We start from the raw sequence: 144,179 nt of genomic DNA, 5'->3' as shown, positions 1-144,179 counted from the left end.
CTTTCACTCATTCACTCAAAAAGCAGCAAGTATAATATTATCTTCAAAACAAAATAGATCAAATACTTCAAGGAATTAGTGTGAGATTTAGAAAGAGACTAATTTTCCAGATGATTTAACTGAAGACCTGTTGAAACAGAGTTTTATTTTCTATGAGATAATTAATGAAGGCTTGTGAAGTGAAAGTCGCTCAGTTGTGTCCGACTCTTTGCAGCCCCATAGACTATACAGTCCATGGAATTTTCCAGGCTGAATACTAGAGTGGGTAGCCTTTCCCTTCTCCAGGGTATCTTCCCAACCCAGGGATCGAACCCAGGTCTCCCGAATTGCAGGCAGATTCTTTATCAACTGAGCCACCAGAGAATCCCAAGAATACTGGAGTGGGTAGCCTATCCCTTCTCCAGCGGATCTTCCCAACCCAGAGATCAATCCCAAGTCTCCGCACTGCAGGCGGATTCTTTACCAACTGAGCTATGAGGTAAGCCTTTATAGCTTAAGGCTTAAAGCTCTGTAAAAAAGTGAGTGGCATTATAAATGGCTGGAAGGGTATTAGCAAGGAGATTTGTATCTATAGATGCTGGAGAGGAAAAGGTAAGCAGCAAGGCTGCATACTTTTCTCTGTCAGAAGGAGAGAAAAATCCTCAAATCTCTTTGTTGAACATGCTATGTTGGGGGTCCCACCATCTTTACTCTGGATGAATTGTTAGGTTTCCTAGGACACAGAAGCTACTACACTGGTGCTTACATTTTGTTACAATGAAAGGATACAGGCTAAATTCAACATGCAGAAAAGGCACATGGGGCGAAATTCAGGAGAAACCAAGCACAAGTTACCAGGTGTCTTCTCTCTGTGGAGTAGCAGAGACCTGTCTAATTCTCCTGGCAAAGATGCACATAAAAAAAAAAAAAAAAAATACTGCCACCTGGGACGCACACCCAAGTGTTGGTGTCCAGGGCTTTTACTGATCTCACCCACTCCAGCGTCCCCTACCTCAAGCAAAAACAAGATAGTCAAACATGGAGCCCTTCATTAGCATAAACTATCTGGTCAAATCAGCAAGGTCTCAGACATACAACACCTTTATCCAGCAGAATAGTGCCAAGATTCAGCACTCATCTCCCAGGAGCCAGTCAAGGTAATCGTGAAGACTGGCCTTTAGGGGGATGTGCAGGGATAGAGCCTCCCAGGCCTGCTGGGGCATACACATTAATGACAAGACTTCCCAGTAAGCATACAAATGGTATTTACTAGGAATGGAAAGATAATGGCGAGAAATCTATACCTATAAAATGTTGTTAGGAAGACAAATACTATGTATATGCTTATTCGCTCAGTTGTGTCCAACTTTTTGCTATCCCATGGATTGTAGCCCATCAGGCTCCTTTGTCCATGGGATTTCTCAGGCAAGAATACTGGAGGGGGCTCCATGCCCTCCTCCAAGGGATCTTCCCAACCCTGGAAACAAACCCACATCTCTTGCATCTCCTGCATTGCAGGTGGATTCTTAACCATCTGAGCCACCAGGGAAACTTTGTGCATGCTATTTATTATAAATAAACTTAAAATTTACAGATTTATGGGTGAGATGGTTTGCTACAAAATGAGAAATGATCATACAACAGGTAATTAACAGGGTGTGTAGAAGAAAAGTTTCATAACCAAAACTATACCCTTTGTTTGAACAGTGTCTGCAGTCAAAGTGAAAGTGAAAGTCACTCAGTCACGTCCAACTCTTTGTGACCCCGTGGACTATAGAGTCCATGGAGTTCTTCAGGCCAGCAAACCAGAGTGGGTAGCCTTTCCCTTCTCCAGAGGATCTTCCCAACCCGAGGATTAAACCCAGGTCTCCCCCATTGCACACAGATTCTTTACCAGCTGAGCCACAAGGGAAGCCCAAGAATACTGGATAGGGTAGCCTATCACTTCTCCAGAGGATCTTCCTGAATTGAACCGAGGCTGCCTGCATTGTAGGCGGATTCTTTACTAAATGAGATATCAGGGAATGACTGCAGACATTGCTTATAAGGAAACTCATCTGTTTAATCTAAAACCAAAATTTATCCTACTGCAGGAGAACAGGGACATTTTTGGAAGCTCTGCTGAGTTACCACTCAGACATTTCCAAGACTATTTATTTGTGCCTGATGTTTCCCTGAGTTTTTGAATCATTAGTCAAGTTTGGTGCTGGTTAAGAGCTAGAATTCAAGAGTCTAAATTGAGGATTCAAGCCTCTGCTGTGTTCACAAGGACATGAGATAACTCCTCTCTAATTTAAGACACATTGTTCTAGGTTTGCATCGAATGGTGCAAGATCAAGATAGCAAATAAATGGGTAATATAACAACCTTGGAAAAGAGAGAAGTCCTTTAAACATTGTTAGTGGAATGTTCTAATCACATTCCGAAACCACATCCATGTACCCAATAAGTAGACTCCCTAAATAAAGATGTAATGTCCCTAAAGCAGTCCTAAAGAAGGACTTCCCAGGTGGCTCAGTGGTAAAGAATTAACCTGCCCCAGGTTCGATGCAGGATACAGGATGCTTGGGGCTGGTGCACTGGGATGACCCAGAGGGATGGTACCGGGAGGGCGGTGGGAGGGGGTTCAGGATGGGGAACACGTGTACACCAGTGGCGGATTCATGTTGATGTATGGCAAAACCAATACAATATTGTAAAGTAAAAAAAAAAAAAAAAAAGAAGAAGAAGAAGAAGAATTAACCTGCCAATGCAGGAGATGTGGGAGAAAATTTTGATCCTAGGGTCAGGAAGTTCCCCTAGAGTAGGAAACGGCAACCCATTCCAGTATTCTTGCCTGGAAAATTCCATGGACAGGGGAGCCTGGCGAACTACGGTCTATAGGGTTGCAAAGAGTCAGACGTGACTGAACAAACACACACACACACACACACACACACACACACACACACACACACAAAGAAGCTTTTCCTTTTGGACCCAAGAGTGTGACTGTCTTCTTCTTTCTGTATTTAAGACTCTGTGTGTAAGGACACACATTTAACTCATCCACTAAGTCACCATGGTAACTAGAAATGGGTGAAGCACTGACAGAGGCTGCTACAAAAAATAAACACTTTCAACCAATCATTGCTGTAAGCCCACAGTGAGTTTGTAGTTTGGTTTCTTGCATAAAACATGTGTTTGACTTTCATGACTATTCTGCAACAGATTCTTTTTTTTTTAATTTAAATTTATTAGATTTTTAAAGAGAATTCCAAGGAGTACTGACATATACCCTGTATATTGAAAAGTAAGAAACATCATTGTTTCATACAAAGTAGTAATAGCAGTGTTTATAAAATATATAACAAGAAAAAATAAAATAAATTATATATATTAGGTGGGAAGGGGTGGGAGGTGAGAGGGAGGTTCAAGAGAGACGGGACATATGTATACCCATGGCTGATTCATGTCGATGTATGGCAGAAACCAATACAACAATGTAAAGCAATTATCCTTCAATTAAAAATAAATACAGAAAAAATTGTATAAGACAAAGCCTAATTTTGTAAATTATACTAAGTAAATATAAAATTCTAAATAAATCTAAAAAATATGTCAAATCTGGTTTGGAGATGGTATGTATACTAAAAATATTTTGGGATTTAACTCCCTGACATAACACCAGTACCAGCTAAAGCTGTTTTCTAAAAACTTATGTCTGAAACTATGGAATTTTAAGCTAAAAACACTACTGGGTTATTTTTATAATTTCTATGTTTTGTTTATGCATGACAAGAGGGGACAGATTTCAGGCTGCTATTTGCAAGCACTCTGCAAATAGCACACTGTGGGTGCAGATAGGCCCCTTATTATCAATAAATGAAAAGCCAAATTGGAAAAAAAAAAGAAACATCACCATTTCATTACTGATGATGAAGACGTATCTGTTATGGTACTTAAAGTAATTCATTCTGGGAGAAAAAGAAGTTAATATTTCTAAACAAAATGCCTAGGGTAGTAAATTTTTTTTTCCCATGATAGCTGTGGCTTAAAGAATATTTTTAAAAAAATTAATTTTCTATTGTTTGATTTTATTTTTAGGTTGAATGATAAATTTCTTTCTATTAATAAGTCACTTGTATTATTACTATTATTATTCACTGGATGATAAATACTTCCAATGAATATATTCTGATATGTGGCATTTGGAGACCAAGAAAAATATGAGTACCCTCTCAAAACCAGGACTAAAAGCAACTTGCATATCTTTGTTTACTAGGTTTAAAGGCAGTGGCTCAGATGGTAAAGCATCTGTCTACAATGCAGGAGACCTGGGTTCGATCCCTGGGTCGGGAAGATCCGCAGGAGACGGAAATGGCAATCCCCAAATAATATTTATTGAATACCTACTATGTGCCATATGCTCTTTTAGGTTGTGGCAATACTGCAACTTTTAAAAACCTAGGAAAAACACTTTATCCAAGGATCTTAAAATTTTACTCATTGATAGTTTTCAATAAAGCATCAATGTTTGACCCCACTGTGGTGGAGGGAACAGCAGAGTCAATTTAACCATGATTCACAGCTTCTTCTTGGGGTTCACATACAGTATAGACCTTGCAGGAAGGTGCTATTCCAGAGCTACGTACAGACGGCAACCTGCAAGCTAACACAAGCTAAATCCTATTTATAAGCTAGAAATTAAAAGATGTATTTAATTATCGGTTCTCTGGTGCTTCTGTTATCTTTTGGTATTTATGAGAGTTAATAAACTGCCATGGTTTCCACAAATATAACTGGCAGTAATTCACAATTGATTGAGTTAATTAAGCAGAACAATTGTCAAGAGCTAAAAATAAAGTGAAGGAAGAATTTTAATGAATGTGTATGGATGGAGCAGCACCAAAGAGTGTAGACAGTCAATTTGCAGATTTTCCCTAGTAAATGGTGTGTTTCCCTAGTAAACGCTTGTTCTTAATATATTATTCTATAAAGTAAGCATATTCCTAACATTCAGAGTAATAGAAAATAAATTTTTAGAAATTCAGTCTTTCCCAATAGCTTGACTATGTAATCCTTTTTAAAAATACTTATTTATGTACTTATTTATGTTGGCTGTGCTGGGTCTTCATTACAGCGTACAGTCTTTGCTACTTGCGGCACACATGGCGTGGTTGCAGCATGTGGGATCTTAGTTTCCTAGTCAGGGATCGAACCCTGGCCTCCTGCAATGGGAGCATGGAGTCTTAACCACTGGACCCCTAGGGAAATCCCTGTGATACTTTCTGATGCTTAAATTATCATATACTTAAAGTATCTTCACATTATGAATGCCCTTTTATTATTAATCATCTTTTGATTCTAAGATGAAGGTGGCAAAGATGTTGATGCTAGGGTTGCTTTATTCAATTCAACATATTCATTAAAAGTTCAAATATTCTTTTGTTGCTTTATTATGTATGCTATGCTCCAAGGAATCTGAGCTACAGGATATTCCCTGCTTACATCCATGAGTACTTACTAGGTATCAGACCCCAGATAAGGAGAACAATAACCAAAGACTAGAAGCAGAGCCTCAGGGATTTGGGCATTGAATTGGTATGTCTCATATTCTAATAGGAGAAGGAAATGCTAATAGGGCTTCCCTGATAGCTCAGCTGGTAAAAAAATAGGTCTGTAATGCAGGAGACCCAGCTTCAATTCCTGGGTCAGGAACATCTGCTGGAGAAGTGATAGGCTACCCAATACAGTATTCTTGGGCCTCCCACTAGTAAAAAATCTGCCTGCAATGCGGGAGACCTGGGTTTGATCCCTGGGTTGGGAAGATCCCCTGGAGAAGGGAAAGGCTACCCACTCTAATATTCTGGCCTGGAGAATCCCATGGACTATACTGTCCATGGGGTCGCAAAGAGTTGGACACAACAGAGCAACCTTCACTTTCACTTTCATATCCTAATATGTTTGGTCATCATTGTTGATGGTTTTCTTTCTAAAGTTTACTTCATCTATCATGTTTATTTCACTAATTCTACTTAGTCTATTCCAGAGCAGTTACTCTTACATTGTATTTCAAACCACACAATCCATAAACATATATTTCATGCAAATACAGAGAATTTCAGGAGTTTAAAAATCTAGATGCCAACACAGAGTATGTACATAGGGAGATAAATGTGACCTAACAGTTTGCCCCGAGTCTTGATGGAATGGAATTCATGAGTGGATACAGCAGAAGAGATTTCATGGCAGTGTTGAGCGACGGCATGAAACATCACCTGAGGTGAGGTCTTCCTGAAAGTATGTGTGAAATTCCAGCTCTAGTAGTGTTGGAACCAGTGCTATTGGTCTTAAGCTTTTGTGAGTTCATGACGTCTTCTACTACTATGTAGTCTATTTCCTCAAGGAGTCAATGAATGGGATTTGAGAGAGCCTTGCACCTAAATCCAGGTTCTATTACTCCCAGAATCATCTGTGATCCTAGAATAAGTTACTTAACCCTTAAGCACCAGTTTCCTGCTTTTTGTAAAGCAAAGCAGAGGTGAAAGATACCTATATCAGAGATTTGTTGCAATGATGGAGTGAGTGACTGAAACAGATGTGGTCTCTCCTTTTCAGAGAATAGTCAAGTAAAAAGATTACTATACCCATGGACTGTAGCCTGCCAGGCTCCTCCGTCCATGCAATTCTCCAGGCCAGAATACTGGAGTGGGTAGCAGTTCCCTTCTCCAGGGGATCTTCCCAACCCAGGGATCAAACCCAGGTCTCCCACATTGCAGGCGGATTCTTTACCAACTGAGCCACAAGGGAAGCCCAAGAATACTGGAGAGGGTAGCCTATCACTTCACCAGTGGATCAAATCCAGGTCTCCTACACTGAAGGTAGATTCTTTAGCAGATCTCCCAAACTGAAGGTGGATTCTGAGCCACCAGGAAAGCCCAAGAACACTGGAGTGGGTACCCTATCCTTTCTCTAGCAGATCTTCCTTACTCAGGAATCGAACTTGGATCTCCTGCATTGCAGGCAGATTCTTTACCAGGTGAACTACCAGGGAAGCAAAATCTCCTGAATGTCATTTTGACTCAGTCATGTTCATTATGAGAAATGATCTAACTGCAAAGAACAGAGCCACACTTTTAATGAGAGATAAAATTCTAACATGAATAAGTGACTTGTCATTTCTGAAGCCTCAGGAATTTTTCCTGCAGGTATCAAAGCAGCAGAATCAGGAGCTCCACTGATTGAGAAGGTAGGGACAGAAAATGTACTGCTGCTGCTGCTGCTGCTAAGTCGCTTCAGTCGTGTCCGACTCTGTGCGACCCCATAGACGGCAGCACACCAGGCTCCACCTACCGGGGGGAGATTTTTAGGAGGGTGTGAAAAATGAAAGTGAAGTCGCTCAGTCGTGTCCGACTCTTCGAGATCGCATGGACTGCAGCCTACCAGGTTCCTGGTCCATGGGATTTTCCAGTACTCTTGCCTGGAAAATCCCATGGACCAGGAGCCTGGTAGGCTGCAGTCCATGGGGTCTTGAAGAGTCAGACACGACTAAGAGACTCACTTTCATTTTTCACTTTCATGCATGGGAGAAGGAAATGGCAACCCACTCCAGTGTTCTTGCCTGAAGAATCCTAGGGACGGGGCAGCCTGGTGGGCTGCCGTCTATGGGGTAGCAAAGAGTCGGACACAACTGAAGTGATTTAGCAGTAGCAGTGGCATAGTGTTATAATTCAGGAACTGCCTGTTGGATTAACATTTTAACTTAAAAGTTTTATCAATTATTAATTACCTCTTAAATAGAATATCAATTCTTTTCCCTTACCTGTCATGGGCTGAATTTTGTGTATCCTCCAAAATTCAAGTGCTGAAACCTTAATCCCCAGTGTGATGGTATTTGGAGATGGCATTTTGGGGATATCATTAGGTGAGGAGAGTAGAGCCCTCTTGATGGGGTTAGTGTTCAGAAGAAGAGTCCCAAGAGAGCTGAGCTCTCTTTGTGCCATGTTAGGCTACTGCTAGATGGTGGCTGTCTGCCAACCAGAAAGAGGGCCTTCACTAGCAACAAAATTTGCCAGCACCCTAGATGTGCAGATGACACCACCCTTATGACAGAAAGCAAAGAGGAACTAAAGAGCCTCTTGATGAAGGTGAAAGAGGAGAGTGAAAAGCTGGCTTAAAATTCAACATTAAAAAAACTAAAAAAAAAAAACTAAGATCATGATGGCATCCAGTCCCATCACTTCATGGCAAATAGAAGGGGGAAAAGTAGAAGCAGTAACAGATTTTCTTTTGGGGGGCTCCAAAATCACTGTGGATGGTGACTGCAGCCATGAAATTAGAAGATGCTTGTTTCTTGGAAGGAAAGCTATGACAAACCTAAACAGCATAATAAAAAGCAAAGATATCACTTTGCCAACAAAGATCTGAATAGTCAGAATTATGGTTTTTCCAGTAGTCATATCTAGATGCGAGAGCTGAACTATAAAAAAGGCTAAGTGCCAAAGAATTGATGGGTTTGAACTGTGGTGTTAGAGAGTCCCTTGGACAGCAAGATCAAACCAGTCAATCCTAAAGGAAATCAACACTGAATACTCACTGGAAGGACTGATGCTGAAGTTGAAGCTTCAAAACTTTGGCCACCTGATGCAAAGAGCCGACTCAGTGCAAAGACCCTGATGCTGGGAAAGACTGAAGGCCAAAGGAGAAGAGGGCGACAGAGGACAAGATGGATCACAGATTCAATGGACATGACCTTGAGTGAACTCTGGGAGATATTGGAGGATAGGGAGGCCTGGCGTGCTGCAGTCCATGGAGTTGTGAAGAGTCAGACACGACTGAACAACCGAACAGCAACCATCTTCAACTTCCCAGCCACCAGAACTTCAAGAAATAAATGTCCCAGCCTATGGTATTTTGTTAAAGCAGCCTGAACTAAAATATTGCACAAATGTATTATTATACTTATTAGCAGTTTCTGTTTTTTGTGTGACTCTCTCTCTGCTTGTCCTCTTTGACTCTTGCACTAATTAGAATTGACTGATGGCAGTGTGCCAAGTGCAAAGCATTTCACAAGCATCAATTTATTTAAGCTTCACAACTCAATATAAGTATTTATTTATATACCAGTCCAGATGTATATGAAATATAGATGTAATTATACATCTGTCTGTATCTATGTAAATACTGCATCTACAACCATCTGTGTCATCTGGGTATGAAAGCAAAGATAAAAGAAAGCAAAGTGAAATTGTGAGTTGCTTAGTCGTGTATGACTCTGTGATCCCATGGCTGTAGCCTGCCAGGAGACTTGGCTTTGATCCCTGGGTTGGGAAGATCCCCTGGAGAAGGGAAAGGCTACCCACTTCAGTATTCTGTCCCGGAGGGTTCCATGGACTGTACATCATGGGGTCGCTCAGAGTCAGACACAACTGAGCGACTTTCACCTTCATGTTATCTGTCATGTTTGTTTCTTTATCTCCTGGGTCTAGGTCTTCATCAATATTTTACTATGAAGTTGGGAGAAATCACATCAAGGCAGAAAGCCAGATTCCCTTTCAAATCCAGAATCCTACAAACAAATCTGACCTAGGAGATTGATTGGCAATATGTGGTTGACAGAAAATGAACCACTGCCAAAAAGACTACAGCCCAGGAGAGAATTGCAGTGTTTCCCAGTCTTTAGACTCTGTGATGCCCATAGACTTCATCAGGGTTTCTTCCAGTGATCACAGAGCTTTAATGTAGCAAAGTCTCCAAGTGGAAATGCTGTCACAGAACATAAGAATATTTAAAAATAGTTTTATAGTTTCTATTATATGCATCAATTGCCCTCCAGAAATGTGATTTACAACCCTATCCATAAAATTTAAGCAATAATTTTAAAAGTACCCATTTGAGCAGCAAGATTATATTCCATTAACTTGCATTTCTTTGAATATTAACGAGGGAACATTTTTAACATGTTTATTAACCACTTTTACTGCTTGTTTTTTAAATGACCTGCTCATGTCCTTTACTTAACAGCCCATTCAAAAAATAATGTGTACAATTAAAGGACGCAGTTTCATGGAACAGATCATTTCTCTGTGTTTTTTTAAAGAAAGGCACTAAACAAAGTATTATTGTCAGGTAACAGGTGTAACTTGGAGAAAGACAAGTAAAAATACAATTTATCTAATATTTTAAAGCAAAGGTTTTTATTTATGTTCTGGGAGTATTGTCAGGGATAATCCCCTAAGTCTCAGGAAATTGATAGTAAACCCTTTTCCTTGTGGGTTATTACCACCATCCCTCATATCCAAACTTTATGTTCAGCTCTTAGCAACCGATGTTCCTCATTCATTACCTCAATCGAATGCTACATTTCTAGATTCTTTTCCTGGGATTGTTAATAGGCCAGAAGAAATTTAGATAAAGAGGCTAAAAACAACCACATTTTTTTATGCTGCACAATATAACTAGAAAAAAATCCAGCTTTAGAGCATCTTTAGGGTTGTCATTGAATGTTGTATGAGTTTCACAAGAATCTTATTTCAACATTTATACAATTCTACCAGGAAATTTCAGGAATTCCTTTCATCTTCTAAAGTGCTTTAGGGTCCATGACAATGTTATTATTTCTCCTTGGTGTATATACCGCTCCCCTTGTAAATCTCTTCTTTGTAGCTACATGCAGGCCATTAAGCAGAGGTACTGGACTGTTGGAAGAAGTCATCAAGAGGACATGACTACCACTTACATAAGCTGTGTCTGGACAATCAGAAGCTCCCCACCTCCTCCCCAGCCTTGGAATGCACATTCTGCTCACTGTTTCCATAGCTAGAGCCATTTTCAAGGACACAAATTTGAGAGATCAATGGACTGTTGAGACCATCTGGACACTAAACCCAACTAAGGCCTCTATATTTTTTTAAATTTAAAAATTTTTTTGGTCATGCCCTACAGCACATGGGATCTTAGTTCTTTGACCAGGGATGGAACCCATGCTCCCTGCACTGGAAGCACAGAGTCTTAACCACTGGACCACCAGGGAAGTTCCTCTATATCAACTTTTAAGATACTAGGTCACACAGAGTCGGACACGACTGAAGCAACTTAGCAGCAGCAGCAGCAGCAGGCAAATGCAGAGATTACCTCCTATGGCCACCCAAGTCAAGCTTCATTTGGAAGGTCCCATGCTAATTAAACTGGTCTCCTACCAATTTGGAGTGGTCTGCCTCTCTTTGGTCTCTCACCCTCCATGTCCGGGAGCCAGTTTCAGATTTCACCTAGGGAACTCCTAAGGTTTTGAACCAACACAGATACACCCTTATTTCATATCCATGATCTTTAAAAAATTTCTGCCCAAAGTTTAAGAATCAATTGGTATATGCAGTACAAATAATAAAAGGAAAATCGCCCTTGCTTTATATTTGAGTTACACTTAAAAAGAAAGAAAAATATTTAACACCTTACAACCTCTAACTACTTCCCTTGGGGTAGTTTCTCACTGATGAATTTCTAGAGAACATAACAGTTTGACTGTAGAAAGTCTTGGCACAGAAACTGAGGATTGGGGTCAGTCCCAGTTCTGCCCATTAGGGTGAAACAGGAAGAGTGAACGTTAGTGCTCAGGTACAGTTTTTAGGCAGACTAGACTAATAATAATGATAAGAGGAACCTCAGATCTCCCAAGGGGATATTAATGGGAAGGCAGAGCAAGGAACTTGGAATGGAATCAATGCTGAAGGCTCAGCTTTATGACTCAGGGGCCACTAACAGCACAAAATGAACCTCAGAGAATAATGGCATCCACTGGTCAAATGAAGAAAACTCAATAAACAGTTCCTCTGACCGTGAAGAAAAGGACAGAAAAATAAGGGAAGAAAAAGATATTGAAGAAAGTCGGAAGTGAAGGAAAGACCAGGGCTGCACGCAAAAAAGGAAATGGAAGAAAGAACAGTAACTATAGAAATCCCTGAAGTTCTGAAGAAGAAGCTTGAGGATGATTGTTACTATATCAACAGGAGGAAACGGTTAGTGAAAGTTCCGTGCCAGACCAACATCATAACTATTTTGGAATCTTATGTGAAGCATTTTGCTATCAACGCAGCCTTTTCAGCCAATGAGAGGCCTTGTCACTATCATGCTATGCCACACGCCAACATGAATGTGCAGCATTCATTCCCAGCAGAAAAGAACGTTGACCTTTGTAAGGAGATGGTGGATGGATTAAGAATAACCTTTGATTACACTCTCCCATTGGTTTTGCTCTATCCATACGAACAAGTTCAGTATAAAAAGGTGACTTCGTCCAAACTGTTTCTTCGGATTATGGAAAGTACCACAAACAATAATAGGAACCAGGAGGAGCTCTCTCCAAGTCCACCTTTGTTGAATCCATCTACACCACAGTCTACAGAGAGTCAGCCAACCTCAGGCAAACCAACCACTCCCAAAAGGCGCAAAGCCAAGCCGGAAGCATTACAGTCTCTGAGGCGGGCCGCACGCCACTCTGCCAATTGTGACGGACTGTCCGAGAGCAGCGCCTCGCCTCAGCCCAAGTGCCGGCAGCAGGACATGTCCGCTAGCATGCCCAAGCTGTTCCTGTACATGGAAGAGAAGACATCTGTTCATAGCAGATCATCCTCGCCTGTTCCTCTGACCCCTAGCAAGGAAGGGAGTGCAGTGTTTGCTGGCTTTGAAGGCAGAAGAACCAAAGAAATAAATGAGGTCCTCTCCTGGAAACTTGTACCTGATAGTTATCCTCCAGGTGACCAACCACCTCCACCCTCTTACATTTATGGGGCGCAACACTTGCTGCGTTTGTTTGTGAAACTTCCTGAAATCCTTGGAAAGAGGTCCTTTTCTGCGAAGAACCTGAAGGCTTTACTGAAGCACTTTGATCTCTTTCTGAGGTTTTTAGCAGAGTACCCTGATGACTTCTTCCCAGAGTCTGCCTATGTTGCTGCCTGTGAAGTGCACTACAGCACGAAGAACCCCAGGGCAATTTATTAAGGTTTTGATGGTCCTAGAAGAACAGCTTCTTTATCTATCTCTTGGTTCCCAGTAAAGAACTACGGAGTCGGTGGACCTTCTTTACACAGAAAGCAAATGTGACACCCTGGGGGGCTCTGGCAGAAGCGGGTCTATTTGTTTGAGTTGCTTATCTACTGTAGTTATTTCTGTTAAGGATTACCTCCTGGGTGCCTCGATGGTTTCCAACATCTAACCCTTGCCACCATACATGTGATCTGTGATGGCAAGAAAACAGCAGCTATGTTCACAATGAATCTTTCAGAAACATGTGCTTAGGTTGGTCAGTAGACAAAGGTACTTGTTAGCAGCGACCATGTCTTTTAGTTATTTGTTAGCATTAAACAAAATTGTTTTGCAAACTTTTCATTCTTGTGATGAGGCTGAGCAACTCTGTCCCACAAATTTTTAGTTTTGCTTGGATACTTCAAAGTAGTCCCCGAATATTTTAAAGGGAATTGATATTGCTGGCAAAAGAAAATTTGCAGCTATACATTTGCTTGTTATAGTTCTTTTTCTATAAAGCCTTGTTTTTGGTGATCTAAATAAAGCTTTGCCTGAATGTCTAAGATTTTGTAGCTACACTTGATTGTGTAATAGTATGGTTCCTTTTCTGTAAAATGTTATTTTTGGCCATTTCAAATAAATCATTGCCTGTCTTATTGGAAAGGAAAAAAAGAAAATGTCTCTCTGATTAGAGAATTAAAAAATTACTAAAGCTGAGCTCTACAAATCTATAATATTATGCTTGCAAATAAATTAGAAATGAATATAAAATTGTTTTCAAGGGGGAAAAACAAAGCAATTATACACTTTGTTTAATATAAATAGGCCAGAATTTTACCTCTAATTTAAAATCGAACCACACAGTGTTTGAGAGGGCTGACAGTAAATCCGAATAAAAATCATGACTGCACCAAAGAAACTTTTTACCTCCTCTGTGGTAACAACTGATTAGAATCCAAAGAGCACAGCTGAGAACAGGTATCTCTGTTATGTACGGCTGGCATTACTCTGGTTTAAGAGGAAGTAGCTATTACTGAATTTTATTGAAACAAATAACTTCACTGGAATAAAGTGTCTTACTTATATATGAATCATTATTTTTAGTAAGTGAAGATCTGCCAACAAAAAGAGTCAAAAAAAGAAGACAAATGAAGAAAAACTACCAACATTTATGGAATCATAGATCAGGCTCTGTGTAGAACTTCCGCAATCTTTATTTAGCAATAAATGCTTGCCTGTGAATTCAGGCTTAAACTCATAGAAGCCTAATACAAATCCAGTGACAGTCCTTAAATAAGTAGACTACTTTCTTCCTGTATTTTTCCATGTTCTCATGAAATTCTTGTGCTTTTATGAAGAGGTCATTATATTTTCAGCATGTATACTTACAATTTTTTACTCATTATATTTGTATGAAAGTTCTGGGTTTGAAGGGTTAATAGGATAGCAGAGATGTGCCTGCAAACGGGTCTCTCTGCTCGGGCTGAGCGTCCTTGCAAACGAGGCGTTCTGCCAAAGAGTCTGGACACAGCCTTGAGTTTAATGGCCCCTTGCAAACGAGGGAGCATTCCCTTCTTGAGATAAGAAGGAGATGAGGGCTTTGGGCAGACTCTGCAGTAGACAGGGATTTCACTCCCCTTTGCTATATGATAACATGTATGCACCTGCGCTGTGCTGAAAAGGCTTATTCATGCAGTCTGGAATTCTGCCTAGGGGGCTTTTATAATAAACGGCAATTAGTTTTTTGCCCAGTTCTGTTCCTCCGGCCAGAGTGTGCGTCTGTCTTTTGTGTGTGTCTTGTTTTATGTCATTTCACTCGTAATCTCCAACATCTGGCGCCCAACGTGGGGCTTGAGTGAAACCGAAAAGGTGAGTAATCCCGGGGGGATTTTAAATCCATAGTAGGGGAACTTTCGGGAAAATCATGGGGAATTCCTCACCCTAGCAGAGGGGAGCTTTTAAAAAATCATGGGGATTTCCTCATCATCATTACGGGCACAATACATGGAGTTAGTCCAAGGACTCCACTCCATAGGTGTTAAAGCGTCGGTTGAGTGAGCTCTTTCACTTGGTGGAGCAGCATTGTCATTGGTTTCAATATCAAACTAAGTTACAGTTAAACTTGAAGGAATGGAAAATAATTCAAAAGGAATTGAAAAAGCAACATCAGAAGGGTAATGTGATCCCTTTGAAGTTATGGACTTTGTGTAGTGCTATAACACAGGCTTTGACCTTGCTCTCTACTGATAATGAAGCTAAATCTAATGCTTCAAGGAGGGGAGAAATAATTTATGAGGATGTGTCAGACGTTGGTGGGGCTTCTGCATCGCCTGAAGGCAAGGATACAAATGAGCCTCCTCCTGTAAATGGTGAAACATCTGACAATTCAAAATCAGATTCAGAGGCTTCTTCAGTTTCGTCAGAGGAGGGCAAAGAGATTAAAAAAATGACCCGTCTATTCCGGGAATGGTGGAAATCCCGTAAGGAGGAGAAAAAGTCTACACCCTCTGCTCCTGCTTGTGCTTCTCTTTTCCCCACTGCAGTTAATCGGCCCGATGTGGGCAGGGAACATTGTCGGTTCTCCTTTCCTTTGTCTATGCTTCATGATGATGACTTGCCTGCTCCCCCTGGTGGGTTTATTGATCCTCCACAATTGTTTCCCATCCAGAGACAGCAGGATGGCAATGTGATAAATGTTCAATATGCTCCTTTGGAATATAAATTTTTTAAAGATCTTAAAGCTGCAGTAGCGCAGTATGGTCCTCAATCTCCCTTTGTTTGGCTATGTTGGAATCATTAGGAAAAGGCAAATTAATCATTCCATTAGATTGGGAATCTATTGCCCAAGCTGTCTTGGAGGGCTCTCAATGGTTGCAACCTTCGTAGCTGGTGGGAAGAAGAAGCTAAAAAGCAGGCTCAGATTAATGAGGGACAGAATCCCCCTGGTCCTCTCAAAGACAAGCTAATGGGAGAGGGCCAATATCAGGCTTTAAAAAAACAGGCTCAATACTCTGATCAGGACTTACAACAAATCCACCAGGTCTTTTTACGAGCATGGCGCCATGTGGTGCCTACTGGCCACGCCCAGCCCTCCTTTGTTAAAACAATGCACAGCCCCAGTGAGCCTTATACTGATTTTCTAGCAAGATTGAGGGTAGCTGTAGAACGGGCTGTAGGGAGGGATGAGATTTCAGAGATATTATTACAAACTTTAGCATTTGAAAATGCAAATCCTGAATGCAAGTGTATACTGGGACCTTTAAAGAGATGGGGTGCATCTATAGCTAAATATATCAGAGCCTGCTCGGGAATAGGAGGGACTAAACATCAGGCTAATGTCTTTGCTACAGCCTTGGCCAAGGTTATGAGACCACCAAAGGGAGGTAACTGCTTTCATTGTGGAAAACCTGGTCATATGAAAAGAGAGTGTCGAAAATTAAAAGCTGATCAAGGTGCAATTCCTAAAGACAGATCTCTTGCTGGGAAAAAATAAGACTCCTCCTAGACTTTGCCGTCGGTGCGGGAAGGGGTTTCATTAGACTAATGAATGCAGGTCTAAAACAGACAAAATGGGCAACCTGATACCGGGAAACTATCCTGCAGGCCTAAGTCCTTGGGGCCCAAAAACAATACCAGAGACCTCTTCCTTGCCCTCCTCCCATCCCATCTGCCCCAACCTATTCCCTCCCAACAACCGTTACGAGTCGATGCCCCGTTAAAAAGACCTCAGATGATGATTTCAGACTTATGGTCTGCTACTTCAGGGAGTGCTGCTGCTGATTTGCCACTAGCTGATAATGTTCTTTTGTCACCAGGGGGAGGCATTTATAAATTAAAAACAAATGTATTTAGACCACTACCTAAAGGCACTTTTGGCTTGATATTAGGCCGTAGCAGCACGGCTTTGAGAGGTTTAACCATAATTCCTGCGGTAATAGACTCTGACTATGTTGGGAAAATTTTAATTATGGTCTCTACTTCTACCACGCTTTCATTGTTAGCTGGGGAACTTATTGCTCAAATACTTCTCCTACCTTATCACCCCTTTTTGGCTCTTCCTAATGAACAAACAAGAAGATTTGGAAGTACTGGGCAGCATACATTTTGGAAAATGCTTATCAAAGATTCCCGCCCTGTTCTCTCCTTGATTATACAGAAAAACAACTTTGAGGGACTAGCAGACACAGGGGCAGATGTTTCAGTCATTTCTTCTCAACAATGGCCCCAAGACTGGAAAAAAAAAAAAAAAAGCCCTTTAATACTGACGGGATTGGGCTCCATTACAGATGTCTAAAAGAGTACCCATCCCTTACAATGTCAATTTCATAATAAAAGATCAGTGTTTGTTACCTTTTATATTGTAAATATACCTATTAATATATGGGGAAGAAATCTTCTCTCTCCTTTGGGGGCTTCTGTAACCATTCCATCAAAAAACTAGTAGCCGCTGCTCAAATTCCTCAAACACTCCCATTAAAATGGTTAACTAATACTCCGAAATGGGTTGAGCAGTGGCCATTACCACAAATAAAGCTCAAGGCATTAAAACAATTAGTACAAGAACAACTCCAACTTGGTTATATAAAGCCCTCTACCTCACCCTGAAATTCTCCTGTTTTTGTTATTTAAAAAAAAAACCTAAAAAATAAAGAATGTTAACTGATTTACAAAAAGTTAATAAATGTATTAAACCTATGGGAACCTTGCAACTGGGACTCCCCTCTCCAGCTCTTATTCTTCAAAATTGGTCCTTAATGGTGTTAGATCTTAAAGACTGTTTTTTTACCATTCCTCTACAATTGCAAGATAGAGATAAATTTGCTTTTACAGTTCCTGTTCTTAATCATGCTCAGCCTGTTAAGCGTTATCAATAGATAGTCCTACCACAAAAAATGATAAATAGTCCTACCTTACGCCAAAAATTCGTAGCTCACTCTTTACAATCCCTCCGTCAAAAATACCCCAATTATATTCTATATCATTATATGGATTATCTCCTATTGGCAGCTCCTAATATTGCTAAACGTGATAAATTCTTTTTAAAAATACAAGAGGCTTTAAGACTATACAATTTGCATATAGCCCCGGAAAAAATTCAAAAAGACTTTCCTATTTCATATTTAGAGACAATATTAGAACAACATAAAATAAGGCCCCAAAAGTTACAAATTAAAAGAGACCATCTTAAAATCTTAAATGATTTTCAAAAGTTATTGAGAGATATTAATTGGCTATGCCCGGTACTTGAGATTCCTACTTATCAATTACGACATTTGTTTTCTACTTTAAAAAGAGATACAGCTCTGGATAGCCCCCAGACCTTAACCCCATTGGCTTTACAGGAACTTCAATTTGTTGAGCAATGACTAAATGATGGCTTTTTTACTTACTTACATGCATCTCAACATATTTCTTTTATCATATTTCATACCCCTTTTTCCCCATCTGGTGTAATTGCTCAAAAAAAAAGATTAATAAAATGGGTTTTCTTACCTAACAGTTTTTCCAAAAAATTGACTATATATATAGATAAATTAGCCTTCCTTATACAAAAGGGTCGCCATCATATTTTACAGTTATCAAGATGTAAACCACACCAGATTGTTACTCAGTTAACAACTGCTCAAATATCTCGATGTTTACAATTTAATAAAAACTGGCAAATTTCTCTTGCCTCATATCCTGGTTCGTTTTCTAATCATTATCCATCATCTAAATTGATTGATTTTCTCTGGACTAATGCTATTATATCTCGTTACCCAATTTCAGATGTTCCAGTTAAGAGACCCACTATTTTTACAGATGCAAATAAAAATACTGCTAGATATTAGACTCCGAAAAGTTCCAAGGTTCTCCCCACTCATTTTCTTCTGTACAGCCCGTTAAATTGTGGGCCATCTATATAGTTTTGCAAGATTTTCCCCAACTTCCTATTAACATTGTTTCAGATTCTCGATATGCTGTTCTCTCTTGCCTACAGCTTCCCCATGTCACCCTTCCACTGACCCTTAAAACAGCTATTGATAAATTGTTTTACCAAATACAACAATTGCTCTTGCAACGTTCAGAGTTAATTTTCTTTACTCACATCCATACACATTCTGCCCTTCCTGGACCCTTATCATTCAAAAATGCTACAATTGATGCCTTACTTTATCCTATAAAAGCAACAAAACAAAAACATCTCTTACAACATACCAACTCCAAAGGGTTACAAAAATCTCATGCTATTACTCAAAAACAAGTTCAAAATATTGTTCGGTCTTGTTCCATATGTGCACCGTTTGCTTTGCCATTTACCCCACCAGGTGTCAACATAAAAAGACTACAAACAAATCAGATATGGCAAATGGATATAATTTACATTTCTTCCTTCAGACAACAAAAATGTGTGCATCATACTATAGATACTTGCACATATTTTCAATAAGCCACTGCATTACATTCTAAAAAAGCTGATGCTGTTATTACTCATTTGTTATCTTATTTTGCAGTTATGGGATTACCAATTAAATTAAAAACTGATAATACACCTGCTTACCAATCCGCAAAATTAGCTCACTTTTTATCTCAATACCATATAACTCATTCTTTTGGTATTCCTTATAATAGTCAAGGGCAAGCTATCATTAAAAGAGCTAATCATACCTTGCATGATTATCTTAAAAAAATAAAAAAGGGAAAACAAGAGAGATTTATGAAACCTAAAGACATTCTGAATAAAACCTTACTTACCTTAAATTTTTTGAATGTTTGGAGCAAGGGAAATCTATCAGCAGCAGAGTTGCATTTTCAAGGGAAAGAAGAGGATAAGAAGATCTTGACTACGCCTATTTGGTATAAAGAGAAAGAGAAAGGTTGGATCCCAGCATCATTAATATATTTGGAACGAGGGTATGCTTTCATTTCTGTTGATAATTACAGGTTTTGGACCCCAGCAAGATTGATCAAAATCAACAATGGCTGATCCCCTTGTTCAAAAATTCGAAGAGCTTACTATGCAGAGAAGCCTTACTTCCCGTACAAGGGAAGCAACACCTCCTACATGGGGTCAAATGAAGAGGTTGACCCAGGAAGCAGAGAAGACCTTAATGAAGGCGGGGCAACATTTGAATCCTACCAATCTTTTGCTTGCCATGATGGCGGTGGTGACATGTCAGGTAATCGGTGTATCGGCAAGTAATCATACATATTGGGCATATATACCTAATCCCCCATTAGTAAGAGCAGTTTCCTGGGGGAAACCAGAAGTGCAGGTATGTACTAATGAGACTGCCTTCTTTCCCCTGCCAGCTTGCAGGGAAATAGAACAACTATCTCATCATAAACAACAATATAATATTAGTAATTTGACCATTGCCGTGGAAGGTATTCCTTTATGTATAGGGGGACACCCCTTTTGTCTGTCCACCAAGGAACATTCTCATTATTCTTATAATACATGGGGGGTAAAATACAATAATTACCATTTTGCTACTTTTACTGTGCTTGTTTCCACCAGGGGATTTAACACTTCAACAGAACTGATAGATATTCATAATGGAAAACACATGTCGCTATGTTCTGTTAACTTTTTTGTTCCTTCTCTAGAATCTTTGAAATGGGAACGTTGCCGTCATGAATTATTCTGGGGCCATCATTGTAGATTGGAGTCCAGATCGTGGGCAATTCTTAGAAAAATGGTCAAATAAATCTCTTAGGTGGCATCGTGCAAACAGCACTTTGATGGGCAATGGTAATGAAACAATTAAATGGCAGCAATTTGCACTTGTCCCTCCTCAATTACAATTGCAAGGATATCCACACATTCAAGGAGATATTTGGAAACTATGGGCGGTTTCTGGTAATCTCACTATCAGGTCCGGAAACTATACTTTGGACAGTGGTGACTCTTTGGGTCCATTCCATGTTAATTTACATGTTAATAAATCTTATTCTGCAATGGCATGTGTAAAATATCCTTTTGCATTGTTATATGGGAATTGGACCCGGAATGATACTGTGGGGTCTGTGTCATGTGATTATTGTAATCTAACTCAATGTGTAAATCAGTCTTGGTGGGAAAAATTTGAAAGACGAGCCTTTAATTCCAATTTCTCGCTAGTAATTGTTAAGGCTCGGACAAAAGTATGGTTACCTATAAATCTGACTCGGCCGTGGTCAGATTCTTTTGCTGTTTCTCATCTAGTAACCGCTGTACAGACTTTGCTACACTGATCTCGACGTATGCTTGGTGTGGTCATTGCTTCGATTCTAGCAGTCGCGTCAGTAACTGCAACAGCAGCGGTGGCAGGTCTTGTGTTACACCAAGGAATTCAAACAGCTGATTTTATTCGGGACTGGCATAAAGACTCTCATTTGTTATGGCAACAACAGCGAGATTTGGATGCCCAACTTGCCACCGACATGCTCAATCTTCAACACACCGTTTCCTGGCTTGGAGATCAATTGGCTGTTTTATCTACACAAAGTGTGTTGAAATGTGATTGAAATTCTTCTCAGTTTTGTATAACACCTGTACCATTTAACATGAGTGAAGGATGGGATAAAGTAAAACGATCCTTGACTGGGCATCAAAATCTCACTACGGAGATTATGGACCTGGAACGACAAATTCTGTCTACTTTTAGCAGGACTTTACCTGACATTACGGGGTCTGATTTGCTGAAAAGTCTTCAAGAGGGAATGAATAACTTAAATCCATTAGGGCATGTATCCTCACTAATTGGGACTACTTTGGGGAACACTGTATTTATATTACTTTTATGTTGTGTTGCTTTTCTAGTCTTCCGGCGATGGCAGAAAGGGAAACAACTAAAGCACGAAGCAGAGAAGATCCAGGCCATGCTACAATTTATAAAAGCAAATTAAAAAGAGGGAGATGAAGGGTTAATAGGGTAGCAGAGATGTGCCTGCAAACGGGTCTCTCTGCTCGGGCTGAGCATCCTTGCAAACGAGGCGTTCTGCCAAAGAGTCTGGACACAGCCTTGAGTTTAATGGCCCCTTGCAAATGAGGGAGCATTCCATTCTTGAGATAAGAAGGAGATGAGGGCTTTGGGCAGACTCTGCAGTAGACAGGGATTTCACTCCCCTTTGCTATATGATAACATGTATGCACCTGCGCTGTGCTGAAAAGGCTTATTCATGTAGTCTGGAATTCTGCCTAGGGGGCTTTTTATAATTAACGGCAATTAGTTTTTTGCCCAGTTCTGTTCCTCCGGCCAGAGTGTGCGTCTGTCTTTTGTGTGTGTCTTGTTTTATGTCATTTCACTCGTAATCTCCAACATGGGTTAATCAATTAAAAATATTTGCTAAATGCTTTTAAATCCACAGAGCAGTGCGAACTAGGGAAACACCCACATTGTCAGACGCCCTGTGAATTCAGTGCCTCCTGGGAACTCTTGAATGGCATGGCCACTGAGTTGGCTTGATAACTTAATAAACAAAAATAGATTTGAATTCTGTTAAGAGCCCAAGTCAGCCTCAGGCACTGAGGAAGGATACCAGCTCTGCCTCTGAGATAAAACATGCCTGAATAACTGAGCTTCTCCCTCATTTTAATCTTAATTCCTGGTTTCATGTGTACACAGAGCCTATTTTTTAAAAAAAAAAAACAAAAAGACAGGAGTTGAGGGAAGCGGGAGGCATGAGGTGCGGGAGGCATGAGGTGCTGAAGGCAATCATCTATCAAATGTCCCTTAGATACTTACAAGAGGCATTTTCCATTAAACGGGTGGAAATGGGAGCACCTAATAGGGAAAGACGGAAGTGGGACAGTTACCACAGAGAAGAGAACTCATATATGAATATGACCAAGGCATCTGCTAAATACGAATCAAGAAGTAAAATCTATGTTACTGAGTGGAACCTAGATTTTAATAGATGATTCAGATGAGTATGTTCTTTTTTCTTATTCTTACTTAATTGCCTGTGTGGGCTGGGGAGCAAGTCCAAAAATAATAGCTAAAACCCCGTGGGTCATTGTAAATGAGTTTCTGCTGGTCAGTTCTTGTGGTGACATGAAATTTCAACTTCAAACAAGGACGAGTTTTACAAAAATATTTAGTCTCCAATCGAACAAAGCCTATCTGATGAAAATCACATATTTGCCAGTTCTAATTTTATTTGTATGTACAAACTATGTTAAAGTGCAACGGCAGGTGTTTGGATTTAAGTAAAAACTTGTCTAAAATAATAAAGATAATAAAATTTCTTCCCAAGCTTGCCTGGTTGGTTTTCTTTGTAATACTTTTTTAGAGTGCTCATTTACATTAAATAGCATAGTATTTCAAGAAATACCAGGTAATGGTGTATTATTTTGGCAAAAATGCAACCATTACTGACTGAAAAACATTAAACAACATGGTGAATTTGGCATGCTGCTACAATGTGTGATATGGCAATGGGACATTAATAATTCCTTTTTTAGAATTATTAACACCTAAATATCCTGTTAAGACTCTCCCAGGCTCTGTATGGAGTGGGCTACCTCCAGGTCACTTTTGTTATATATGTGGAGCGAAAAAGCCCTAAACACTATCAGGCTTCACGGAGAGCTGGAAAACACACACACACACACACACACACACACACACACACACAGAGTCCTGGCTTCATGGAGAGCTGGAAAACACACACATACACACACACACAGTCCTAGCTTCTAAACCATGCACACACACACACACACACACAGAGTCCTGGCTTCTAAACCATGCACACACACACACACACACAGTCCTAGCTTCTAAACCATGCTCAGGACTCAGCTTCCCTCTCAGTTTCTCCCTCTGTTGTCTCAGTGCGTGCACATGCACACACACATTTGGCACCATCCAAATCCCATGGATGGAGGAGCCTGGTGGGCTGTAGTCCATGGGGTCGCTAAGAGTCGGACACGACTGAGCAACTTCACTTTCACTTTTCACTTTCATGCACTGGAGAAGGAAATGGCAACCCACTCCAGTATTCTTGCCTGGAGAATCCCAGGGACAGGGGAGCCTGGTGGGCTGCCATCTATGGTGTCACACAGAGTCAGACACGACTAAAGCGACTTAACAGCAGCAGCAACATGGAGCTGAGTCCTATTGGACTGAGTATTCGAACCAGATCACCTCATTGGCTGGTGGGCTCTGCTTCCCACCTATTCGGAGAGTTGCTTTGGGCATAGAAAAAGATTGGATCAATCAGTAAGGGTCATGAAAATCAAGTCACATGACAAGAAACTTCTTCAGTTTCTTCAACTATGGCTAAAAGTAGTAGCAGTTTGTCTCTAGAGTGCCATGGCCTTGTCTCATAGTTAAGTTATGCAAAGAATTGTTATGGAGGACACAAAAGTAACAAGTCTCTACCTTCCTAGGGAAAGAAAGTCAAAGTTGCTCTGGTAATGTCCAACTCTGTGCAACCCATGGACTATACAGTCCATGGAATTCTCCAGGCCAGAGTACTGGAGTGGGTAACCTTTCCCTTTTCCAGGGGAATCTTCCCAACCCAGGGATCGAACCCAGGTCTCCAAATTGCAGGCAGATTCTTTACGCTGAGCCACAAGGGAAGCCTAGCAAGAAACTTCCTAGGGAAGTTTCAAACTATTAATAATTTGTTTTTAGGTGGGATTTCATCTAACTGTCTCACAGGAGTTTTGAGTTCTCCTTCTGTCTTAACTTAGAGAAACTCCCTCCCTCAGCTATTCAGCACGTTAAATGAGAAATGCTTTAAAATTAGGTGCTTTATTTAAACTCTCTTGATTATCACAGCAGGGATATATCACTTTACAAAGAAGACTGCCTCAAGATTACATCTTAAAAATGAATAAAACAATTTTGTAACTAATTCTCAATTTAAAAAGTGAAAAACAAATCTTTCTAAATTCACTTAAACCACATTCTTCCAATCACCAAATTGGTCATGCTGCTAACTGAATAAACATATTCAATCAGAGAATGTTTACCTCCATCAACAAAATGGATGTTTAACAGTCTTTTTTCCTATCTTGGGCTTCCCAGGTGGCACTGGTGGTAAAGAACCCGCCTGCCAGTGCAGGAGACCTAAGAGAGGTGGGTTGGATCCCTGGATTGGGAAGATCCCCTGGAGGAGGGCATGGCAACCCACTCCAGTATTCTTGCCTGGAGAATCCTATGGACAGAGAAGCCTGTTGGCTACAGTCCATAGCATCGCAAAGAGTCAGACACAACTGAGTGACTAACACAAGTGACAAGACATTCACATATTATGGTTGTTTTCTAATCCATTGCCACCACTGAGCTGTAAGCTCCCTGAGGCTGGGAGTAATGTCTTTCACTTCTGCAGCAGCAGGACCTAGTCAAGACCTAGTTCCAGATATGTTTGTTGATTGAATGAGTGAAGGTATTGCCTGGATTTCATTAAAAAATAAATGTCTTTTCAATTCTAAATAGTAATCAACATGTAGTTACGCCATTTAATTTCAAAAGCATGCTAAATCGAAAAGTAACCTTCAAAGGAGCGATCAGTGGGCACAGAAAGTAGACTGTAGAGCGTGAGGTGAGGTGAGGATGAGGGAACAATGAATGCAGCATGCGCCTTCTCAAATTCTGTAACAGAAGGAAGAAAAAGGAGAGGATCACGGCACTAGGGAGGGTTGAGAGAGAAGACTGTGTGACTGGAACTTCAACAAAGCAGCATACTGAAAGCAAAGAGTAAATACAGCAGAAGTAGTTAAAGGTACAGGAAAAATAAAGGCTACTTTTGGAGAAAGACTCAGCAGGAGATGGGAGAGTAAAGGATCAAGAATAAGAGAGAGGGTGAGAGGAACTGGAAGACTGGGACTGACACATATATACTGCTGACCCATAAAAACAGATGACCAATGAGAACATATTGTACAGCACTGGGCACTCTGCTTAATGCTCTGTGGTGACCTGAATGGGAAGGAAGTCCAAAAGGGAGGGAACATGTGTGCATGTATGACTGATTCATTCCGCTGTACAGTAGAAACTAACACAACTAGTCTTCAGTAAAAATTAACTTGAAAAGAATACAAGAGGAGAGAGGAGATTATCTTAGAGAGGAGAAGACACTCTTCCTTTCAGGATGAGGCTGACAGGAATACAGACGAATTGAGAAAAGAATTCATCTAGTTCACACATAGACCTAAAATATTATATAAATGTAAACAGATGATACAGTAATACTGAGTACTCTGAGGAGCCATGAAATGTCACATGAATTGTAAATCTAACATTTTCATGGATTCTGGGTTCACCTTACTCTAAAAATGGTATTTTATTGCTGTCCTGAAAACAATAAAACTCTTCATTCATATACATGTAAATATTGTTCTGGAACAACAACTTTTAGTTTGCAGATTTTCAAATTAGCTAGTAAAGTAATGCTGAAAATTCTCGAAGCCAGGCTTCAGCAATACGTGAACCGTGAACTTCCAGATGTTCAAGCTGGTTTGACAAAAGGCAGAGGAACCAGAGATCAAATTGCCAACATCCGCTGGATCATCGAAAAAGCAAGAGTTCCAGAAAAACGTCTATTTCTGCTTTATTGACTACGCCAAAGCCTTTGTGTAGATCACAATAAACTGTGGAAAATTCTGAAAGAGATGGGAATACCAGACCACCTGACCTGCCTCTTGAGAAACCTATATGCAGGTCAGGAAGCAACAGGTAGAACTGGACATGGAACAACAGACTGGTTCCAAATAGGAAAAGGCTGTATATTGTCACCCTGCTTATTTAACTTCTATGCAGAGTACATCATGAGAAACACTGGGCTGGAGGAAAAATCTCATGGGAGAGAGGAGCCTGGGAGGGGTTTCAAACCTCCACAGGGTTTCAAAGAGTCAGACATGACTTAAGAGACTAACAATATAGGTTTTCTCTGGTTAACTAAACTTGGTTAAAAGCAAAAACAAAAGAGAAAGTGTTTTAGAATCACCCAGCTGTTGATAATTTTCCCAGTGAACCTGAATATCCACATACACACAGAGCAATTTGGGAAAATGTTGCAAAATCAAATAAGACTTGGAAACCAAAATAACGTGAAGCAAATAACCATAGGTTGATTCATTCCAGGGAAACCCTCTATTCATTTGGTGGCTTATTACCACCAGGATACATGATTAAGTGTTGCTGCTGTAGTATGGAGAATAGCACACACCACACTGATGAAAAGTAGCAGACGGAAGTCCCATTCCTGTAGCAGCCAGCCTGAGCATTCCCAGCAACAGCTTCCCAGCTTGGATGAAGGCAGCGAGTGTCTACCTTCCATCATAACCAAAGAGCTTGGATTTTTCGGTCGTCTCATCGATAATTACATTCACGTCCAATGGACAGAGGGCTTCCCAGGTGCTCGTGGTAAAGAATCCACCTGCCAATGCAGGCGATGCAGGTTTGATCCCTGTGTTGGGAAGATCCCCTGGAGAAGGAAATGGCAACCTACTCCAGTATTTTTGCCTGGAAGATTCCTTGAACAGAGGAACCTGGCGGGCTTCAGGACACGACTGAGCACGCACACACCCCCCAGTGGACGGAAGGAAAAAGCAGTCCTCTGGAAGTAAGGATAATCCTTGTAATTTCCACCTCTGGGCATTTAGAGATGACCACAGGTTAAGAAACACCAGGAACCCTGTGCAAGAGAGATGAGACCAGTCAAAAGAGATGTGACTTAAAGAATCATTTCTAGAAGGAGTCTAGAGGTGTGCACTTTTGGCAGTAACTTGAGCTGCACCACTCTTAACAGTAAGTTCTTTAGTGATACCGTGCTGCCATTTGGCCCTTCAAGTGCTGTTACTGGAGAGAATGGTGACCGTCAGAGTGCAGGGGAATGGAGCTGCCAGATAGATGGATTTTTCCTGATAAAGCGTCAAGTTAGTGGCAGAAATGGCCATCAAATTCTATGTGGAAAAATCTAGAAGCACCTACCAAGTTCTGCTGCTGCTGCTGCTAAGTCACTTCAGTCATGTCCAACTCTGTATGACCCCACAGACGGTAGCCCATTGGGCTCCGCCATCCCTGGGATTCTCCAGGCAAGAACACTGGAGTGGGCTGCCATTTCCTTCTCCAATGGATGAAAATGAAAAGTGAAAGTGAAGTCGCTCAGTCGTGTCTGACTCAGCAACCCCATGGACTGCAGCCTACCAGGCTCCTCCGTCCATGGGAGTTTCCAGCCAAGAGTATTGGAGTGGGATGCCATTGCCTTCTCCGCCAAGTTCTGCTACCAATACACAAAAGAGTGATTAATTATATCCTACCATTCTTGAATAATCTTGGTGTTCAACAGTACTTTCAGGATGAGAAGCTAAAAGGCAAAGATGGGGGCACCATCAGGAGTCTGGTTTAGGGTTTATACCTCCCCAGAGTACGCCCTATCCAGGATATAATGTGTATCTGTGGATAGGGTCACACCCAGCTGGAGGTAGTTCAAGGCATATTTTTGCATACTGAACTAATTAAAAAATTCTCTTCCTGGTACACTATCATCTATTCTCACTGTTTCAGATAACAGGATTTCAACTAGGAGACTAAATCTTTTTAAAAATCATTTTTATAACAGTTACAAATAGAAAGATCCCTTGGAGGAGGAAATAGCAATCCACTCCAGTATTGCGGCCCCCAAACCCCCATGAACAGAGGAACTGGCAGGCTATAGTCCAAAGAGTGGGACACAACTGAGCATGCACAGCAGCAGCCCCTAGACGGAGAAAACACTGTAACAATAATCCGACACGGCGTTCAGATATACTCTATGAAATATCATCTGACTTGGCCTTCTGCTTCTGGCCAAGGTGAGATAATAGGGACCAGAATCACCCTCCTGTCTGAAACAATCAAGAAAACCAGGCAAAATATATAAAACAGCAATTTTCAAGACAGGGGTAGATATCAGCCAATCAAGGACAGGAATCCTGGAGAGGAAACAAGTCCTGAGTGTCTTCAGTTACGTCTGGAAGGACCCTGATCTGTCCCTTGGGGTAAGGAGATAGCTGAGAATCCCAGGAGACCAAGACCCTCAGTTCTGAGGTCAGAATACTGGAAAGGAGGGAGCTGCAGAGAGAGAGAGAGAGAGACCCAGAGATCTGTGGGGGATGGGTATCCCTCAGGATACTGATACACGAAGACTACCAAGGACAGGGACACAGCCGTCCAGCTGTCCCTCATTATCTTTGAGGAAATGGTTCCAGGCCAACCACAGATACCAAAAGCCACAGTTGCTCCAGTCCTTTGCAGCTGACCATCCATATCCACGTCTGTAGAACCCAACTGGTATCTTCATTTCACTGCCTTAGCTACTTCATCTAGAGCAGCTGGTTTTCGAAACAGGGAAAGAAAAAATATTTCAACAGGCTAGTAAGGACAAAAAAGACCCTCTAACTTAATCTCACTAAAACCAACACCTCTAAAGTAGGCCTATTCCTATCCACTGTATAACAACTCACTTGTTTTTGTTGTTTTGTTTGTCGGAATAACAAAGCCAGTATAGACGGTCTCCAGATGTCCCGCACCGTTTCTCCTGCGACTGATATCTTACATTTATTAAAGTGCAACTGTCACAATAAAACAATGTAGAGACATCATTATTAATTCAAGTCCATGCTTTATTGAGAGTTCTCCAGTTTTTCCTAATGTCCCTTTTCTGACAGTCACTTATTTGTACAGCCTTGACACTACTATTTCAGTGATGTTATGAACAGAAAATGCATCAAGCATGTGCTCTTTCAAATGAAAAGCTTTTAGTGTTATCCTCATTTGTAAACAAGAGTTACACTCATTAAAAAATACTGCTATTTCTATCTTAAACCTCCAAATGAAAACTATATATTCTGAGATGTACACACTCTTGTAAAAGAATAACTTAGAAGACACTTAAGACTCTGGCAGAGATTTGGGGGACTTGGGTTCCCCTAGTCCCACTGGTCCCTCTAAGGGCTTCAAACTGCTCTCCTAGTAGATTTGGAAATTTTAGGATCAAGTACTTCAGAGCCCTCTACTGGTCACTGCTCACCACTGCAACCTCATTTTGGTTCATTCTTGACAATAGCAATCTCCCTGAAAATATCTTCTTCCACCAAGGATATGAGGGAGGGCAGTTTTCACGGCACCATGCTAAACGCCACATAAGCGCAAACAATGTCCTAAAGGTGAGAATTTATACAATTAAAAAAGTTTTCCACTCTGCCACACATAATGTGGCAAATTTGAAAAATGTTAAAGTAATAATCAGTAAACCACCACCAATCACGGCCAAATTCAAGAAACTGACTCCAAAGATGCGTTAAAGGACACTGACTACAGTAAAATGATGTTTTCACAGATTTTATTTTCAATTTAACAAGTCAGGAAAAGATATAAACTTAAAAAAATTTTTAATTAAAAAAAACTAAACTTTCAATAGGTGAAGACATCAGAAAAAATTCCTAGATCAGCAACTTGTGATTTCCTCATGTATTTTACTCATGTCTATCAGTTTCAAAAACACTTAGATCTCTGCCTCACCTTTCTTCTCTTTTGCTTTGGCCTAAGACATCAGAATGCATGCTCTAGAACAAAAATTTGGGGGGAGGAGGCATAAATTGTTAACAAGAATGAAATCATGCCAAGTATCTTTACCAACCACAATGGAATGAAATGACAGATCAGTAACAGTAGGAAAACTGGAAATGTCACAAAAATGTAAAAATTAAACAAAATATTGAACAACTGAAAGATCAAAGAAGAAATCACAAGAGATTAAAAAAAACCTCGAGATAAGTGAAAATGTAAACACAACGTATCAAATTTACAGGAGGTGGTGAAAGAAGAATTGAGAGGGAAGTTCAAAGATGTATAAATATGCTCATTAAAAAAGATCTCAAATCAATAACCTAACTTTATACCTTAAGGAATCTGAAAAAGGAGAACAAACAAAATGCAAAGTGAGCAGATGGAATGAAATAATAAAGATTAGAGCAGAGATAAACAAAATAGAGAATAGAAAAACAATGGGAAAAAAAATCCAATGAAACAAACGGTTTTCCTGCCACAGTTGGGGGTTTGGGGAAGCTGGCGCAGGCCGCCCGGGCATCCCTGGGGGCAGGAGCCACCTACTCTGTCCAGGGGCTCTCACTGTTGTGACGTGAGTCCCAGCCGTGGTGGGTGGGAGTTGCCGTGCTTACAGCTGCAGGATGCAGTTTGTTGTATCCTCTTCAGGGACGCTGTGAAGAGTGGGAGCAACTAATAATAGAGCCTGTCCTGGAGGTGGACTCAGCCGTTCCCCGCTGGGCAAGGGCTGAACTTTCTTGAGCGCCCTAACGAAACACAGAAGAACTGAGGAAAAGGAGATGAACAGAAAAGGCCAGGCTCCTACTGGGTGATGTGAACCCAAGGATTTAGCACCCGCCTTTCTTAGATCTATAGAGAAGGGTTACTTATTAGAGAAAGGCTTTGATTCTCCCAATAGAAGGAGGACAGAATGAACAGAGGGCAACACAGCTGGGCCCGGGCTAGGCTTAGGCACCAACTCCCATCTCCTTTTGTTAATTTTCTCAAGCAGATTCAAAACAAAGTGAAATTGATTCTCAGTTTATTGTAAGTCCTCTTTTTACAGTGTTAAGTTTCCAAAAGGTCAAGGCAGTTTTATCTCTTAAATAACATGTCAATCATATAAAACAGCCGGAACCAAAGTAGAGAAATATATACAATATAATACACTAAGTATTTTCAATATTGTTAACTGGATTTTTCATATTAAATTAAAAGAGGCTATTCTGATTTACAATGTCATTTCTCATTAAAATTAAACCTGTCAAAGACATAATGTACATTTTTTTTACAAAACCAGCACAGCAGCATTAATAAAACTGCTCATGATTGTAATTTTTATTTTTCTATAATACAACTGCACCCGTGTTACAAAAACAAACAAAAAAGGCATTGCACTAGATGGTTTGAATACTGCTTAAGTCAGTATGTTAACACTTGAGGAATAATGAATGGCCTAGTCTGTTTTATCACCAGGCTCATTCACAAGGGTTTGTACTCTGCTAGCTAAAGCAAACTTTCTGTAGGTAGATAACTTTCCTCAGCAGTTTTATATAAGTCCACCATTAATGGGTAAAAAGCCAAGGAGAAACTAATGCCACAAAAACCAATACAACCTACTATTTACAATCCCAAATAAAAGCCAAAGCTAGAAAACCACTCACTTGCTGAATCAAGGGAACAATTATAAGTAGAACATTCTGTATGAAAATTTGAGTATCTATAAATTTAAAACATTCAATAGACTACAAAAGGGCTTGCAACAGTTTATTCCTCTTGTTTTTCTCAGGCTTGGGTAAAAAAGAAAAAAAGGAAAAGGAAATCCTTTATATTTTTAGTTCTGATGGCATTAAAACAGTTTATATCTGTAGATAAGATTTTCATACAATGCAACATGTTTACATAGCTTTCTTGTGCTACTATCAATTATTTTCAGAATGTGTTTTTTATGCTACAGAGGAAAGTATTAAGATTCCTTCCTCATTCTTAATTTTTCAGCATCAAGGTTCTCCAGGCCTCAGTGGGGAATTCAACAGAGGTAAACAGTCACTCAGAGCCTAACACTGAGTATACAGTATTTGAAAAGCCTTATATATCTGGTAGTGGCCTAAATAAGAGCAGCAGGCGGCCAGGTATACAGTTATACCACTCATGACAAATTAAGTTTTATATTTTCCCTTCATTAAGACAGTTTTAAATGGACAGATCACCCTTGCAAGGAAACAAGTATTGCTTCAGATTACATTACATTGGAATTTTTTAGCCACAAAAATACCTAAGCAACAGCAGTACTTAAAAAAATAATAATAATAATTGGTTCTTCAAGTCATGGGCAAGGAAACCAAAATCAAGAAGACACATTATTGTCAAGACCTATTCCAATGGAGCATTCAAGCTGTATATATGGTATTGAGACCAAAACAGAGAAACAATCTGATTGCATCTGGGGGAAGACACCTGCTCCTGGAAGTGTTCATGACTAGAGGTGTGAGCAATGGATAGGGTAAACAACCCTAAGTATCCTGACACAAAAAAATAAACAGAGACCGCAAGACATGTTTACACTGGAAATGAGATGCAGTATCCATTGTTCCTGGACATGAGAGGAGTGAATATCTCCACATCTTCCAGTCCTCAACTGGTCTTTGACATCAAAACCAACATCAGGGCTTTGTATTGTTCAAAAGGCACACCATATGTTTAAAAAAAAAAAAGCTTGTCATCAGATCAGTCAGAGGTCCTTGGTCAGCTTGTTTCTAGTGCAAACCATGTCTCTACTAAGCACCAAACACCGAACTAATGCTTTCATTTTCTCAAGTAAACTTTCCAAAATGTTCCTATTTCATAAACTTAAGTCTCTGTAACTGGAATGTATCCAGATTTTTTCTTATTATGTGGAAGCTGCAAAAGAAACATGCTACTATGGGAAGCCTGAAGGAGTGGAAACCTTAAAATGTTATAAATCCCCAAATTGGCCTTATTATGGGAAGAAGCCGAGAGAAAGTATCTGGGGTTGTGTTGTTAGCCATAGTTTAATACTTCTGATCACTTTTTAGACAAACAAAAACTATTAAACAAGGAGTTTCTTACTAAGAATACCTAATTTCTTTACATTTCTCAACAGTCAGAATTGGCCTAGAAATTCATACAGAAAGTTAGAGGACAAGGCTGTCCATATGGGAAACATCATAATTTTATAGATGCTACATAAATCACTAGTTATACCTATAGTATACTGTAATACACTACAGGTCCTTTACCTCTACAAAGAACAGGCGAGTGTTCCCCTCACCCAATTTCTTGGGTCAGGCCTAATTTTTCTTTTTAGATTAAGAATAATCTTCCATTAATAACTATCCCTTTGGGGATTTAGTCATTTTAGACTCATTTAGTAATATCTCCCTGAAGGCAGGAGAAAAACCTAAACTATGAGCATGTGCAGACAAGTGCAGTTCTGCGTATTACTTGCACAAAAGTTGTAAACAGGCTTAAAAAACAGCTCCAGAAAAAGGCCTGAAGTTAATGGCTGTGGCCTCCTGTCACCCACAGACAAGAAGTGATAGAACTTGAAAAATATCAAACATACTTGAAAACAGGGCAAGATACAGAACAGGACAGGATTCCCAATTTAAGTCAAATTCCTCAGCAGAACAAGAACAGCTTGCATCCATCTCTTTAACGGGCCCTTGATAGAATAATTCAGAATTGTTTTAAAGTTTCAGAAATTCTGATAACCGGCAAACATTAAATTGTTACATAAGAAGCACAAGAAAAATTCACCAGCTCTACCAATCCTTTCCAGATAAAGAATGTATCCAATGTGAGGCCAGGAGAGTCACAATCTATGAGACACTGTTTGCTTAAGGGGATTGTCAGCAAACATGACAACCCATTGTTCAACCAATCTCATCTCCAACCATACATCTGTTCTCAGACCTTTGAAATGAATCTAGATTTCAGCTTATGTGAACAAAATACTTGTGCAATTTCCCAGCCCACGGTTAGCTAACTTGTAGGCATCAAAAACCAAAGTGCAAATCCATGGAGTTTCAACACTTCAGCTACAGATGGCCTACCCAACCTCAGAACTGAAAGGCCTCTGCACACTGTGGTGAATGTGACAAAGAAACAGAACATGTAGCTGACTTGTGGTCCTTTGGTTCCAAGCCCCCTTTTCTTCCTGGTCCATTTCAGAGTATGTGCTTCATTTCAGCAGTTCAGACCCAAGCCTGTCCAGTGGTCTGGCACCATCAGGAAATATTTGTCCATGGCTTCACAGAATCTAGTCCTGTACAACTCTGGAGAGACCACAGTCGGCATTTTACCTAGGATTACAAAAGGGTAAAGAGAAAAAAAGGAAGCTGTTACATAACTGACCAGACCACTGACTTCGACAGCTATGTTCTTTCATGTAAACGAACATAAAATGCCATGTCCTGTAAACACACACACTATGACGGGCTCAGAAAAAAGGAAGGGTGCTCACTGTGCGACATGACAAGGGACAGGTCCTTCCTGGTAGGACTTTTTTATTTTAAAAGATGCTCTTGCCTAGAAATGAGAGATGTCTGAAAGCAACCTGGTGCTCTCAGTGCTAAGAGAACTTAAAGGACTTCAAGCGTTAAATCAGGACAACCTCCTGTTCAGGAACTCTGGCCTTTCTTTCCTTTAACATTTCATTTTGAGAACCTCTGGTTTCTTAACAGAATTTCCCAGATGATGCAGTGGTAAAGAGTCCACCTGCCAAAGCAGGAGGCACAAGAGAGGTGGATTCGATCCCTGGGTCGGGAAGATCCCCTGGAGTAGGAAATGACAACTCCAGTATTCTTGCCTGGAGAATTCCATGGACAGAGGAGCCTGGCAGGCTATAGTCCAGGAGATCACAAAAAGTCAGACATAACTCAGCATGCAGCAGATACCGCATCTTAACACATATTTAAATCCCATACTTCCCCATTTAAACAATTCCTTTTATTATTTGATCATTTTGGAAATGATGATAAAGTCAAAGATAACCAGTTATGTTTTATAATTTTTTCTGAAGTATCCATTTGTTATATGTTAACTGATGAGGAAGATAATGAGAACAGTTTAAAGAGTAAACAGTACAAAAATTCTGCTCACCTTGTCCTCCTAAAATTCCTGTTGATTTCACAACCATCTCAAGCTTTTTGTCCCAGGTAAATGTTCGGATATAATCTGTTGCAGGGGGTGAGATTAGCAGTGAAAGCTCTCAATAAATATAAGCAGATAACAATCACAATTACCACGGCTATTACTTCTACATTAGTTAACATTGAGTGCTGGCAATACTGTAGGTGCAGACAATACGCCAAGGGCTGTCCTAAGGGGTTTTTTTACCATATTAATTCTTCCAAACCTCATAACAACCTCACAGGCCTTCATCTTAAGTAAATTCCTGAATACATATATTTTTGATAATGAAAATGGAAATGAGAAATATGAATAAAAGTACTAGAACAGAAAAACTATTTTTAAAATTTCAAATGAGTTTGTGAAAACATTCAACAAGCTATTACTATACCAGGTTCTGTATAGTCTTCAAAGACTACTCTGGCTTCAATCATGAACTGCACATAAGACATGCTCATTGACCTACCTATAATTCCAACTACTAGCTCATTGCTGGTATCGTCTCGCCCAACTAACAAAGAATAGTCTATAATGAGGTGGCTAGAAAGGAAGTGGGAGTCGCTCCGGATCGAGGCTCTCAGCACAGCTTTGGAATGAGAACGGATATACAGAGGGTTGTCTCGAACCATCTTTAAGAGATTTTCATCCAGAAGAACAACATCACAGCTCTCTTTCCCGGTATCGGTTTTTACATTTCGATTCCTAAGTGAACCCTTCAAGTCAAAAACCTAGCAGAAAGAAAATTCTCTGTCATTTATGTGAGTTGCTACAAATGGTTAATTAATATAATTAAATTTAAAAGGCAGAAAGCTTCCTTGTAGCCCTTATCCTTATAAACACTTTAATATTTAACTTTAAAATTTATAACTTATGTAAGTCATTGAATGCATACATTGTAATTGTATAATACAAAAAGCACATGGTGATATAATTGTATCATATGAAACTAATAACTAGGTACCCAAATATTCAAATATGTCAGAAATATACTGACCCATTTAATCAACTATAAGAAACATTAACAAGTAACTCCAAAAATATACTGCTGAATCATAAAGCAGTTTGAAAAACAGATGTAAACAGTCATAGGAAATTTCAAGTTTTGATATCAAAACTGTGCAATTATAAAGGACAATGCAGAAGCAATAGCGTACTTCTAGGAATTTCTAGACAGTAGAAGAAGCAATGCTAGTCAGGGGACTTGGGAACTAGACAGGTGGAACCTGAGGCGTATTCTACAGACCACTGCTAGTCAGTTGTTCCTGACTCAAGATGAAGGAGAAGCTGGTGCCAGAATGTAAACTGATTACATCATTAAACCTACAGTTTAGTTCAGCAGCTGCTTTTGCTATAGCAAGACTTTCTCAATGAAGAAAGCAGTACATTAAATTACATTCTAAAAAAAAAAAAATTATATTCTCGTACAAGCTCCTAGCTCCAGACTGGAAACAGTTCAAAGACCAGCACATTGAAGAGCACTGTTCTAGAATCTAGACCAACTTGAATTCTAGGAAGAGCAGTGAGACCTTGATAAAGCCCTCAATTCCTCTGAGCCTCAGTTTCTTCATCTTTAAAATGGCCAGACCCATTGGATCTGCCTTCTTACTCTATAATTCTGTGTTTCTAGGATATTGGTTATGTTAAATTTTAGGACCAGACCACAACATTCCTCTTTATTCTTTCAGTAACTCGAAAGTTAAAGCTGACCTAGTAACCAAAGTTTAATATTTACTATCAAATACCATGTTATTCTCTAATCATCATGTTCAGGAACCAGAAGAATGAAGGGATCCAGCAGCTAAATAGTTTGCGTGGTTCATTATCTTTACCTGTGCCATCTTTCTCCCATAGAAAAGATTTTCCATGACAAGGAGATCTAGTTTCTTCTCAGTGTTGTTCTGAGAATTCTTATAACCAATTCTGTAAACGCCAAGAATCTTGGCCAATGCAGTAGGCCTCTAATTCAGCAAAAGTAAATAGATACAAATGAATGTACATGCAAAATAGAAACAGACTTAAGAAATATAAAACAAGCTTGTGGCTGCCAATGCAGAGAAGGAATGGGGGAGGGACAAATTTTTTCTAGGAGAAGAACAAACTACTCTGTAACAAACAGAAAAGCAATAAGGATATGTCATATATTAACACATAGGGAATTATAGCCATTATCATACAATAAATCATAATGAAGTATAATCTGCAAATACTAAATCATTATTCTGTATACCTGAAACTAATACAATAGTGTAAGTCAACTATATTTTAAGAAAGGATTATTTATAATATCAATATCTGAATTATTCATGTATTATCCAGACATGATTTTCTATTAATATGGGTCAGGAGACCTTAAAAGAGATTCTGAATCTATGAAGCAAGTAAAGCAGCAACGCCAATAAAATTATTAGATCTTTAATATACTCCCAAGGGATAATCCTTCACAATTTCTAAAATTCACAAATTTTATTATGACATAATTTTTCCAATAAAAGGCAACAAACCAATAAATGGAAAAAAAAATCTACATGACTCCTTCATATTCTCACTGGAAGGGTCTCTGTTTAATGACAAGTGGGCAAACTACACATACACACACACACACACACATACACACACACACACACACACACATACACACACATACACACACACACACGCAGAGAAAAGTTTGAAATCCCTGCTTTCCACCACACCTCAAAAGCACGATTCTGTTCACTTATTACCATAGAGAAAACTGCCCTTAGGACTTTCAGGAGGTGAAATGGACCAGTAAACTCTAGTTACAGATCAGGGTTTAGGTTTCTACCTTTTGCTGAACGGCATTTGTAATGTAATTGAAGTAGTGTGGTGCGAAGTCAAGGAAAGACTGGACTTCCAGACGAGGCATTTGCTTCAAAATGAATCTGTCATCTAAAAGGCAAAAATTTCATGTTTATTCAGTTGCAATATTTACTGAGGTAATCTAAAATAAATCATTCTAAGAATCCTAAATGACTTGCTCACTTCATGTATTGAAGGGATATTTTTAATATGATAACACTGAGAAGATTTTGATCAGAACATAGTTCTCAAGTTGAAGGTTTGGAAAGGCTTCTGAGAATTTATATAGTCAAGAAAACTCTACATTTGACAGCTGCACACTTGAAGTCATAGCTATATGATGTACTTTTTAAAACTACCAAGCACAATGTTACAAACTCCTTTGTTAGCAATCCAGGAACTAACAGTTATCAAAGTGCCTATCAAGCACATCTTTCCTGATGCATTTTCTCAAGTAACTGCACTTTCAGTGAGTGTGGAGAACTCAAATATGTAGTACAAATGGTCAAAATCTGCTGTAAACTTCCGCAGGTCAAATGTTTCAATTTTTATCTTTCTCCCATCAGCTCTGAGGTACCTTATGAGTTTTCTAGAAGTTCTCTGTTACTATTTACATGTGGAAAACTTGGGACTAGAAAGAATTTAGTAGGGATTTGATCAATACTTGTCTTTCATTATACACTTTACACCATGTATTTTTTCAATGTTCTTCTTTCATCCTCTCAAGCATAAAAAGAAAAACATGTTTGCTAAATGACACATCACATTACCTCAGTTCAAGGGATTCATAAACTATCCGAGGGAAAAAAAGATGGATGCTGCTTAATTAGCAAATGATCAAAAAGGCCTTGGAGAAGGAAATGGCAACCCACTCCAGTATTCTTGCCTGGAGAAATTCTTGCCTCCAGTATTCCTGCATGGAGAGAGGAGCCTGGCAGGCTAAGTCCATGGGGTCGCAAACAGTCAGACACAACTGAGCAACTAAACAACAATAGCAAAAAGGCCCACCTTCAGTAGCATAAAAGGCAGCTCCTGATTTGCCTCCTCGGGCCTGCCACGGAGAAGAGTGAGAAAGGGAACGAATGAAATCTTCTTCGCTGCTGCCCAGAATCACTTCTCGCATCTTATGAAACTCTCCCGCATAGTAGAGCCGACAGTAAAACTTGGCGTTGGCATCTGAAAATTCTATAAACAGAAATGTTTTTAGAAAAAAGCTCTTCTGAATCAGAAATATCTTTTCCTTCTTGCCCACTCTCCACCCCCACACCAAATGCAAGCATTTAATTTTCTCCATGATAGTATTTTTCATGTTAAGTCTACTACATTCCTGTTTATCACTATTCTGTTATCTTCAGGAAGGATTAAGAGAGTACCTTAGGACCACCCTTACATATTTATAGGAAAAAAAACAAACATAAAACAAGACTCGGTTCTAATTTTATGCTGGTGACTGCATTTTCATTGTTGTATGGTTATATCTTAAATTTCACTGTGTTACTATTCTGGGTAACAAAACATGTACACACAATTCTAGATGCCTTGGTAAGGTACTGTGGCCCTAAATTATACAGGAACAAATTATTTAAACCTTAGACATCTAAGTAAATTAAAATTTATAAATTAAATTATATTTAAATTACATTTACAAATAGATTTCCTTTTAAATTAAATAATGTATACTTTATAAACTAAATCTAGATGAAACAAATGCTCATCAGCACAAAGACTTAGTATTCATTTCAAGAGATAGGATATTTATCTAGTGTGAAGCTAGGAGTTTCAAATAATGAAGTTGTTCAATTATAGTCCTGGGTCCCCAAACCAGAGATTTATCTCATACGTACGAAGCTCCACATGAGGATTTGTAAGTTGTTTCTTCTGTGTATCTCCTCCATCTACTTCATCTAAAAGATTTAACATCATTAGTAAAGCCAAAGTTTTAGGCGGTTATCAGTTTATTTTGTGTGTTCTCTTTCCCTGATATAAACTAAAAACTAAGTCAGTTAGTATTATCCTAGTCAAGCCATGCTCAAGCAAGCATCATGTATATAATTAACTGTAAATTATTGCAATAAAAATGTATGTACCTTTTGAAAGATCGATTTTTAGATTAAAAATCAGAGAATTCAGACTGAAGAATAATTTTTCTTATAGTTAAATAATCCCTATGATAGCAATAAACTTACTCAATTCTAACACAAGACTTTCTGTGGCTATTTCACCAGAGTTTATGACCAGTTTTCCCTGTGTATAAAGTAATGCTTTCCCAATATTCTGAGATGCTTTCTTTATTATACACTAAGATATATGTTCACTATAGAAAATATACTAATATCTACATCAGAGCTGTTTTTTTTTTTTTAATTTGACTTATGTGTCTGGCAAACTTACTGCCAGATAATTATTGTGGAGTTGTAATATATTTTAACTCTTAATTACTGTAAAGTTGTAATATATTTTAACATCTAGAAGAACAAGTCATCCTCTAAGTTTCCCATTTCAAAATTATTTTTTTCAAAGCACCAATGCCTTCTAAGGATCACAGCCTATAGAATACTAAACACAGATCATAATTATTAATAAAAACGTGTCATGCAATTTCTATTTCTTAAACTACTAATTCATGCTGTAATCCAGGGGTTGCCAAACTACTCCTCTAAAGGGCCAGATGCTAAGTATTTTACTCAGTTGCCACTACTCAACTTGCCAATATAATGGGAAAGCAACCAGACAGTAACTAACTGCGTTCCACCACAACTTTATTTACAAAGACAGCTCAGCTTAGTTATCTGACTCCTGGTCTAACCCTGTATTCAAACACCATCAGGTAGATGTATTTTTTTAAATACCTAAATGAAGGTGGGTATCAGTAGCTCCCACCTTACAGAGACTGGAGAAGAAAGGGGATGTCTGAGAGGGCAATGGGATGACCTCATTTGAACATACACTGTGAGCTACACAGTGAGACAGATGTGTAATGTCACTTAGTCCTCAGTAAACCTTGGAAGACACTGCTTTTCCACTTTATCGGTACAGCCAAGTAAGGATTTCTGATTCTTACACTCGGTAAATGAGAACAGTGATACCTGAAACCAGCTGGATTCTCCCAGCACCAGGCTTTTCCCACTCTACCCCACCATGGTGTGAGAAGAATGGGAAGGCCCTGATTTCTGCAGTAGAAGCATCTACTTCAAGCTGTAAGAAACATAACCAACTGAAGTAAGTAAACTGAAGCCTAAAACAAGCACATTGGTCTCCTTCAACACACCTTGAGGCTCAATGCCTTGATTCTCCGTCCCCTCCTTGCCCGTCTGCCCCACTTGGTAGTAAGCACTATCTGCTCCACGTAAGGTCTCTCTCTTCTGGGAAGAGAGGTCAGGGCTTTTCCCTGCTGTCCCTCGGAAGAAGGACAACATTCCAGAAGCCTTTTTGGCTAAAAATAAGAGGTAACATATTAAGTACAGGTCACTGCACGTAGAAAAATAAAAATTTTCAATTCATTCCTGTGTAAGCAGGACCATTATATGAAAGTAATAAATAAGATTAACACTGATAGATTCATTTGCACAGATTATTATTCTATATGGTTTATGGGGGCTTTAAGGGGGCAATCAAGCACTCTTATTATCAAAAACAGAAGAAAAGCAATGTTCAGATAGCTGCATATCAAAATGTGAGAAATTATTAAATACAGAGAAAGACTTTAAAAAGTTTCTTTCCAAGGCTGTCATAGTATCTTAAGCAACAAGTTTAAGATAGGGCTAGGTTCTTATAGTATCACAGTACAGCTCATTAAACTAATACAGAACAGTATTCAAGCTACGAGGATTCAAAGTTAAAAGTAACATATTTATATCGTCTGTGTTCCATATTTTAACACAGCAAAATATATAATTTGAGTTTTAGCATTTTTCAAAAATAAGTAGTACAGGATGACCAAAGATATCACTAAAGCTTGCTCTATACTTTTATTCTTCCTTTTGAGCTTCATCATATCATTAATGATCCTAATTTGGGGGTAGCCTTTCCCTCCTCCAAGGGATCTTCCCAAGCCAGGGATCTAACCAAGGTCTCCCGCATTGCAGGTGGATTCTTTACCAGCTAAGCCACAAGGAAAGCCCAAGAATACTGGAGGGGGTAGCCTATCCTTTCTCCAGCGGATCTTCCTGACCCAGGAATTGAACCTGGGTCTCCTGCATTGCAGGCAGATTCTTTACCAACTGAGCTTTCAGGGAAGCCCTTTGTACATTTACCATTAACAAAATCCACACCAAATCTCAATCATTAAGTGCTTAGGGTGGCAGACACTATCACAGTCTCCTCAATATCCAATCCCACCTTGCTCCTTGCTAACAGAGTTCCAATTTTCTTTAGAGCAGCAGCATGCAGAGTCCCAGGAAAATAATCATGATTTGTATAAACTGGCCAGGACAATGATGCTCACCACTTTCTCAATCTCCTTTGCAGGAAATGGTGGCCATGAGGCTCAGTTCTAACCAATGAGACTGAAAAGGAAAGGGAATTTCCTAATGAAAGGGAAGAGCAGAGGCTTGTACCTCCCTTCCTTCTGCCTTAAATGCAGACATTAGAGTGGGACATCTCTGACCATGAGTAAAATTTAAGAGAAATCAAAGAGAAACTAACCCCTATGTTGTCATGACAAAGCCAAGTAGCTGAACCAATGCCAGCTACTGCCCATTTGCAGATGTTGCTATTTTAGAAAAATAAACTGTCCTTGGTTTAAGCCCCAGTATATTTGAGTTTTCTGTTCAGTTCAGTCACTCAGTTGTGTCCGACTCTTTGCAACCCCATGGACTGGAGCATGCCAGGCTCCCCTGTCCATCACTAACTGGGTTTTCTGTTACTTGTAGGGAATATTCCTAACTGACAAAGTCAAAAAAACACAACTTCAAATCTCTGCTCCCCACTACCTGTGTAACCTTGAGCAAAGTGCTTAATCTAAGTCTTAACTCACTTTCTGAAAAATGGAGGTATGTCAAATATGGGGTTATTGTGGGAATTAAAGAAGACATGAAAAATTCTTTTCACAATGTCAACAATGCTGCAAAAACAAACAAACCAACAAACTGATGTTATATTTCTTATGTTGCATGCTTTAAACTGAAAGCTCTAACCAAGAAGGCCGATCCTGCTTCTTTTTGCCTGAAACGCTTCTAGGCATTTCAAACTCAAAAACTTAAAAATCAAAGAAAAGTGAAATATACACAAAAGAAGAGATATAAAAATTTTACATCCATATTATATTTCAAAGATCAGAAACAATAAATCCTTGCCAGATGGCACTTCTTATTTAATGTGTTTTCTTCTTCAAACCACAATTACAAACAAAAGCACTTCTCCATTTGCAATCTTACTTGGTTGTGGTTCTGCTTCCACTGCACGGTTTGTCTGTCCTCCACTGATCTCAGGTAATCTAATTGGGCTGCTACTCTTTGGTCTGTAGTCTAAAGTACTAAAATGAGAAACAGAAGAAAAGTTGGTTTTATATGATTCAGACACAAAATAACAAGTACTCTGATTCCTATATTAATCTACTTTCCACCTAACCCCACCTACAATATCAGAAATCTGGTTCATAATTTTATATAAACACAGGTTCACATGGAAGAAAAAGTCTTGAAATGTATACTAGACTTTTAAGAAAAAGAAAACTGTTAAAGCTATAAGAGTATAGGGTCTTAAAATATTTTTCTCAGGTCTATCAGAGCTATATTATAGCACCCATACGTCAATGGTGACAATTATGACAATTTCTGTCTCAAATACCTAAAATAACAAAAATACTTAAAAGAGCTGGTTTGGCAGAGGTTTGCTTTGTTTTTTATCTGTTAAGATCTTTAATTATTATGGAAAATTCTTAAATTATTTAAAGTACAAAGCTATGCAGTAGTTTACCAATTTCAGAAGTTAGTATTTTTTAAATGAAAACAGCAAAGAGAACTTAAAAACTTAAAAATGTAAATATGCAATACACTTTGAACTTCTATGACAATTATAAGAAAACTGTAACCTAGTAGACTTTTTAAGGTCTTCTGCTATACCTGAATTTTGTTCTGTCAATTACTGGCTAAAAACTGAGTCCCACTGCTTATATTCTAGAAACTTTTACATCAACAATAAGCTGTAATAAAACTGAAATAGGAACACCTAGAAAATGATATAGTTCAATTAAAATAAATTTTCCTCAATCACATATCACCTGTTTGTTGGAAGCCCTTCTTCAGCACTGTTCCGCTGAGTGGCTTTGGACAATTCCTCTAAGGCATTCCGGTATTCTTTACAACTTAAGATAGAAACAGGTTGAAATATGTTAAACATTAAGGTATTCTTTTATAGTAAATCATATGCTTTAGAATAAGCTCTGCATTATAGAAACACAAACATTATAAGCATCCATATCTAATATACTTTAGACAAATACATTAGAGTTACCTAACAAAAGTTATCAAGTAGAAACTTCATGAAGAAAGTCAGTATGTTCACCAAAAAATAATACAATATAATCCAACATGCCAGCCAGACTCAATATCCTAAACAATGATTGTGAAGGCCTCCACACTAACATTTAGATCAAATGCCTTCAGGGGTTGAACAGCTCACTGAAAAGCATGAAACTTCACCATTTAGTGTAATAGAGGAAAGGGACTTGAGAGTGCTTTTCAACTTAAAAGTATTGAACTTTAAGAAAAAAACATTTTTCTGGTTGCACTGTCCAACAAAATCCAACTGGCAGCCTGGGAATCCTGATTTAGATAAATCAGATGTGAACACGTATTATTTTTCCAAGATACTAGAAAAAGGTGACATCAACTAGAAAACCTGCTTCCTAATACTACAAAACACATATTTTTTTGGTTGCCTTTCCTGCCTTTCTTATCTATTCATGTAGCATGTTCAGTTCAGTTCGGTCACTCAGAGTCGTGTCCGACTCTTTGTGACCCCGTGAACTGCAGCACACCAGGCCTCCCTGTCCATCACCAACTCCCAGAGTCCACCCAAACTCATGTCCATTGAGTCGGTGATGCCATCCAACCATCTCATCCTCTGTCGTCCCCTTCTCCTCCTGCCCCCAATCCCTCCTAGCATCAGGGTCTTTTCCAATGAATCAGCTCTTTGCATGAGGTGGCCAAAGTACTGGAGTTTTAGTTTCAGCATCAGTCCTTCCAATGAACACCCAGGACTGGTCTCCTTTAGGATGGACTGGGTGGATCTCCTTACAGTCCAAGGGACTCTCAAGAGTCTTCTCCAACACCACAGTTCAAAACCATCAATTCTTCTGTGCTCAGCCTTCTTTACAGTCCAACTCTCACATCCATACATGACCACTGTAAAAACCATAGCCTTGACTAGACGGATCTTTGTTGGCAAAGTAATGTCTCTCCTTTTTAATATGCTGTCTAGGTTGGTCATAACTTTCTTTCCAAGGAGTAAGCATCTTTTAATTTCATGGCTGCAGTCACCATCTGCAGTGATTTTGGAGCCCAGATAACTAAAGTCAGCCACTGTTTCCACTGATTTCCCATCTATTTGCCATGAAGTGATGGGACCAGATGCCATGATCTTCATTTTCTGAATGTTGAGCTTTAAGCCAACTTTTTCACTCTCCTCTTTCACTTTCATCAAGAGGCTTTGTAGTTCTTCTTCACTTTCTGCCATAAGGGTAGTGCTACCTGCATATCTGAGGTTATTGATATTTCTCCTGGCAATCTTGATTCCAGCTTGTGCTTCTTCCAGCCCAGTGTTTCTCACTCTGCATAGAAGTTAAATAAACAGAGTGACAATATACAGCTTTGACATACTCCTTTCCCGATTTGGAACTAGTCTGTTGTTCCATGTCCAGTTCTAACTGTTGCTTCCTGACCTGCATACAGATTTCTCAAGAGGCAGGTCAGGTGGTCTAGTATTCCCATCTCTTTCAGAATTTTCCAGTTTATTGTGATCCACACAGTTAAGGCTTTGACATAGTTTATAAAACAGAAATAGAGGTTTTTCTGGAACTCTCTTGCTTTTTCGATGATCCAGCAGATGTTGGCAATTTGATCTCTGGTTCCTCTGCCTTTTTTAAACATCTGGAAATTCCCGGTTCACGTATTGCTGAAGGCTGGCTTGGAGAATTTTAAGCATCACTTTAATAGTGTGTGAGATGAGTGCAATTGTGCAATAGTTTGAGCATTCTTTGGGATTGCCTTTCTTAGGGACTGGAATGAAAACTGACTTTTCCAGTTGACTAACCAGTAAAATAAGAAGCAAAAACTTCATGAATGATAAAAAAAAATGATTTAAAAAAATGTATCATATGGAATCTTCTAAAGGAAAAAATTCATTATCCAAATAGTAACTCTAAACTCTATAAATGCTGAAATCTATAAATCTATCTTGTTTACCACTTATACCCAGTACCTAGTATACCACACATTGCAACATTCAAATATTTGTTGAATAAGTGGACAACTTGTAACCAATATTAAAAATATAATTTTAATTTCAATATCTTTCAATAGGGAAAAAAACTTTTTTATTAGATATCCTAGATTCTACTTAAACTAGGTACTATCACTGCCGAGACATCATTAAGATTAAAAAGCTTTGTTATTTTAGACACGATATATAAAAATTTCTAAACAGGGGTCCTTCTTTAAGACACATAATTGTGAGCATGTAAATGAGTTAAGGTATAGGAACAGCATTACTCTAGGGAAACTTGACCTTCTATGTGTGGGAAGCAGGAAGGAAATAAATGAAGAATACAAAAAAGATATTCAGAGGATTAAAGGCAGATATGTTCCAAGTATTATATCAATAAATAAACCAAAGGAAAGGATACAATAGACACGTATTATAATATAGAGAATGGACAGAGGATATAAGAATTAGCAAATAACTTGCCTAGTTAACAATTATTAGGAGCTTGCTTAAGAATCATCCTGTTAATACTTGGGTAAACAGTACATTACCAGATACAAAAAGAATAAACTGTCGCACCCAAAGGATACATATTCTGTACTTATATTTACTACTTTACATTTACTTATATTTTGCTCTACTCTATGTAACAGAGCTCAACAATACAGCAATTAATAAATAAATATACATAAAATATAAAAATACACACACAGGTGAAAAAGCCCTCTGAGTAATACCTGAGAGCAAAAGCAATGATGGAGCTGGGCTCCTTCTCACAGACTGCAATGGGCACTCGTTCATGTTCATACATTAAATAGTGTTTATCTGGATCGCTGTTCAAAAACATGTAAATCAGAACAAAATTAGCAGAAAATCACATATACAACCCATTAGCACAATTACAAGTAAATCTCAGGACAATTTTAAGTTAACTAAATAATGCACAATTACCTGAACATAATTAAGCCAAAATGTATGCAGAACTTGAACAAAGAGTCAAGGAAAACAGATCAACAGAAAGTTTTTAAAGGCAACTGAAAATGATCAGAACTGTTTTTCAAATCAGAGGGTCCTGGAATCATCAAACAAAGTTTTCCACGTTGGCAAGACGTTGGGTCATATTTATCTCAAAAAATATTTACAATGAATAGCAGAAGTTTAAGAGATTTTGTTCTGCTTTAAGTTTGAAAGAAAAGTCTTTTGGAAATTGTGGAAATGTACTAGTCCAGCAGTAAATGACATAAAGTATTCAAGTCTGAAGCAGAGAAAACAGAGGCCTTTTACACACTTATACCACAGAACATACAGCTCAAGACATGAGCTCCTGAGAGCAGGAGTTTTCCTTACTGATCTTTCTCTACGTCCTGAGGCACTAAAGCTGCCACTTAAACATTAACTGAATAAATAAATACAGAAGTCAATTGAGAACAAAATCTGTATTAACATACATCTGTTTCACTGTTTCACTGGAGCAAGCATCATCAGCTGTTAGCCAGACATGTCAACCAGTGGAAGAAAAACTCTCACATTCAGCCTGTTTCCCCCCACTGTGAGAGGACCTGGTACACACAAGATCACACAAAGACTTCAATGGGCCATTGCAATTCATCACCACTGTTAGAAACGCACCATGTCCCAGTTAAGCACCAGGTCAGTAATACCCTCATATACAACCAGCAATATGTTTTTATGATCATGAGATCAATTGTTGTTGTTATTCAATCGCTAAGTCATGTTCGACTCTTTGCGACCCCGTGAACTGCAGCATTCCAAGTTCCCCTGTCCTTTACTATCTCCCAGCATTTGCTCAAACTCAAGTCCATTGAGTTAGTGATGCTATCCAACCATGTCATCCTTTGTCATCCCCTTCCCCTTCTGCCCTCAATGGAGCAGTGTATCTTTTAAAATGTGTGTATATCTATCTATATATATATATATATAAGCAATTCTTTATTAATCTACTTATCTACTGTTAATATATAAAGACTACATGTTCCACAAAGTACATTATACAAAAAGACATCGCTTTTATGGTAATGGAGGATAATTTTGGATTAAGTTAAATAAACATATTTAAATATGGAGAGTATATCCATAGAGAAATCTTTAAAATGAAGTGAAAATAAAACCACCCAACAGCCACTGGCTTATATAATACTTACAAAGGAAATGGAATAGGGTTATAGCTATTTCCTGGAAGCAAATTTGCGAAGATGGCTTTCATGGTTGATTTTTCCTTCACCTGGCTGTCTGTAGATCCCAGCAAATGTCCATCAAATACATCTAGAATAAAAAATATTCTACTTATATATTAATATTCAGGAAGAGTAAAAGTATAAAGTGTTACCTATATTTCTTTTCCTTTTTGGAACACAGACACAGGCACACCATAATTACCAATTATAGTGTAAAATTTTTGATCTAGGAATAATGACTATCTAACAGGAAGCAACCGTGAAACATACACAGCTCTGACGCCAAGGGGCTCATTTTTTTACATTTCAACATGTCTGAAGTTGAGATCATCCTGCAATCAACAGCCTCTTACCCTCAAGGGGCCAGGCAGCAGCTGTGGTGAAATCACTGGCCAACCATGCATGAATTCAGTCCCAGCTGTTCCTGTTGCCACTTCAACTCAGTTATGAGCACTGTGGCTATTATATCTGAGCTTAACTGCAATTTAAAAGTTACGTTTAAAGTTCACACTATAATTAAGTAATTGGTGCTTAAACAGAAAGCAAGGCAAGAGAGGGAAAAGGCTCTCTATTACATCTATTATTGGCAAAACAAATGTTTGTCGTTGGAGAAATGGTTGAAATTTTCTCTTTCTTTCTTATAAGGGAACAATCATGTGCTTTATGAGACTGAAGAAAACATTAATATCCCCAGAAAGTAGATAAAGCTGAATAGCATTTTGTTACTGAGACAGTCACATGTCAAGCAGTGCAACTGAAGAAGGGATATGGTAAAAAGCTATATCTAAAAGAGCACTTTCAACAGTACAAATTTTAAATCCCAAGGGATAAGAAAGCATTGTACCCCAGCACTCAGAGCGTTCGTCTCTACTGGACGAAGTACAGAAATAGTGACTTGACCTGTACCTTCAGAACTGCTGGCAGTATCGAGTTCGGGGGGCCCTCCCATGGCCTGCTCAGGCACGCCTTCAGGAGAAGTAGGCAGCTGGAGATGGGGGGAACTGGTGGAGCTCTGACTGGACAGGGTGGCCAAGAAGCGGTCCTCTAAAGAAAAACACCATGCAAATGAGTCACTTTAAAACATTATGTCCATTTCTACCTAATAACAATGCTTTCAAAATGCCAAAACCTTTTTCTACTTCATAAACCAAAGAATTTTAGCTTCTTAAATAAAGTTACATAGGTCATTTCACAAATGAATTTCAGAAATTTTAGAAATGGATACAAAAATTCAGACAGGTTATATGACTTGACCACAATCAAACCTTAGTAACAGCAGGATGACTGGCAACCAAGTCTAGTACCACTCCAGTATTCTTTGCACCAGACCATAATGCCTGGGCTTCCCTAGTAGCTCAGCTGGTAAAGAATCTGCCTGCAATGCAGGAGACCCCAGTTTGATTCCGGGGTTGGGAAGATTCGCTGGAGAAGGGATAGGCTACGCACTCTAGTATTCTTGGGCTTCCTTGATGGCTCAGCTGGTAAAGAATCTGCCTGCAATGCAGGAGACCTGGGTTCAATCCCTGGGTTGGGAAGATCCCCTGGAGAAGGGAACAGCTACCTACTCCAGTCTTCTGGCCTGCAGAATTCCATGAAGTTTTTATTTTAGTGCATGGGGTCACAGAGAATCAGACACGACTGAGCGACTTCCACTTCACAATGCCTACTTAAATATTTTGTTCATTCAATTTAATAAGGAATGAAATTATGACACTACCGAGGGGAAAAAAATCATGTTTATTCTCAAGGGGGAATTCACTTAATTATAATTTTTAAAATGCCAAGAATTCCAAGTTGAGTTTCTATTCTACCAAGATAGTCTAAGTAAATTTCCCTTCTAATTCCCTAGAGTGGCACCAAGTTATTCAGTGAAATATTGAGGAAAAACAGGCTTAAGTCTAGAAAATTTTAGCAATATAAAAATATCAACTAAGCTTTGTCCGATTTTTTTTTCTACGAAACCAAGGACTTAACTGTAACACAATTAAGAGAGAAATTCAGTTTTCTTTTATCTTTCTGTTCTTCCCCTAAAAAGCAGCCTTCTCTATTGATCATCTGGCTTCCCTGGTAGCTTAGCTGGTAAAGAATCTGCCTGCAATGCAGGATACCCCAGTTTGATTCCTGGGTTAGGAAGATCCACTGGAGAAGGAATAGGCTACCCACTCCAGTATTCTTGGGCTTCCCTGGTAGCTTAGCTGGTAAAGAACCTGCCTGCAATGAGGGAGATCTGGGTTCGATTCCTGGGTTGGGCAAGCCCTGGAGAATGGAAAGGCTACCCACTCCAATATTCTGGCCTAGAGAATTCCACGGACTGTATAGTCCATGGGGTTGCAAAGAGTCGAAAGCTACTGAGCAACTTTCACTCACTTCACTATTGATCATTTATTTCTCTATCCTAACTTACGCAATGTATTTTATAATAATCTTAAACTGAGACTGCTTACAAATGCTTTACAGCAAGGAAAAAAAATGTCTCTGACCAACTGCATCAGAAAAAATTCTCAAAATTTAGTGTTTAAAACAATTTCTAGACTAAGACACGTCTTTAAATTCAATGACAGGTGATCACCAGACTCAAGGACCAACCTTTTTCTCCATTTGGAAGTCCTGGAGAAGCATTCCGTGGAGATGCATCCACTGCACTTATCTGTAGAGAAGGAAATATTCTGTTCTTAAGGAAATGTTAAAATCACACTAAAAAAATTTTTAACAAAGTGAATCTTACGCTTTCAACCTCAAGAATTATTAATATTGATTCATTTAAAAATAATAAAAAACCCATTACATATTACTATAAACAACACATTTTAATTAAAAACAGATTTTTTTTAATTGGTAAAAGAGTGGCATTGTTTTATGCTTTTACAAATATTTCAATGTCTAGAAGACATTAAAGTCTTCTTTTAATAGAAGACAGTTAAATTCCTCTCTGACTTCTGCATTTAATCTGTTGAGCTGTATTATTACAACTGAACTTATAAAGATAATCTAGCCTCATAGAGTTATGCAGTTGAAAACAGGAAATCTCTCAGAGCCCTTGAAAGGGTCTAGGACCTCCACGGTCCTTGAACTACATTTTGAGAATACTATTCTAAACAGTAGCTCACAGACCCATTAAAATATCCAGGAACTACTTATGATTATCCATTAAGCCCAGCAACCTTTTACTATCCATTGGACTTTCTCAAGTCCCATAATCCATTGATAAAACATATATTTAAATGACTGTCAGCCCTGTGTACAATGTCATTAAAAGTCACTTCTTATACTGCTACTTATAATGTCCTTTGATTTGCTCACCCTAGCAGAGGGCACCCTGCTCATCCTATATGAAATAACTCATCATCACCAACTCCCTTGGCATTACTCTCCATTTCTCGTTAATTTTTTCCTCACAGCTTTGTTTCCACTTGTTTTTTAAATGTTTACTGGTTCATCTGTTTATTGTCAGTCTCATAAATAAACGTTCCATAGGAACGGTAACTATGGCCTCCATCCATAAATGTGAACTTTCGTGTTCATGTTTGTGAACCCTGAGAGCCTTGCACTCAGAACAGTGTCTAAAAGCACTCAATAAGTATTTATCAAATGAACGAATATAAACACAAAGGCAGTGCTACAGATTTTCAAATCAACTTTCAATCTTTCAAAAAGAAAATCATCTATTAACTGATTTTATATTTTCAATTCCATGTCTTACAGCACTAGCTTCACAGTTTCATCAGCAGGCAAACAGAAAGGCTTCTAGCAGTGTGTGAGAGCCATTAACGGTCCCAGACTACTTGAAAATACTAATAAATCATCTTCATAATTCTTACTCTCACCCAAACTTTAAGGAAAAGTGATTCCTACACAGTTATTTATGAGACAAAAAGTAGAATTCAGTGACACAGAGTTCCTAAACAATACAAAGATCTAAGGCACTTGTACCCATCATTCCATGAAAATACTCTGCTATAAGTACTATACACTTGTACAAAAAGAAACATTCTCTCAAAAGCCCTCATGGTATCAGAATATTAAGTCCTTAAAATATATTGACATTAATTCATCTGTTTGTGGTTAGCACAGTGGCAGAATTTCGTGAGATACATACACACACATACCACACATACCTTCAATCAAACATGAATCCAGATACTGTTGTGAAGGGATTCTACCACATATGTAAGATCACAAATCAGTCAGCCTTAAACTAGGGAAATTAAGCAGGTGGGCCTGACCTAATCATGTGTCCTTTAAATCTGTGTCCAGAGGTTAGACACAGAAGAACTCAAGAGATGTGAAGCATGAGAAGGATTCAATCCACTGCTGTAGGCTTTGAGGATGAAATGGGCCACATGCAAGGAATCAGGCAGCCTCGAGGAGTTGAGATTTGCCTCTAGTCAAATGCCAGCAATGAAAGGGGGACATCAGTCCTATAACCACTAGAATTGAACTCTGCCAACAACCTAGATGAGGCTGGCAAAAGATCCTGAGCCTCAGATAATCACCCTGGCCAAACCTTCATCTCAGCCGTGAGACCGAGCAAAGAACCCAGCCATATACTCTGCCAGAGTCCTGACACACTGTGAGACAAGAGATTTATGTTTTAGGTCACTAAGTTTGGGGTAAGGTGGTATACAGCAAGAGAAAACTAATACAATTAGGAAGGGTTAATTAAATCACCACATAGAACTAACCTGGTGCGGCCTCTTAAGAAAAACCTCTCACTTAAGCACAAAGAACACCCAAAGCTCATAGTAAAATAGGACTTTGTTATACACCCAGTATATGCACACCTTCTCCTTTACAGCACCTACTGCCTCTGTGATGCTATCCTCAATGATGCCAGTAGACAGCAGCTTTTGATAAGTATTTCAAATAAATGAATTATAATGTATTTTATTTCAGGCAAAGATAAAAAAATTAATCCAGGTCACACCAAGAAACCTGACTGCTTCAAAATTAAAAATGCTAATATTGTCAATAAAGTATGTACTAAACTACCACTTCTAAGTGTTATAAGAGAAATTAATTCTATTTATCACAATGAAGGCCCCAAGACAAAACAACATTACCTTGCTTTCTTCACCTTGTCTCAGTCGTCCAGGACTTGGAGGAACTGAAGGCCGCTTCCTACCCTTTTCTTGCTGGAAAAGGTCTTGCAGCCTACAATTAAAGAAAAAAAGGAAAAGTGAAAAGAAGAACGTGGTTTTCTTTCTAATATCCTGAATAATGAATACACATATTCTCCTTATAGCTTTGAAACCACAAAAATTAATCTTCCTATTTCAAATGCAATAGATTTTACAGCTGTACGTAAGTTTTGTTTTATTTCAAATCAACTAATCAGTTGTTATTGATATGATTATAGTTAGAAAAGAAGAGCGAGTTATAATGAGACACCAACAGACCAAGGCCCAAAGCCCAGCTCTGAAAATCAACAGCTATATAACTTGGGCAAATCCCTTAGTCTCGTAGAGCCATAGTTTCCTCTGTAAAATGAAGCAGTATATACACATGTGGGACTCACAATCAAATAAAAGAGTGCATGTCCATCTGGTGCCTTACTTAGTGCCTAGCATTATCCAAGTGCTCAATAAATAAATGCTATACTAATCCAAGTGAACTTTTCAATATGCATTAAAAGGAAACATTTCCCCAAATAAATATTTAAATACAGGTATAAAATACACAAAATAATCAGTTGAAACTCATGGCCTAACACCCAATAATTACTCCATGGTTTACTACTACAGATAAATTAGATTCAGTTAGCACACATACTGTATTAGAAACAGCAACAAAGACTATTCTCATCTTTTTTTGTATCTTTGCAAACTGCACTTTAAAGGATGAAAGAAGTGGAAGGTGGTAGGAGCGATAAAAATAAAACCTCCTACAACTTGAGAATAAAAGCCAACATCCACAACTAACAAGGATATTTAAATCAAAAACATCATGGCAGAGCACATTTTGCAATAATATGAAAGAAACACCTGACTGCAGAGTCACACCTGTTATTCCAAGCTTGCAGCACCTCACAGAGGCTTTGTTTCTTGGCGATGAGTGACTCGAAGACTGACTGCAGTTGCTGGGGGGTCTCCATGGAGGAAGACAGGAGCCGCGCCTGCATCTTCTCAGTCCAGCTCTTGAACTCACTTTCTTCCATCTAGGGGAACAAAAACCACTCCAGCAATCTGAGACGCACCCCAAAAGGAACTGCTAACAAGTTCACAACTAACTGCTGGGTTTCTGTCAGAAAAGTGAATTACCTCCTTTTGTGCAAAGATATCTTCCATTTTTTCCTCTCTTGATTTGCTAAATGTATCAGTTTTCAAAGACGCGAGTCTTTCATCCACAGCAAGATATACCTGTGAAACTCTTAACAAACATTAAACACTTTAGAAAAGTTAGAATCAAACTGTCTAATCTCACACAAGTAGAAGAAAGATGGGCAAAACCACTACAATATTGTGAAGTAATTGGCCTCCAATTAAAATAAATTTTTTTAAAAGTAGAAAAACGATATATACAGAACTTTACTAATATCTTATCTAATTAAGAATCACATATAATTCTGCAGAACAAAAAAGACCTGAAAGGATGTACATCAAAATTTAACAGTTGTTATGCTTGGGAGGGTCTGACTTCTTTTTTAATACTTTGGTGTATTGTCTACATTTTCCCATTTTTACATCAGACATATAAAAAATACAATTAGGAAAATAGGTTATTTCTGTTTTCAAAGAAAGCCGAATGAACAAACAAGGCATTTAAAGTAGTTTAGATTTCAGGCAGTACTAAACAAAAACAGATGATCAGAGAAAATGAAACTTACTTTTGAAAAAAGTCCTTCAGATCCTGAAGAAGGGACACTTTTAATGGGACTTGACGTTTAATGAATATTTTGGGAAGTGGAACACACACTTCAAGGAGCCGAATAGGCGAATAACTGAGAGGAGAAAACACAAGTAATAGTAGAAAAGTGAAAAATATTTTAATATTTTGAGTATCATGACAGCCAACCAAGTCTTATGGGCATAAGACATCATAAAGTTTCCATAAAATGGCATTTTCAAACAATCAAAAATACTGAAGACCACTTTCAATCATTACCAATATCCTTCCCAGTTAAAAAGATTTTGTTCTGTGTTGTTTTTCCCCTACATTGTGCTATCATCAATTATCCCCTGAGGCCACCCTCATGTGCTTTAAAAACAAATGACTGGGATAGAAACCTCCATGAAGAGAGAGGAACTCCTTCCTACAATTAGCTTGGACACAGGTATTCACTACCTTCTCAGCTCCCAAGGATTCTTCATGAGTTTCCTTTCCACCTGAAGTTCATGTTGTCTAGTAAACGTTATATCTGACCTAGGCCCTAGGTTCATGGTTAATAGCTCTTGCTTAAAACAGGAAATAGGTTCAATTAAAAATATTTTCTGAGGACCTATTATGTGTCAGATGCTGTTTCAGGTGCAGAGCAAGGGCCAAAATTCCTGCTCTCATGATTCAGGAACAAGACTTGGGCAATAAGTAAAAACAAATACTTAAAACGTACCTTATGCCAGAGAGTAGGTGCTACAGGGCAAAATAAAGAGCGAAAAAGCAGCAAGGACTGCTAGGGGTGAGAGGGAGTCAGGGCAGGTGAAATCTGAACAAAGATCTGAAAAAAGTAAGGAAAAATAAGCAAATGTCTAGAAGCAGGCAGCACAGAGATGGAAGAGCAATGAGAGGCTCCCAGGAAGGAGGTTACCTGGCATAACTGAGGCCCAGCCTGGAGGCCAGCGAGGCTGAAACATGGCGATCAAGGGGAGAGGAGTAGGGGTGAGAAGCCTGAGTATGAGGAGCTTAGAGGCCCATAAATGGACTCTGGCTTTCACTCAGGGTCAAACAGACACCACTGGAGGCTCCAGAGCACATGAGTGGCCTAAGCTGATTTTCATACAATAGGACCACTCTGACTGCTATGCTGCAGGGGAGGCTAAAGGGAAGCTGGTTGAGGTTACTGCAATAATCTAGGGAAGGCCAACAGAGATTCAGTTCAGAAGGGGAGTGCTGGAGGTGCTGAGATATGTTCAGATTCTGGATATATATAGCTATGCTGGGTCTTTGCTGTTGTGAGTGGGCTTCTCACTGTAGTAGGTTCCTTGTTGCCGAGCACAGGCTCTAGAGGGCAAGCCCAGCAGTTGTGGCCCACGGGCTTAGCTGCTCCACAGCGTGAGATCTTCCTGGACCAGAAATCAAACTCATGTCCCCTGTGTTGGCAGGCAGATTCTTAACCCCTGGACCACCAGGGAAGTCCCTAGATTCTGGATATATTCTGAAGACTTTCTCAGTCATTTAAAACCATTCTTTAAACTAGTGATTTCAGCTCTATCCAGTTCTATCCAATTATCCTTATGCTAAGTAATGTCTTAGCAAAAATTCTGACAGGCTCTCAGATGCAAAAGTAATGGTTAAGAGTCACACCTACAACAGCAAATCTACCAGTTTATATCATGACTCCATCACTTGCTAGCTCTATTTGTAGCAATAAGGTCTCTAAGTGAGGGTAATAGTAACACATTTCTTAAAGGACTAAATAAATAACAGCACTGAAAGCTCTTCACAGAGTATGGCCCTGCATTTGCAAGGCTGATGGGTGGGGAACAACACACACCACAAGTGAGTTCGATCTAGTAACAGTGGAAATGCTTCAGAGCCTTCCAGGGAGTATGTGTCTGTGACAAGGTTACAAGACTTCTTACCTGAAAGATGCCACCATCTGGTTATAGGAGAAATACTGGTGATAATCATGGTGGATGGAGTGACCACATGGCTCAGCATTGGCTCTGCGGGTGTACTGGTGCCCGTAAAACCTAAGTTCCAGGTATTTTGCAAATGACATGGACCAAGACTCATTGGAAAGAGCGACAACTGGTGTTACCTGAAATTCAGCATAAATTGTTTGTTATCTAATCACATACTGAGAACCTCTTTTTTTAAAAAAATGTATTTTCTTTAGTACAAGCCTAGTATATTCTGACTGCAGAAAACTAGAAAAACAAAAAAAATATTTAGAGGTAGGTGGGGTGAGGGATGGCTATGGAAACTGTCTCATCAGTAATCCTACCACCACCATCAATATGCTAATACGTTTGCTTTCTTTCCATACATGAAAACATATATCCTTAGCCAGGATGTTTATAAATAAAAACTCTTTCTTATAGTTTCATAACCTTGATTATTAGTAATATACCATATTTTCCCACATTGAATATTCTTATGCAGCTTGATTTTTAATGGCTGCAGAATATCCTATTATATGGACATGTTTAACCAATCCCTGTTGGTGGGCATTTAAAACATTTCAAGCTTTTCATTATTTTGATGAACTTTTCAATGTGGGTATATAAAACACACTTATAAGTATCCATAATGATTTCCTTGCAATAAATTAATAAAAGTGGAAATTGGTAGCTCAAAGAAGGGCATGAACTTTTATCTGGTCTTTGATACTTTCTGCCATAATGCATAAACCAGTAGACCTATTTGGAGACACAACTACTACCAGTATCTGAGAGTACCCATTTCCCTACTTTCTTACTGATCTCAGGAATTATATATCTCTGAAATGTGATTTCTTTAAAAAATGAATAAAAACATACTTTACTTATTTTATCTTTTATTATTACTAATGAATAACATGTATTTGCACATGTCTACTGGCCATTTGTATTCAATTGCTTTTTCATGCCCTTTTCCCATTATTTCTATTAAGGCTTACAGAAGTTTAATAGTAAATATATTAATATTGGGTCATATATGTTGTAACTTTTTTTGACACATAAAATTTTTCACTTCTGTGTAACAAAAACTGTTTACCTTTTTCTTTCTAGCATAACCCCAAAGGCTGAAGTTTTGTTTTGCAATCATGTGTATATACCAAACATACAAGATATAAAGACCAAATTTAAGTTACTTAATTCACTAGACAATCTACAAAAGTTCACACCTTTTACAACAAAATATTGCCAGCTGCCTAACAATGACTAAATGCCTAGAAGAACAAGCATATAAAGACCAATTACTGCAAGATATGATTTTACGGATGTATGTTTCTCCTAAAGACTAACTATCTTTGACTTTGGCCTCCTCAACCACTAATACTGAAATAGGTTGCACTATTATTTGATCTGTAATTCCTGTATGTGATTCTAAACACACTCCAAAATAAGCCAATTAATATAACAATGAAGTTAAATCTGGCACATACACATTGCAAACAATTTGAATAAAAAGTATGTATTAAAAGCAAAATACTAGCACCAAATATTTCCTCCAGAGATAGAAAAGCACAGAGAGGAAATAAAATATACAGTTTTGTCCCCAAGAATAAATATGAGAAACAGTAGAGATCAATTAAACATGTCCTCATCTGCATCTCTTAAGACAGAAATGTTGACCTAGACTACCTTACACAAGCATTCTAGCATACTGTAATTACTGTGTTATAAGACTGTTTCCTCCCCGAGAAGACAGGAGCCAACACCTTGTTCCTTCTTCATTCCTAAGGCCTAGCACAGTACCTGGTACCTACATGGTGCTAAAGGAGTGTTTACTGATGAATAAACAAACATAATCAAGAACTGTCAAGATAAAGTCTCCATATAGTATACTGGACATGGTACCTACATTTTCTATAATAACTGATAAATCCTAAAATGGAACCTTCAGGAAATGAACATTAAAGAGAACACAGCAGGTAAAATAAATAAGGGCCCAAAGACAAATATCAAATCCAAAATAACAGAGGCCACCCTCCCCCACAAAGAAAGAACTATAGAAAGAAATGATACTACACGAAATAGCACAGCAACAGAGTACACCTACCTGCTTGCAGATTCTGCACCAGGAGTAGGTGAGAATTGTATGCTGATATCCAGGTACTGGAGAATCCAGCTCCTTTAGGATTATCTGCACGCAGCCTTGGCCATGGACAAAGCGTCGAATGTGGTGCACCATGGGGGTATCACAGAACATGCTAGGGCACTGATAGGAAGGCCTTTGACAAAAAGAAAGTCCTCACATTAACCATGAAACCGAGGAGCCATGTATAGTGAATGCTGGCTAATCAGGACTGCAGACGATAAAGTGCAGCATCCTCTCCAGAGTAAGAAGGATGGTGGATGATCTGATCAGGGTACCACTTGTCCTGCTACAAGCCTGCAGAGCTGAACACCCCGCCTTCAACCACATCACAGTAATACGTTCCACTTGTTAAGCACCTTCCATTTGCCAAGCATTTCTAAAACATCATCTCATTTTACTTATTAAAACTCTTGATGCTTGTGGAGTTTGTTAATATCTATAAAGGGGGCTGGTAAAGATTAAGCCAGGTGACGCTAGTGCTAAAGAAACTGCCTACCAATGCAGGAGACACAGAGATGCGGATTAGATCCCTCGGTTGGGAAGATCCCTTAGAGAAGGAAACAGCAACCCCCTCCAGTATTCTTGCCTGAAAAATTCCACAGACAGAGGAGTCTGGGGGGTTACAGTCCATGGAGTCACAAAGAGTTGGACACGACTGAGCATGCACACACAAAGATTAAGTTACTTGCTCTCTGTCATGTAAGTGGCAAGCGAAGGCACTATGATTTAAACTGAGGCCCTTAGTTTCTCTTGTCTCTCATCTGAATCACTAAAAACAGACATCCTAGAAAAAAAAAATCTGCAGGACTACAGGGCAATTAGATGGGCATAGATCTGAAAAATGAACTGGAGAAGACTTCCTGGGTTGAAAATAAAACAGATTACTTCTCTGTACAGTAAGCCCTGACATTAGACATGAATAGGAAGGTCAAACAACAATGCTCCAACTCATGTTTATGTTTAGGTTGAAACTTTGTGTATCAAAAAAAGCATAAATAGAACATAAGGAGAAAACTGGTTCTTACCGGAAACAGTATCTCTCTAAAAATATTCCTAATGTAAGATCATTTTTTCCATAAAATTCCATTGTTACAATCCTAAAAGAAAAGATCATTTCTTAGAAACATATCATGAGAATTACAACCCAGCAAAGACATTTTCATCACACCCCAAACTGATATCTGTTAGATGTACTTATAATACAGTATTATTATTACCAACAAAACAGGTAATATTCTTTTGTTGTTACGGAACAGGTTTTACCTTATCTGATATAATAGGTTTGGACTACCATATTACAGCATCGTGTCCATTCCCAGTCCATTAGTATCTTATGAAACTATTTAACCAGGATACATAAACAATTAACAGTAAATGGGTAAGTCTAATTTGCATGAGGAAGAAGTACAAGCTCCCTCTACCAAGCTTTAAACTCCACCAGTACAAAATGGGACTCCTGTCTCTGCTCTCCAGTCTATACCACTAGTAAGCACGAAGAGCAGCAGCTCATATTCTTCCAGGAGAGCCAGTTCCCAAATTCACATCCAACTTTATACCTAAGTAAGAGAGTTCAGCTACACATACCCTTTTGAAACTGACATCTTATTCAAACCTAGACCTAAATTCCCATGGGCTCAACCAGACCCAAGTCAGCCTGCTGGAGCAACAGCGATGTAGGAGACTCCCTGATCTCACTGGTAGAAATGAGTGTTTCTGGTGTCCAAAATTAAAATATGGAAGACATTTTGTTGTGGCAAGTACTCCAACAACAAGCAGTTATGTTCTATAGTACTTAAGATCAGAGGTAAACTGTATAATAACTAGGTTTTGTGACTATCATTGGAAACAAATTATAACATTATAAAATGTGTTTCTATCAATCTACTTGAAATTAAGTTTTAGAATAAAACTTAAGGCAAAAAACTGACTTTTATAAAAACAATGCCCAAAGAAAACCTGCCTGATTTGTGCATGTTATCAAAGTGCTTAAAATCAGCTTTTATGTATCAACTTTCACTTTTCTATAATTACAAACTATTCTTATATCCCTCTTCACTCAACATACTTTTATTTACTTCTACTCATGAACAAATCCAAATTTCATACTTTAATTTACAAGTTCAGAAGTTCCATCAATTCACATATGACCAGCAGCTTGCTGTGTACCTACACAGCCTAATGGCTGAATTTTTTTCACAGCTGCTGGAATTCTGTTAAGTACAACATGCCAGGGAGGGAAGGAGTCCTACCAAGGACTGACACAGGCACTGGGCGCATTGCTGGACTGGGCAGAAGAGCTGCTGAAGAGCACACACAGCCTCTGGTGGTTGACAGGGTTCAGACAGTCCACCTGGAAGGGAAGGAACATCCAAGTGAGCAATCCAACTCCAATGCCTGCCTCCAACATCCAACACACTCCACTCGGTTTGTAAAGCCTCTATCAGCACTACAGGGGTTCCAGTGAAGACTGAAAACTACAGGGAACTAAATATAAGGAAGAAGAGCAGTTAATTTTTAAGTTAAAACAATCCAAAAGGTTTAAAAATGCAAGCATGTCTCAACTTGTTTTCTTACTCTTTATTTTTACAAAACTACATTAAATTATTTTGGGAGTAGTTATTTAAATATGAAACAGTCTGAATTAATAGCTGGATATAATCTCAACCTGAGACACCCAGAAATCTAAATTCTAAGGTATTTATTTGTATTTTATACCTGCTTTTGATCATTACAAAGGTAACATCTGTCTCTGTAAAAATTTAAACAGCTCAGAGGAAGATGCACAAGTCCTCGAAGTACATAAAGCCTTTCCTCCTCCCAAACTCCCAAACTGATAAAAATTTGACTGTGTGGTTAAAAATCATGTATTTGCGCTAGCTGATACACATATACACATGGAAACACCCACAGAAGTATACACAGGTGATTCTGTTTTTTTATAAAAATGGGATGATGCTACATATATTAAAACACAATCTGCTTTTTAACACAAGAAAATATGTCATGGGTTCTCTCTGGGTCATTCAATGAGATCCAACTCATCCTTTTAACAGCAAACAGTCAGAAATAACCACTTCAGTAAATATCCTTGTACGTACATTACAACAAAATGTAAGCATCCTTACACAAAATGCTTACTTATCTGTGCTTTGTAGATAATGTACAAGGAATGAGTTATAAAAGATAGAACTCATGAATCAAAAATATATATATGTGCTCATGTAAATTTAAAAGGCCCCCAAATCACTTTTAATAAGTTTACATAAATGTATAAAACATATTTATATAGTTTATTGTAAGCATTTTTCCATACTTCATTAACCATGGTTCTTATCACATTCCTTTTTTCCAATTTCATGTATTAAAAACAATATACTATCATTATTTAATCCTTCCTAGACTCGTCTATGGGGTCGCACAGAGTCGGACATGACTGAAGCAACTTAGCAGCAGCAGCAGACTTGTGAAAGTGAACATCTATTTGTTTTATTAAACAACTGCATTTTCTCCTCAAAAGATGGATTTGTTCATGAGTTTTATCACCTATAATTTCCTATAATAAGGAAAAAAAAACACACGCATTTCCTATAATAAGCTTCTAACTCTACTCTCCAGCTGGCTACCATTAAAAGGATCAAAGACATCACATTACACCCAAGTTATCATGTCAGAAATTCTAAGCAGCTCCACACTGCCCCCTACCTCACAGTTCTGAGTTTGCTGTGAGCTTAGCCTGAAACCTTCAAATCTAGTTTCATCACATTACACTCCTATTTCACACATTTTAAAGTAACACATAAGACAAAAGAGACCAAAAAAAACCACATATGAAATATTTAATAAATCTGCATGCAAGCTGTCATATTTGACTTTTTTACCTTGCCACAGCAGAGATTTTCCACCCATCATAAATGTACACAAGCACAAAAGCAGTCTTGCTCACCTTTGTCGACCACACTGCATCACTTGTAATCAACCCTTTTTCTTCATCACCTTCAGTTCTGCTTCCTGATTTACCACTTGAGGTACTTGACGTCTCCTTTGAGTAAGCAAAAGGGTCTGAATTTTTTTGCTGGATTCTTCCTCCTCTGGCCCGATAATCAGCTAGCATTCTCCCCAAGCTCTGGCTGTCCCCCAGGTGCTCAGCAATTCTGGTGCTCACAAGCTCATGTGAGGGCAGGACTTGAATGGACTTGGCCTGAACACTTCCATTCATGCCCTGAAGGCCAGAGAGATCCCTAAGCATCTGTTTCTTCCGCCTGCTCTCCATTTCCTTGAACTCCTTATTGAGGAGAGGAGACCAGTAAACCTGCTCCGCAAAATAATCTCGGGTAGAGCATCTCATGCCCTTGTCAGTTAAAAGGAAGGGCTCCCGGAATGTGATGACTGGCGAGATGCAGAGGATCACATCTTTCAACTCTTGCTTAAAGGTCAAAGAATCAGTCTTCCGTTTATCTTCAGAAGAGGTTACTTCTTCGGTAACATACAGGCCGGTGTCATCCTGCAGAGGGTCTCTAAAGGCTCTCATCTGGCTTGCGGGATCAGGAAGCTCCTCTGTTTGCTGCAAAGCCTCTGGCTGCTCACTGCCTATGGTGTCCTCTTGGTCATCCACATGGAGTGGCAGCAATGACTCTGGTACTGATGGAAAGAGAGCGCAGGGGGCACCCATCGGGCAAGCTGCTGGGGCATGCTCTTGAGGCTTCAAAGAGGCAACATCCTGCGGCACACTCTTATTTTCCTGGTCACCCTTCTCAAATAGAATCCTTGATTCTAGCAAACTGCCATCATCAGAAGGCAGAAAGTCCGGAGGGAAGTCAGGCTCCTGGGGGAGGGGACTTCCGCTGAATGGCTCCTGTGCAGCCCCTTCATCCTCCTGTCCCTCAATCAGAGAATGGAAGGAAGGGTTTTGCGTTAATGTTGGAGGCATAGCAAATTCATCCATGAGGAAGGAGATTTCTAGTTGAGAATGATAAGCTACACAGATCATAAATATTAAGATCTCCTTAACTCGAGCCAGCTCATAATCAGAGCCTCCTCTAAGCTTGATTGTACAGCCCAGGTGCTGTGGACAGCCTTCAAAAAACATCAGTGTTTTGGTTTGTTCTACAAATAAACAAACACAAGGTTAAGGTTTAGGTGGCAATCCAGAAGTCCAGACAGAATTAGTTCATTATCTTAACATCTACCAGATAAAAACTCTTAAGACCATAGTTGTATGCTAATAGCCATTTCCTACTATTAATATATCAACATCATCATTCTGCTGAGTTTATTCATTTCCTCAGGCTCCCCCATTTCAGGTGAATCTACACTAAAGACCACTCACCATTAGGCAACTGAAACATCTGCATGTAAAACTTGTGACAGGTGCCCAGGTGGGGTTTGGTGAGCAGCTGGTCCATTGACATCACCAAATCGCCTTGGGTCATCCGGCTAACTCGTTCTAAAACTTGCTAGAACACAGAACAACATCATAGTACAAAATTAAAGAAGAATAAAATTTTAGTACATTTTATATGGAAAAATTATAGAAACATTTGAAAATACCCTCACCAAAAAAGAAAATAGAAAATGCCCTATTCTCTTTCAAGATGAATTTCCTTGATTTTAGTAATTATATGACTTTTACTGATTCTAGATAAGTCTACACTTAGCAATCAATATGTGCTTACTAAAATATACCATACTCACATTAATAATATCAAAAGACATTTAAGTATTATTCACTGGCACAAGATACTGATTCAGCAGTGGTGGGTGGGGAATTTCCACAACTGACCTCCATACTAAAGAAGGTAATTTTTCAAGGGAGAGAAAATTTTGTGCTTTGTATGATTCCCCAAACAAAATGACGCCTCTACAAAGACTACTTAATAACTAATGTCAACTACACCTATGGTTTGGTAGACACTTATAATGAGTGTTACATAACTTATTATGTATGAGTGCTACATTAATTATACTTTCTTCGAGCCTGAGATCCTCCAGTCTTAAATAAGGAAAGCGCTGCCGTTCCTGTACTTTCAATATATACAGTACAGCTAAGAAATAAACAATCAAAGAACACTGTATATCTACCACACATGCATATAAATTTACAAGCTGTCATTTTTAGAAATAATAGAAAAATAAGAACACTCACTGATTTTACATTAATGACCAAAGTAATGCCGTGTTCCAGCAACATATCCTGTGCAATTCGAGATACCGTTTTCTCAACCAGAACCAGTGTGGGTCGAACATCAACTATTCGCTGAACATAATTCTTTAGGAATTCCCTTTCCTAAGTAAGATAAATAAAAAATATTGTATGTGGTACAAATCAAGACCTAGACATGTAAAAATACTAGGGCAGTGTGACTAGTAACATCAAAGTAAGTTTTCTTCATCCACAAACCACTACTAATAAAAGTTTCCTTCTAAGTAAACGTTGTACTGATGTGTTAACTCATTTTTCAGGTCCTCAATCTCAGATAAAAATATGCTAAATATCACTTACCACTGTGTAAGCAAATTAATTTAAACACAACCAAGAATACTATTTATCATTCTAAACTGCTGACTATGCTAGAAAGTTTCAGAAGAAACTTTATTCTCCAACTCACTAATTTTTCTTTGAAGGACTTTGAGTTCTCAATAACTTGTAATGAAAGCCAAGAATCCAATTAGCTAGCTCTCAAAGCTTAAAAAATCAAAAAATTCTCACAGCTTCCCAAATGAAAGCAACTAAGTATTTTTAATATAATTATGGATTTCCCCTTTTACATTCTGAAACTAACCAGAATAACTCTTCTTTCAGGTATTTGAATAAATAACTAACAGACACTGTTTCAGCTACTTCCTAATTTCTATCTCCCAACAGATAATATTCTACTTAGAACAGTGGTAGTGACAAATTAAAACAATGTTTAATACAATTTCATGACAAAGGCTTACTCTCAAAGCAAATGAATGTTGTAAATAACAACTCGAGTTTAAAAAATGTAATTAGTTAATTGCTTTATAAAATCTCTAGACTCAGGAGACAGTGGAAGGTGGGGACACACCTGTCACTTCTGCTCCAAATGCCCAGTGTTTTCTGAGTCAATTTTGTATTCATGGTCAGAGCCACCAGCAATGGATGAGCCTATTCCCTGCAATGAACTTGCCTGTTATATTTCTTTTCACCTTTCTCTGTCTTACTGATAGAAACTGGACATTCTCAAATTATCCCATTATTAACAAAAAGAAATTTTTTTCCCATTTTAAACTTTTGTCCTTAATTTTTAATTTTTTCTTATTTTTTTCTTAATTTTTATTTTTATTTTTTTCTTTCATTTTTTTCTTAATTACTTATTTTTGGTTGCTGCACGAGGGCTCTCTGTAGTTGCGGGGGCTACTCTCCAGTTGCAGCGCACGGGCTTCTCATTGCGGTGGTTTGTCCTGCTGCACAGCAACGGGCTCCAGGCGCGTGGGCTTCGGCAGCTGTGTCTCATGCGCTCTGGAGTGCAGGCTCAGTAGCTGTGGCCATGTCTCATGGGCTCTGGAGTGCAGGCTCAGTAGCTGTGGCCACGTCTCATGGGCTCTGGAGTGCCGGCTCAGTAGCTGTGGCCACGTCTCATGGGCTCTGGAGTGCAGGCTCAGTAGCTGTGGCCACGTCTCATGGGCTCTGGAGTGCAGGCTCAGTAGCTGTGGCCACGTCTCATGGGCTCTGGAGTGCAGGCTCAGTAGCTGTGGCCACGTCTCATGGGCTCTGGAGTGCAGGCTCAGTAGCTGTGGCCACGTCTCATGGGCTCTGGAGTGCAGGCTCAGTAGCTGTGGCCAACAAGCTGCTCTGCAGCTTCTGTAATCTTCCAGACCCACATTGGCAGGTGGATTCTCAACCACTGGACCCCCAGGGAAGTCCCAACAAAAGGAAATTTTTTTCCCTGAAATGTGTTAATCTACTCTGCTTATCAAATTGCAATGTAATGACATTTTAGACTATTTTATTTGTGCAGCTTCAATAAAGAAGAACTAAAATAAATTCATTTTTGTTTAAGTTTCTGGCCTCCAGTATAGGGATAGCAAATACATTTCCTCACAGTTCCAGCTCCAGTCAACTATTATGATTGTACATGAAGTGCCTTGCTAAAACTGGGGCTTGGACCAGGCTCAGCAAGGAACGAGTATCAGGAGGCAGGCCCGGGAGACAGAATGGAGCAGGGGTAGACCAACAGACCTCTGGGGCAGACCTTGTGAAGACAGTATGATGCCCAGCCTAATTTTATCCTTGCCCTTTTTTTCTCATTCTCCTTTTTTACTAGCTACCCTGCAGCTTCCTCTTTGACTGCATGACTTCCTCTTCGTCATGCCACGATGAGTTCCCCCACTCCAAGCCAAGGGCGGGGGAGTGTCAAATCAACTGATATTTTCTGTCAATTCAAACTAAAAACCTGAATAGGTCAGGACTTAAAGATATAATAAACTATAGTCTGAAGCACTGATGAACAAGATGCTTTGTTGCTATTATTCAGTTGCTCAATCGTGTCCAACTTTTTGAGACCCAATGAACTGCAGCACGCCAGGCTTCCCTGTCCTTCACTATCTCCCAAAGTTTGCTCAAACTCACATCCACTGAGTCAGTGATGCCATCCAACCATCTCATCCTCTGTCATCCCCTTCTCCTCCCACCTTCAATCTTTCCCAGCATCAGGGTATTTTCAAATGAGTCAGTTCTTCGCATCAGGTGACCAAAGTATTGGAGTTTCAGCTTCAAACATCAGTCCTTCCAATGAATGTTCAGGCTTGATTTCCTTGAGGATTGACTGGTTTGATTTCCTTGCAGTCCAAGGGACTCTCAAGAGTCTTCTCCAACACCACAGTTCAAAAACATCAGTTCTTCAGTGCTCATCCTTCTTTATGGTCCAACTTTCACATTACTACATGACTACTGGAAAAACCACAGCTTCGAGTATATGGACCTTTGTCGGCATAGTGATGTCTCTGCTTTTTAATATGCTGTCTAGATCTGTAATAGCTTCATTTTCAAAGAGCAAGTGTCTTAATTTCATGGCTGTAGTGACCATCTGCAGTAATTTTACAGCAAAAATAAAGTCACTGTTCTGTCACTGTTTCCACTGTTTCCCCATCTATTTGCCATAAAGTGATGGGACTAGATGCCATGATCTTAGCCATTTGAATGTTGAGTTTTAAGCCAGCTTTTTCACTCTCCTCTTTCACTTTCATCAAGAGGCTCTTTAGTTCCTCTTTGCTTTCTCCCCTAAGAGTGGTGCCATCTGCATATCTGAAGTTATTGATATTTCTCCCCGCAATCTTGATTCCAGCTTGTGCTTCATCCAGCCTGGCATTAAACATCTTCTCCTATCTTAATGCTTCTTTTCAGATTATGAATTTACTCAGACATGCAACTGTGCAGTAGTTTGAACATTCTTTGGCATTGCCCTTCTTTGGGATTGGAATGAAACTGACCTTCTCCAGTCCTGTGGCCACTGCTGAGTTATCCAAATTTGTCAGCATATTGAGTGTAGTACTTTAACAGCATCATTTTAATATAATTATACAAGTTACACTTAATAAGTTATATTAATTAAATCATGTTTATTAATATACATTTGCCCAGAGCATATGTGTCCAACATGAAGACTTCAGTCTATTAACCTGGTCATAAAAGGGGAGTTACAGTGGATAAATCTAAGGACAACTTTTTGGTAACTAAATACAATTTTACATATTTTACATCTCTGCAATCAGGATGTATCTTGCAAACCATGTGGTTGAGATCTAAGTCTGTAAGTCTTCCACTGATACCAGTGAGATCACGAAAATTCCCAGCATCAAAGTAGCTCAGTTTTCCACAAACCATAACTGTGTTTCTTCTGATTCCTTATTTCAGTTCTCACTGAAAAGTCACAGTAAATCAGAGCTAGAAGGAATGGCATAAATCTGGTTGAAACCCCTCATTTTTACTGATACCTAGCTGAATTCCAAAAAGGAAACAGTCCCAGTTAACAGAGTTCACTAAGCAGCAGAGCATGGTGCCTTTCACCACAATTAAGTTTTTTCTGTGTCTGTGAATTGAGAACAAAAGTTTCCCTGGTGGCTCAGTGGTAAAGAATCCACCTGCCAATGCAAGAGACATGAGTTCAATCCCGGGTCTGGGAAGATTCCACATGCCTTGGAGCAACTAAGCCTGTGCGCCACAACTACTGAGGCTGTGCTACAGAGCCCAAGAGCTGCAATTACTAAAGCTACGCAACCTAGAGTCCGTGCTCCACAATAAGAGAAGCTGCCACAATGAGAAGCCTGTGCACCATACCCAGAGAGTCGCCCCCACTCACAACTACAGAAAAGTCCATGCAGCAACCAAGACCCAGCCAGATGAATTAATTTTTTTTAAAAACTTACTACTCCTATCATGTGCAAAAGTGAGCTCATGAATTTCCAAGTAATGCTTTTCCTAAATGTTTCTGGAACCGAATATTAAGTGTTTCTGCTATAATAGGAAAAACACATTTCTGAAAACCTCCCATTCTGAGCGACTGCTAATTAATTAATAGCATTTATGGGAGAAAAGAAGTTGGGGCAGACAACCTATACAACTTCATTTCAAAAGCACTAATAAGAATAATAAGTGGTACCTTGACAGAGAACTTGGACAGCCCAGCCAAGCAGCTTAGCCTAGCTGGAGGTGGCCTCGAGGGAAATTTTAAATGTACAAAATCAACTGCAACAGTACAAGTGGAAATGAAGCTCCAAGCAATGAGTGCCCAAAAGCCATCCAGGACCAGGGGCTGGGTCTCCCTGGGGAGAGAGCTCTTTCAGCAGGAGCTCATTTCTAATCTCTTAAAATGGAGCTAAAGGGCTGTGTGGGAACTGAGCTGAGGCTGTTCTTCCTTCCAGCTGAGGGCTATAATCCTACTAAAGCTATTCTGGGCCTCCTCACTTAAGAAAAACCACACAGAAATGGACACAACTTCCATCTGACATCACTCCTTTTTACTGACACTTGGTGTTCTAGAAACATGTTTTAGTAGAATGGTCTATATTGAAAAACAGGTGTTACTGCTGGAAACCTGATTAAATATCGTTAGACAAATCCTTAAAGTAAGTTCATGACCCCAGTGGGAAGAAAAAACAGGATTTGGATTTTCACCTTTTTTTCAACTATTCCCCAAAAGTCACATGTTGCCATTAACACTTTGCAACTAAAAACAGTGACAAAGGCTTTGGTAAGCTTCTAAAGTATGATACAGAAGAATGTCTTCTATAATACATTTTTTAATGAAACAAGAGCATGAAGTTTGCCTATCAAATTTAACCAGCTGGAAGAAAGTATAAGAGTTGGCAAGTACCTTAGTATACAAACATTCCTCCAGATTATGGTTTCAGTAAGGAGTTCTTACCTGAAGCACAATAGGATCAATGCAAGTAAATTTGGTTTCTTCTCTGTAGAGATATTCAATGGAACACTTCAACAGAAGAATTTTGGGGTTTTTAATAGAAGAATTCATCTAAAATATAAATGAACAGTTTGCTAAAACTTTGAAAGTTTGCAATTTATAGACCTCCTTTAATCACAACTCTAAGTTCATACTGGTCATAATTCCTCTTAAATAGATTCCCTCATTATTTTCAGATTAAAATACTCTCATTTATTTTGTGCTATTCTTATTTTTTTTTTCAAAGCAAATAATTAAAGCCATGCAAAGTTCTTTAAAAACTGGCTTCCTTTTCACTAATGCCATTTTACCCAATTTGCTATACTCTTAACTATCTTTTTTTAAATCCTTAATGTTTTTAAGAAAAGTTATCACACCCTCGGTAGGAGGGAGAGGGACAAGATAGGCTACTTGATAAACTCCCAGAGATCAGCAATTCTAAGAGCAGAATTTAACTTTTCTAAGACTCAAGAAAAGTAGAGGAGGGAGAAAGGAATTAAAACATCTGCTGAACATATTTTTGATGGAATAAATTTCCAGCAGTTGTAAATTTGCAAGCTAAACTGGGAAACAAGAAGTTAACAACAGAAAATCTTAAAACACATCCAGAAATAGAGACTCAAACAATATACCCTAACCACACAACTAAAGCCAGAGGCAGAGGAGTCTGCATCCTGCAACAGAAGTTTCCATCTGACCAAACTTCTTAGCAGGGCTTTTTTAGTAACTACAAATTAAAGACTATCTCTAAACATGGTCATTGGGGCCAGACATTCATTCACACATATGTGACCACCACATGCACATAACTGTTTTTAATTCTGGAGATGAGCACAACATACCTACCTCTGAATTCAACAAACATCATTTAATCAGATTTAAAGTACTACTTTGATGGGTACAGTGCTGTTTTAGTAAGACTCTATGTAGAAATATGGACTTTGGATCGTTGCTATGAAATAATATCAAATTCAAACATAACTTTATTTATCTATGGTCACTAATACTTTTTAGGACGTTTAATACCTTATAAAAATACATTATTATTCTCAGCTTAGAAAAGAGTGAAAACAGACTGTAGTTTATGCATTCAGTTGCTCAAGCTTGAAATTTGCCTGAGCTCTCACTGTAACCAAACCAATAGTACCACAGATGAGGCCAGGTGTCTCTATTTTTAACACATTCTCTTAGTGATTCTGAAGCACAGCAAGGTCTGAGAACACTGTTACAGATCATCAGTTTCTCTAAAAGTGAGAACCAGTAAACAAATAAACAACACTGGAAACACCCAGAGTGATTCCATTAAAAAGTCTCACCCAAATGCAAATTGGTGCAGCCACTATGGAAAGCAGTAGGGAGTTTCCTTAAAAAAATAAAAACAGAGCTACCATATCATCCTGCTACCATATCATCCTGCAACTGCACTCCTGGGCAGACATCCAGAGAGAAACTCCAGTTTGAAAAAATACACACACCCCAATGCTCACAGAAGCACTATTTACAACAGCCAAGCCACAGAAGCCATCTAAATGTCCATCCACAGACGAATGGATAAAGATGTAAATACACACACACACACACACACACACACACACACACACACACACACACACGAATACTACTCCACCATGAAAAAGAATGGAATCATGACATTTACAGCAATAAGGATGGACCTAGAGATTATCATACTAACCAAGTCAAAGACAAGTATCATATGATATCACTTCTATGTGGGATCTAAAATATGATAAAAATGAGCTTCTTTAAAACAGAAACAGATTCACAGGCATAGAAAACAAACTTATGGTTACCAAAGGGGAAAGTGTAGTGTGGGGGGCAGGGATAAATTAGGAGTTTGGAAATGGCAGCCACTGTGTATAAAACAGATAAACAACAAGATCCTACAGTATTGCACAGGGAACTATATCCAATATCTTGTAATAAACTTAATGGAAAATATGAAAAAGAATATATATATATGCATATACCTATAACTGAATCATTTTGCTGTATACCAGAAACACAACACTATTAATTAACTATACTTCATTAAAATAAAATTTCATTTAATTAAAATAGTAGTCCCACCCTTCCTCTACCCACCCCCCATTCTCACTCCCCTAAAACTACTAAATGAGAATTTCTAAGGTTTGGGCTTAGGAATCTACATTTTTAATAAGGTCCTGATACATATTACATTTGCTAACCAGTAGCCTTCAGAATAAAATGAGAGACAAAGCCCTCATCTGCTTCCTCCAGCCTCATTTCCTGCCAGTTCCTGGCACCATCTGGCACCTTAGGATCTCAGACTTTCCTTAGTACAAGGGGTTATTTACCCTTCTCTTTGTGCTGGTACTAGAAAGAGGCCTCACAGCTGAAGGTACAGAGAAAGATATAGAATTCCAGTCATAATTCTATGTTCAGCCCTATAAGGAAGAACAAAGTTTTGAAATGGTAGGCCTCTGGAAGAATTCTGGTCTGTTAGAAAATCTTTTATCCCTGAGATGTGGCAGGGTCAAGAGAGAAATGACACCAGTATCCTCTCAGCCTGTTGACTGGGAAGCCTTCTTCTGTCTGATGAGTTCTCACTGTCCAAGTCCCTGTCATCATCAGCTCTGGGAGACTCTCCCTGAGCTCCCAAATTTTACTGCTAGTCACTCCTCCCTTTCCCTCCATGATGAGGGCACCCTCAGCTTGTTGGCTTGGCACACAGTCATAGTTTGCTGAACTTCAATGTTGAACTGAATCACATTACCTTTTTATGTGCAATATTCTTGGTGCAAACAAATCCATTGACAACCACAGAATCAAACTTCTTTCCACCTGGGATCTAATGAAACAATTAAGAAAACAATACAATTCGATATACATCTTTAGAATGCAGTCAAATGAATTCTATAAGTATTTATTTCCACTTTTTGTTTTCACTATTATGTAACCAAATAAAAACAAAAAGTTCTAGGATGCATTTCTTCCTTTCAACCAATAATTAATGGCACCTTCCTACAATCATCAACTCTCTAACATACTATCTGGTACTCTAGAATACCCATTTGACCAAACAAATTAATGCCAGATGTCAATTAAAACCACTATTAAGTTAAACATCATAGGCAAAAAATATAGGCAAAACTCCACTACTCTCTAAATAAAACAATTACCCACTGCTTTTCCTCAGAACAGTAACAGCATGTGTGAAGAGAGGCCTTCTTATAGATGACACATCAAGAGGAGGAAGTAGGAAAGTTTGGGTTCCCAACTCACTGCAAGCCCAACTTACCCCCGCCCCCACTCATCTCTCACTTCCTAAGAGTGGCTTTTATGACCTTTAAGTGCACTGCTACCAAATAGGACAGAAAAACTTCCCTCTCCTCACCGAGCATCCCTCCTGGCAACGACCCTTTCAGATTACCATTAAGAGATAAATTACTATTGGGCCCATCTCATGAACACCGAACATGAGGAAAACATTGGCAGAGCTCACTTTTTTGATGTGGACAAACTGGCGGATATCCATGTCATCATCCCGGTTCTTGACGTCAGGTCGGACTGTCTGAACAACCTGGCAGACCAGGGATACGATGATGTCCCTCCAAGACGTTGACAATGACTCACTATGGAGCAATTGTTGGAGCAGCGCCATCATGTGGTTATGATTAGCTGAACTACAAAAACGTTACAGGAAAGACGTTTGCACAGTTAATACTGCCACGGAAAACAGCTCTGAAGATGCAACACAGTCTACAAAGAAATCAGCACATGACTTAATGGCTTACAGGTAAGATCTTCTTGGTCATTTTATTCTTTCAGCATATCTGCACCTTAATGCTTTTGCATATAAAGAAAATCTGTGAATATCTTCAATTAAGATAACCCATTTAAGGGAGATTCAAGAGGGAAGAGATATGTGCATACTTGTAACTGATTCATGATGTACACCAGAAACTAACACAACACTGTAAAGCAATTATCCTCCAATTAAAAAATTGAAAAATAAATAAAACAAAAAGTCTATGGGTTTGATAAAAAAAAATCCTATTTAATTCAATTAAATTTTAACACATAAACAACGGGGATAGACAGCACAACTAGGACGCTCTGCTTTATTAGAAGTTTTACCAGAACAGGCTTTATTTCCTAAGTAATGTTAGCATTTTTGACTTTATAAGGAAGAACTATACAAATGCCTATCAAGTCACTTAAGATTAGAAAAATGGAGAATTAAAATGAATAAGCTCACTGCCTTACAGCAACCTCTCCATAGCTTGTTTCTCTCCATTCTCCTCCCTCAGCAGCTCCAGGTTGTTATGATGCCAGCCCAAAGGTGTGAAAGGCAGTTCTTTGGATTTTTCCTCAACTCGACGGTTAAATAAGGATTCTAAGTATAAAATAAGAAATTATATTCATTGTCAAGTTTTATACCATCTACTCAGAGATTTAGAAACCACCAACTTATCTTTTAAACATTTTTAAGTTAGCCAATTCAAATTATTGATGTAAAAAAAGCAAGGACATGTTTAAATTCATAGATAAATAAAATTAAGTCTGAGTTAGAAAGTCAACATTCTCAACAGCCAAAATCAGAGACAGAAGTGTAAAGAGTAAATTTACATAAGCAACCAGGACTCTCAAGAAAGTAACTATAAATACGGCTTTTGAAAAGCAAATGAAATGAGATTTGTTTACAGTCTTTCTATTTATTTGGGGATATTAAGAAAGAGAGGTGGTTAATTTTCCCTAAAAAATCACAAACTGAACACTGCATTCAACAGAAATCAGAATGCAAGGAGAACTTGTGATAGTGTGGGTGCTGAGAAAAGCTCAGCTTTGATTCGTCTGAACCAGGATATGACAGTCTAGAAAGTCTACTCAAACAATCCTTTCAGTGTTTCTTTTTCAATACTAGAACAAAAAAGGCTTTCTTCTTAATTGGCAAAACTTTTACAAGTCAGACCAAAAAATTAACTGTGAAGAAATCAAACCATGGTAAATAGGAATTTATATAAAATTTGTAAATGATTAAAACAAACAAAAAAAAAGGTAATACTAAATGCTTTGCAAAAAAGATGCTCACTAAATAACTTTTGAAATTGTGATTGAATAAATGGAAAGAAAAGAGGTAAAAATTCTCTAGTCTTTCCCCTCTTAAAGCAAACTGAACAAATGACAAAAAACCTTCAACTAAACAGTCCAGCAGCCTCCAGAGTAAAGCCAGTGTCCATGACAAGTGAGGTACAAGAACAGCACATTTCAATTATGTAAACCCTTGGTCTATCTGGCTGAACCAGATGCTTGAAGGTGAATTTAGAAATAAGTTGTGACACTATCTGTCAGCAGCTGCCCTTGTACCAGCTCACCCTACCTTCTCTCTTTTATGTGAAACCCTCCCATTATCTGAGGCCTAAACTGTAGCGTGTTATGGACCAAATAAGTGTGTCTTCACTCCACAACAAGCTAAGTAGGGGTGGGGTTAGGAAAGGTTTGTATTCTTCTGTACTTCCTTTCGTCCCCAAGGAAATCATAAGCAGAATTAGTTCTTTATTTTCTTCAGTCCACTTATTGTCCAAATCCAGAGAGCAAGCAACATCCTCAATTAGATAAGATCTGCCTGTGGCTTTCTGATGAGCTTGACAATCACTTGATGATATGTCTATCAATACTTAATACTATATTCATGATACAGAAAAGCATTCCCGTGATATAGAAAAGCCTTTAAATGAATAAAATTCAAAATCTAAGTAGACTTTTAAACAATTATTTTTCAGATCAGAGACCTCTCAAACTAAGTCCAAGTTTATATTTTTGGTTTTCAGCAGTCTCAAGGCTACTGCACATATTGAAAAAGTGTGTTCCTATGGTACTAAAATAATATAATGCATTGTCAGTACTCACTCAGTGCCAATCAGTATCCTGGGCCCACAGTGTATCTCCATGAACAAGAGACACGATCCCATGTATAGCTTTTGATAAAATTACCTTTGATGAAGGCGTCACTTATTGATAGCTGTTGTCCTCCATTGTCAGAAATCAAATACTCTGTATGCCAGGGAGAGAACAGAGGAGGAAGGAAAAGGAGAGGCCTATGACTATAACAGGCTAGCATAATTATACAGAAAACACACCCACACACAAAGTATTACTCACACTAAACCCATCACAGCCAAGTCACGTAAACTTTAGGCTAAAATATCAGTTTATAACTTGTTTTGCATACTTCATACTAAACTTGATAGACTTAATAACTCAACAGAGCCATGAGACAGCAATGACAGATAATCTTTTTAACAGATGATTTTTCCCTTATCAAACCTGAACTGCTTTATGAAAACTGAGGTCTGTCACGGATTTACATGACAAGCCTAAAAAGTTACACTCTTTATCTCATCCATAGCCATATAACAAATAATAAGTTCAGATAGAGAACACACTGCATAAAAAAAATAAGGTGGGGTTTTTTGAATTTCAAAATATAAGCTATAAAACAAATTAATACAAAAATGATAATGGAAGGGAATTAAGACATAACTCATAATGATATTAGTTTTTGAGTTTTAATGTTTCAAAAATTCTAACCAAACACTTCCAAATAGTTGCCAAAAGATAACTTCTCAACACATTCTGAATGTGTTCTTTCAAAACTTTTAGAATATTAAATATTACAAGTGAAACTTATTCTTTACTTTCGCATGACCTTTCCTCTAGGTCTGTGACCAAGCACAACTCAAATGAGGTTCTTTCTACCGTGCAAATTTAACCACAATGCATTTTAAGTCCTTTAAGGTAAAGGTGATCCACAAAATTCTTTTCAAGTAGATCTCATTTATAAACAAAAGGGCTTCAAAGTCAATGTGTTTATAAGCCAATACACTCATCCTTCAAAACAAAAGAGCAGAGAAAAAAAAATTTAGCCAAGTTCAAGTGTGCCATGCCAAATACAATATAATCAAGTATGTGGACCAGTGAAAACAGATATTATACTTTATTTCTACACCTCCCTCACAGAAATTAATAATGCCAATGCCTGTTTATCCGACTAATATACAGAGGCTTTAGAAGCTTTATTCTTCAGTCTAAAGGATATATATGTACATATATATATATATAATTTCAGAAGCAATAGATTTTCCCCATTTAATTATGAAAAAACTTTAAACATACAGAAATCCCTATATATCCTCCATCGAGACTGAACAATTGTTAATGACTTGCCGTATCTGATTTCTCTGTGTGCTTTTTTCCCAGACCATTTGAAGTTACACGTATCATGACATTTTACCACCAATACTTCAGCATGCATCTCTTAAAAACTAAGAGCATTCTTCTCTAGAGCCATAATATTTACACACTTAAGAAAACTGACAATTTCTTTTTTTTTTGACAATTTCTTAATATCATTATATTAGTCCATATTCAAGTTTATCTGTTTCCAAAATGCTTTAATAAATTTTTTTTCCCCTCAAACCTGGATCCATTAAGGTTCATACATTACATTCTCTTCATTTTCTCTTCATCTAAAGAAGACCTTCTACCTTTTTCTTTCTCCTGATATTGAATTTTAAAAGAACTTAGGCCAAATGTCACATTCTGGATTTGACGGACTGTCTCCTCACGGTGCTGTTTAACTTGCTCTTATACCCCACAAACTGGTTCCAAATAGGAAAAGGAGTACGTCAAGGCTGTATATTGTCACCCTGCTTATTTAACTTATATGCAGATTACATCATGAGAAACGCTGGACTGGAGGAAACACAAGCTGGAATCAAGATTGCTGGGAGAAATATCAATAACCTCAGATATGCAGATGACACCACGCTTATGGCAGAAAGTGAAGAGGAACTAAAAAGCCTCTTGATGAAAGTGAAAGAGGAGAGTGAAAAAGTCGGCTTTAAGCTCAACATTCAGAAAATGAAGATCATGGCATCCGGCCCCATCACTTCATGGGAAATAGATGGGGAAACAGTGGAAACGGTGTCAGACTTTATTTTTTGGGGCTCCATAATCACTGCAGATGGTGATTGCAGCCATGAAATTAAAAGATGCTTACTCCTTGGAAAAAAAGTTATGACCAACCTAGATAGCATATTCAAAACCAGAGACATTACTTTGCCGACTAAGGTCCATCTAGTCAAGGCTATGGTTTTTCCTGTGGTCATGTATGGATGTGAGAGTTGGACTGTGATGAAGGTTGAGCGCCAAAGAATTGATGCTTTTGAATTGTGGTGTTGGAGAAGACTCTTGAGAGTGCCTTGGACTGCAAGGAGATCCAACCAGTCCATTCTGAAGGAGATCAGCCCTGGGATTTCTTTGGAAGGAATGATGCTAAAGTTGAAACTCCAGCTCTTTGGCCACCTCACGCGAAGAGATGACTCATTGGAAAAGACTTTGATGCTGGGAGGGATTGGAAGCAGGAGGAGAAGGAGACAACAGAGGATGAGATGGCTGGATGGTATCACTGACTTGATGGCCGTGAGGCTAAGTGAACTCCGGGAGATGGTGATGGATAGGGAGGCCTGGCGTGCTGCGATTCATGGGGTCGCAAAGAGTCGGACACGACTGAACTGAACTGATACCCCCATGTTTCCCTATAAATGTGGAGTTAGGTCTAGGGGTTTGAGGAAGTCATGCTTTTCATTTTCTTTTCTAGGTACTACTTGCTAACTTTCCAAGAAGAGTTCAGAATCCTGCTTCCAACACATAATAAAATATATTCTAACTGCATAGCTCTCCATAACAAATAGTGACAAATTAATCAAACCAGAAAATCACACTCAGTTTTACAAGTTTCTGAAAATGAGTTAGCTTATGTAATACAAAAAAACATGAGCATCTTTTTAAGCATATATACCTAAACAAATTTTAACAATTCATATTTCCTCAGTGTTAAAAGCTAGAGAACAATCCCTAAGAAAAGATGTAACAATTTTAGTAACCATTAATTTTAATGGAAAGATGAGAATCACCCATTCTCATTGGTATTTAAGAGAAATGAAAACCAGACGCAGGGGAAATCTATTATTCTTTCATTTTCTGAACTAGATCATTCTGATGACTTTAGTTTCTGGTAACCAGTGTTCCTCTTAATTACAATGTAGAAAAAAACAATTTATTATGTCTCAACTTCACAAAAGAGAAAAAAAATTAATTCTTGTTATATGCTAAAAGCTAACCAGAGAGAAGTGTGAAAGCCAGAAACATTTACTAAGGGTTAAAAGTTCTCAAATTACAGGCTCTCTGAAGTCATTACTAAGAAGGTAATTATTCTGGTATGTGTGTGTGTATACACATATATGGGCTTCCCTGGTGGCTCAGACAGTAAAGAATCCACCTGCAATGTAGGAAACCTGGGTTCAATCTGGAGTATTACTCAGCCATGAAAAAAGAATGAAATCTTGCTATTTGCAAAAACATAGGTTGACCTAGAGAGTATTATGCTAGGTGTAGTAAGTCAGAGAAATACAAATACTCTATGATTTCCCTTTTATGTGGAGTCTAAAAACAAAACAAATGAATAACCAGAACAGAAATAGAGTTATAGATACAGAGAGCAAACAAGTGGTTGCCAGAGAGGAGGAGAGTGTAAGAAGGGAAGAAATAGGTGAGGAGATGAAAGGGTACAAACTTACAGTTGCAAAATAACTAAGTCATGGATATGAAATGTATCATGTGGGGAATATAGTCAATTAACTGTGTAATATCTTTATATGGTAATATATCATACTGAACTGGCAATCATTTCAAAATGTATAGAAAGATGGAATAACTGTTGATCAATTATACTTCAAAAACAAACAGAAAAAGAGATAAGATTGGTGGTTACTAGACGAAGGGCATGGGGGAAGGGGGACTGGAGGAAGGCAGTGAAGAGGTACAAACTTTCAATACCAGGGACGTAATATATAACACAATAAATATAATCAACACCGCTATATATCATATGTGAAAATTTTTAAGAGTAAGTTCTAAGAGTTCTCATCATAAAGAAAAAAGTTTTTTCTATTTCTTTTATCTTGTATCTATGTGAGATGATAGATGTTCACTAAACTTACACTGTGATGAAGAAGTGAAGTCACTCAGTCGTGTCCGACTCTTTGCGACCCCATGGACGGTTGCCTACAAGGCTCCTCTGTCCATGGAATTTTCCAAGCAAGAGTACTGGAGTGTGTTGCCATTTCCTTCTCCAGGGGATCTTCCCAAGCCAGGGATCAAGCTCGGGTTGCCCGCATTGCAGGCAGACACTTTACCGTTTGAGCCATCAGTTCAGTTCAGTTCAGTTCAGTTCAGTTCAGTCACTCAGTCGTGTCCGACTCTTTGCGACCCCATGAATCGCAGCATGCCAGGCCTCCCTGTCCATCACCAACTCTCAGCGTTCACTCAGACTCACATCCATCAAGTCAGTGATACCATCCAGCCATCTCATCCTCTGTCATCCCCTTCTCCTCCTGCCCCCAATCCCTCCCACCATCAGAGCCTTTTCCAATGAGTCAACTCCTCACATGAGGTGGTCAAAGTACTGGAGTTTCAGCTTTAGCATCATTCCTTCCAAAGAAATCCCAGGGCTGATCTCCTTCAGAATGGACTGGTTGGATCTCCTTGCAGTTCAAGGAACTCTCAAGACTCTTCTCCAACACCACAGTTCAAAAGCATCAATTCTTGGGCGCTCAGCTTTCTTCATGGTCCAACTCTCACATCCATACATGACCACAGGAAAAACCATAGCCTTGACTAGACAGACCTTTGTTGGCAAAGTAATGTCTCTGCTTTTCAATATGCTATCTAGGCTGGTCATAACTTTTCTTCCAAGGAGTAAGCGTCTTTTAATTTCATGGCTGCAATCACCATCTGCAGTGATTATGGAGCCCAAAAAGATAAAGTCTGACACTGTTTCCACTGTTTCCCCATCTACTTCCCATGAAGTGATGGGACCAGTTGCCATGATCTTCGTTTTCTGAATGTTGAGCTTTAAGACAACTTTTTCACTCTCCACTTTCACTTTCATCAAGAGGCTTTTGAGTTCCTCTTTACTTTCTACCATAAGGGTGGTCTATACTGTACACCTTAAAATTATATACTGCTTTTTGTCAATTCTATCTCAATAAAACTAGAAAGGGGGAAAAAATAACAACAACAACAACCAGGCACTCTCCATCTCCTTATTATCTTGGATTTCACTTTTTCTTAGCAGTGAGTGTTCTTTCTTATCTTGACAGAAGTTAAAAAATAAAGCTTCAGTTAATATTATATCAACTTCCCCAAATAACTGACCTAACTTTTCTTTCTTTGCATCACAATTTAAAAAATATTTTCCAAGATATCCTTGACATTTCCTGCAGTCTTCAGTACAATCTGGACTTCTGCTAACCTGCCACTTTTTTTGAAAGCACTGACCCTCTTTCAGACTGATCCTCATATGAAGGCTAACTCTCACAATTTTAGTAGAAAAATTTTTTTTCAAAGGTTGAGGTCAGAAAACTGCCAGAGGAGTTGTGACAGTTTTTCCAACTGTCGGTGCTTCCCTTCATTTTCCTTAGAGATGCAATTTAAGGGTGCACTGTCAAAACGTCAATGGGGCCTTCTATTTCATTCTTCTCCTAACATTATGAAGTTGGGTTTCCTAAAGCAAATGCTTGACTGGGCTCAGCAGCTCACTGTTTGCTATTATGAATTTCATGATGTCAGGTCACTTTCTTCATGATTTCAAAAAGCGCCTTAACTTTCCAAGAGATGAAATCATCAACAAGTCAAAAATGTATTTCATAACTCTACTTTCAGCACAATGAAACTGCCACCAACTACGTCCAGGAAATAGATACCTCTATCATGACAGATCATGCCACCTCTGAACCACATCTATCATTCATATGACAAAAATCCAAAACCTCCACATGACCAGCATCTACAGTTAAATCTCACCCAAGTGCCCAGTCTGCGTCAATGTCCTTTCATACTCACCCAATGTTCACCACCACTTCTCCAATTTCTGCTTTGAGGATTCTGATACAGATGTGTATCATACTCATGTTCAGTGCTAGTCAGGTCTCTCCTTTTCTTAAGCCTAAACTGGCTTTTAATTATATCCAACAAAGTAAGCCTCATCACCCATTAAAAAAAAAAAAAATTTCTTTTCTGCATACTGCTATATTCAATTTTAGTAATGGCTTAAACTTATTTTTCCTTTTATACCAAATCTCCTTTGAATTATGATTTTTGAGTCAGTAGACTAAAACCTCAAATAGAACAGCTAAAAGAATGTTTTTTTGTATTAGAGAAGAAAACTTTTTTACAAATACAGCATGTATACAACAAGCATTTTAAGTAATAAAGATGCTTTGGAATGTGTGAATGTTTTTCGCCAGTCTAGTTCAAGCATCTGGAAAGGTTTAGTGAAACACTATGCTACTGGGTAACAGCATAAGCAAAGAGGCTTTAAAATATTAAATGAAAAAAGAGAAATGAATAGAGCAGAACATCCATGTTATAATGCAAAGAAATGCCACCTTGGAAGTTGCACATTATGCTAAGGGAAAAGTAGTCTGATGCTGTTCCCTTTAATAACTAAAAGCTTTAAGCTGGGTATGGTGGTACTAAGGGAGGAAACAAGAAATGAAAGGAACTGGAACCAACCAAAAAGAAAAAAAACATGTGGAGAAGAGGTGTGGGAAAAATGAGAAAGGGTGGACCAAAACCCACAGCAAATTCCCTCAGCCGCGGGGACAGAGGAAACAAGAAGGACAGGCCGGATGAGATCCACGGCCCAACTCCAGCCTGTGTTCAGATTCCAGGTGGTGACTCCCTCCTACCTTTTTGGTCAGCAGGGTGAGGGGGCACATGTGGGTACTTGGAGGGCTTCTTGATATGGAAGTTCACGTTGTCCAGCTCCACGTTCAGGCTGATGGAAGCGGCTGAGTCACTGTCCACTGTGGACTGGAAACTGCTGACTGATGTGCGCTTGCTAGGACTGGCAGAATCTTTTAGTGTTGGGGAGGGGAAAGAAATATAGGGAGAGGAGGGGAGTAAAAACGGGTTTCATCAGGGTATTGGAGGAAAGGAGAAAAATGTTTTTTTTTTTAATATACAAGCCCAATGTGCAATACCAAAATGGATACAGTATTTTCATGTATTGATACTTCTGTGTAGACTTAATAAAATTTGAACCAGTTAAATATAAAATGAATTTTTAAAATAAAGAAATATATTGGAGGTTCTGCAGAGAGAAGGCCTGATATCATAGCGAAGAGGTGAGAAAGTTGTCTACTGCAATATTATTAGCTCGGAGTTATTTTTAAGCTGCTGCAAACTAAAGACTACAGCGAAATCTGAAAATACCAGTGATTTAACAAATTGGTTTCTTAAGAAAATACTGTATCTAGGACAATGATTGCTATCAGATGTTCTTTACGTTTAGTTGAAGCCATAAAACTTAACAGTAGGATTGTTCCAACTAAATAAACAAAACACTGTATCATACATACACGTTAATGATTCATAAAAACTAAAACGTCAGAAAGTGAAACTCACTAGTCAAATTATCGTCACCTTCTTCAGCTATCTGCTCAGTGTCACTGTCATCAAACTTGATGTCTTTAAACCAGGATGGCTCAGAGTGTCCTTCCACGGAGTTCACCGAGTCACTGTCCGGAGAAGGGGTCTCGGAAAATTCTGTACTCTGAACGAGTCAAGACAGAATCCAAGCAATTGACTCACAATGGCAACAATGTTGAGGCTGTCACACTACAAATAAATTCCAGCCTAATATTTGTATAAGGCTAACCACTGAATATATTAAATAAGCAAATGAGTAGAAACTTTAAGTTGTAAGCCAGCATTATAACTGGCAATTCCACTCTTACAACTATAATATTCACGAATCAGCAGGCTAAAAGGCAGCATATTATGATCAAACATATTATACAGATTTTATAGTGTTTCATTTCTTTTATTCCTGAGAGTGAAGATGGCTTAGAATTTATCATAACCCTGTGCCAATGCTAGGACACAACCTGGAAAACTGTTAGATTTTCAGACATACCACCACCAGTCTTTGGGAGCATCCATCTTTTCTACCCAATCATTTTCCAACTTTAGTTCACAAAGGTGTTACAGGATATTATTTTATCAAGTTAATACAAACAAAAAGTTTATGTTAAAGTTTTTTAAAACTTCTAAGTATGTGATTTCCATGTTCCTAATCAAACTAAAGAAACAGAAAAGAAAAAGAATATTCACCATTTTATCAGTTATAGAATTTAATACTGCTATGGAGTCAAAATCTATTGTAACAGTAACATTAAATTTCTTAATGATTTTATTACATACACTTCCTCTTAATCCTAAAAAAACAGACATAATAAAATTAAAAACCACTGAGGGTAAATGACACTACAAAGTCAAGCTTAAGAAAAGCTGCTGCTGCTGCTACTGCTGCTGCTACTGCTGCTAAGTTGCTTCAGTCGTGTCCGACTCTGTGCGACCCCAGAGACGGCAGCCCACCAGGCTCCCCCGTCCCTGGGATTCTCCAGGCAAGAACACTGGAGTGGGTTCCCATTTCCTTCTCCAATGCAAGCTGTACAAACTGAAAAGTTTGGGATTTCAAAGGGTTTTTCATCACAACTACCAACCAAGTAAAAATGTTAGAGCTTTCCTCAAATGGCAGGGAAAACATACTAGAAAAGTGTATCATGGGGTAACTCAACTACTTTTTATTCCCAATGACAAGGAAGACTTGGTAATGAAGCTCTCTGTATTCTCATTAGCCGCACCACTGAACACTACCTGCAACGGCCTGTACAGCGCATACTCATCCCTGAAGAGCTGGTCGTGGTGACTGACGCAATCCAGCCAACGTCCATCCACCATTGCCTGTCCAATTGCTATAGCCTGGGCCCTGAATCAAGACCAGAGAAAACGAAAACTTTTAAGACAATAATTTTACAAGATGACACATAAACTAAATTTATTTTCTATTCTAATCAGAGTTGGAATTTCAAAAAGTCCTTGGATAGGTGAGGGATAAAACAAGAGAGATTTGAAGCTTAATTAAAAGATTTTCTCAAGTACCATAGTAAAGAAGAACCTACAGACAAGGCAGTCCCAACAAGACCTAATTTCAATTACACAAACATCAACAGGTATTCAAGGCAAGCATCATTAGTCCAGTTCAGTCACTCAGTCATGTCCAGCTCTTTGCGACTCCATGGACTGCAGCACGCTCGGCTTCCCTGTCCATCACCAACTCCCAGAGATTACTCTACTCATGTCCATAGAGTCAGTGATGCCATCCAACCATCTCATCCTCTGTCGTCCCCTTCTCCTGCCACCTTCAATCTTCCCCAGCATCAAGGTCTTTTTCAGTGAGTCAGTTCCTCACATCAGGTAGCCAAAGTATTGGAGTTCCAGCTTCAGCATCAGTCCTCCCAATGAAAACTCAGGACTGATTTCCTTTAGGATGGACTGGTTGGATCCCCTTGCTGTCCAAGGGACTCTCAAGAGTCTTCTCCAACACCACAGTTCAAAACCATCAATTCTTCGGCGCTCAGCTTTCTTTATAATTCAACTCTCACATCCATTGATCTTAGCTTTTCCAATGTTGAGTTTTAAGCCAGCTTTTTCACTCTCCTCTTACACCTTCTTCAAGAGGCACTTTAGCTCCTCTCTGCTTTCTGCCATAAGGGTGGTGCCATCTGCATATCTGAGGTTATTGATATTTCTCCCAGCAATCTTGATTCTAGCTTGTGCTTCATCCAGCCCAGCATTTCTCACAATAAGAAATATAACTCTACATATAAGTTAAATACGGTGATAATACACAGCCTTGACATACTCCTTTCCTGATGTGGAACCAGTCTGTTGTTCCATGTCCAGTTCTAACTATTGCTTCTTGACCTGCATACAGATTTCTCAGGAGGCAGGTCAGGTGGTCTGGTATTCCCATCTCTAAGAATTTTCCAGTTTGTTGTGACCTACACAGTCAAAAGCTTTGGCATAGTAAATAAAGCAGAAGTAGATGTTTTTCTGGAACTCTCTTGCTTTTTCAATGATCCAACAGATACTGGCAATTTGAGCTCTGGTTCCTCTGCCTTTTCTAAATCCAGCTTCAACAGTTCATGTACTGTTGAAGCCTGGCTTGAAGAATTTTGAGCATTACTTTGCTAGCATGTGCAATGAGTGCAATTGTGCAAGCATATCCCTGTACTTAGTAGAGGAGGATAAAAAAGACTGTTGAGAACAGTATGGCTCCTGTCCTCAAGGAGCTTACAGTCTCTGAGAAGACAATACCAAATATTATAGTTGTAGGTATAAAATGTATATATATACACACACATATATATACATGAAATAGACACTAACACATTGGATTTATATGGCATTTCACAATTTATCAAAAAATTTAGTCCATATTATTGCATTTCATTTTCACAGCTTCTTCACAGGATCTTATTTTCATATTTTTCTCATTGGAGCTGAGAGGTCAAGTCTCAAAGAGACTGAATAACTTCACAGAGGGCATAAAGTTAAAAAAAGACACAATCCAAACTGGAAGCCAGAGCTTCACTGTTTACAGCTGTTTTTTCTCTTCCACATACTTGTTTCTTCCTATGGGAGGAGGAGTAGCTACTCTAAACAAGCAGAAAAGCCAAGCAACACACCACCCTGAAAGGCAACAGGACCTGTCTGGTGCTTTCACACAAATGATTTGTGAGGCCGGCTAGCACACTCTAGATGTGGCTAATGGACCCAGTTTTGAAGACAGATCGAAAGTCCACATTAGGGAGCAGAAACAGGAGACTCCACTGTGGCCTTGGGTTCTAGCTCTATTCCCCAATCCTGCTTAACTGCAGAGCTCTGAGTTTTGGGAACTACTGCACATTTTTGCTTTTAATAAATAAGGTAAACTGGGACCCCCATTTGGCTCCTTACGTCTAATTACAACACAGAAGAGAGGAGGCGTTGAGTAACTAACACCCCAAACACCAAATGCAGAAATCAAACAGCATCCTACTCACAAAGAAAGCTGTTCCTTTTATGACGTGTCATTAAAAATAAATTTATAAATTTTTCTTAAGACCCATTACCTTGTAGCAATGTGTCCATTTCGGATTAACCAGTTGACTAACTCCTTTCCTACAATGCAATTGGGGTGTGTTCTCAGCCAGTAGCGGTGATCCTGAAACTCCATTCCACTACTGTGATGGCAAATTTTCTTCCATAGGTCTTTTAACTGAACACTGTCCTGAAATCACATTACGAGCAAGCAATTACACCTGAGAAAGATACTATACACTTTTCAGATTTCTTCCTGTGATTTTTAAACTCATGAAAGGAAACTCAATTCAGATTTCTTTGTCAGAGCTAACTTACATGATTTAATAGAAATAACACATGCATGGAGAATAATTTGTACTCAGCTCATCTAATTCCAAACAACTTTTTCTCTTAGGGAAAAACTATCCCAACTGATTTTTTTTTTCAATGAATGGCATATACTATCAGTCTCCTGATTATATGAGCAGAAAATTTCACATCCCTCTTTGGAGATAGAACGAATAAGAAGGGAACAATCATGTTACTCTAAGTAACTGTTTCTGTAGCTTTCACTTCATCAGATTCTCACCTATACCCAGCTTTCATCAGGGAATTACTCCCTGCTCAAGAACACTTCAACATTGCTCAGCATCTACAGTTTCTAATCCAAAACTTACAAAGACTGAATTCACCACCTTCCACCAAGTAGCCCCAAATAACTTTCCATTCTCATTGCCCACAGAATCAAACTTAACATCCCTCCAAACCTCTCCCAAATCATAAACTCTAATTCGGTCCATGGAAAATGCCAGGCTTATTCTCACCTCTATACCTTTCCCCACACTTTAAATAAGATTTTCTTCCTTCACTGCCCACCCAAATCCATTTGATCCTTCAAGGTCCAGTGCAAGCCTTTCAGTTTAAAGCCTTTCCTGACTTCTCTACTACTAGTGCTCTTCCTTTTTTTTTTAATAGTAAAGTATTACTTCTTTTACTATTACAGACCTGCTCATTGACCTCATTTTTACTTTCTGAATTATAAACCTGAGGAGTGAAACCATATCTTCCATTTCTTTGAGTCACTCTTATGATTGAACACCGTAGTTTACAGAGATAAATTTAATAAACTGATTACTACCAACTTAAACATATAATATTAAATGTCTAAAATGTATTCCACATGTATGTGAAACATATCCCAAAGTTTAAGCAGCAATCTGGGATATAACTCAAAGTTAAGCTCTAGAATTATAGAGGCACCTCAATTCTGATCTTTATAGTGGTCAAGAAAATATTAACGCAGCATATGAGCATGGGCTGCTTGACCAATTTCAGGTGAGCCTAATAAAAACTTGAGCAAACTAGTTTCTCTATTTAATTGATATGCTAACTGGCTATTTCAATTTCATTTGCCTTTAAAAAAAAAATCAGTGAGACGAAACATTCTTCATGCACAAAACTTGCAACGGGTCAAAGATACTGGACCGGTACCAGAAGAATTTTGCGTTCATCCTCAGTGGTTTCTGTCCGAACATACGTTCGGTTAGCCTGGGGACTGACAGACGTCTCATATGATGGTACCATTGGAGACCCAGATCGATCCAGTGACAGATTAGTAATGCTGGCTGATCTGGAAGTTGAAAACAGAAAGTGAAAACACAGTTGTAAATTCTTCATCAACAGAGAGAATTACAGTGAAAGTTCATTTTTAAATAAATGCTTACTTGCTAATGTTAGGGGCACTTTTAAAAGTAGTTATGATGGTTGTGTATGACATTATTACTGGGAAAGCTGGAAGAAGAGTATCCAGGAATTCTCTGCACTATTATTTTCAACTTCTATGTTAGTCTGTAATTATTTCAAGTTAAGTTTAAAAGGAAGTCATTATGAGAGGATTATAAGAAAAAATTATATTTGTAGTGCATATAGCAGTAATACCCCAAACAAAATAGGTACAAACTCTTCTTAAAATGATGAAAATTAGGGTGTTTTCTTTTTGAACTGATGAATATAAAGCATCAGTCCAAATGCAGCTATCTCTGCATTCCTACACATACCAAAAGGAATACTGTAATTTGTCCCATCTTTTAAAACACTATCTTGACTTTGCATTCCTCTGCTGCATTCCCCTGCTTCAGGACAACAAAAGTCATCTCCAATCCTTCTTTCACTCTCTCTAGAATCCTGAACAACCCACTGAAACTTCCTATACCAATATTTATTGTTCACAGTCAAGTTTTCACTCCTCATCTGACAGAGCAGCAGGATAACTCCCTCTTCTTTGAAATACTTTCTTCACTTGGCTACTAAGACAACCTACTCTGCTGGCTTCCTCTGACCTTATCACTCATCTCTCCCTCCCAGTCTCCTTTTCTGGTTCCTCTTCATTTCCCCAACCTTGGTCCTTGGTCCTTACTTCCTCACTTTCCACACTTACTCTCTTGATGTTCTCACACAGGTTCATAGTTTTAATATGATTCACATGATAACACCACCCAAGTTTATATCTCTGACTTGAATCCCTGTCCTGAACTCTATAGATTTATACATACAACTTTTTCATATCTCAGTTGGATGTCTAGAGGTATCTCAAATTCAACATGTCTAAAACTAAACTGTTCCTCCTTCTCTTCCCCATATCAATAAATGGCAACTCTGTCTTTTCAACTGCTCAGGCAGAAACAAGCAAGAATGTCCTCTCTTAGCATTTATTTTCAGAATCATACTGGGAGCATAAGCTAGTGCAATAAGAAAAGGTAATAAAGGACTACAGAATGGAAAAAAAGAATTAAAACTGTCTTTCTTCACAGATGACCATTTATGTAAAAATCTGAAAAGATCAACCAAAAGACTCCCAAAATTATAACAAGGTTGCAAGATGCAAGATTAATATACAAAAGTCAGTCACTTTCCTATACCAGCAATGAACAAATGAAATTAAAAATTAAAACACACTACCATTTACATCAGCATTCCCCAAAATGAAATACTCAAGTATAAATCTAAATATGTATAAGATCTGAAAGAAGAAAACTACAAAACTTTGATCAAAGATATCAAGGAACTAAGTTAATGGAGAGAAAGTCATTGTTCATGGATAATAAAACTCAATATTGTCATGATATTAGTATTTCTCAACCTGATCTAAGGATTCAATACAATCTCAGTCAAAATGCTAGTAAGCTGCTCTGTGGATAATGAAAAACTGATTCTAAGGTTTACGTGTTGGGCAAAAGGCCCAAAATAGCCAGCGTAATATGGAAGGAACAAACAGAGGAGTGACACATCCAGCTTACAGACAGACCATAAAGCTACAGCAACAAAGACAATGCGGTGTTAGTGAAAGAATAGCAAATACCATCAGTGGGACAAAATACAGAGCCCAGAAACAGATCCACATAACACAGTCACTAATCTCTGATGAAGGAACAAAGGCAGTTTAATGGAGCCAAGATAGTCTTTTCAAGAAATGCTGCTAGAACTGGACCTCCATATGCAAAAAAATATTAACCTAGACACAGACCTTTTTAGACCTAGACCATTCTAAAAAATTAACTCAAAATGAATCACAGATCTAAATGTAAAATGCAAAGCCAACTCCTGGAAAATAACATAGGAGAAAATCCAGATGGCCTTGCGTATTGAGATAACTTTTTAGATACAACACCAAAGCATCATCCATGAAAAAACTGATAGGCTAACTTGATTAAAATTAACAATGATGAGCATAAATATGTCTTTTATGCTCTGCAAAAGACAACATCAAGAATTAGAAGACAAGCCACAGACTGAGAAAAAACAACTGCAAAAAATTTCTTTGACAAAGGGCAGTTATCCAAAACATACAAAGAACTCCAAAAACTCAACAATAAGAAAACAACTCAATTAAAAAGCAGGGCAAAGACCTAGACAGACACCTCACCAAAGAAGGTATACAGACAGCAAGGATGGGAGCATATGAAAACATGTTCAGCATCACATGTCATAAGGGAATCGCACATTAGTCAGCATTATACACCTATCAGAATGGTCAAAATCCAGAATACAGATGACATCAAATACTGGCAAGGATAGGGAACAACACAACTCCCATTCATTGTTGGTACAGCTACTGTGGAAAGCAGTTTCTTACAAAACTAAACATACTCTTAACTGTAGGATCCAGTAATCACACTCCTTAGTATTTATCCAAATGAATGAAAAATACATCCACACTAAAACTTGCATATACATGTTTATAGAAACCTTATTCATCATTGCCAAAACATGGACGCAACCAAGATGTCCTTCAGCAGGTGAGTGGATGAATAAACTGTTGTAGTTCCAAACAATGGACTATTCTCCAATGCTAAGAAGAAATGAGCTATCAAGCCAAAAACAAAACCCACGGAAGAAACTAAAATGCATATTGCCAAGTGAAAGAAATCAATCTGAAAAGGCTATATACTATATGATTCCAACTATGTAACATTCTGGAAAAGGCAAAACTATGAAGACAGTAAAAAGATGTGTGGTTGCCATGGGTTGGGGGGAGTAAGGGATCAATAAGTAGAGCACAGAGGATTTTTTAAAACACTGAAACTATTCTGATTCTACTTCAGTGGTGAATGTATGTCATTACGTATTTGTTAAAACCCACAGAATATACAACACCAAGAACAAACTACAGACTTGAGTAAAAGTGATGTGTCACTGTACGTTCATCAACTTTAACAACGTATCACTCTAGTCTGGGATGTTTGTTTAAAATGCGGGACGTTGTGGGGAGGGGCTATATGGGAACTCTCTGCACTTTCCGATCAATTCTGCTCTGAACCTACACTGCTCTACAAAATGAAGTTTATACGCTTTTTTTAAAGTAAAAGATGATGATGTCTGCAACTTACTCTCAAACAGTCCAGGAAAAAAAAAAACGTAAATGGGCAAAATGTAAATTAGTGAATCTTAATGAAGAAAGTATGAAAACTTATTCCACTCTATTTCTTGCAACTCTTTTGCAAGTATGAAATTTTCTCAAAATAAATAAAAAATGAAGATCTACAACAGCTTCCCACTCACTTATTAAATACCAAAATCCTTACGATAAACAGTAACAGGTTTTACTCCTGGTACACAGGACTCCCAGTTACTCTCTGCCAGGCATGTTTCCTCTCAGGAACTGGCTATTCCCTGTCTGCTTGGTAAACTCTCTATAAAATGTCCGCATAGTTTACTCCCCCATATCCTCAAGTCTTTGCTCAAACATCACCCTCTCTGTGAGGTCTTCACTGAGCACAGAATTGAAAATTCCAACCTCCTCCCCATTCCTTACGCTTTTGTGTGCTTTAAACTTCTGTCTGATTCACTGCTGCTGCTGCTGCTGATGCTAAGTCGCATCAGTTGTGTCCAACTCTGTGCGACCCCATAGACGGCAGCCCACCAGGCTCCTCCATCCCTGGGATTCTCCAGGCAAGAATATTGGAGTGGGTTGCTACTTCCTTCTGCAGTGCATGAAAGTGAAAAGTGAAAGTGAAGTCGCTCAGTCGTGTCCGACCCTTCCTGACCACATGGACTGTAGCCCACCAGGCTCCTCCGTCCATGGGATTCTCCAGGCAAGAGTACTGGAGTGGGTTGCCATTGCCCCCTCCAGACATAAACCTGTTCCTGCATTATCCCATATTTACAGACTTCAACCTTACCCCAGGCCAGGTATCTCATAAACCTAAGCTCCTAGACATTAATAAAGTGTACAAAGCTAACTGAGGACAGTACCCTGTACAGAGTAGGCACTCTCATTTGGATGAAGCAATGCAAACTCATTCTTACTAGAAAGACAACTAGAATCACACTAGCAAATGAGGTGCACCTTTTGAGGGACAGCACATTAATAACTGTATTTACCGCTGTACTACAAATATCTACTTTGCAGGCACTTATTAAGTACTTGCTGAAAGAATAAACTGAATGTATGTTAAACCATGGTGAGTCAGATGCCTATTCCTTTGGGTTTACAACAACTTACTCACCAATTAACTTCGTAATAATTCAAAGTGTTTTCAGGGGGAGGTGTGGATGTTAGTAAAATTCTAGCAGGTTGAAAAGGAAATGAGCAGTTACAGAACAATTATAAGCAACTATTTCAAGGAATTTGGCTAAGAAAATATATTGAGAATATAGAAAACTATAGGCAAAACACAAAGGGGGTTTGTTTCTTTTTAATAGGTAAGACCTGAGTTTGTTTAAATGCATATGGTAAGGAGTCAGCAGAGAGAAGTGGAAGATAAGGAACATTAATAGGGTGACTAATAAGAATGATCTCTTTTCGTTTCCAAGGCAAACGATTCAATATCACGATAATCCAACTCTATGCCCCGACCAGTAATGCTAAAGAAGCTGAAGCTGAACGTTTCTATGAAGACCTACAATACCTTGTAGAACTAACACCCAAAAAAGATGTCCTTTTCATTATAGGGGGCTGGAATGCAAAATTAGGAAGTCAACAAACACCTGGAGTAACAGGCAAATTTGGCCTTGGAGTACAGAATGAAGCAGGGCAAAGGCTAATAGAGTTTTGCCAAGAAAACACACTGGTCATAACAAACGCTCTCTTCCAACACAAGAGAAGACTCTACACATGGACATCACCAGATGATCAACACCAAAATTATATTAATTATATTCTTTGCAGCCAAAGGAGAAGCTCTATACAGTCAGCAAAAAATAAGACCAGGAGCTGACTGTGGCTCAGATCATGAACTCCTTATTGCCAAATTCAGACTGAAATTGAAAAAAGTAGAAAAAACCACTAGACCATTCAGATATGACCTAAATCAAATCCCTTATGATCATACAGTGGAAGTGAGAAATAGATTTAAGGGACTAGATCTGATAGATAGAGTGCCTGATGAACTATGGAATGAGGTTTGTCACACTGCACAGGAGACAGGGATCAAGACCATCCCCATGGAAAAGAAATGCAAGAAAGCAAAATGGCTGTCTGAGGAGGCCTTACAAATAGCTGTGAAAAGAAGGGAAGTGAAAAGCAAAGGAGAAAAGGAAAGATACACCCATTTGAATGCAGAGTTCCAAAGGATAGCAAGGAAAGATAAGAAAGCCTTCCTCAGAGATCAATGCAAAGAAATAGAGGAAAACAACAGAATGGGAAAGACTAGAGATCTCTTCAAGAAAATCAGAGTTACCAAGGGAATATTTCATGCAAAGATGGGCTCAATAAAGGACAGAAATGGTAGGGACCTGACAGAAGCAGAAGATATTAAGAAGAGGTGGCAAGAATACACAGAAGAACTGTACAAAAAAGATCTTCACGACCCAGATAATCACGATGGTGTGATCACTCACCTAGAGCCAGACATCCTGGAATGTGAAGTCAAGTGGGCCTTAGGAAGCAACACTACGAACAAAGCTAGGGGAAGTGATGGAATTCCGGTTGAGCTATTTCAAATCCTGAAAGATGATGCTGTGAAAGTGCTGCACTCAATATGGCAGCAAATTTGGAAAACTCAGCAGTGGTCACAGGACTGAAAAAGGTCAGTTTTCATTCCAATCCCAAAGAAAGGCAATGCCAAAGAATGCTCAAACTACTGCACAATTGCACTCATCTCACATGCTAATAAAATAATGCTTAAAATTCTCCAAGCCAGGCTTCAGCAATACATGAACCGTGAACTTCCAGATGTTCAAGCTGGTTTTAGAAAAGGCAGAAGAACCAGAGATCAAATTGCCTACATCCACTGGAACACTGAAAAAGCAAGAGAGTTCCAGAGAAACATCTATTTCTGCTCTATTGACTATGCCAAAGCCTTTGACTGTGTAGAGCACAATAAACTGTGGGAAATTCTGGAAGCGATGGGAATACCAGACCACCTGACCTGCCTCTTAAGAAACCTGTATGCAGGTCAGGAAGCAACAGCTGGAATTGGACATGGAACAACAGACTGGTTCCAAATAGGAAAAAGAGTATGTCAAGGCTGTATATTGTCACCCTGCTTATTTAACTTACATGCAGAGTACATCATTAGAAACACTGGGCTGGAGGAAGCACAAGCTGGAATCAAGATTGCCAGGAGAAATATCAATAACCTCAGATATGCAGATGACACCACTCTTATGGCAGAAAGTGAAGAGGAACTAAAGAGCCTCTTGATGAAATTGAAAGAGGAGAGTAAAAACGTTGGCTTAAAGCTCAACGTTTAGAAAACTAAGATCACGGCATCCAGTCCCATTATTTCATGGCAAACAGATGTGGGAACAGTGGAAACAGTGGCTGACTTTATTTTTCTTGGCTCCAAAATCACTGCAAATGGTGACTGCAGCCATGAAATTAAAAGACACTTAACTCCTTGGAAGGAAAGTTATGACCAACCTAGTCAGCATATTAAAAAGCAGAGACATTACTTTGTCAACAAAGGTCCGTCTAATCAAGGCTATAGTTTTTCCAGTGGACATGTATGGATGTGAGAGTTGGACTGTGAAGAAAGCTGAGCACCGAAGAACTGATGCTTTTGAACTGTGGTATTGGAGAAGACTCTTGAGAGTCCCTTGGACTGCAAGGAGATCCAACCAGTGCATTCTGAAGGAGACCAACCCTGGGATTTCTTTGGAAGGAATGATGCTAAAGCTGAAACTCCAGTACTCTGGCCACCTCATGTGAAGAGTCGACTCATTTGAAAAGACTTTGATGCTGGGAGGGATTAGGGGCAGAAGGGGACGACAGAGGATGAGATGGCTGGATGGCATCACCGACTCGATGGACATGGGTTTGGGTAGACTCCGGGAGTTGGTGATGGACAGGGAGGCCTGGCATGCTGCAGTTCATGGGGTCGCAAAGAGTCCGACATGACTGAGCGACTGAACTGAACTAAATAAGGAAGAATAAGGGATGACAAGCAGAATACAAATGGAGAAGCAAGGTGAAGAGGAAAGAATGAGCTCCAAACGTAATCAAGTTGGTAACTGATGCTAAGAGTTGAGTCGTCCACTTTTGTCATCTCCCCTTTTTGCTCTGTAGCTGAAAGTGAAGTCATTTGCTAATAAGTCAGAAGAAAGTAGGGTTGAAGACAGCAGAAAAGAGTAGAAAAGGGCCACTGTGAGAACGCAAGTGACAGCCGACTAGCTAAAAGGAAACAAAAGTGTAATTCGGCTTTTAGAGCTAAGGAAATGTACAAAAATCAATCCTATCCATTTTGTGTTTGTTCTTCTCAATACTGTAAAAAAGAAAAAACAGGCATAACAGGCACAGAACACAGCGTTTTCATTTGGCAGTTCACCTATTTCGAGCAGGAGATTTCCCAGCATCCTCTTGAACAGATACAAGTCTTGTTGAAAGAGCAGTGTTTGAGGAGTCTGGATGAATTAAACTAGAAAGAAAATAGGAATATACTGAGATGATTTGAGTGTTACAGGCAAACCCAATTTCAATAGAGTGCTATAACATTTAAAAGCAGGTTGTTTTCTGCAATAATGAGCTTATGGGTCATTCTTTTCTTCTTTCAGCTGAGGTAGAAATAGGATAAATTTTGTCTTCGGGATAACACCACCAAAAGATCAATAAAGGAAGTTTATTAAGTGAGGGTGTATGTGTGAGAATGTGTGTGTGTGTGTGCGGATGTGTATGTGCGCATGCGTGCGTGCTCAGTCATGTCTGACTCTTTGAGACCCTACAGACTACAGCCCACCAGGCTCCTCTGTCCATGAAATTTTCCAGGCAAAAATACTGGAGTGGGTTGCCATTTCCTCTTGAAGGGGATTTTCCCAACCCAAGGATCAAACCCACATTTCCTGCATCTCCTGCATTGCAAGCAGATGTATTCTTTGCCGCTGAGCCACAGGGAAGCCCTAGTTATTAAGTATAACAGGTGGCAATAAAACAATAAAATTGGCTGAATGAGCGACTTATAGAACTCTTCACATCACATATACAAAACGGAAGTGCTTTGGGGTAGAAATCCTGAGTTCAAATATTTTATTCTTAGTCCCCATAACTAAGTGCAATAGAACTGCAGATACATAAGTGACTGTACCTTTGCCAGGCAAAATCATCCTCTAAAAATATGTTGCGGCTGGCTTTTCTACTCCCCACAGGTGTACGGGGTTCACTCGGATCAAGTACAGACACAGAGGAAGCAGAGTCTGAAAGAGCATTCAAGTCTTCACCAATGGAATTACTATCTGTGGAATGAGCATAACTTAAGGCTATTTTTCTACAGTATGTACAGGCTCGGAGGTCCCCTAGGAGGAGGAAAAAAAAAAAAGAAGAAGAAAACTTATTAGACGATAACTAACATGTCTACTTATCAGAACTATTAAACCCTTGGCTTAATAGTTAATCTAATAACAGGGAACCATCTTCAAGTAAAGACTACCAAACAAGACCTTTTTTTAAAAGTGAAGTAACTTTGTTAGCTCCGTTATATATTTTAAAACCAAAGGGGGTGGGAGGGAGGTTTAAGAGAGAGGGGATATATGTCTACATATAACTGATTCACTTCAATGTACAGTAGGAACTAATATAACATTCTAAACCAACTGTACTCCAATTAAAAAATGAAAGAAAAGCAACAAGAAGAGCAAATATGTGGGTAAATAAGCATTTACCATATAAAATAATGAAAAAATTTTTAAATAAAAACCAAAATTATGATAAATCCATCCAGCTACCCAAATTACTGCAAATATTTATAACAACTTAAGAAAATATGATTCAATGTACTAGAAAACTCTGCTAAAAGAGTATTTCTCAAGGTTCCAGAAGTAAAGTAAAGGAATCTATGAAAGACAGGAGGTTCAGGGGAAAAAATTTTAGTTGAATACATAAACCAACACAAATAGAAGGAACACTTTTTACCTCAGTAACAAGGAAGGAGGAAAATGTTATTTAGTTCTTTATGTGAAGTCATAAGGATTGACCTCCACAAGGGGGCACAGTTTCAAAAACTGTTTAAAAACAAACAAAACTGGCTTACAAACGATAAGAAATATGGATGGGAAATTCTCATGGTAAAAGTTAGGATGCAAATGAAATATTGTTGGGAAGACAATAAGGTTATTTAATAATTTTAAGTGGTTTTTTTTTTTTTCCTGGAAGCAGTCCTACCCAAATATAAGTTTCATTTCTACCCTGTTCTTCTGTAACAATTTTTTGTGTGATTCTATAACATTTTAGCATACTAAAAAAGGAGATAAGATAATTAAACTTTACTAATAACATGTTACATAGCAATTCTACCTTCTTTTTACCATTAACATTAGACAACTGAAGTGACATGGAACAAAAGACTTCTAGAAGTCAACTGTACTGGGTTTTTACCATAATTACTACAAAGGGCAATATATGTCTTATTTTTTATTTTAAGACAACTATTTTATAGTACTCCATTTTATTAAATTATGCATGTATTTTAAGCAAAATTAAATATCACTTATTGGGTTACTCATTTCTAACACAATTCAGACGAATCTAAAGAAAAATGTCTCCAATCATGAACCACCACCAACCCCAAACCTCTTCCCCCCACCAAAAAAAACTGAACTCTAGCCCAGGATAAACGAGAGTGGAGGACATACCACCACTAGCTGACCAAGGTTGCATTTCAGAAAAGAGATAAAATTACTTCCTGCAGAAAAGTATTTAAGTTGCCACAACAAAGGCTTGGTTCTTACACTGTAAAGAAAATCTCCCTTAATCAGTCAGCTATTACAATGAAAATGATCAGGTAAATTAAGGGAGCCAAGCTTGACCAGAAAAGTTTTCATTTCATGGAGAATCCTCACCAGCAAGGGCCTATAGAGCAGTAAAAAAAAAAAAAAATTACATGAGGTGGTGAAAAGGCTGACAAGACACAGCCCCTCAGTTCATTGGAGACAAGACACATACAATTCAAAAGCTGTAAGGCGGACACAAAGACAACACTGCTACTACCATTAACAATAATAACATCCACTGATCTGTTTCTAGGTGCCTAAGTATTCTAGGTATTCAGGGCCACAATATATGTTTGTGTTCAGAATCTATCATCCCAACTGCAAAGGTCAACTTTATGTGTCAAGTTGCCAAGACTGATGAGTCAGTCCAGTAACAGTCCAGTTGCTGCTGTGAAGGTTTTTCTTTTTAAGATGTGATTCACATTTACAATCTGTGACTTTAAGTAGATTACCCTCCATAATGTGGATGCATCTCATCCAATAATTTGAAGGCCTGCAGAATGCTCTAAAGGAAGGGATCCAAAGGCTTAGAGAGTCTGCTAAGAGCAGATTTACCAGGTAAGATCTGCTCACTTATCCCAGGAGGACCCAGGGCACATACCTTTCACCATGACTATGAGAAAAAAAGATCTGTGAGGGGAGCACCAGCATCCCCTGTAGAGTTTTGTAGTCACCTCTCTCTGTAGGAATTATCGTGGAACTGTTGGTGCTGCACTGGAAAACCTAAATGCACTGGGACCACTGGATCCCAGGTTGGCAGGGGCAGAGTGGAGGCATTTAATCTCAAAAGACAAGGTTAGCGCTTTGACAGAGTCAAAGCGGTAACGAGAATAGTATAACACATATAGAGATCTGTGACACCTCTGACCGTGGTGTTCCTAAAGCAAACGGGCAGTCTTCTAAATCCTTACTGGATTTGTATAAGAAAAAGCATTCTAGATCAAGACAACAAAAGTCTATCTTGAATCAAAATGAGTCATGACCCCTCAACAAATTCTCAGGCCCAGAGTTCTTTGAATGGACGCTGGGTCACCTTGAGGTAGGAATCCACTACACTGCCAAAAAATATATACTGTTAATCTTCCTACGAGGTCTCCTCTGAGGACCGATAGCCTTTTACCAGAGTGACCATGCCTTGAGAAAAAGGTAATAATCAAACTTCTCAGGGATTACTGGACTTTGGCTCTGAACTAACATTAATACCAAGAACCCAAAACGTTACTATGATTTCAAGTCAGCAGGGGCTAACAGAGGTCATGATCAATAGAGTTTCAGCTCAGGTCCATCTTACAGTGGGTTCAACAGGTCAGCAAAGCCAGTAGTAGTTATATCTCAGTTCTAAAATATGTAACTGGAATAGACATTCTCAGCAAATGGCGAAACCCCTACATCTGTTCCCTGACCTATGGAGTAAGGGCAATTATGGTAGTTCTGGCCTCCAGACAACAAATTTCTGTTTATTCTAAGCCACTCGGTTTGTGGTATTTTGTTAAGAGAGCCCTAGGCAACTGAGGTATCAACCACATTAAAAAGACAAGATTTTACCCAAAGAGTAATGGGAGCTCTGAAAGGGTATTAGGCAGGGGAAATACCCTGACATGATCAAACTAGCATTTAACAGGACACTGACTAAAGTATGAAAAAACAATCTGAGGTAGGGAAAAATTAAAGGTAAAAAAAACTTTAAAAGGCTGTAGCCATAATTTGGATGAAAGATAACTGGGGTCTGAACTCTGAAGCAGTTTAGGTTTAAAAAGAAATTTTCAGTGAATAAGGCCACAGGGAAGATTTATATGATAATAAAAATAACATGAGAGAGATACTGAGAATGTTCTCTTTTTGGTAACTTCTGCACACCTTCCACTCCCTAATCACTACACACACCATTGCTTAGTTTTCTTCTGCTTCAATAAATAATTTTAAATTTCTATATTACTAAAGTTCAGGAAAGAATATGAGTAAATGTAATTTGCTAGAGCACAGTGTTAAGGAATATATATCTGTATATACTTTGTATATATAAAATACAAAATTTGTATTTTGTAAAATAAAAACTCTCACGGTAACATAAACCACTCTAACCATCCTGCTTAATAAACATGAATGGTGCCGTGGATTTTCCGCTACCACCTATGATACACTGTCTTTTACTCTTGTTATTTATGAACATCTCCATCTACTTCATTACTTGACTACAAAGTCCTTTAAAGCAAAGTCGTGTCTCCCTCATGTTTGTTCTCCCCGTGTCTCATACATAAAGTCCAAAATAAAAAATGACTTAACATGGGTCCCCTATTGCAACTATTTTATTGCCACGACCTTTAAAAACTGTAGAATTGTTAATGAAGCTCATTTACCTGTATAACCCATAAATTTTCCAGGGATTTCTTGATTGCAGCAACGACTGCAGAAAATCTGCCCACACAGTCGGCAGTGGTGTCTACGCCTAAAAGTGGTAAATTTCTCATTACAGTCATAGCACTCTTTACACTGGCTATCTGGCATCCAGTATTGCTTCAGGTCACTATCCTGCAACAATAAAAATGCGTGAAGGCATCTTGAAAATACTGATTTATCAAAATGCAAAGGCAAATACAATGCTAGTCAAAATCCTAGAAAATTTATTTTGCAGAAATTAACAAGCTATTTGTAAAATTCACATGAGAATGCAAAAGTTCAAGAGAACCAACCAAGGCAATCTTAAAGAAGAATAAGCTGAAAGACTATAATGTCTGTCAAGATTTATTCTAAACCGACATTAATTTTAGATACAGTATAAGGAAAAATGGAGCTGTGGAAGAAAGAAAAGAGCCCTGGCACACCCTCTAAATATATGTAGACTTATGACAAGGTCTGTAATGCAATCAGTGAAGGATGGTCTTTAAAAAAAGAAAATGGTACTGGGTCCAAGTGGACATCAATGGGGAAAAAAATGAATCTTGATCCATATACCTTCATATCAATAATAAAGCTTCTCGAAGAAACCATGGAAGATAGTTTCCCATGGTTCATTTTTCACCGTCCCTGGTTTAGAAAAAGACTTTCTAAATAGAGCACAGAAAGTACAACCCATAAAAAGAAAAAGTTTTGATAAATTAAAATAAGGAACTTATGAGTAAAAATCTGCTGTCCACAGTTGGAGTAAGCATTAACTGAACTTTCTTTCAAGTGGTATTGTAGAGCACTGCATGATCCCCATATAAGTGCTTAGTAAGTAATCTCCTAAAGAATCTAGACAATACCTGGCTCTTCCCCTCCATGATTTCCTTGAGGCGTTTTAATACTGTGCTGAGGCTTCGGAGTTGAACAGCTGTGCGAGGGTCATGACCTCCAAAAGTAGGTTCTGCCTTCCTTCTGGTGTCTGAGTTAGGATTACAAGACAAAAAACTACTTTAATAGTATCAGTGCAAAGTGCTTCTTACTTTTAGCATATACTTACATTCGCCAGCCAGTGACACAGACTGAGAGTTAAAACTAGTCTTTATAAGGGTAAGAGGCTGTTGAAAGTATAAAACACTGCTTCACAAGCAAATGAGGACTGAGACAGCACCATTTGAGACCACTGATGATTTTGAGGCCTGGATGGGAGCATCACTTAAATGGCACAAAACTCATTAGTGATTTCTTGGGCCCTTCAGTCCCAAGTCAGAATAAATTTCCACTAGAACTTTAGCAGTAGGAAAAGCAATGCCAGTGAGTTATCCTAGCCTAGTCTCCACAGTCATCAGGTCAGCAACAGGGCTGAACAGTTCGGCTAGGCCTACAGATCACAAAACCAAAGGCTTGTGTTACAGATCATAAGGAAAGAATTTAATAGCCAACCTCAGAGTCTGACAGACTTCAGAACACCCAGGATGGTAATTTATGCACAGACTTCCCTTCACCAATGTCCAAGAAGACTTCTTTTTACCAAAGAACTGCTAGAGCTCCAACCCTACCCTTCCCTGCCACCTCCCCTCCCCTATAGCTCCAAACAAGAAGGAATCACTTGCTCTTGAAACAGCAATACTGAAGCCAGTCCTATCAATAAAAAAACAGGCCTACATTCCAGTTTTGTGGCCAGAATGGGCTATGCCCACCAAAGCTATCATGTTATTTCCTTATTTTAGAGCAAGATTACAACTAAGGTTTCTACCTATCCCTGGCTCCAGCAGTTTTTAAACCTAAGGATGAAGTAGAGTTGGCCTGACAAAATGGATGAACACCGCTATTAGCTTAATCTCATTAACCTCATAACCTATGGCAAGGCCCTCTCTAAATCCTTCCCAAACTCACTATTTGCTACATTTGCTTTAGATGTTCTTTGTTTTGGATGAGTGGCAAAGAAAAGACTACAAACAAATGAGAAGTTAATATTTAAATCTAAACTGATGAAGAACTTCCATCGATATTAATTATAGTGAAGTGAAGTCGCTCAGTCGTGTCCAACTCTTTGCGACCCCATGGACACCAGGCTCCTCCGTCCCCATGGGATTTTCTAGGCAAGAGTACTGGAGTGGGTTGCCGTTTCCTTCTCCATATATTAATTATGGAAATATATTATTTATATGGCACTTACGTTACAAAACTGAAAACTTTATCTTTCTATAAACAATACCTTAATCTCAGCAGATATGTTATTACTACAATAAAAATGTACACGTGTTAGAACGACAAAACTGTTCTTGAGGCTTTGCGATAAACCAACTCTCCATGATTTATGAACTGCAAAAGGAGAGACAGATGAAGCTGTCAGAACAGTAAAGCTGTGGTCCCATGCACAGGAAATAATTAGCTGCCAAGCCCCTTGCATATAGCCACTTAGGAGTATAAGAGAATACAAACAGCATCATCCACTGAAAAAGCAGGAGCAAGGCTATTCCCAGAAACAACAGATGATGGCTTCAACGTGGATGAGGATGAAAGAAAAAGGAGAGAAAATCTGGTTCAGCACTCTGCCCTCAAGTAATCATCTCAGCTACTTCTCTTGTAAAATGAATATTCTTAATAGAAAATCAAATGACTTCCCAGGGTCACAGAGCTGGTAAATTGTGGAATCACATTATTTTAATAGGAAAAGGAACTAGACTGGTCAAACAGTCCCAGGCTCATCAAACTCAAATGCCTCAAGCTGCTAAGGAAGAATCAAAGAAGCAAGAGGACTGAGAAAAGACTGTAAGGAATGCAGCAAACTAGATATTACAAGTTCCACCTAGCAACATTTAAATGCAAGCTTATCAAAATAACAAGACAAGGTTTGGTAAGCTGTCAGTTTGTAACCCCTAAAAGACTAGATTCTAGTCTAACTCCTTAATTTTATAAACGAAGAAATCCTATGCTTAATTCAATACAGGATATAGTCAAAAGAGTACCCTTAACAAAAATAGGAGTGACACTCTGGACCGGGTTCAAGAGCTAAGGAGTTTTAGGTTCAAAGTCAGCTTGGGATGGTCTCTTCCTTCCATCCACCTGGAGTAAGGAACTTACTTCTCCCTCTCCCCCTTCCTTCCTTCTGATTCTTCCTACCAAACAGCTGACACAACCCAGGCTAGGGCCCTCTGCCCTGGGAAACCTGCAGAGGTGATGCAGGCAAGCTCTGCTCCAGTCCTCTGGGAAAAGCTCTCCTTCTGCTCGGCTTCGCCGCCTCCTCTGACCTACTGGTAGCAGGTTCTGAGACAAGTCCCAACTAGCCATTAATAAAATATGCTTCTGCCGACCACCATTACCTGTGCCTGCCTACTTGTCATTCCAAGACCCTGGGGGGAAGACTGGCCAGACGAGACAAGAGCTGACGTTCGCAGACACCTGATTTTCAATGCTGTACCCCTTTCCCTCTCTTACGCCACCTCTCATTGCCCTTCCCCTACCACCTTGAGTCAGGCAAACCACTGCATTGAGTTGAATAATCTAACAGAAATAAAACATACAACAATTCACTTTAGCTAGTCTCTTGATGCAGGCACTGATCCCAGGCTGTACTCAACAGAAGAGCAAGAAAATGAAGGAGATGACGGCATAGCAGAACAGGATGGAGAACAGACAGGGGAGAGGAGCTCAGTTTATCCAGCCACACTGACAGTTTGCACCCCGACAAGGACAGAAAGCCAAGAGCAAGTGGCAGCCCACTGATGGAGCTGAGAGACTTCTGCAACCAGAGGCATGCACATCACATTACACTGGCCACCCCAAGAACAGATGTGGCAGTCACAAGGTTCAGACTAACCTGAGTTCTCCTGGGGGTGTTGCAAACTGTCCTCTGCTGAAACCCAAGCAAGTAATTAATCAAAAAAAAAAAACAGTCAAGAGATCTCTGCCTTGCCCAAATTAAAGTTCAGTGAAATCAGATCTCTGCCTTGACCAAATTAAAGTTCAGTGAAATGTTTAAGAACTCTTGTTTGCTAGTCACTTCAGTCATGTCCAACTCCTTGCAACCCTATGGACTGTAGCCCACCAGGATTCCCTGGAGATCCCTCTGTTGCTGGGATTCTCCAGGCAAGAATACTGGAGTGAGTTGCCATGCCCTCCCAACCCAGGCATCTACCCCATATTTCTTATGTCTCCTACATTGGTAGGCAGGTTCTTTACCATTAGCACCACTTGGAAAGCCCAAATTAAAGTTTAATGAAATGTTTTAAGGACTTCTGTTTAGGTATCAACAAATTATTTCACTATCCAGGTAAGTTTCACTAATTCTCAACAGTACCTGACTATTCCAAATAGCAAAAAAGTTAAGTCAATAAACAACCTGGGAAACACAATGACTGCGAAAAGTCTAATACTCAGAGAGGAATGAAATGCGAACAGTATCATACCTAACACTGAAGATCGACGCTGGAACTCCTCATTAAGCCGCTTTTTATAAGGTGTAGGCGATCTCACAGATTGTGTCCTTGAAGGGAGCTGAGGGCTGGTCCAACTTCCACTCAGAGACTGTTGCTCTCCCTGGCCCCCTTCTCCTCTCTCTGTAGCAAAGGAAAACTTGGAATTATTGGAAAAACTAAGACTCAAGAGCTCAGCAAAGAAAAGGAAATAGATGAGATTTTTCAGGAAAAAATGTATACTTGTATCACATACTAAGTAAAAGAGTTAAAAAAAAAATTCAAAACAGGTGGCAAAATTATAGGCCAATAATTACATCCTTGGTATATGTGACCTTCAGTGGGTTTTACTTTTCACTAGAAATTTCTTGAGCATGTTAATGGAAATAGACTGCAAGCTCCACATGAAGGCTGGGATCTTTTGTTATTCTATTTCATTTATGGGATAGATTCCCTGGTGGCTCAGACAGTAAAGCATCTGCCTACAATGCGGGAGACCGGGGTTCGATCCCTGAGTCGGGAAGATCCCCTGGAGAAGGAAATGGCACCCCACTCCAGTATCCTTGCCTGGAAAATCCCATGGATGGAGGAGCCTGGTGGGCTACAGCCCATGGGGTCGCACAGAGTCGGACACAACTGAGTGACTTCACTTCACTCTCCTTGATTATTAACATAGTGCCCAGTGGAGAGCAGGTGTTCAATAAACATTTGCTTAATAAAAAGACTACTGTAAATGTAATGTATTCTAGACAGGATCCTGGAACACAAAAAGGACATTAGGTAGAAACTGGAGAAAAATGAATAAAATACATACTTTAGTTCGTAATATTTTGTCAATAATGGCTCACTGATTATAATAAATGTACTCTACCAATGTAAGATGTTAGTAACAGGGAAAAGAGGGTGTAGGGATATATGAGAACTTTCTGTATTATTTTCCTAATTTATACATAAATTCAGAATTATTCAAAATAAGACTGTTGAGGTTTCTTTAAAAAAAAAAAGAAAAAGATTACTGTTTTCAAAATGATGGGACTAATGGGAGGTTTCACAGAGCTTTAAACATGCCTGCTAATAAAAGTCAGTTAACACTATTAAAATTTCCACTGAGTTAAACTATTATCCCATAAATCCCTTTCAACGAGAGGGATTACTTTCCAACACATTTCAAACAATATTGTCAAATATAAAGCAAAAGATGTAGACCATGTTTTTTAACTCTTCTAATGAGTAAAAAAATATTACTTAAAAAGAGCTCATTTTAAAAACACATTTTCATTTGATATCATTAAATGTATTAAACAAATTAACAAGAAGCCTGCTGACAGCTTTTAATTTTTGAAAAATATGAACCCTTCCTCCCATGTGCTCATTTTTTAGTTTCACTGCTTTCATTAAAATCTTTCGGCTATTAACCTCTAAAAGAGCAAAGTCCATCCTATGGACTTAAGAATACAGATATATTAACAAAGGAAAAAAAATGATGATGCTAACTTTAACCTCGTTTTAACATTTAGTTTTCAATTCCAACTTTCCATTCCAATAATTACTAAGATTAAGGAGAAAATTCTAGCTTTCTTTTCTTATGCAATTAAACCCAAGGACCTATGATGAAGGCTATTTCCTAGTTAATATTCACTTTCTTGTAAAGACACAGCATGAAAGTTGAACAAGAGAATTTCAGAGAATCAAGATGGCAGGATGTCTGATCTTTAACAGGTCTTTACCTTTGTTAAATCGAAAGAGATTGACAAAAGAACTATACGCTGATTTAAAAGGAGGCTCGTCCTGATCAGGAGTCAGAGGTTTAAAGTGTGTGAGATGAGAAGGACTGGTAGGAGACCGAGGCAAGTCATTAGCGGAGTCCAATGTTGGGGAAGTCTTATCATCTGTGGCCATTTCATGAGTCTAATAAACAAAAGAAATAAGCAAAAGTAAGTTCCTCAGGAAGCCCAAACAGCACCCAAATGTCTAGAAATCTGACTTCAAAAGCTCACACCTAAGAAAACCAGAGTACTTAAGTCTACTTCAGCATACGTTCCAAATCAATACTGGAAAACACTGCAGTCTAGATGATAAGGAAGAGTTTCAATTATCTAAAACTAGGAACATTTACAGTCAATCTCATTTTCAAAATTAATATATTTTTAGGTATTTGTATTTTATGTATATGTATTTGTAGTTTCAAATACCCAAAAAAAAAAACCAAAAGTATTAAAAATTTGAAGGCAAGGAAAAAATGTGAACAGGCAAAAAGGAAAAAAAGATTTTTCACTTTATTTATATGTTTTTCATTTTAAGATTTTTTTTTCTTGAAAAAGAAACAGCTCTTTAAAGTTGGGGGGGGTAAACTTGTTTTACAAAAGCATACAAATTCTTTAAAGTTTTATTTTACTTATTCCCATGTTTGCTTTTTAAAAAAGTATTAAAAAATAAATACTTCCAAGAACAGGAAATAAAAGTCATTCCTTAATGACATTTCTATATAACCTCAAAAGTTACCTCAAACTATGTCTCATCAGCTATGAGAACGATCTAAACCAACAAAGCTGATCCCCATTACATGTCCTCGTAGGTACAGAAGCCTGGTTTTTCTCCTTAAGTCTAAACTCATATAGGCATTAAAATGAAGATCTTAAAGTGCTTTTTTTTCCCTAAATAACCAAAACTCATAATTCAACCAAAGGACTATTACCTACATCCTCAGATGCAGGTAACAGAAAAGCACAGATATCTATTTTCTGCCATATTGATTAACACTTCAAATAAAACAGAAGACCATGAACTATGCATAACTCATAAAATGCTATAGCGTGTAATCTTATATTTACAAGGACACTACACTCTTATAAAAAGCTCTTCACTTTCAAAATCCTACCTACCATCTCATTTCATTTCTATAAATGCCTGGAACACAGAACTGGCCTTATTACTACATTTCACCTCTGAGGCAACCAATGTACACTGACCCCAAAACAACTTTCTTGAGGGTCACATAAGCTCTTCAGTGGTCCAACTATAACTAGACGCCAAGTTTCACTCCAGAAATACTTTTTCCCCCCAAAAGGGCAGCATTTTTTATCTAGTTATTTCCTCTTTTAATGAAAGAGGTATTTCAAGTTTGTAATGGTTTTGGAGGCATACACTCTCGGTTTCAAATTTTGACTATGAAATTTCTTAGCTGAATAAACCCACCTAAGAGCCTTGTAAGATATATATTACCATCCTCATTTTACATAGTGGAAACTGAGGCACAGTGTGACTAAGTGGGATAGTGTATATGAAGCACTTTTAGCAGAGTACTTGCCCATAAAAGGCACAGAATTAGTCTTTAGAGCAAAATTATTTTGTAGCTCTTCACAGACTTTCAATTCTGTTCTATTTGAATTCTAACTGTTAAGGATGTTGCCTGATTAATAATTTAATTGTTCATTAAACAAAACAAAAATAAAACCACTAACAAAAAGAATTTTGGCACCATTTACTGGAAAGGGGTGGGGGGAAGAAAAAGAGGAAGGGACTGGAGGAGAAGAGAAGGAAGGAAGGAAAGGACACGTCCTTCTAAAGTGTCCTGATAACCCACACTCCCACAGAAAGGGTTGGGAAATTAGCTGATGACTGACTGACCAAGCATAAACTCAAAAAAGTAAAAAGAGAGGTGACTGCAGTAACAACAGTAGCAAGCTGAAGGCCTCAGAGAACATCCTACACTCTGCTTTGAAACAAGTAACATGAGAGGAATAAAGCAACCTTCCTGCAGAGTCTTAGCATCACACCTAAGAGTCACCCACAAACTTTTACTAGACTTTGGAGATTCGAGGATAAAAATTACCATGAAAATACTGACCGATGGAGTCTCTAAAAGATACAATCACACAGAGTTAATCATAATAATTATATAACAATATCACAACCATGAAAAACCTACCTTACATAACTCTTTCTCTGGTAGCTTAATAATAACTGTCTGTGACATAAACTAGGATTATTTCCTATCTGAGAGGTAACTTGAAGTATTCACTTACTCATTCAAAGACTTCTCTCATGTATCACCAACACATTGCCTCTTTTCCTTTGCAGACTTGTATATGCACTTCCACTAAGCACTATCAAAAGGCTTGTCAGGAATTGACATTTAGAAAATAAGCCTACTACACTAGTTAAATCAAAATGTTAGCAGACAGAAAAACCCAAGTATCAGTTCAGTCATTTCTAAGTACTACAGTGTTTAAAAAAAAAAAATACTCAAAATATATCTAACTGCAGGACAGCTGAACACTAGAAATGTTAGTTTCCATCTACAAAGATTTTTTGTGTTCAATTGTTGACTGACAAACCAACAGATGAAGGCTTTCTAAAGGAAAACCACATGATCCATATTCTTCTTCCCAGAAAGAAGAAAAAGAGGACATGGGAGAGTAGTCTTGCTTTTTCAACAGAAACTTAACCTGCTCACCTCTGTCACAAACTGGAATCCAACAGAAAAAAATTAAGAATATTTTTTGTAAGAATTCTAATAGTGGGAGCTTGGGAGCGCTAGAAAACAAGATTCAAATAAATCAGAAACAAAACACTATAATATAACAAAAGACCATCTCTCCTGTCAATATCGGAGTAATTTTACAAGAATGTGCACTGAATCAGTACGGGATAATTTAATAAATACCACGCATCAGATAAACAGAAATGACATACGGAATTCCAGTATTTCTCATATTTTTGAATGTCTTAATAATAACTTCTATATAAACCAGAAGATCCCTAAATTGCTAAAAATATTCCATTCTCATCCGCTTGTTGGGAACGTTCTAAGCAAGGGGAAAATACTAACTGGGAAATCAGGTCTTCTCCTCAAGAGACTGACACAGGTACAAACGGAATGGCCTCAAAGAGCAGACAAGCACTATAGGAAGTAAATACATATCTGAAACCTCACTATTGGTATCGTTTCTGTAGATTAGGAACTTTTTTGTCTAGTCTACGTATGCACCTCTGAAACACAGGCTCAGAGCTTATCCATGAGAGAGAGGAGGAACTGGACTAGGGACCTCAGAAATAAGTTCTAGTACACGGAACAAGACAGGAGCAAGGGAACTTCAAATGCTTCCAAGGAAACCTCTCCAAGACAGTCCCACCCAGATCCCTTCCCCACTCGCTACACAAGGGGCAGCCGGGTAATTAGGGGAGCCGCCTGAACTGGAGCACAGGTTCTCTGCCCTTCCTTACCCGGCCTCCGCCGCAGCCCGGCCTCAGCCCTAGTTGTGAAGCCCAGCTGTCTCCTTCACTTCAGAGTTCCCCACCGCTCCAGCCATAGAGCTTCCTAAACCCGCCTTCTTCCCCACACTCAGGCCCAACCGTCCGCGCGCCAAGTCCCTCCCTTACCTGAGCTTCCCGCCCCAACCCCGCAGGCCACCCTCCACCCCAGCCTCGGGTTCACCGGGTCCAGGCGCAGGAAAACAGTTTGAGAGCCTAGCGCCGCGGTACTGAGGCCGCCGGCGGTTGCGGCAGAATCAAAGCTGCTTACATGGTTGCTGCAGCTTCTCGCTTCTCACCAAGGCTCCGCCCCCTGTTCCTCCTCCCCTCCAATCCGCAACTCTCCGGGCGGCGGCTCCGCCCTCCGTGCCCCGCCCTCACGACGTTCGGATCGGACGCTCAGGCAGAAGGAATACAGCCCAGATAGAGTCGTGCTCGACACCTTGACCGAGATTAAGCCGCCTGTTTTCCTAGAGGAAGCCACGGCGACTGCGCGCGTGAGTATCAGGCGTGCCGGGTCACCAGACGGGTGCAGGCGGATTGTGGTTACCGTATGTTTTCGATAATATGGGCACTCATACGACAGAGGATGAGATGGTTGGTTGGCATCACCGACTCAATGGACATGAGTTTGAGTAAGCTCCGGGAGTTGGTGATGGACAGGGAAGTCTGGCGTGCTGCAGTCCATGGGTCGCAAAGAATGGGACACGACTGAGCGACTGAACTGAACTGAAATGAATCTTACCGCGCTCAGCTTTCTTACGGACTGACACTTGCGCCTAGAGCGAACACTGTTATCAGACTGGAGAGATGCTGCTAAATGGACACGTGATCTTAATCAAATTACCAATTTCTTCAGGCTCTAGACCTCTTATGGCTTCCCTGGTGGCTCAGAGGTTAAAGCGTCTGCCTCCAATGCGGGAGACCCGGGTTCGATCCCTGGGTCGGGGAGATCCCCTGGAGAAGGAAATAGTAACCCACTCCAGTATTCTTGCCTGGAGAATCCCATGGACAGAGGAGCCTGGCAGGCTACAGTCCACGGGATCGCAAAGAGTCGGACACGACTGAGCGACTTCACTTCACTAGACCTCCTATCTGTAAAGTGGGACTAACGATAGTAGCCTTCACAGATAGTTTTGTGAAGGCTAGGTAAAACACTGTACGTAAAGCATTTGTACAATGTGTCTAATCCAGTGATGTTAGCGCTATAGCTGATTCTTTCATTCAAGTTTTGTGATGCAAAGACTGGTGCACATGTTACCAAGCCCCGACTTGCTCAACCTGGCTCTCCTTACCCATCATTTTGTCCTGCTGACAGGATGTGGAAGTTGGCAGGAGCAGTCAGAAGGGAAATGAACCCCAAAGTGAGGTGCTATTTTAATTAAATTCTGCAGGCCTAGTTCTCCCAAGAGTTTTGGCAAATTCTCACCCAATTTTCCTTGCGTTGGATCTTTGCAGCCACTGGACGGTAGCATGGAAGCCTGAAGTCTGGTAGCGGGATAAATCTGTTACCATCCTCAGCTGAGCACCTCAGCAATCACCCTAGGAATTGGTAAGTCAACTTCCTCTTCCATTCCTCGCTACTGCAATAGCCGCCGCCACCACCACCACCACCCTACCCGCGTTATATTATTCTCAGCAAGAGAATCTTATTCTACCTGAGTGGAACAGCCTGAGCTATTCAGTGCAATCCCTAAGTACCTAACCACCCCTACCACATTTACCTGCATCCACATCCACCCTTACCGCTTCCCAGGTGGTGCAGCAGTAAGGAATCCACCTGCCAATGCAGGAGGCATGGGTTTGATCCCTGGGTCGGGAAGATCCCCTGGAGAAGGAAATGACAACCCACTCCAGTATTCTTGCTTGGGAAATGCCTTGGACAGAGGAGCCTGGCGGGCTACAGTCCATGGGGTCACAAAGAGTCTGACACAACTGAGTATGCATGTGCATTCATCCACTCTGGCCTGACTCCTGCCCTCTGAGTAAAAAGAGCCTCTTCTTGCCCGGTTCAATCCTCCCAGCTTGGAATCCACCTTCTCATCTCTCCCCTTGGAAGTCACCACGTCCAAGCTCATATTACTGCAGCATGACAGGCCAGTAAATGGAGAGACAAGTTGTTGGGTCAAGAAAGAGTGACTTTATTCAGAAAGCCAGCAAACCAAGAAGATGGTAGACTCATACCCCAAAGAACCATCTTGCCTGAGTGAAAATTTAGGATTCTTTTATACTAAAAGGAAAAGGAGTCAAGTCAAACATTTCCAGATTCCAGTCAGCCCCCTAAGGGGATGTGTTAATTTTTTCCTCCTTTCGGTGTGCCTGGTCAGGGTTGTTTCCTGTGTGCTAAACAAAGGCAATTTAGTTTAATGCTCATTACCTAGGAGGCAAAGTTCCTGGAGATGGGTTATTATGTATAATTTCAGCTTACAGGCAGGGCTCCCCAGGTGGTGCTAGTGGTAAAGAACCTGCTTGCCAGGGCAGGTGACAGAAGAGATGCAGGTTCAATCCCTGGATCAGGGAAGATCCCCTGGAGGAGGACATGGCAACCCACTCCTGTATTCTTGCCTGGAGAATCCCCATGGACAGAGGAGCCTGGCAGACTATAGTAGAGTCAGATACAACTGAATACACATGCACAGAAGCTTAGAGGTAATATCCCTTTAGTGGTTAACTTGTAGTAGAGTCAGAGAAGGCAATGGCACCCCACTCCGGTACTCTTGCCTGGAAAATCCCATGGACGGAGGAGCCTGGTAGGCTGCAGTCCATGGGGTCGCTAAGAGTTGCGCACGGCTGAGTGACTTCACTTTGACTTTTCACTTTCATGCATTGGAGAAGGAAATGGCAACCCCCTCCAGTGCTCTTGCCTGGAGAATCCCAGGCATGGGGAAGCCTGGTGGGCTGCCGTCTATGGGGTCACACAGAGTCAGACACAACTGAAGCAACTTAGCAGCAGCAGCAGCTGTAGTAGCGTACAGTTTCTTCCCTATTACAGGAGTTGACATCATGTCTTCAACCTCTCTTTTTCCAGTGACTCCTCCTCAGCTCGTAAATGTCTATGCCTTCCAGAAAACTAGCCTGGTGATGTTAATACTTCACAAACCTACAACAAAGTATAGATTAGACCAAGACATCATATGAACAGGATAGTCCAGTTAAGACCCTAGTAAATAAAGAAACTCCATACATGGTAAAAGATAAACTGAGGCATATTAAAACCTTCAAGAATTTATTTGAGCAAGAATGGGGCATCACCAAATGCAAAGTGGTTAGAAGCACTCCGGAAACAGGAATTGGGGAATAGACTTACAAAGAGTCAACGCAAGAAAATGGATTGACTCTAGCTTAGGCAGTTGCCTTATTTAGGAAAGCCTACGTGGCCATTGGTAATTGGTTACCCTTTGGTTTCAAATTTCTAACCTCAAGTTATTACAGGCTTAGGTTTTGGTTTGCTTACTTAGGCTACTAGGACATTAGAGCCAAGTCTGTCTAAGATCCTCCTGGTTTAACTTAATAATGGTAAACAAAATAGTTATTTGATGAGTATTTTTTGAGTGACTAATTTGATGGAAAATGTGTTAGTTCTGCACGAGGGATAAAACTGTGAACAGGATGTCCTCAAGAAGCTTACAGTCTAATATATGTATTGGCATACAGTTTAATTTCTTTGAAAAGGAGAGAGAAAACAGGGAAAAAAATCAGTTTACATTCTCAACTTGTTCCAGACATCAAAATTAACCCCAGTTGAATTATATCTGTAGAGAGATATTTGTGTAAACATTCTCCTCTAAAACTCTCATAGGTTGTAAATCAATTATACTTCAAATATATCATATATATATATAGTAGAAAGAAAAAAAACTCATCATGAAACAGAGCAGGACCCTCCCTGCACCATGTCATCTACCTGCCTCTTGCCTGTGGAAAACTTTAGTCAAAGAATAAGTTTAATCAGAGAAATGAGAACATGTGTAAACAAAGGAAAACAGTGAAAGGAGACTAGATAATAATAATGTCGTCATTAAGCATAGTCAAGGACCTTTAGTTCTTTCTCAAGGGCTGTAGATAATATTCTGGGTTATCATAGCCTATGAACTGTCATGGATACCAAACACCAGGTGGAGAAGTTAGTGACATGATAACCAGACTGTACCCAGGACATGAGCTGCCACAATTCAAAATGGGAACAAATGGACCCTGGAACTGAAGATTAATTGTAACTAAAACAATCAAGATAATGCTGGTCAGACCACTGATGACAAATTTGAAGATGACTGTTAGAGATGTTTCTGCATGTAGCACCCCCTCCCACCACCACTCTGTTTATAAAAGCTCTCCTCACCCCCTGCTTGTTGAGGGGTGGGTGTCGAGGGAGGGTGGGACCCTGCGGCTGGGGTGTCGGGGAGTCGGCCTTTGGACAGATGTCTGCCACCCTCCCCCGCTCCAGTTGCCAGCATCTGAACAAACAAACTTTCCTTTCCACTAACCTGGCTTGTTTATCAGCTTTTGAGCAGCGAGCAGCCATACACGCACACTCCTTTCGGTAACAATCAGGGCACGTATTTATAATTTTTGCTGAGTCTATTGTTCTTATGACAGTACTATGCTTATATTCCTCTATATGTATTAGCTGTACTTGTACTGAAAATAAAGTCTTAGTCTTTCTTTTTTTATATATTGATTAGTAATATTAAATGAATTAAATAAGGAAGCCATTAGACTGAGGCAGTTCCAGTGCCTTAGTAGCCTGTGTAAGCAAACCAAAACCTAAGCCTCTAATGCCTCAAGGTTAGGCATTCAAAACCCAGGGACAAAATCACAAACAACCACCTAGGCTTTCTCGAATAAGCCATTAGCTTAAGCCATAGCCAATTAAATAAAGTTCCTTGCTTGACCTCTGCCTCTTCTCTATAAAAGTCTTTTCCTCTAGCCCCTTTCTGTGGAGTGCTCTTAACCACTTTCCATTTGGTGATGACTAATTCTCGGTCAAATAAACTCTTAAAAACTGTAACGTGCCTCAGTTTATCTTTTAACACTATCAGTATGAATTTGTGAGGATTTCTTTTAATATGTTATAATTTATTACTGAGACCATTCTTTCTGATGCTCAAGTTGTTCTCAATTTGCTCAGTGAGAGCCCCATCCAGCTGGCTTTTGAGTCCACTTAACATGCCTCCATCACTTTTTGAGCATTTCCTCACATGCTGACACAAACGTACCAGGCTCCTCTTGAACTTTCCTCTCCCCAGGCCTAGAACCAGCCAGCTGTCTAGGGAGGCATAGTTCCCTTTCATAGGTAATATAAGGATGCTTTTAAAAATCACAAAATTCATTTCTGGGTAGGATGTAATGAAGTCAGAACTCTCTCACACTGCACGTGAAGACATAAATTGGTATATCCCTCCTAAACAATAATTTGATGGATCTAATAAACACCTTAAAAAATGTTTGTACTCCTTGATTCAACTATTGTAATTCTAGCAATCTAACTTAAGAAATTGATTTGAGTGTAAAATAAAGGATATATAAATACCTTTGTCAGGACTTGCCTTGTGGTCCAGCGGTTAAGAATCCACTTTGCAATGCAGGAGATGTGGGTTCGATCCCTGGTCAGGGAGCTAAGACCTCACATGCCATGGTGCAACTAAGCCCACGCACCCCAACTACTGACCCTGTGCCAACTAAGCCCACGTACCCCAACTACTGAGCCTGTGCCAACTAAGCCCACGTACCCCAACTACTGAGCCTGTTTACTACAACTAGAGAGTCCGGCACTGCAATGAAAGTTCTCACATGATATAATGAAGCTCTTTGCATGCTTCAACTAAGACCTGACTGAGCCAGATAAATAAATAAAATATCCTTGTCACAGTTATTTAAAATAGTAATAAGTAAATAGATAAATAAGGAAACATTTCTAATCAACACAAACATAAAAGTAATACAATCAAGTGATGGGCAATTATGCAATCATCAGAAATTATGCTTACTAAGACTTTATAAGAGCTTCCCCGACGGCTCAGTGGTAAAGAATCGGCCTACAGTGCAGGAGCCACAGGGAGACATGGGTTTGATCCCTGTGTCGGGAAGATCCCCTGGAGAAGGGCATGGCAACCCACTCCAGTATTCTTTTTTTTTTTTTAATGCATTTATTTATCCTATGAACGTCTCAGAGGGAAGAGGGTAACAGCTGATAGTTGACTGAAAGGAACATAGAAGAGGAAGAAGGGAGTACCAATCTAGCCCAGACATAGAAGCAGGCAGGAAAAAACCAGCTGAAGCAGAGAAGTGATCATAGGTGATGAAGAATTCAGTTACCTACGGAGGGAAAGACATTAGCTACCAGAATACACCTAGCAACAGTTGTTTTTCAACTACTCCTTGGACTGGACGTCTCCAAGATTTAACCCTTGAATGAGTAACAGAATTACCGGATCAGAACTAAGAGCCAAATAACTATTCTCCTAAAATAGAGACCAGAAACTTAATTTTCAACTGCCTTGAAGATTCTTTGTTGCCGGAAGGTGAATGGGTAATTGAAGGCATGTTGCTGGAAGGTGCATGGATAATTGAAGGCATGTTGCTGGACGGTGCATGAGTAATTGAAGGCAAGAGTACCTCTATAATTTGCCCTAATCATTCCGTTCATTTGTGGTCTCACTGGAATCCAAACCAGGGTTTTAAACTGTTGGGTTTTTACTTTGTTTCATTTACACTTTTGCATTCTGCTGCTGCTGCTGCTAAGTCGCTTCAGTCGTGTCCGACTCTGTGCCACCCCATAGAAGGCAGCCCACCAGGCTCCCCCGTCCCTGGGATTCTCCAGGCAAGAACACTGGAGTGGGTTGCCATTTCCTTCTCCAAATTCTTGTCTGGAGAATACCATAGACAGAGGAGCTTGGCGGGCTACAGTACATGGGGTCGCAAAGAGTTGGACACAAAACGCATGCAAGACTTAATAAAGCACGCTTCTTCACTTGAAATCAATCTTCTTGAAAAAGTTTCCATGTCTCCCTTCCCCAACCTCCCATTCACATTTCAGTCTCCTGTAACGGGTCTGCAACCTCTGGGATCTAATGCCTGATGATCTTGAGGTGGAGCTGATGTAATAATAATAAAGTGCACAATAAATGTAACATGCTTGAATCATCTCAAAACCACCCCCTCGACTCCCCCACCCCTACCCTCCCACCTTATCCATGGAAGAATTGTATTCCACGAAACCAATCCCTGGTGCCAAAAAGGCTGGGGACCAGTGTCCTGCAGTATGACTTCTATCAAAATCATTCTGCTGGAATTACTCCTCTTAAAGTGCATTCCACTTACCAAAATTATTTTCAGGCTTTGTCTTCGTTGACCTCTCTGTAGCACTTCCTCCATTATGGAAACTTTCTCTTCCTTTGGCTCTCCCTTGGGCTCTGCTGACTCTTCTACCACACCACTGAGAATCCCTCTCATTCTCTTTGCAGGACTTCTTCACCTGGCTCCTAGAGATAGCAAGTGTTCTCCAGAGTTCTTGTGGAGGCAGACTTTTCTTCTCACTCTATTTCTGGATGATCTCAGTCACTGTATGGCCTCAACTACTATCAACACGTTTGCATTGTTGTTGTTGTCTCTCAGTCCTGTCCGACTCTTAGCGAGCCCATGCACTATAGCCAACCAGGCTCCTCTGTCCGTGGAATTCTCCAGGCAAGAATACTGGACTGGGAAGCCATTCCCTTCTCCAGGGGATCTTCCCAACCCAGGGATCCAACCTGGGTCTCCTGCATTGCAGGAATATCCTTTACTGTCTGAGCCACCAGGAAAGCCCACAGGCTTGAATTAGTTTGCTGTAAAAGGCCACAGACTGGGTGGCTTAGATAACAGAAGTTTATTTCCTCACAGTTCTAGAAAGTGAAGAAGAACTAAAGACCCTCTTGATGAAAGTGAAAGAGGAGAGTGAAAACGTTGGCTTAAAGCTCAACATTCAGAAAACTAAGGTCATGGCATCCGGTCCCATCACTTCATGGGAAATAGATGGGGAAACAGTGGCTAACTTTATTTTTGGGGGCTCAAACAGTGTCAGACTTTATTTTGGGTGGCTCCAAAATCACTGCAGATGGTGACTGCAGCCATGAAATTAAAAGACACTTACTCCTTGGAAGAAAAGTTATGACCAACCTAGATAGTATATTCAAAAGCAGAGACATTACTTTGCCGACTAAGGTCCGTCTAGTCAAGGCTATGGTCTTTCCTGTGGTCATGTATGGATGTGAGAGATGGACTGTGAAGAAGGCTGAGCGCCGAAGAATTGATGCTTTTGATCTGTGGTGTTGGAGAAGACTCTTGCGAGTCCCTTGGACTGCAAGGAGATCCAACCAGTCCGTTCTGAAGGAGATCAACCCTGGGATTTCTTTGGAAGGAATGACACCAAGGCTGAAGCTCCAGTACTTTGGCCACCTCATGTGAAGAGTTGACTCATTGGAAAAGACTCTGATGCTAGGGGGGATTGGGGGCAGGAGGAGAAGGGGACGACCGAGGATGAGATGGCTGGATGGCATCCCGGACTCAATGGACGTGAGTCTGAGTGAACTCCGGGAGTTGGTGATGGACAGGGAAGCCTGGCATGCTGCGATTCATGGGGTCGCAAAGAGTCGGACACGACTGAGCGACTGAACTGAACTAAAATCACTGCAGATGGTGATTGCATCCATGAAATTAAAAGATGCTTCCTCCTTGGAAGGAAAGTTATGATCAACCTAGACAGCATATTCAAAAGCAGAGACATTACTCTGTCAACAAAGATCCACCTAGTCAAGGCTATGGTTTTTCCAGCGGTCATGTATGGATGTGAGAGTTGGACTACACAGAAAGCTGAGCGCTGAAGAATTGATGCTTTTGAACTGTGAGAGCCCCTTGGACTGCAGGAGATCCAACCAGTCCATCCTAAAGGAAATCAGTCCTGAATATTCATTGGAAGGGCTGATGCTGAAGCTGAAACTACAATACTTTGGCCACCTGATGCGAACTGACTCATTTGAAAAGACCCTGATGCTGGGAAAGATTGAAGGCAGGAGGAGAAGGGGACGACAGGATAAGTGGTTGGATGGCATCACCGACTCAATGGAGATGAGTTTGGGTAGACTGGCGGTTGGTGATGGACAGGGAGGACTGGCGTGCTGCCGTTCATGGAGTCGTAAAGAGTCAGACGTGACTGAGTGACTAAACTGAACTGAAATTTCATGGCACATGTTTATATTTGTGTTTATAATATTTGGGACCTGGTAACATTAAAATATTCAAATTTTCTTATTGGCCAAATGAAAGGCAAATGGTGTCAAGGCACACAGTATAAATCAAACAGAAAATTGATTGTGGCCTGTTTTTATCAACACATATTTGATTTACAATCTTATGTTTCTGCTTTCAGCAAAGTGATTCAATTATACATATATATATATACATTCTTTTGTATATTCTTTTCCATTATGGCTTATCACAGGACATTGAATATAGTTCCCTGTGCTGTACAGTAGTAGGACCTTGTTGTTTATCCATTCTATACATGAGAGTTTTTTAATTTCGTGACTGCAGTCACCGAGCACAGTGATTTTGGAGCCCAGGAAAATGAAATCTGTCACTGCTTCCAATTTTCCCCCTTCTATTTGCCATGAACTAATGGGACCAGGACTATTTAAAATCCTAAAAGATGATGCTGTTAAATTGATGCACTCAATATCCCAGCAAATTCGGAAAACTCAGCAGTGGCCACAGGACTGGAAAAGGTCAGTTTTCATTTCAATCCCGAAGAAAGGCAAGGCCAAAGAATGTTTGAACTACTACGCAATTGCATTCATTTCACATGAATGCGAACCTTTTTACCATGCTAGAAGGTAACATCCTTTAAGCTAGGCTTCAACAGCACAGGAACAGAGAAACTCCAGATGTACAAACTGGATTTAGAAAAGGGGGAGGAACCAGAGTGCAAATTGCCAACATCTGTTGGATCATAGGAAAAACAAGGGAATTACAGAAAAACATCTGCTTCATTGACTATGCTAAAGCCTTTGACTGTGTGGATCACAACAAACTGTGGAAAGTTTTTTAAAGAGATGGGAATGTCAGACCACCTTATCTGTCTCCTGAGAAACCTGTATGCAGGACAAGAAGCAACAATTAGAACCGGACATGGAACAATAAGTGTAAGTGTTAGTCCCTCAGTTGTGACCAACTCTTTTTGATCCCATGGACTGTAGCCCGCCAGGGTCCTCTGTCCATGAAATTCTCCAGGCAAGAATACTGAAGTGGGTTGGCACTCAAAATTGGGAAAGGAATACGTAAAGGCTATATATTGTCAGCCTGCTTATTTAACTTCTATGCTGAATACATTATGCGAAATGCCAGGCTATATGACTCACAAGCTAGAATCAGGATTGCCAGGAGAAATATCAACAATCTCATATATGCAGATGATCCCACGCTAATGGCAGAAAGTGAAGAGGAGCTAAGGAGCCTCTTGATGAAGGTGAAAGAAGAGAGTGAAAAAGTTGGCTTAAAACTCAGCATTTGGACTTCCCTGGTGGCACAGTGGAGAAGAATCTTCCTACCAATGCAGGGAACATGAGTTCGATCCATGGTATGGGAAGATTCCACATGACGCACAGCAACTAGGCCATGCACCACGATTACTGAGCCCATGCTCTAGAGCCTGCAGGCTGCAACTGCTGAAGCAAGTGTACCCAGAGCCTGTGCTCCGCAACAAGAGAAGCCACGGCACTGCGACAAAGAGTAGCACCCACTCTCCGAAACTAGAGAAGGCTCTCACACAGCAATGGAGACCCAGTGCAGGCGAAATAAATGAATAAATAAAATTATAAAACAAACAAACAAAAACCCCTCAGCATTCAAAAAACTAAGATCTTGGCATCGGGTCCCATCACTTCATGGGAAATAGGGGAAAAGTGGAAACAGTGACAGACTTTATTTTCTTGGGCTCCAAAATCACTGCAGATGGTGACTGCAGCCATGAAATTAAAAGATGCTTGCTCCTTGGAAGAAAAGCTATGACCAATCTAGACAGCATATTAAAAAACAGAGACAACACTTTACTGACAAAGGTCCATATAGTCAAAGCTCTGGTTTTTCCAGTAGTCGTGTACAGATGTGAGAGTTGGACCATAAAGATGGCTGAGAGCTGAAACATTGATGCTCTGGAATTGTGGCGCTGGAGAAGACTCCTGAGAGTCCCCTGGACTGCAAAGAGATCAAACCAGTCAGTCCTAAAGAAAATCAGTCCTGAATATTTATTGGAAGGACTGATCCTGAAGCTGAAGCTTCACTACTTTGGCCACCTAATGCAAAGAGCTGACTCATTGGAAAAGACTCTGATGTTGGGAAAGATTGAAAGCAAAAGGAGAAGTGGGTGGCAGAGGATGAGATGGTTAGATAATATCACTGACTCATTGGACATGAATTTGAGCAAACTCTGGGAGACAGTAGAGAACAGAGGAGCCTGGCACACTGCAGTCCATAGGGTTGAAAAGAGTTGGAAACAACTTAGTGGCTGAACAACAACAATACATGATAGTTGCATGTGCTAACCAGAAACTTCCAATCTATTCCTCCCAGACTCTGCATTCCTCCCTACCCCTTCTCTCCCTTGGCAACTGCAAGTCTGTTCTCTATGTCTGTAAGTCTGGAAGAATTTCTAAATGAATCCTTACATGGCATCCAATAGAAAAGCCAAGCTAAATTCAAAAGAATCAGAATGTGAGCAGAAAGTCTCATATTCAAATTGCAAGAGTAATATAATTTCAGCATTTATCATCTATTACATTTAATTAATGTTGTAAATGGTAATATGGGCTTCCCTGGTGACTCAGACAGTAAAGAATATGCCTGCAATGCAGGAGACCCAGGTTCGACCCCTGGGTCAGGAAGATCCCATGGAGAAGGGGATAGAAACCTACTCCGGTATTCTTGCCTGGAGAACTCCATGGACAGTGAGCCCTGGTGAGCTACAGTCCATGGGGTTGCAAAGAGTCAGACACGACTGAGCGAACTAACACACAATGGTAATGTTTTTTATAGTTTTGGTCCTAATCATTTTCCTTATAAATTTTTTATTTTATAGCTGTATGAGAGGTATCAGTATAAGGTGCATATATCTACATATATTAATATGAGCCACTTCTCTGACTCTACAAAAAAAAAAAGCTTTTCAATTGAAAAGTACTTCCTACATTACTAGCTTAGGAAACACTGTTTTAGATGCTGAGACCCTCTTAAGTGTCACCTTGCCTCCCACATTGGCTTAGAGACAAATGTGTAGCCCCCTTTTGGCACTGTTTAGGATTTGATGGAATACATTTTGTGATTAAACTCACCTTGGTTCTGTATACTTTCCTGTATTTATTCAATCTTTACCTCATTTTCTTCACCTATACTCAATGTCTTCTGTCATGCTATATTGTATACATCTTGAAGACTGCCCTAAATCCTTTTTGGAACAAGAGTGTATACATTTATAAATAATTTTAGTAGTGGGCAAGGGGTAATAAACCACAAGAACATGATATAACATGAAGTAAATTTATAATCTCAGGTTATTTGGGGTCTCAGATTCAAGATGAAACTACAAAACCATATGTAATCAATTCTGCACAAACATTTTCTTTGGGATTGACTGGTTTGATCTCCTTGGTGTCAAAGGACTCTCAAGAGTCTTCTCCAGCACCACAATTCCAAAGCATCAATTCTTTGGTGCTCAGCCCTTTTTATGGTCCAACTCTCACATTCGTACATGACTACTGGAAAAACCATACCTTTGACTCTACGGACCTTTGTCAGCAACATGATGTCTCTGCTTTTTAATACACTGGCTAAGTCAGTCATAACTTTCCTTCCAAGGAGCAAGTGTCTTTTAATTTCTTGCAAGCCATCACCATCCACAGTGATTTTGGAGCCCAAGAAAAAAGAAAATCTGTCATTGTTTCCACTTTTCCCCTTCTATTTGCCATGAAGTAATGGGACAGGATACCATGATCTTAGTTTTTTTAATGCTGAGTTTTAAGCTGGCTTTTTCACTCCCCTCTTTCACTTTCATCAAGAGGTTTTTTCAACCTAAAAAATCTTCCTTTTCTCTTGGGAAAAATACCAGTGCCCTCGAATGTCCAAAATGCAGTTTGCATAGTGCCCTTCATAATCTTCAAGAATAATAAAAATCCAATATTAGAGATAACTTAAAAAATAAATTTTGGTGGAGAAGGAAATGGCAACCCACTCCATATTCCTGCCAGGAGAACCCCTTGGACAGAAGAGCCAAGTGGGCTACATTCCATGGGGTCGCAAAGAGTCGGATGTGACTTTGCAATTAAGTACCAACAACTGTATAGCACAGGGAACTATGTTCAGTGTTCTGTGATAAACCATAATGGAAAGGAACATTAAAAAAGAATAATATATTTATGTAATGTATATCTAAATCATTTTGCTGTACAGCAGAAATCAGCTCAGCATTATAAATCAACTGTTGCTGTTGTTCAGTTGCTAAGTCATGCCCAACTCTTTGTGACCCGATGGACTACAGCATGGCAGGCTTCCCTGTCCTTCACTATCTCCCTGAGTTTCCTCAAACTCATGTCCATTATAACAGGAGGGAAAGGGGCAAGGCACAAGTTTTGAAAGAATGACATAGCCCAAGGACACAGCATAAACTTAGTAGAAACAAATAGGGCCAAGATGGCAGATAAGACTAGACCTTGATCCTCAATCAGCAAGTGAAATGACATACCCAGAGGTGCCATGACAGTTCCAGTTCAATTCAGTTGCTCGGTTATGTCTGATTCTTGGTGACCCCACGGACTGCAGCACACCAGGCTTCCCTGTCCATCACCAGCTCCTGAAGCCTGCTCAAATTCATGTCCATCAAGTTGGTGATGCCATCCAGCCATTTCATCCTTTGTTGTCCCTTTCTCCTCCTGCCTTCAACCTTTCCCAGCATCAGGGTCTTTTCAAATGAGTCAGTTCTTCCAATCAGGTGGCCAGAGTATTGGAGCTTCAGCTTCAGCATCAGTCCTTCCAGTGAATATTCAGGGCTGATTTCCTTTAGGATGGACTGGTTTGATCTCCTAGAAGTTCAAAGGGACTCTCAAGACTCTTCTCCAACACCATAGTCAAAAGCATCAATTATTCAGCCCTCAACTGTCTTTATAGTCCAACTCTCACATCCATACATGACTACTGGAAAAACCATAGCTTTGATTAGATGGACATTTGTCAGCAAAGTAATGTCTCTGCTTCTTAATATGCTGTGTAGGTTGGTCAAAGCTTTTTTTCCAAGGAGGAAGCATCTTTTAATTTCATGGCTGCAGTCACCAACTGAAGTGACTTTGGAGTCCAAGAAAATAAAGTCTCTCACTGTTTCCATTGTTTCCCCATCTATTTGCCATGAAGTGATGGGACCGGATGCCATGATTTTCATTTTTTGAATGTTGAGTTCCAAGCCAACTTTTTCACTCTCCTCTTTCACTTTCATCAAGAGGCTCCTTAGTTCTTCATCGCTTTCTGCCATAAGGGTGGTGTCATCTGCATATCTGAGGTTACTGATATTTTTCCTGGTAATCTTGATTCCAGCTTCATCCAGCCCAAGCATTTTGCATGATGTATTCTGCATATAAATTAAATAAGCAGGGCGACAATATACAGCCTTGAGGTACTCCTTTCCAAATTTGGAACCAGTCTGTTATTCCATGTCTGGTTCTAACTGTTTCTTCTTGACCTGCATACAGATTTCTCAGGAGACAGGTAAGGTGGTCTGGTATTCCCATCTCTCTCAGAATTTTCCACAGTTTGTTGTGATCCACATGGTCAAAGGCTTTGGCATAGTCAATAGAAAAGATTTTTTTTGGAATTCTCTTGCTTCTTCTATGACCCAAGGGATGTTGGCAATTTGATCTCTGGTTCCTCTGCCTTTTCTGAATCCAGTTTGCACATCTTCAAGTTCTCAGTTCCTGTGTTTTGAAGCTTAGCTTGAAGGATTTTGAGCATTAGTTCGCTAGTGTGTAAGATAAGTGCAATTGTGCCGTAGTTTGAACATTCTTTGGCATTGTCTTTCTTTGCGATTGGAATAAAAACTGACCTTTTCCAGTCCTGTGGCCACTGTTGAGTTTTCCAAATTTGCTGGTATATTGAGTGCAGCACTTTAACAGCATCATTTTTAAGGATTTACAACAGCTCAGCTGGAATTCCATCACTTCCACTAGCTTTGTTCTTAGCAATGCTTCCTATGGCCCACTTAACTTCTCATTCCAGGATGTCCGTATTTCAATAAAATTTAAAATAAATAAATAAATTTGGGGGCCCTGAATCCTGGACTAAGCATGGGTTTATCCTACAAATCATAATCTAAAATACTTCTCCCCAGCCCTCCATGTTTGCAAAATTAAGGAATACACTAAAAATAATTTCCTGCAGAGGACAGAATTTATTTTAATCCACTCTTTTCTAAGGCCTCCTTAGATCTTGACTTGAATGTCACTGGAACTCAGATGATTTCATTAACCTTATTGTCTACCGCAAATAACTACTGCATTTATTTATAGTTCTCCTTATTTAGTCGCCAAGTTGCCACCGACTCTTGGCGACTTCATGGACTCTAGCCAGTCAGGCTTCGCTCTCTGTGGGATTTTCCAGACAAGAATACTAGAGTGTGCTGCCATTTCCTTCTCCATTATTTATAGCATGCAATAGAAATTGAAAGTAATAGATACATTAGCTCTGAAGACCTAGTCATCGGCGGTGGGTGAAATTTACTGTAGCGTGCCTGCTTGTGCAACTGTTCAATCCTTTGCATTCCAGCTGCGCGGAGAAGCCCCCAAAGTAACTTCACGCTTGCCCACCCACTCTGCCCGAGCGCGTTCCAGTTTATGGCACATCCGAAGCGTGCCAGGAACAGGATAGGTCCAAGTCTCCGGTTTGTCTTTATTGGAGACCTAGAAACTCACTCAGCCTGACCCTAGGTTGTTACAAAGCCCGGGGCGCCCCTTCGTGGCGTGGGATTCAGAATACCAGCGCCGACGCGCCCAACACGCCAGCCTGCAGGTGGCAAGCTTGTTCTTCAGCAGAAGAGGGGCGGCGGCGGAACCCAGCCGCGCAGCTGGCCCCGCCTTTCCCCATTCCAGCGCAAGGAAGGCGGGGCCGCGGATTAGCCTCAAATGGAAGGACCCGCCCCGCCCCCATGGCCCCGCCCATCTCGGGTGGTCGGCCCGCGGCGATTGGCGGGGGCTCGGGGGCGGAGCTCCGGGAGGTGGGCTGAGGGGGCCGGGCCCGGGTCTGGACAAAAGCCGGGAAGAGAAAAAGCCCTGCCTGGGTGGCCAGGTTCTGGGTTTCTGCTGAGGCCCGGTGAGAAGCCGGAACAGCTGGGGTCCAGCCGGGATTGCCAGAGTGGACACTGAGTGACTGTGCTCCCGAGTCATCGCCAACGTACCTTCCCCGCAGGTAGCCGCAGGCTTCGAGGGGCGGCCCCGGTCTCTGGCTCCTGCGAGAAGGCTGTTAGTGGCTAGTGTGGGGAAAAGAACGCTCAGATCTTGAGCATGCTAGGGGAAATTTAGCGGCACGTCCTGGTCGCAAGGCAGCGGGAAAAAAAAATCCAGGTAGTGGGCGTGGGAGAAAGAAATGGTAGGAAGACGGTGCTAGATGCCTGGTTGTGTAGGCGGCTCGCTGTTACGCATTGGAGGGTCAAACTGGGCATGGGGAGGTGGCATGCGGTGACGGATGGAATGCCGGGTCTGCAGCAGAAGAAAAAATCGGGGGGTAGCAGGATGCAGGGACTTGTGGAAGACGAAGTCTTGGGTTTAGGGGGAAGAAGACGTGCGGCCTCGACTGTTGGAGGACTTGAGCGTGTGCATGGAACTGGGGCCGACGGGACTGGTGGTGCGGCGGGCTGGAGGCGTCCTCCTGGGGAGCTTTAAGGGGGCGGCGAGGGGCGGCCGGTAGGCCACCTGGTGGCTGCCGGGGGTGGAGGAAATGTCGCCGTCGGCATTTCAAGTTAAGGTGGAGAGGGGTTAAAGGTCCCCTGCGCTCAGGAGGGAAGGGTCGGGCGTGGAAGGAGGAACCCAGCTGGCTTCGGTTGCACAAGGGCCACAAAGACGCATGCAGGCCAAGAGCCGGCTGGTCCCCGAAGGACGTACAAACCTCAAGACTAGCTAACGGACAACGAACCCGGGCCGCGCCCACGGACGCGCCCTCCTCCATGTGCAAGCAGGGGTATTTATTATACTGTATTTGGAAAGTGCATGCGGACCTAAAACTGCCCTTTGCCCCTTAGGGTGCACTTGGCACTGTACTTTAAAACAGATAAACCGGGCTGCCTGGCTTAAAAAAAAAAAGCTAAATTCTCCGGAGAAGAGTGCTGGAGTGTCTTGTACCTTATCTCTGTCTCTGTTTTTTTGTTTTGTTTCAGGAGGTAAGCTGAGTCTGCGAGACTGAGAGGAGTTGGGGTGATTAGAAATTGTAAAGGTGAGAATAAGTAATTTCTCCCCCTTCTTTCATATGGCCATACTGCGTTTAACTGGTGGAGGTCTTGGAGGTGGTCGGAGGCCCTGTAAGGGAATGACTCAGGAATTTTTCCACCAATAAATTGCAACTGTTTCCTTGTTTCTTTCAGTCTAGAGTCTTCTCTGCAAGACACTTTTTTTTTTTTTTTGCACAGACATTAGTGTTGTTCATGAACTCAGCACCCTCACCCCCCACACACCCCCCGGAAGCAGCTTTTCTTAAACTACTTTGTTGTTAGTTCAGGTTTATTTTCTAGCATTGCACATGTGTGTCAGGAGATTGGAATTCAGCTGCTCCATAAATGAACTAGCTTGTTGGAAAAGGCCTTCCTTCTGAAATCAGGGTTTGGGTGGAGACAAAAGATCTGAGGGACTAGAGCAGAAAGTGAATTCAGTGGTATCTGAAGCCCACCCTCATAGGATTCAAATCTAGAAGAAATAAAATAGTGTCCTACAGTGTAGTAACCCAGGGTCTACAATAAAGCTTCACTTTTTAATTAAAAGATGGTAAAAATGTAATGGGTAAGTATCATGAAGAAAACCTTTAATGTTTCAGTCATGCATTATGAAATATAGAAAGATTAATCAGAAAGTGTTTGCTTAACCAAAAAATATTATCACTTATTACTGAAATTTCAAGTTTGCTGTATGACTTTTTATTAACTGTATTTGCCATTAAGGAAAAATAGCCAAGTCATAACTCTTGCATAATACTTCATAGGAATATGGCCTTGGAAATGTATCAAAACTGAGATAAGTTTGCTGCCTCTTTTTGTTTTGTTCATAATACAGATGTGACTGTGGGATCAGTGTGATTAAATCATATGCTTTAAGCTGTACTTATACTTGAAATTACAAATGGGAAGTAGCTGACTCATTCATACCAGTGCGTTCACTTTTTTATTCTAGTTGAGTTCCAGATGGTCCCCCAGTAATGGTCTAGAGAACCTCCTAAATACTAATATAATAAGCAAAATCCCAGAATTGCAAATTAGGAAGTGAAAATGGGCCTAGAGGTTAGGAATATATCTTGGCTTGTCATGAGGAACTGAAGCTCACAGTCAATCATTACATTTAAAAATATAAAGGCCAGACAACTTTAACTCAACTTTTTGAGATAATGTTTATAGACCTCTTCCTTAATAATATTTTAAAGTCAATTCTCCTTTCAGTCCTCAACTGTAAATTAATAGAATAAAAGCAATCTGTTGTTATCTTCTAGGGGGAAAAATAGTTTCCATTAAAGCACCGTGAAAGGGAACAGATACCTTTAGCAGGCTCAGTGCCTCTTACTCTCAGGAAACATCCCTTTCTTTAAGCCTAAGCCCTATGGCAACCTGCTTCAGAATTCTTGCCTAGAGAATTCCGTGGACAAAGGAGCCTGGCGGGCTATATAGTCTATGCATTCCAAAGCATCAGATGTGACTGAGCAACGAACACTTTCACTTTTTACAAAGGGCTTCCCAGGTGAGACTTATAGTAAAAAAAAACCACCAATACAGGAGACATAAGAAACACGGGTACAATCCCTGAGTCAGGAAGATCCCCCGGAGGCCATGGCTACCCATTCCTATATTCTTGCCTGGAGAATCCCATGGACAGAGGAGCCCAGGTGGGTACAGTCCAAAGGGTCGCAAAGAGTGGGAGGTGACTGAGTGCATCCATAGGGTGTAGCCCTGCTGTCTCTGGGAATCAGATGGATTAGCATCTGCTACCCCCACATCCCAGGAAGACACCTCTTCCTGGAACAACTCCAATCCCCTATCCCACCCATTGGCAGTTTGCCTTTGCCCACTAATGGCTGGAAGAATAGTCCAGGAGCTGGGATACCAAGGACAGGCCAGGGATATGTTCTGAGCAGTGAAAGTGAAGTCGCTCAGTTGTGTCCGACTCTTTGTGACCCCATGGACTGTAGCCTACCAGGCTCCTCCCTCCATGGGATTCACCAGGCAAGAGTACTGGAGTGGCTTGCCATTTCCTTCTCCAGGGGATCTTCCCAAACCCAGGGACTGAACCCGGGTCTCCTGCATTCCAGGCAGATGCTTTAACCTCTGACCTACCAGGAAAACATACATCTCTATACATACAGATTGCTCTAATTGAGAAATCACTTTGTATTCAGTGTATCACCACCACTATCTTTTACTGTCTCTAGGAAAATAGAGTTCCACCAGGAATTCTTCATCTTTCACTTGTAAAAAGACTTAATTAAATTTTCTTTTAAATGGGTCACTAGAACTTGTTGAATCTTCTTAAGGATAGTTGTTTTAACCAAAACAGCCTCTTAAAAGAGGGGAAATAGTAGTGCCCGTCATTCTGTGCATCTTGAAGGCCTAGCACAATGAGGCGTTGGATAGAGTGTTCAAATAAATATGATATTTTGGAAATAATCCCATTTGATAAGACAAACCAACAGTCAAGAATAAAGAATAGTGATTGACATTATTAAGGGCATGTGACAGGCTCCGGCTCCCCCACGCTCTAGCTGGATGGCCTTGGAAAGCTTGCTTTCTTTTAGCAAAGTAGAATGGAAAAACAGTTTCCATCGTACAGGGTTGTTGTGACTGTTGACTCAGAAATCACACAAGAGGCATGTAACACAATGCTTTATACAGAGAATGTATTCAATTCTAATGGTTAATGTAATTGTTACTAGCTTTCTGTGCAATCATGCTATTATGAATTGTTCTTTTTAGTAATCACCAAATTGTATTTTGCTTTTACATGGTAATGAAACAAATGATGAGGTATGTGTCTTATCTTTTTTTCCTCTTAGAGGTTTATTAAAGTCAACATGTCTCACAAAATCCAAGGCGGATCTGTGGTAGAGATGCAAGGAGATGAAATGACACGAATCATTTGGGAGCTGATTAAAGAGAAACTCATTTTTCCCTACGTGGACCTGGACCTGCACAGGTAAATGAATCACTTTGCCAAGCAGCAAACTCAGAAAGCATAATCCGTGTGATTTCAGGGTATGAGTCACTTTTTTGCATAGATACCACTATATCTTGTGAATAAAGCTTTGGGCAAGCTTATATGCAAACAAAACGTAGAACTGGTGTGCCCCTGTGCAGAGAGCAGCTCTGGCAGTAGTTGTTTGCAGCAAAGTAAGGGTTTATTTTCAGGGCACTGAGTAGGGAGTGGAGACAAGATCTACTCCAACTTGATCTTTGAGTTGTCTTTTTGTTTTTATTATATTTTGGGGTACCCTGGGTCTTTGTTGTAGCACACTGGCTTTCTCTAGTTATGGCGAGCAGGGGCTACTCTGGCGAGGATGTAGCAGCCCCTCATTGCAGTGGCTTCTGTTGTTGCAGAGCACAGGGTCTGGGCACAGGGCCTCAGCAGTTGTGGCGCGTGGGCTTAGTTGCCCTGCTGCACGTGGAATCTTCTGGACCAGGGATCAAACCTGTGTTCCCTGCATTGGCAGGGGGGTTCCTAACTACTGGACCACCAGGGAAAGCCTGCTGCTGCTGCTAAGTCACTTCAGTCGTGTCCGACCCTGCAACCGCATAGATGGCAGCCCACCAGGCTCCCCCGTCCCTGGGATTCTCCAGGCAAGAACACTGGAGTGGGTTGCCATTTCCTTCTCCAGGAAGGCCTGAGGGTATTTTTAAATTGTGAAATTTCTGTGACTTTTCTTAAATGTTAATTTCAGGGAAATCAGGTTGCATCCAGTTTACATTCTCATGGCTCAGGGGCTGATTTTTTCCCTGGAGAAACAACTTGATTCTGTTGTTACTGATGATACCTAAGTCATAATTATAGTCATTCAGAGTGTTGTCACAATAGCAATGTTAGTTACCTGAGTCCGGTTGACTAGTGTTAAATTAATATAGGATGGAGGTCAGAGGGGACCAAAGAAAAGAGTTTTAGATAGAGAGATTAATTATAAACTCCAAAGGGAACTCAATTTTAGGGGGACTGGGTTTCAAATATATATGAAATGAATCTTTAATTTTAACATAATACTAGAAATACTGAACTTGTCATTGTTCAGAAGAGAAGAATTAGGATGTCAGCAAAGTGATTTCTCAGGTCTTTCCAAGCCTCTGTTTCCTGCGAGGGTTTTGTTTGTAATAAATCAGTGGCCAAGAGTAACGCGAGGTACTATTTGCAGAGGGGAAGAGAACAGAGCTGCATGCCAAGTTGCTCGGTCTTGTCTGACTCTTTGCGACCTTATAAACTATAGTCTGCCAGGCTCCTTTGTCCATGGGATTCTCCAGGCAGAATCCTGGAGTAGGTTCCCATGCCCTCCTCTAGAGGATCTTCCCAACCCAGGGATTGAACCCACGTCTTTTACGTCTCCTTCATTGGCTGGTGGGTTCTTTACCACTAGTGCTGCCTGGGAATCCTCTAATAAATCAGTAAAGAATGTAGTTAACACAGTTTTGTCCTTTCTAAAGGATAAAGTATTTTCTGCCACTCTGCTTGACTAGTCAGTGGGCCTTTTTACCTGTTCATTCCTTGTCTTTTCTGCGTTTTATACAATTATAGCACAGAATTCTCGAAGTTATCTAATAAAATCCCCACCTTTCAGGAGAAGTTCCCTAAACCATTTGTGTCCAAGACCCTGATGCTGGGAAAGATTGAGGACAGGAGAAGAAGGGGACAACAGAGGATGAGATGGTTGGATGGCATCGCTGACTCAATGGACACGAGTTTGAGCAAGCTCCAAGAGATAGTGAAGGCCAGGGAAGCCTTCTGGTGGCTAAGCTGTTGAATAAGGGCTTCCCTGGTGACTCAGATGGTAAAGAATCTGCCTGCAATGCTGGAGACCTGGGTTGGATCCCTGGGTTGGGAAGATCCCCGGAGAAGGGAAAGGCTATCCACTCCAGTATCCTGGCCTGGAAAATTCCATGGACCCTATAGTCCATGGGGGTCCCAGAGTTGGACACAACTGATTGACTTTCGTGTACATGGCAGTAGGTGAATTTGCAGAACAATTCCCATGATAATAGCTACAAAGATTCTCTTTAGCCTAGAGGCATAAGGAGCTTTAAAGGACAGTCATACCTAGAAGGCAGAGTCACTGGCTAAAAACTAAAAAATATTTGGAGACTTAAACAAGTGTAAGTAGTTCCAAGATTGCTATTTGTTTGTTTTATTTTCTGTTGTCTAGACAGTGATTGGGACCATTTATTCATTTTTTTTTCACTTAGAAGCAAAAAAATCCACAGATGTGCTGTAAGATTCTTCTGATGAAAAATGTTTCCTGTGAACGTGAATATTGCTGACTACTGCTGTTTGAGTTAAGAGTGGACTTTTTATAGATATTCGGCACTTTCTAAGTCAGAAGATAAGAGTGTCTTTTTTAGTGCCGATGGAAAAAAAATTAATAATCTAAGAAAGAAAGGGAGAATTGTATTCATGTCAGCTTGAGTATTATAGCCCAAGAGACAGTCATTCAGAAAGCTCTGAGGACCATTCTGCCCACTTGGGGTCAAAGAGCAGTTATGTAACTTTTTGAGACAGAGTGTTTTAGGTCATGTTGAAAATTTACACATAATCCACAGCTGTGCTTACAAAGTGACCCCTTACAAGATTAAGAAGGAAGGATATCCTAAGGAGGTCTGGAGGTTGACAATACAGATCGACAATAGACCCTCAAGGAGAGGGAGGAGGTGCGAACAGTTAAAGCAGCTTGGAATTATTTTTATTTGGAAATATATCACCAGATTGGATGCCCTTTTGCATTTCCATCACAAGGAGTGGGATATCTAAAGGAAGGAAAATACCAGAAGTGAAACAAGAGATTGAGGGGCTTGATAATTCAGCAAATTTTGAAAGCTGAAAAAACTAGAAAACTTTTTAAGCTTTGGAGAACAAAATAAACTATTACTGTTTTGTTTTTCCTACTTTTGACAAACTATTACCTACTTTAAAGTTTTATAGTCTTCTCTGCTCTGAACAACCAGCTTTCTTTCACACTCTGAATAACTTGCAGTCTGGGTGTTGGTGTATTTTAAGCTATAAATCAGTGGGCTATATAAAGTCATTGCTGGATTCCATTATAAACTTCAGGCTTGTTTCCAGGAGAAAGACTTGCCTGAGATTTAGGGAAAGGTTCAATATACAGCTAATTGGCCTGAATAGTTATTAGCATTTTTTGGCACTGACTGTCTCAGCTGTAACTCCCACCACTTCAGTGCCAAACTGCAAGAAATCCTTTTAGTCCTCAGCCGCTTTATTTTTAGAGCACAATATTTTCTAAGGGGAAAATAATACTTAGGTTTGCATTTTTATGCTAATCAGATGAAGAAGGTCTGCAGAAAGTGGTGATAAAGAGTAGGCCGAGAGAAAAGGGTACAGTGGTTTTTATTTGATTTCCTTCGCAACAGCTTCCCACAACACAGTGTGGCCCAGTGGTCTAGCCCTTCTTAGAGGTCTTTTTAGTTGGCAGCCATCTTTGTGTCGAGGGTACACTAATGCTAAAACTCAGCAGATTTAGGTGTGTATGGGGCCTTCACTTTCTGCAGGGCAGACCCTGTGTACCATCAGCATGCATAGAGTTGTGCATGGGGATAGAAGGGGAGTATCTTCAGTCACCTGTAGGTGTGTCTGGAAAAGTTACGCTTTCAACCTTTCCCTCCCAGCTACGATTTAAGCATAGAGAATCGCGATGCCACCAATGACCAGGTCACCAAGGACGCTGCAGAAGCTATAAAGAAGTACAACGTTGGTGTCAAGTGTGCCACCATCACCCCCGATGAGAAGAGAGTGGAGGAGTTCAAGCTGAAACAAATGTGGAAGTCTCCGAATGGCACCATCCGAAATATCCTGGGTGGCACTGTCTTCAGGGAAGCTATTATCTGCAAAAATATTCCCCGGCTCGTGAGCGGATGGGTAAAACCCATTATCATAGGTCGTCATGCTTATGGGGATCAAGTAAGTCATGTTGGCATGACTTGACTTTCCATGTTCTTTTCTCGTGGCTTTTGATTGCCCGGCAGTTCTGATTTATATGTGCTTTATTCTCTTTTGGTGTCTGCTTCCATTAAGTGAGGTATGTGCTCAGTCACTTCAGTCATATCCAAGTCTTTGTGACTCCGTGGACTATAGCCCTCCAGGCTCCTCTGTCCATGGAATTCTCCGGGCCAGAATACTGGAGTGGGTAGCCTTTCCCTTCTTCAGTGGATCTTCCTGACCCAGGGATCAAACCCACGTTTCCTGCACTGCAGGCAGAATCTTTTATCACTGAGCCACCAGGAAAGCCCACAAATGATGTATAGAATTGAAAAATGAATATATATGTGTATATATACACACACCCATAGACATTTAGATAAAAGTAAATTCAGATAAACTTATAGGTACCTATCTCACTATAAATGACTTTTTTATAGGCCTTTTTTTTTTGTCTTTTTATTAGGTTAAACCATATGATAAAGACATTTTTGTATAATTTCCTGTGGTTTAACTGAATCAGTGGTTCAGCCAAACCCGGGCTGTACAATAGGATCTTTTTACAGGTTTTTTGGTGTTTGTTTTATTTTGCATTGCCATTTTAAAAAAAAGCTTTTTTTGTTTTAATTCCAATGCCTTTCTCCCACCCTGCACTAGCTAAATCTCAGTTCCATGGTGTTTTAAAGCTCTCCAGGTGATTCTGATGTGCAGACAGAATTGAGGCCTACCAAAGATTATTATATTAAACATGATCATTTCATGCATGAAAGGACCAACTAACTCAGTAGTTGAAAGCAGTCTCTTCAGAACATTCCTCCTTGGGGGAAGAAGAAAAGTCTAGTTTCTATACTTCTGTACAAGTAGGCTTGTTGCCAAATTAAACAGAAACTACCAGCTAAACTAAAAATTCTGTGTTGAAACTAAAGTTTCAGACTTTCATAGAAAGCAGCGCATGTCTTACAAGAACCCTAAAAACAAGAGTCTCTGTCCCTGACACCCAGAGGCTTTGATGTCACCACTGTTGAAAATAGTATGGGTAGAGCAGACCACTCTCTGTTCCTGGGGGCTGGGTTACCAGGTCAGTCCTTGAGCGGCAGTTCACTTTGTTCTACTGTGTATTTCAGGCTATCCCTTAGTCCTGGCAGTTCCCTTCACAGATAACTCAGAGGCTCAGAAGAGGGAATGTAGATGAGATTGCTACAAACTCACTAGTCCTGGGAACATGGCCCTAAGTTATATCCTTTCTTTCCTTTTCCCTTTTTTAAAAATTATTGTGGCATCAATCACTGGAAGAATGGTCATTCTAGCCTACTAGATTGAAAATTCCAAGCATCTAGAAAGCATTTATGGTGCTTTGACACCTTTTGAGAAATGAGAATCAGTTACTACCAATAAATATCAGAAATGTTCTGCATAGAATAGATATTAATGTCATTATCTGACAGCTGTTCTTTCAGCTGTCTTTAGTATTGCTATAAACAAAGATAAATAAGTTTGACTGGCATCTGCTGGTACCTGACTCTGAAAGTATTCTAATCTAAGCCATTGAAGAAGGTACAAGGCAGCAAAGATTGACATATGCCTAGTGTGGGCTGGGCATATTTTTCCTTACCTGTAACAGAGGTAGCTGTCCTTAGAAGGCCCTTTCTTAAGGGTCATCAGCCTACTGCAGCTGCTTCCAGAATGATTGCTTTCTATGGGCAAGTCCTGGGCTGGGCCTTAGTAGAATGATGTTCATGAAGAGAACAAGCCCTGAACGTCCAAGGACCAGACCCTAAATGGGTTATTTGCACTACATCATAGTTCCTCCCTTGTAAGATTGATGGAAGAATCAAAAGAGATAATGTGGGATACAGGTTAATCACTTAAAGTGTGTCTCCTAGTGAGGACCAGGCACTAGCACTCTCAACATCATCTTCAGTGCCATGCTGCACTTAATCACTCCATCGTGTCCGACTCTGTGACCCCACGGACTGTAGGCCACCAGACTCCACTGTCCGTGGGAATTCTCCAGGCAGGAATACTGGAGTGGGTTGCCATGCCCTCTGGGGGATCTGCCCAACCCAGGGATCAAACCCACGTCTCCCACATTGCTGGTGGATTCTTTATCGTCTGAGCCACCAGTGAAGCCCATGTTCAGTGCTACAGTTAGTATATTGTCAGCCCCCAAGAGAAGACTTCCCTGACCTCCAGGTTATGGTCATTTCTCTTCCTCCATCTTCCAGTCACATTTTTTATCTATGCCTGCTGTTGACATTTGAAAGCTGTTAATGTTGCTTCACTTTTGTATGAGTTTGTTAGGTCATAGGCTTTGTAAGAGGGAAGACTTTGTTACTCTCTTTCATGCTCATATCTGTACTTAGAAAACTGCCCCTTACGTTGTAAGCACCTGATAAATACTGATGTCTAATGTGTACTCCTACTAACTAGCTTTGGGAATTCTCTGGACCTCTTTATCTCCATCTCTCAATTAGAAAGTTGGGCCACACTGTAACTGTTGTCTGGGTGTCTTCCAGCTCTGTAGTCTATGGTTTTTTTTTTCCCTTCATGTAATTCTTGTTAGGACAGTTCTGAGGTTTATTTTCTTTTCTCCCCCTATACAGTATAGAGCAACTGATTTTGTTGTGCCGGGGCCTGGAAAAGTAGAGATATCCTATACACCAAGCGATGGATCACCCAAAACGGTATACCTAGTACATAACTTCACAGGTATGTTTGTATTTTTCATTTTTTTTTAACAGGCCATTTAGACAACGTTATCACCAGTTTTTTAAAGTTAGTTGTGTGGCTGCCTAAAAATGCAACCTGAATCTATAGTATTTCCACAGGACTCAAAACCTAACATAAAAATGTCATTGGCTTCCAGTGGCATAAAAGGAATTAGCCACTTAATTCACTTAATTGAAAATACAAGTAGATAATTATGCATCTCAAAACAGGGAGGGAAGGTTGACAGGAATCTGTTGCGCGCAAATTACATAAATTAAATGTTAATAGCCCCAGATCGCCTGTTATGTAGTCCTATGCTTTGGCTCTGGCAGGGTTTGTGTTTGAAAATGGCCTTTTTATTTATTTGCTGAAGTTTTTTCTGGTTCTGAGTGTTTATTTTGTGAAAGTGAACTGTTTGGGTTTTGGTTTGTTGTTTTTTTTTTTTACTTCTTCTCTTCCCTCGATTTTGGTGTTTCTAATAAGGTTCAATATGGCAAATCCCAACCAAAAGTTGTTGAAAGAACAGACTTTCCCCATTGTTAAGCTTGTTAAAAGAACTCACGCAAACAAAATCTCAAAATTTACCTAGCTGTTCTTCTTGCCTCCTCTAAGTCATATCATTTTAAAGGAATCTAGTTCTGCCAGTTCCCACACCTCTCATCCTTAGCCCCAGGCTGGCCCTGGACAGTAACATGGATTCAAGTTCTAGCTTTCAGTAATAACAGAGTTCAAACAGTAAGAGTTGTGAAACACCAGTGATTACATGGCGCATGATTATTTCTGCCAAAGCAAAACCAACTTTCATTATCCTCCAGGAAATGACGGGAATTTTTATTCCGTGTTTAAAATGTATCCTTAGTGACTGAAGATTGAGTGCACACTTAAAGCTTAAAAGACATGCTTGAAATTTTTTAAAGTGTGAAAAGAGTTTAAAAATTACTTACCCCTTCTTCAGTGTGTTTCTGGTTCATATCAGTTCTTGGTATTTCAGGATCCAAAAGACATGTTTTTCTCATGGGTATTGGCCTTTCAAAATAAGTTAGAATGTCCTTACCTAGAATTGTCTTTCCTCCAATTATGTGTCTCAGAAACTCACGGAATACTGAAATTGGAAGCCTGAACTCAGACATGAGAGCTGGAAGCAGGCTATTTTGGTGGTAGGGGTGGATTTAGACTTGCTACAGCTGTACCCTATTTACCTTTTTTTTTTTTTTTTCCTTGTTTTCCCCTCACAGAGAGTGGTGGTGTTGCCATGGGGATGTTCAATCAAGATAAGTCAATCGAAGATTTTGCACACAGTTCTTTCCAGATGGCTTTGTCTAAGAAATGGCCTTTGTATCTGAGCACCAAAAACACTATTCTGAAGAAATACGATGGACGTTTTAAAGACATCTTTCAGGAGATATATGACAAGTAACTACAGTTATTTTTTCCTTTTTTTGGTCACAAATGGCAGCATTTATAGTATAGAATTTGTATGCTTATCCCTTCGATTATGAGACAAATTGAGTGAAAACCATCACTATCTCATTAAGATAAAGACAGAACTGAGATTTAACAAGGGTTGAAACAAAACACTTGAGTTGCTTTTAGAAGGGGAATGTGTTCTCAGATAAAGGTCCCACATTTTTTTCGGAGCCAGAATTATTTAATGTGTGAGTGAGTGTACCCTGTTAGTGATAGAAAGTTCTAATTTTTCATGTAAGTTTCTAAATGGGGCCTATTCCATTTTCTTTCTTTGTAATATTTATTTATTTCACCAGGTCTTAGTTGCTCATGCAGGATCTTTAGTTGCAGCACATGGGATTTAATTCCCCAACCAAGGATCAAACCTAGGCCCCTTGCACTGGGAGCTCAAAGTCTTAGCCACTGGACCACCAGGGAAGACCCCATTTCCATTCTTTCTGAAGCCCACTCTTATGATTTAAAACTCTCCTTTTGGGAATTGCCTGGCAGCCCAGTAGTTAGGACTCTACATTTTCACTGCAAAAGGTGTGGGTTCAATCCCTGGTCAGGAAACTAAGATCTTGCAAGCTGTGGGACACAGCCAATAATTTAAATATAAATAAAGAAAATAAATAAAACTTTGCTTTAATGGAGTCATTTGAACTTAAGTCTACATTTATAATCATTTTAGGTTCAACAGTACTTGAGTACTTGTTAACTTTTAAGATGGCATTCCTCCCTTTAGATACAAGCATTGAGACCAAGGCTGGGATTTTAGGTATCCTTCCCAAGACATTTTAATACCTCCTTCCATTCCCTATCTATATCAAACCTGGAAGCTGTCCTAGTTTGCTGAATGATACTGGGCAGTAAAATAGTCTTTCTCTACCCCCTTATATTTTTTTAATATAAATCCTTAAGGCAAGCTCAATCCCAAGAAACAGGTGAGTAGTATATTGAAAACTGTAGAAGTAGTATTAATACTTGGAACACTGTTGTCTTGCTTAATTCTCATATCTGTGCCAAGTGGATGAAATCACCCTTACAGATGGGGAAATGGGAGTTGCATAGCTAGAAAATGAATGGGCAGGGATTTCAGCCCATGTCTGTCAGATCCCCAAATTTGCGTTGCTTCTACTAAAACCTGCTGCGTCCAGCCCCACCTCCAGCCTTTCAGAGAGGCACATGGTATCCCAACAAAACCAATTTCCTTTGTCTACTGTTCTCTTCTCTTTCTCTTTTCTCAGGCAGTACAAATCTGAGTTTGAAGCTCAGAATATCTGGTATGAGCACAGGCTCATTGATGACATGGTGGCCCAAGCTATGAAATCGGAGGGGGGCTTCATTTGGGCCTGTAAGAACTATGATGGGGACGTGCAGTCGGACTCCGTGGCCCAAGGTAAGGAGCTGGAGGACAAGTGGAGGTGGGGCTTGGCCTGCGGCCAACAGGTGGTGCCCAGGTGTGGGAAGAGAGATGCTATAGCCCTTGGTAAAGCTCATGAGATGGTAGCACTGCAAGACATGCAGGTCCATCTTCTCAGCTGACTGATGAGGAAAGCAAGATCAGCCTGGGTAGACGACTTCTCTCAGGGGTGCCCAGGAAGCAACTCAGTGGGGTTGAATCTCCAGCCTTAGATGTTAACACTGTTTATATCTCAACCCTTTTCCCTCCTTAAGTTTCACTGCCTCCAATGAGCAGCCCAATCACCTAATCTGAAAATCACTCTTTTTTCCTGCCTTCCAATAAGAATGTAAAAAACTAGGGGACTCAGGAGAGAAGGGGCCAGGGTTATCTCATAACCAAGGGACCTCCCTCCCAAGAGCCTGTTCATCCCACAACTGGTACAAATCACGCCACTTTTGCCAGCCTTGACAGCTGTTCCATACCATGTAAAACACACATGTTTACTGCTTAGCTCTAAACACATGAAATCAAGCAAAGAAGCAGACATTGCAGAAACCAGGAGCTTCATGCCAGAGATAGGGATCAGAGGAGCAAAAGCTCTCCCTTCCCTGCCTTCCTCAGTGCTAAGCTGTCCTTCAGTTTCAGTTACTCGTGAAGTGGTGTGCACTGAATTTCCCTGATGAATGTTTGTGTTCACTTCGGTTGCATTTGCTTTCCCCCAGGAAGTACTACTTTTTCTTTCTCTTGTGAAAAGTTAATCATTGCTATCAGTTTGAAAATTAGTAGATCTGCCTGGTTAAAGATGACTTTGATGTCAGATAAATGAGTGACCCAGGTCTTTCTTTACCCTCCTTCTGTTTCTCTTGCGTGCTGTGTGCTGTCACTTCAGTCGTGTCTGACTCTGAGACCCTATGGACCATAACCTGCCAAGCTGTTCTGTACGTAGGATTCTCCAGGCAAGAATACTGGAGTGGGTTGCCATGCCCTTCTCCAGGGGATCGTACTGACCCAGGGATCCAGCCCACATCGCTTATGTCTCCTGCATGGGCAGGCGCATTCTTTATCACTAGTGCCACCTGGGAGGTCATCACAGTCGTTTGAATGCAGCAGAGAAAGGAGTGTTGCTTTGTGATAATTCCATCACAAAGCAAGAAGAGCAGGGTTCTTAGAATGGGCTCAGATCATCTCATGGTTTCTAAATGTCCTCCTGGCAATAAGAGGGTATCTGGAGGGATATCGCAAATGTTATTGTCAAGCTGTGGAGGTTCAAAGGACTTCAGAGCAAGAGTGCTGTAGTGCAGTGTCCAGCCATGCACTGATAAGATACCTGGAACCAAGACTGTGTCTGGGCAGTGCCTGCAGGTAAAGGTGACCTCAGCATAGCAGATTAAAAGGCAGCAGAGCTGTCCTCACATGCATTCTTTTCTAGAGGCATGAACTACTTTGGACTCAAACCAAACGTTATATTTCTGTCCTCAGTTTTGACAATGGTACCAACTAGTGTCTCATGGATAAATAGACTATCACCATGGATATGGCCCCAAACATCTCCAGTCAGTGAATATTTGAGCCTCTACTGAAGCCTCATACCGACATAGTGATAGGAAAGGAGCTGCTAATTCGGTACAGAAATTGCTAATTGTACTCAAAGAATTTATAAAGTTTTTTTCCTTACTTTCAAACCAAAAAAAAAGGTAGCAGCGTATTATAAATTTGCATTGTTAACTCCACAGGTTCTATTGTGAAGTAGCAAAAATGGCGACAAGTGTTCTTTGAATTCGAGTATAAGAAAAAATGAATAGAAGAAGGAAAGTCAATTACATGGACTTAAAAGTTGTAATTTGGTTCTCTGACTAGGAAACCACAGAACAGAATCGTTCTGGTGAGGCTGTAAAAGAGAGCAGGAGCGAGTGGGAGGTGCTCGGATCCACCCTATTTTGTTTTTAACCAGCTTTCTCTTGCCAGTCCCGCGTGAGCCTGTGAGCAGCTTGGTGGCTGGAGAAAACTCCTGAATCTTTA

General features: G+C 39.8%; 3 protein-coding genes across 3 annotated transcripts in view; 2 read left to right on the top strand and 1 right to left on the bottom strand.

Moving 5' to 3' along the window:
* Nucleotides 1–11,767: 11,767 nt before the first annotated feature.
* On the top strand, nt 11,768–12,957 carry LOC128043680 (male-specific lethal 3 homolog). Its single transcript, XM_052636049.1, has one exon. It carries the CDS (start codon nt 11,887–11,889, stop codon nt 12,955–12,957), a length of 1,071 nt encoding a protein of 356 aa, XP_052492009.1. The 5' UTR covers nt 11,768–11,886.
* Nucleotides 12,958–34,694: 21,737 nt separating this feature from the next.
* On the bottom strand, nt 34,695–108,812 carry PIKFYVE (phosphoinositide kinase, FYVE-type zinc finger containing). Its single transcript, XM_052663505.1, has 42 exons — nt 108,641–108,812; nt 106,908–107,057; nt 106,319–106,354; nt 103,359–103,477; nt 102,474–102,645; nt 98,436–98,643; nt 97,683–97,772; nt 89,908–90,046; nt 88,467–88,624; nt 86,167–86,278; nt 84,913–85,060; nt 84,195–84,362; nt 77,374–77,433; nt 75,646–75,775; nt 74,882–75,062; nt 74,153–74,227; nt 71,362–71,469; nt 66,120–66,260; nt 65,304–65,430; nt 63,921–65,080; nt 62,227–62,327; nt 61,003–61,074; nt 59,939–60,110; nt 57,814–57,992; nt 55,902–56,015; nt 55,336–55,444; nt 55,078–55,232; nt 54,139–54,229; nt 51,665–51,725; nt 49,985–50,122; nt 49,046–49,166; nt 47,621–47,716; nt 44,680–44,763; nt 43,835–43,932; nt 41,728–41,892; nt 40,304–40,363; nt 39,468–39,644; nt 38,446–38,549; nt 37,469–37,597; nt 36,106–36,367; nt 35,610–35,684; nt 34,695–34,810 (listed from the first exon to the last, which is right to left on the bottom strand). The coding sequence occupies exons 1-42, from the start codon at nt 108,810–108,812 to the stop codon at nt 34,695–34,697; spliced, it is 6,333 nt and encodes a 2,110-aa protein (XP_052519465.1).
* Nucleotides 108,813–128,516: 19,704 nt separating this feature from the next.
* IDH1 (isocitrate dehydrogenase (NADP(+)) 1) overlaps nt 128,517–144,179 on the top strand; it is a 20,007-nt gene continuing 4,344 nt past the window's right edge. The window contains exons 1-7 of the mRNA XM_052662074.1: nt 128,517–128,636; nt 129,601–129,656; nt 132,471–132,610; nt 136,291–136,582; nt 139,204–139,309; nt 140,545–140,722; nt 142,003–142,154. Coding sequence (XP_052518034.1) covers nt 132,489–132,610; nt 136,291–136,582; nt 139,204–139,309; nt 140,545–140,722; nt 142,003–142,154 — 850 coding nt within the window. The 5' untranslated portion in view covers nt 128,517–128,636; nt 129,601–129,656; nt 132,471–132,488. The remainder of the gene's footprint in view (nt 128,637–129,600; nt 129,657–132,470; nt 132,611–136,290; nt 136,583–139,203; nt 139,310–140,544; nt 140,723–142,002; nt 142,155–144,179) is intronic.

The sequence above is a fragment of the Budorcas taxicolor genome, chromosome 2 (genome assembly GCF_023091745.1).
Source record: "Budorcas taxicolor isolate Tak-1 chromosome 2, Takin1.1, whole genome shotgun sequence".
Lineage (NCBI taxonomy): Eukaryota > Metazoa > Chordata > Mammalia > Artiodactyla > Bovidae > Budorcas > Budorcas taxicolor.
Note: the sequence above shows the minus strand (reverse complement) of the source record. Positions and strands in the feature narration are given on the sequence as shown.

Coding starts and splice junctions, on each gene's coding strand:
- LOC128043680 (XM_052636049.1), top strand. CDS start 11,887: ATGGAAGAAAGAACAGTAACTATAGAAATCCCTGAAGTTCTGAAGAAG.
- PIKFYVE (XM_052663505.1), bottom strand. CDS start 108,812: ATGGCCACAGATGATAAGACTTCCCCAACATTGGACTCCGCTAATGAC. Junction 74,228..74,881: donor AGTTTGTCCACATCAAAAAA/GTGAGCTCTGCC, acceptor TTGTTTCATTAG/ATCCCAGGTGGAAAGAAGTT. Junction 62,328..63,920: donor ATGCAGTGTGGTCGACAAAG/GTGAGCAAGACT, acceptor CTTCCCTTCCAG/GTGGACTGTCTGAACCCTGT.